Source organism: Taurulus bubalis, assembly GCF_910589615.1.
Source record: "Taurulus bubalis genome assembly, chromosome: 13".
NCBI classification, from domain to species: domain Eukaryota; kingdom Metazoa; phylum Chordata; class Actinopteri; order Perciformes; family Cottidae; genus Taurulus; species Taurulus bubalis.
Window position 1 is genome coordinate 20,401,137 of NC_136601.1, and position 114,711 is coordinate 20,515,847.

The 114,711-nt window shown below is 43.7% G+C and overlaps 9 protein-coding genes across 11 annotated transcripts; 5 read left to right on the top strand and 4 right to left on the bottom strand.

Moving 5' to 3' along the window:
* Positions 1-436: 436 nt before the first annotated feature.
* On the bottom strand, positions 437-2,012 carry lpar4 (lysophosphatidic acid receptor 4; the record flags this gene model as incomplete). Its single annotated transcript, XM_079228317.1, has 2 exons — positions 437-1,314; positions 1,437-2,012. 2 exons carry the CDS (start codon positions 2,010-2,012, stop codon positions 826-828), a joined length of 1,065 nt encoding a protein of 354 aa, XP_079084443.1. The 3' UTR covers positions 437-825.
* Positions 2,013-17,700: 15,688 nt separating this feature from the next.
* Positions 17,701-18,747, top strand: cysltr1 (cysteinyl leukotriene receptor 1; the record flags this gene model as incomplete). The annotated part of the gene is made up of 1 exon (XM_079228872.1): positions 17,701-18,747. The coding sequence occupies one exon, from the start codon at positions 17,701-17,703 to the stop codon at positions 18,745-18,747; it is 1,047 nt and encodes a 348-aa protein (XP_079084998.1).
* Positions 18,748-49,113: 30,366 nt separating this feature from the next.
* LOC306746310 (endothelin receptor type B-like) lies at positions 49,114-52,773 on the top strand (the record flags this gene model as incomplete). The annotated part of the gene is made up of 7 exons (XM_079229208.1): positions 49,114-49,536; positions 50,583-50,695; positions 50,792-50,996; positions 51,867-52,016; positions 52,118-52,251; positions 52,346-52,454; positions 52,589-52,773. The coding sequence occupies 7 exons, from the start codon at positions 49,114-49,116 to the stop codon at positions 52,727-52,729; spliced, it is 1,275 nt and encodes a 424-aa protein (XP_079085334.1). The 3' UTR covers positions 52,730-52,773.
* Positions 52,774-58,113: 5,340 nt separating this feature from the next.
* polr1d (RNA polymerase I and III subunit D) lies at positions 58,114-75,797 on the bottom strand. 2 transcript variants are annotated; one of them, XM_079228446.1, is made up of 5 exons: positions 75,732-75,797; positions 61,343-61,440; positions 60,857-60,933; positions 58,827-58,909; positions 58,114-58,399 (listed from the first exon to the last, which is right to left on the bottom strand). In XM_079228446.1, the coding sequence occupies exons 1-5, from the start codon at positions 75,756-75,758 to the stop codon at positions 58,352-58,354; spliced, it is 333 nt and encodes a 110-aa protein (XP_079084572.1). In that variant the 5' UTR covers positions 75,759-75,797; the 3' UTR covers positions 58,114-58,351. The 2 variants fall into 2 exon arrangements, with proteins under 2 accessions (XP_079084572.1, XP_079084571.1); XM_079228445.1 differs by lacking the exon at positions 75,732-75,797 and adding an exon at positions 62,286-62,412.
* sybl1 (synaptobrevin-like 1) lies at positions 62,824-67,127 on the top strand. Of its 2 annotated transcripts, XM_079228320.1 has the most exons (8): positions 62,824-62,914; positions 63,316-63,493; positions 64,326-64,383; positions 64,714-64,851; positions 65,007-65,097; positions 65,312-65,379; positions 65,548-65,640; positions 66,103-67,127. In XM_079228320.1, the coding sequence occupies exons 2-8, from the start codon at positions 63,348-63,350 to the stop codon at positions 66,166-66,168; spliced, it is 660 nt and encodes a 219-aa protein (XP_079084446.1). In that variant the 5' UTR covers positions 62,824-62,914; positions 63,316-63,347; the 3' UTR covers positions 66,169-67,127. The 2 variants fall into 2 exon arrangements, with proteins under 2 accessions (XP_079084446.1, XP_079084447.1); XM_079228321.1 differs by lacking the exons at positions 62,824-62,914; positions 63,316-63,493 and adding an exon at positions 63,836-63,933.
* LOC306745691 (uncharacterized protein) lies at positions 72,434-74,764 on the top strand (the record flags this gene model as incomplete). Its single annotated transcript, XM_079228524.1, has 2 exons — positions 72,434-73,632; positions 74,701-74,764. The coding sequence occupies 2 exons, from the start codon at positions 72,434-72,436 to the stop codon at positions 74,762-74,764; spliced, it is 1,263 nt and encodes a 420-aa protein (XP_079084650.1).
* An 8,954-nt stretch (positions 75,798-84,751) lies between the features above and the next one.
* Positions 84,752-96,575, top strand: LOC306746009 (microtubule-associated tumor suppressor 1 homolog A-like; the record flags this gene model as incomplete). The annotated part of the gene is made up of 9 exons (XM_079228873.1): positions 84,752-85,003; positions 89,989-90,055; positions 92,567-92,781; positions 92,947-93,052; positions 93,269-93,342; positions 93,471-93,566; positions 94,273-94,389; positions 94,482-94,579; positions 95,403-96,575. The coding sequence occupies 9 exons, from the start codon at positions 84,752-84,754 to the stop codon at positions 95,629-95,631; spliced, it is 1,254 nt and encodes a 417-aa protein (XP_079084999.1). The 3' UTR covers positions 95,632-96,575.
* A 752-nt stretch (positions 96,576-97,327) lies between these two features.
* pdgfrl (platelet-derived growth factor receptor-like) lies at positions 97,328-100,467 on the bottom strand. The gene is made up of 6 exons (XM_079228931.1): positions 100,344-100,467; positions 99,334-99,607; positions 99,077-99,228; positions 98,554-98,847; positions 97,950-98,086; positions 97,328-97,635 (listed from the first exon to the last, which is right to left on the bottom strand). The coding sequence occupies exons 1-6, from the start codon at positions 100,396-100,398 to the stop codon at positions 97,447-97,449; spliced, it is 1,101 nt and encodes a 366-aa protein (XP_079085057.1). The 5' UTR covers positions 100,399-100,467; the 3' UTR covers positions 97,328-97,446.
* A 3,163-nt stretch (positions 100,468-103,630) lies between these two features.
* Positions 103,631-110,207, bottom strand: slc7a2 (solute carrier family 7 member 2; the record flags this gene model as incomplete). Its single annotated transcript, XM_079228668.1, is given in 14 exon segments — positions 103,631-103,818; positions 104,256-104,364; positions 104,487-104,653; positions 104,762-104,976; positions 105,427-105,529; positions 106,954-107,170; positions 107,173-107,214; positions 107,218-107,259; positions 107,261-107,498; positions 108,200-108,422; positions 108,503-108,639; positions 108,802-108,967; positions 109,609-109,764; positions 109,841-110,207. Coding segments are annotated over 14 exon segments (2,370 nt in total).
* Between the last annotated feature and the right edge of the window lie 4,504 nt (positions 110,208-114,711).

The following is a 114,711-nucleotide window of genomic DNA, read 5'->3' on the forward strand; positions in this document are numbered from 1 at the left end:
CATTGCTCCAGTCATTATAAGCGTTTGGCCAGTGACACGGCACACAGGCCAAGGTCCCCCACTGGATCGGAGCCGCCCTCTGATCCGACAACAAGATCGCTCTGGCTGCTTGATGGAAATGAAGAGTAGAAAAACTTCCTCATGAGTTCAAACCTACTGACATGCTGACAAAGACCAGTTCAGATTAGTTTGACCGAATCAACGGGAACGAGGCGGCGTGGGCAGAAATAATAAAGGCAGCCACGATAGCAATTCAAAACAGACATTTAATGGCCTCAAATGTCAACACATCTAACTCCTGTGTTATAATAGCAGTGGGTCTCACCACACTAACAAGTGTCATAACATTAAGGTCTAACATGATATAATGTGCTGTGAAAGCTTGAATACAACTTAAGGGCTCAGCGAGTTACAAAAGTACTTAACAGCATATTCCAACAATGCGGATGGAAATCTCCATTCTACCCACGATCCAGTGCATTTGTGAGTGTTTGTGTGTTAAGCCTGAGTGATGATGTGTTGCAGTCTCTTTTAGAGGCTCTGCGTGTCTCTGGACAATAGTCCCGGTGTGGCTGGGTCTCTGATCCCCGTAGTGTTCTCTCATAATAAACACACACAGATACATTCCTCTGCTCTCCAGTGGTGGATTAATCCGTAAAGCCCAGGCCATACCTCAGGGTTTACCTCAGGACTTAACTAATCTGCTGAGTTATGCGTTTGTCACTTCCAGGAACAAACAGCTGATTGCTTTGCTTTTGTTTTTGTAATTCAGGGCTCCCATCAAACCAACACTGTCCTCCGTCATCGTCCTTCTTCCGTGCCGAGTCAGAACTGACTCTCGGACATCTTTGACTCTTTTCCGTTGCTGGCCGGGTTGTGTGTGTCTTTGGGGAGAGTGTTTGCCATGTCCTGGGTGTCAGTGTCGCTGCGGGGCATACTCTCGGGCCGGGAGCCCGACCCTTTGCCTCCCATGGTCAAGCTCTTCTGGAAGCTCTCTGAGGTGAAGTAGTAGACCACCGGGTCCAAGCAGCAGTTGAGGCTGGCCAGGCACAGAGTGATGGGGTAAAGAGTCCGGGCGAAGCGCTCCACAGCGCAGTTAGCCAGGGCCTGGGTCCGCACCAGGGCGTACAGGAAGAGGATGGAGTTGTAGGGGACGAAGCAGATGATGAAGATGGCCAGATGGACCAAAATCATCCGTAGGACGCGTTTCTTGCTGTTACAGCCATGACCAACAGTCATCGGACGCCGCAGCGTCCGCAGAACAAGCGAGGAGCATACCAAGTTGGCCAGGAGGGGGAGAAGGAAGCCCACGATCTGGGAATGAAATAAGAAGCATAACAAACATCACTGTCGTGTCTCTGGTTAGCTAATAGAAGTGTATGAATAGTGTCTTTGTTACTATGTTTGACTGTCAGAGCCCGTCTCTCCTCACTCACCTCGATGAAGATGGTGATTTTGGACAGGTAGGTCCTCCAGGTGCTCTTGGAGAAGCCCTCGAAGCACGTGGTGGCCCTGTGTTTGTTGTTAATGGTGGAGAAGAAGGTCACGGATATTCCTCCCCCTACGATGGTCAGCCACACGGCGGCACACACCAGCGCCGCGTTCCTGCGCGTGCGGATGGAGCGGGAGCGGAAAGGGTAGACTATCGCCAGGAAGCGGTCCACGCTGATGCAGGTGAGGAAGAGCATGCTGCCGTAGATGTTGGTGATGAAGGCAGTGCCTGACACCTTGCACAGGCTATCTCCAAAAGGCCAGTTGCGATTGACATTGTAGAAGACCTTGAACGGCAGCGTGAAAACAAATACCAAGTCGGATAACGCCAAGTTAGTCATGAACATGGTGGTCTCGTTGCGCATCTTCATCCGGAAGCAGAACACAAAGAGGGCGGCGCAGTTGGTGATGAGGCCTAAGACGAAGACCACACTGTAAACCACCGAGTACAAGTTGTACTTGAAGGAGTCGTCAATGCCGCAGTCCTCCATTCCGGTCTCGTTGAGCACCAGGCTGGCCATGGCGACGGCTTCGACAGGGCGGGGGGGCTCCACAGAAAGAGGGTACGCCGAAGCCGGCAGGAAAGGGTGTGAGGGTGGGGGTCAGGCGGATGTCTGGGGACCGGAGGTGTCAGCAGCAGGAGCTCCACCAGTCAGGGCTCCTCCAAGTCATCGTGGACGTTCAGACACACAAACGGAGGCAGAGGCAGTCAGGATGCTCAGTCATCCTGTGGAGAGAGGAGGAAAGACACGCGGTCACTTCCTCACGATAAAAGTTACAGACAGAGAAGAAAACAACTCCAGCGCTCCACAAGACGAAGCGTACGGTAAACTGAGTATGTTTCATGTTTAAAGTGTGTAAAAGGCAGACATTTGTTACACCAGTGGGAATTTGAACGATTGTTACCATATGTGAGCCGTCGGACGTCTGGCCAACACGCAAACCCCCCAAATATACATTTTGACAAATGTTTGATGGATGTGTATATTTGGGAAAAATATTGTAAATGCTTCACAATCAAGTTTGTGACTTGTATTTAGTCAATCTTTCAGTGTTGGCATAGCTGTGTAACATTCAGTGTGTTTGCATGTTTGTCGGAGACTTCTGTCCGCATAAATAAAGTCCTGTCCGTCGTCACATGGCAGTGAGGCACGCGGAGCGAGAGGTAAACGTCGGTACTACAGATCAGGAGGTTAAAACACCGTTCGTGTAAGAAAGTATGCGAGGCCGAGCTCCGACTGCAGGAAGTAAACAAGTCGCGTTGGTGGCTCGGCACGAAAGCTGCCACCGCCGCAAAGCAGCGTTGCCATGACACACACAATGGTGTGGTTGTCAACATGAACAATTCAAAGAAAAATTCTTTTATAGTCATTTACACGAAGCGAAAATATTTGTGCGGGCGTGTGATGTCAGAACAGGGACTAGGTTGTTGGGAATAAGTTGAGTTTGAGTTATCTCGATCTGTGTGGTCAAGTCAGAACAGACTGCTGTGTGCAGCCTGATCACTCCAATGAAAGACTCTATCCCGTCACGCCATTGGGGGATGTTGGATCGAGCTCAGATCAATATTATGACCTAAAATCTCTCTCCCAACTCCTCCAGCTTCATGCAAAGTGCCGTTCTAAACGTCTGCAGTGGCCGATTTAAAGCCCTAAACTGGTCTTATCTCGTGTTACGCAACGGAGCCGGAACGGCAGTGAGGTGGTCGAGTGTAAAAAATAAATAAATCCAGGGAGTCTCTGGAAAGATTCACTCGTATCGCTCTTTTCACCTCACACACGCACAAAGGCGATGCTCTGTGTGTGTGTGTGTGTGTGTGTGTGTGTGTGTGTGTGTGTGTGTGTGTGTGTGTGTGTGTGTGTGTGTGTGTGAGCGGTCCATCAGCCCTGTCCCGTGCCAGCTGCGGTGTGACATCTTTACTGCTTTTTCACACGCCTCCTCAGAAAAGCTTTGGCCAGTCCGGCCCCTCACAATAATACCCTCACTGTACCCATCTGTCTCTCTCACACACACACACACACACACACACACACACACACACACACACACACACACACAGTGTAGGGTTCTGTGTACTGTGGCTCGGTCCCAGGACCTCTGACAGTGCCGGCTTCAAATTCAGCTGATGTCGTTCCTGCCAAGTCTATAGAACATTGGATTTGGCTGCTACACAGTTTATATGTAAGGAAACCAGAACCGCCTCCACTTCAGATCTGTAGCGGCACATTTAACGCATGTTGTGGATTTCTAGGAGTCCCACTGGGGGAATTCTCAGACCTGGATTTTCACGCACAGGTCGAGGACAGCTGCACATTTAAAAGGGTTTCCCGACAGAAACGGGCCCCTGGGACCCGCTGATCTGATCGGATCGAGTTCAGGCTCAGCTCACATCCAGCTGTTCCTTTCTCTCACACGCTAGGAGGAAGGCGGAGGCAGGGAGAGTTGAAGGTGGAGGACAACCAGGCGTACAGTGTTGGAGAGGACATCTTCCTTACAGCCAGCAGAGCTGATAGAGCCACACAGAGTGTGCTTGTAATCAGAGAGGTCTCGTTCGAATTACGTCCCAAGTCTCACAATCAACCAATGATGAATACATGAATATGAAGTCCTCCAAATACTTCTTTATAAGGTTTGCAATGTGCTGAAACTGTTACCACACACACACACACAAAAGGATTGTTGTTGAGACTGTGGAGAAAAACTGGCTGGATTGAGATTTAATCAGCACCTAAGACTTGAGGCCCACTGTAATTCAGAGGTGGAGTGTACTATTCACTAAGTATAATAAATACAATGTAGAGGTACTTGTGCTTTGAGTATTTCCATTTCAAGCAACTTTATACTTTTACTCCAATGTATTTTGGAAGACTATTACACTTGTAACTCCACTACATTCATTTGACTACATACTTTCAGATAACTTATATATAGATATATAAGTATATATATAGATAAGAAGCAACCAAGAAGTATATCAAGTCTCTGGAATGAGCCTCTCCTTTACCAGCAGCAACATGTACACATTAATACATCAGTAATTACAGTCTGGTGATATATTCTGTGATAATGGGCAACTCTAAATAGAGAGTACTTTTATGTTTTGTACATTAAGTATATGTTGATGCTGACACGTGTGTACTTTTACTTAGGAAACATTTTGAATGCAACTACTTTGTATTTTTTAAGTTAAAGATCTGAGTACTTCTTCCACGACTGCTGCATGTTTTGTGGTGCATTTGCATGAGACTACAAAAGGTGTTGTTCTGTGACCCTGAACACATTAAATGAGCCTTGTGGTAAACATGAAATCTATTTACAGCACATCATGTTCAATTATAGCAAAACAAAAAGTTAACTTCTTTGAAATTGCAGTAGCCTTCATTAAAGGTTGAGTGTGCAATTTAACCACAACAGCTCAAAGCCCAGTAGCTGCATTGTGCCAGCTCTAAACATATAATTGAATTTCTTGGCTCCATTAGTTCTCTCATGTGAAAAGCAGCCACTCACAAGTTTCCCCCAACGAGAGACAACACATGTTATTTTTGTCAACAAAAAGAAAGACATCATTGTGTGAAGACAAAGCGGACTGGACTTACGGGCAGCTAGAGGATGACAGCTCACCTCCTGCTCACTGGGGTTTGTGACGCTGGCAGCGGCGCAGCTGTCAAAAGGAAAACTCCGCACTTGTTGCCTGTCTTTCTCTCCTGAATGTGTCGGAGCCGCTCGGCGTCTCCCCCCGCACCCACACCCACCCTGGACCAGACTGCAGGAGGGGAGTCACGGGGCACCCTTTTCCAGCGAGTTAGCGACGGCAAAAAAACAAACTGCGGGTGTGAGTTTCCTCAATTAATCCCGACGACTCGCTCCGTCCGTCCGTGCGCTTGGAGTGGAGGGGACCGCTTCACATCCACCGCGCCTGGGGCGTTTGTGCGCGAGGGGTGGACGCGCGCGCGTGCGTGGGCGCGGACTGTGCGGAGGGCTGCTCGCGCGGCTACAGGAAGCGAGACAATGGCACCTCGGCTGGGCAGTATAGGAGAGGTGGAGGAGGGGGGGTAGTGGAGAAGGAGGGAAGGACAGAGGGGAGACAGGCTGCTGTCATATAAACACACAGGCCGCAGGCTGTTTGTATTAGCGCCACTGCAACATGGCCTGTGCATGTGGTAACAGCACCGCTGAGCCAGTGGTCCAAAGTCACGACTCAAGTGCTTAAGAAACACGTTGAGGCACTTGCGTGAGTATTTCCATTAGGCTATATAACTTCATACAGCTTTAGTTACTCGTTTCTCTGCAGCTACAGATTTGACATACAGTAAAACAATTCAAGTGAAAATGACAATATGAAAAATCAAGAAACCAGTGTATGTGTGTGTGTGTGTGTGTGTGGGCGTGGTCCTCCTGGCTCTCCGGCCTGCTCATCGTCCACACCTGTCTGCAATCAGCTAATCATCCCAGCGGTGTATATCTATCTACCCGCTGGCGTGTCAACCACAGTTCATTATCTAAACGTAACAACTGTGGGTAGCAGCACGCAGGCCAAGCTTCTTCTTTTTCGTTATGGTTTTCTTGTACCTGAACTAATCCTGGTCCGTTTCGGTGCTCCAGGACGCCTGTCTGTCTGTCTGTCTGTCTGCCTGCCTGCCTGCCTGCCTGTCTGCCTGCCCCCCTCGTGCTACCGCAGCCTGCCCAGATCACTCATCCCCGTGCAGAATACACTTTTTTTTAAACGTAAACCAACCTCCAGTGTCCTGGTTTGGTTCAGCCCCCTGTGATACCGTGTAGGTTGTGTATTGTTATAGATAGATTACAGCAAAGTATAAGAAATAGTTCCACCTCAACCAGTTACGTTAAAATGCCGCTTACAGAGTGTTCAATGTAATAATAAAACACTGAGAATCGCTTTGTGATACTACTTTAAACAAAGGATGGGATACTTTTACAATCTTGAAGAGTTCATAAACTCTTTTTGACAAATTCAAATAGTTTCAACTGAGATTAAGTGCTTGTTTATGCCAGAGAATAACTGAACTTCCCCTGGTGAGAGACTGTCCTTGCACAAACAAATCACTTGAGCACGTGTATAATTAAAGTTCAAACTGGGGATGATATCTTCAGAGTCTCACATCAGCCAAAGATATGTTAACAGCTATGTGTGATGAGCACAATGCTATTTTGGCGGATCAAAGTGCTGCCACCCCGTTGTTACAATACAATCTTCTTGTCTGAGGCTACGAAAAGAGTTATTTTTAGCCAGGTGATGGGGCGTGTTGGACAGGTTCCCATTGTGTTCAAGCTGGCATGGGGCTGTGTGTGTGTGTGTGTGTGCGCGCGTGTGTGTGTGCAACAGAGAGAGGTACTTGACAGAGAGGAAGTGGACTTTGGGGGTAGCGTCTGGCAGGCTGAACACTCCACAATAGCAGCAGGGAGGACAGGACATCCTGCTTTCTGCACACACACACAATCCATTACACACCACCAGATGTCTTTAACCTTTGGATTGTTGGTGTTGAAGTTCACGTGTTTAAAGAAGTTGCACGCTGTGATAAAAACATGTTTCTTTAATGATGTTTCACAGCATGATTCCAGTACTTCCCTTCGTTTTGGCCAGCTCAAAATATGGTATTGCTTCAAAATCATTTTCAAATCTTCGTTCAAAGACTTTCCTGTTACTGGAATTTGAAACCGACACAATTTTGGCTGCGTTAACACACTACTGGGCCATTATGAGGGAAATAAAAACTATATTCATGTTAATGTATTCGCCTTACAAGTCATAGGATAACCTCAGAGACGACAATATTTTCATTTCATACCACATACGTATTATCCTGGGGGAACATTAAGGTCTGTATCATATTCTCATCTACATATTTCAGTCTGGATCGACCCTCCTCTGACCAACATTGTGTTTCCCAGAGTCCCCGGCTTCCTCTCTGTGTGTGTACAGGTGTGTGTGTACAGGTCCGTGTCCGTGTCCGTGTTTGTGTGTGCCCTGCCATCAACCTGTACCAAATCTACCTTCACAGCTGCCTGCGATTGCCTCGTCACTTCTCTCAGCTCTTCACACACTCGTGGACTCAGTTACTGAACTAGTGTCGTGTCTTAGGCCGCTTGAAGTGTTCACTCAAGTTATTTTGTGTTTATGCTGGTTGGCTGCCAACGTATACCTCTCTGTGTGCTAGAATATCTTCTTGCCTGCCTGTTTTCCAAATGTTTGTACTAAAAAGTATTCTTTTTTTCTTTTGTGGCTCTTAAGATGACTCCTGTGTAATCGAAGGCCAGATGCCGCAAAGAATAGATGTCACCTGTCAGTTACTTGCATGTTGTGTACCTTCCACATAACCTGGTCTGACAAGCTGATTGTTCAACGACAGCGTAGCGCAGGTCGCCTGTGATGAACCGACGGTCAAAGCGTCCGAGAAACAAATCTAATGGAAGCGGAGGAGCGAAAGCCGTGTTGAAATGTCACGACTGAATGAACCGAGAAGACGTGTCCTGTTTGATTGGGTCGCAGAGACATCCCCCAGTTCTGACACACACACACACACACAACACACTCCGCCCACCTGATTCTCCGTGTTTGGTAACGGTAACCAAGCTGTGCGGCCCCGGCCGAGGCTTTGTGAGTCACACCAACCAGAACAAAGACCCCATTACTGCTCTCTCTCTCCCTCCCTCCATCGCCTCTCTTCCTCGACCCCTCTGTCCTGCTCTCTTTTAATGCGATGATGAGTGTGTTTCCTTTGCTCTCCTCCCCTCGCCTCCGTCCATCCTCTCATTCATTGGCTTCAGGAGGGTTTAGTGGGCAGCCCCGTCGTGCCGTACATACCTCTGCCCTGACAACAGAGCCGGACAAAAGGCAGCAAGGCAGTAAAACACAGGAGTCCAGAGCTCCGTGGGTTTTATGGATTGATATGAACGTGACTGCTGTGGGACGTCCCAAGTGTGTATGTGTGTCCGTCCATTGCTGACCTTAGCCCCCTTGAGTCAGCGTTGACCTGATTAGAGACCAGCTCGTCTGCAGCGGAGTGTGCAGCGGAGTCCCGGATCAATGCGGCCGGCTGTGACCTCAGCCGCAGAGGTGTAGGCCGCAGACGCTCCGAGGCCTCAGCCGGAGATCGAGCAGCGGGTTGTTTACCCCACAGCGCTGATAGTGAAAGGTGCAGCATGAGCAGCCAAGGGTGAGCGCCTGTTCTCCCAGTCTGAGAGACGAGACAGACAGGCTGACCAGACTGACCCCGGCCTGTGCAGACAGGGCCATCTGTTTGTCTCTGTGATATAATGGGCCGATGTACTTTGCCTCCGGGTATATACAGCAGAGAGCCGTCTGTCAAAGGTTTGATCAGTTCATTTCCACACACGGTCTTCTTGGCAAGGCAAGTTGTTATTGTACAACAACAACAAGGCAATTCAAAGTGCTTTACAGAAGACTGGGAAGTATTTAATAAAAGAAACACAAGGCAATGTATAGAAAATAAAAAAGACACGACACGGACACATAGGATTTAAAAGGGTAAAAATTTAAAAAGATGATACAAATAAGGTCAAATAGAACAAAACATAAAAATAGAGCATTCATTCACAGTGCAATGTGAGATATGAATATATAGTCCCACGGTTTGTTAATAAAAGGCAGCGGTAAACAGGAGCGTCTTCAGCCTTTATTTAAAAACGGAGAGTTGGAGCACACCTCAAGAAGACTTCTGGGAGTTTTGTTCCAGATGATGTGGTGCATAACAACTGAAGGCTGCTTCTGGGAGTTTAGTTTTCACTCTGGGGACAGAAAGCAGGCCTGTCCCAGGAGACCGGAGAGCTCTGGGCGGTTCGTAGTAGATCAGAGATGTCCTTTGCCCCTAAATCACTCTGCGCTTTATAAACTAACAGTGCTGGTTTGGAGTAATTCTTTGACAGAAAGGGGGCGCTAGAACCGCATGTAACAGCAACATATACTGTGTACGCATGTTAATGATTGGTCAAAAGATGGGCTGCAGAGCTTCATTCATGGGGAACAACATGTGATTCATTCAAAAACATTGTATGACATCCACTCATATATATTTTTAAGCACAGATTACTTGATGAAGGAAGTCCCCTCACTCCTCTGCTCGTTCACAGCCTGCAGGGCCCAAATGAACCTTGACCTGTTGGAGAGGACAACAGGATCTGTTGTTATATTTAAAAGTCTGACACCCCACATTGTTTGCCCGTGGCTGACAGCCCCAGTGCTAAAAGTGCACTCTGCCAAACAGAGAGCATCATGGGAAGGAAGACGCCACCGGCGTTCCTCCATGCTCTTCACCCCGTTGTTCCTCGGTTTCCATCTTTAATTGATTAGTTCCAGGAACACTTAAAGTTGCAGCTACACACTCATGCGAACGGACACGCACTTGAGCGGCCATGTTAATCAGCTTGTTGTAGAGGCGGAGTCCCTCCATCCTCTCTTTAGTGTTTTGCTCTTTGTTACAAAGGACTCTGCACAGACTACACAAAGTACCAAAGAGAACGCTGTGCTTCCCTCTGCTGGGCACGGCTCACACTTCACTGAAACCCTGAAGAACCCACAAGGAGAGGGATGCTGTCACTCACCTGAGCTCTACTCCTCCTCCTCACTCATGTCCTGTGCGTAGGAGTTCAAGATGTTTCTCTGTTGTGGTGTGTGATGTGGAAATGTCGCTCACAAATGCAAACTGTTGACCTGCATGATATTCATCTGTGACCTTTTGTGCCCTCAAATTAGTGTAATGCCTGGTTACACCTTCAAGCCTGTAAACCTGGGTTTGTGACCTTTATGCAGAAAATGCTTTTGTGTGTCTGTGTGTGTGTGTGTGTGTTATCTGATCGGTAGCCAGTTGAGTAACTGAGTGGCTGGCAGCCATTCACACAAGTTAAGATGGAGCTATTTCAATTATTTAGGGGGAAAAAATAGATTGCTCCCAAATGGCCCCAGTTGGCGTTTACTGCTCTCAATCAGTCTTACTGTGCTAATGATTAGCTGCAATGTTGTTCCATCAGAACACATCTTGTAAAACAAACAAACATCAGGGACCGTGAAGATCAGCATAGGATACAATCCTGCTGCAACGGACTGGTTAATACTGCACACATTTAGTCGAGGGTCATATTTCCTTTTAAGTGTCTGCCAGATCAAACAGTTGAGAGCATGTTTACAAAATGAACCCGATCATAATCTCTTTCTGTTGAAATGTGAGGTCAGCTTCCTTCACAAGAATCTCAGACATAAACTGAGGAAACCTTTGATAGAAAATCCTACTTTGAGCCATATTGCACAGTAGTTATGGGCCCACTGTAACGTATTCACCATACTTCACGTCATACATTTATGTGTGTACGCAGTTTATTAGAAATATGCTCAAGCTATGTTCTAGTTTTTGAAAAAAGAAAGAAACCACATTTGAGTGATTTTACCACAAAAGTCAAAAGTGCACACACATAAACAGTCAATTCCAGATATGTAGTTGTCACTTGTAGCCACAGGGGCCATTGTTCTGTTCAAGTTACATCTCAATTTAAAGCCCATATAAATACATTTTACTCAGAATATCTACTACTCATATTACAAATAGTTTTACTGTATAAATTAAATATAATTTAAAAAAGGCCTGGAATAGTGTATAGCCAAGTCTTTTAATGAAAAAGGCTCTTTCTCTTCTGCGATTTTTTAAAGAGGACAGCGTAATGCATCCATAAATTCACCAGCCATAATGTCCTCCTCAGGTAGGTGGAGACCGCTGGAAGGGATGGAGGAGGCATCAGACCCAGAGAGGAACTTTCAGAGGTTTGAGGTGTTGAGAAATAAGTCAGAGGTCTGGAGTCCTGCAAAAAGTTTGAGTGGAGCGAGAACCACAGTTCCAGCAGAACAAGTATCCAGACCAGGTGGCAGCCGAGCTGAGCCCAGTGAGAAGTCCTGAATCTCAGAGTCTGCTGAGGCCAGCGCGACACCAGCGTGGCCTCCAGCCCCAGCAGCCCGAGCAGGAGCAGAGAGGCCAGGTGGTGCGTGTCAAGCAGCCGCTGACAGAGCGCGCCCACCGCCTCCCTCCACCGAGCCGACTCCCCCTCCTCCGCGAAGCCCGTCTCGGTCCCACAGCACAACTCCTCCGTCCACCGGGCCAGCCGGAGCGCCCAGTGCAGCAGCACGAGAGTGTCTGTGAGAGCCAGCCGGGCCAGGAGCACGGTGGAGGGCTTGGTGGAGGTGTGAGGGGAGCGCAGCAGCACCAGGGCCCGCAGGCTGAACACACAGCCCACCAGCAGGGGGAGGCCAGCTGTGTCCGGCAGCAGCAGCACCGTCACCATCTTCAGCAGCAAGAACCGACGCAGCCATCCTTTAGAAGTCGAGAGCATTCCTGCTGGGGCTGAACCAGGCCAGCAGCAAGAGCTCATCTCCCAGAATGCCTTGAAAACGTGCTTTGACCTGCAGAGAGTTCAACACTTGGAGGTCAGTGGAATGCTCCTACCTGGGTTTGGAGCTCTGCTTTACCCAAGAGACACACAATGGTGGTTTATCTCCGTCACGTAAGAGCTTTACAACTCTCCTTTTTCTTTCATGACTAAGCCGCGCAGTGTTGTGTAAGTAGGCAGAGGCCCGGGCAAGCAAACACGGCATCAATGAATTCCTCAACTTTATAGGCATGTTGAGTCGAACATTACTGAGGTTTAACGTCACCTCTCGTCTTGGCCGAGTGCCATGGAGAGAACATCCGTGTGGCATGCATTTCGTTTAATTTGAAAATAAAAGGATAAAAGATCCTCATAAAAAGCACATGACAAATAAAGGCATAAGGGAACGCAAATATAATTACATTTATGGATGGCAACAATTTAAATAAAGTCAGATCAGTGTATTTAAGATCAGGTGACATGATGAATCATTTTGATGTATTTAAACTTATTATTCTGTTGAAGATGCCTCAGCTCTCTCCGCCCACTTCCCTCAGATCCAATGCTGACCTCTCTAGATATCTAAAGGGGTTCTTCACATCACTTCACTTCACATGTATTTACCCGTAAGCAAAGAATGTAACCTTGTTTGTAAGAGACTCACCTGTGTATTGGCAGGAAGTGGAGATTGAACGTCATGTTTCACCTGGACACGAGCTGACACGAGCTGACACGAGCTGACACGAGCTGATTTGGGCGATTTCCCCAACCCGCCATGCCCTCACCTCTTCTCACAGAGGCTGAATGAGAGCGTGTGCGTCTCTCTTCTCTTGATCTACTCTGGTTGCTTCAACTCAACCGGTTCTGTCTGCAAATGTCATCATGTCTGGTCTGGAGGAGAGCCAGACTGCGTTTGACTCATGCTGCAGGAGAATCTGTGCCCGAGGGATTTCCATGCATCACCAACCGAAAACCTCTGTGTTATTCCATCCAACGCGGAGCCAAAAAAGGAGCTTTACATGGGCGAGTTGGTGCCAGGAAGGGAGTTGACCAAGATGTCTTACACACAGCCAGTCAAGAAAATGCTGGTGAACTGAAGCTCACCATGATGAGTGTCCCCGCAGCGGGCTGTCAGTGGCACAGTGCGAGTGTAAATGTCCTGATCAATGATTTTACCACCAGGTGTCGAGTAAATGTTTCTATCAGGCGCCAGCACGTTGGATGCTGTTTTCGGCCAGGCGGGGAGAAACACACAACCGTATCCACAGCAAATAGGGTGCGATTTCTAGGGGGCGTTGCTTCATGAATTGGTCCCGGCATTTCTGTGATGGTTGACTGGGAACAGGTGTTTTTGTTTTGAGTTTTGTGCTCAATAGGCTGGGTGAGTAAGAATGCATCACGCAACATGTGAGTATTTGTGTGTCCTCCAAGAAATTACGTGTATATAGTTCTACTAACTTGTTTTCCCAAACTAGTTGGTGAGAGAAAAAGCCAATTTGATTGAAGAGGAAGTTCCATATAGCTCACGTTAATACAGATTGTATTTGCAGATGATGAGATTAACTTCCCTGTGTAATGAGTGAAATCTGCTCCGTTCATCTGTGTTGAACGCGGCCGCAATGCCTCAAAGAACTGCACGGATGAAGCTGATGACTTCACACAACCGTTGAGAAATTCAAAGATGGCCGTATGACCTGACCACGACCTGTGACAACATAGGCTCACATAAACTGGCAGTTTAAAACGTAAAATGTTGAGCGCTTCATAGCGTGCTCATCATCAGATATACAATAACGTGGAAGCTTCCTTGTCATGTTCTACGTACATTTCTCCTTGTTCCTCTGTACACACTATAGCGTATTGGTTCATCAGTGTGTGCACACGCTCAACTATTTCTGTCATCCACGCTGGATGGGTGTGAGAAGTTATGTAAACAAGGCCTGAAGCCATTCCTTTGGGGATAGGAAAGATTAAACTTTACAGCGATCCTCTTGAAACCACATGTTCCATTTATAAAGGCTATTTGAATAAACTATATATTTCCATGAACAGAGATGCTGTGCCATGCCTGAACTGTGGCTTTTATTCTTTTTGATTTTTTTAATGAACCAACAGAGTGCTATTCCATTATTTGTAATATTAACTTTGCAGTACGTGAATCCTGAACAGTCAGATGTTTACACGGACCTGAAGCCTCCAGGATGTATGAAGCATTATCGGCACATCAGCCAACAAACAATCTGAACTGCACAAACTATGTCAGCAAATAGGAAACCACAGAGGTCTGTTGTTTCCCTTCCAGTTTTCTGTTTGAATCTTATCTCTTCGCACCAAACTGCTGAGATGAAGTGACCAATGAGAACATTCTTGTCTGCAGGGTATTACCGACTCTGTGAGAGCAACAAAAAAGCCATTTAAATTACAATAGATCTCAGTGTAGGCCGAACACCCTGCTACTATTTGTCTTTGCCTTTAATAAGCCTGCTTTTCTTTTAAATCTCAACTCCATGAATTTCTCTGTTAAAGCATGATAAATGAACTAAACTGCACTTAACAAAAGGTTCTGAAATGACTCACACAGCGATTATGAGATGTGTGGCGATTGAGAAACAGATGCTCCCACTTCCATGAAAGGAGCGGTGCTGAGAGGCTGCTAGACCAGCTCAAATATGTGGAGTATCTGTATCTAGTAAACAGAGGCGGACAAGTGTTCATACCTCAACGACAGAAGGAGGCAGCTTTCTAAGCTCCTAAAGGACTCACACAAGCGCTTTCTGCCACTTCTTATGGTCAGGATACATTAATATGAAAGAAAACACAGTTTCACACACAGTTAGCGACTAGTTGGTGAACACAATGTAGCTTTTAGCTGCTAAAGAGCTAGCAGTTCCCCTCAGAGAAAACAGAGCTAAAAGGAGAGCGCTCATGTTGCTCTTTATTCGTCGGATGAGTTAATAGGCAACTGTTCACCACATCACCTTAAACGGTGTTAGTATGTCAATGTTGCATTTACAACGTGTTTACGCTAACCGCAAGTAGCCACAAAAAAAAGCAGATTTAGGCTAAGCTGAGGCAACTGAAAAGGCTTGGTTGAGATTAAGGAGCGATCATGGTTACGATTGAGTTTGGAGAAAATGATATTCAAGTTTAGAAGAAACCAATGACCACATCTTCTAGTGTCTCACACGCTCAGCAGCAGTAACATCTTACTGAACCATGTCGGAGGAACCATGCTCCCTTTACTTCAAATGTCAAAGGCTATTGCAGGGCTCTCAAGTGTCACGCATTGAGCGTGACTGTCACGCATTTCGGTCTTAAGTCACGCCCTCCCGCCACACATCGTATTTCTCACGCTGAAAAAAACTCTAGGCTATTTAATGTGCCTTGTGTTTTTGTAACCTTTTTTTTTTGTTTAGGGGGTTGAACCGAACTGTTACCGTGTTTTTGTGTATTTTACAGACTGCCAAGTCCCGTTCAGTGCTGTGAAACACAAGTGTTGTGTCATTGTGTGTCATAGCTGCTGATCTATGTCGCATTTAAATCAGAAAAGGTGTAAAGGTTGAGACTGTATTTCATCAATTAAATCACCAGAAGCTACCAAACTTTACATTCGCCTGTTCGTTTTGTGTGTGATAAAGTTTCAGTTAGTGAACTTTACTACTGCGGTGAGGATTTACTTTGCTTTGAGTGCTTTCCTTTCACTCACACACACATTTAACTGACGCTTTTAAGTGCATTCAACCATGAGTTGAACTCACACACACACACACACACACACTCCCCTCACCACATGCTTGTTTGTTGAGTATCATTATGGTAAATGTTTATAGTTGTTATAGTTTTAAAGAGCAGTTTTCTGCAATAATAGCTGGTTGTTATAGTCAGTGCTCGGATTCAACCCTTCACTTTTCACTCTATCAATGTGGAATAATACTTTGACTCTTGACATTTTGAGATAACATTCATCTATATTCAGAATCCAATTGATACTAGTACTGTTTTATTAATATCAATCATTGAATTTTGTATACTTGCTAATAACAAAACCCACTCCTGCCACACCCAGCACCACGAACAAATAAATATTGCATGATAAGGCACCTTAGTTTATTAAGCCTTTTGACTTCCCGTTCACATTATTGGATATTGGAGATCACTGAAATTATGATTCCAGGAAGAGGCCAGCTCATGAAAATACACTCAACTCAACCACCATTGGTTGTCAACCACCTGTAGATGCTGACAGATATAAACTACAGACGCAGTTTCAACATGTCAGATGGGTCAAAACTCAAATATTCTTCTCCGTTCCCTTCTGCACTGTGGAGCTCATCGAGTAATAACTCTGATAAAAAGTCAGTGATTTTGGTACAGACAGGTCCTGAGTGCAAGTGGGGTCTTGATGTTTGTCTTTGCTGGTCCCTAACCACTAAATGAGTTACACATGAATTACGTCCACCACAACGGCCTTTCAGCTTTGCCCATTTCCACTGCAGCATCCGCTGTCCATTTACTCATTACAAATCACACTCATTAGGAGCTTTGAAAGGAAATGCTGGGTCATAACTAACTTTCATCATTAAAAAGTGGTTGTCTTGATGGACCCATGTGCAGTATATCCCTTTGCCGCCTCACGCCTCAAGATTAATAAGGTGCTATAATAATGCTCTTGACTTGCTTCTGAAGCGCGGCCAAATGACTCGGATGTTCCTCCTCGTCAAAAAGATAACATACAGTTTCAGCGGAACAGATCCGCTAATAAAAGGAAATGAGGCAGAAGTGGGAGATGATACACAATTAGGCAGATTACAGTGTTCAGAACAGAGTCGTTCAGTGATGACCACAATGTAAACAAGCTCTGGGGCTTTATTGTGTTTTGTATTGACAAAGTTGCTCAAATGATGCAAATAGGATTCATCTAAATGTCGTATATTCAAATATTGAGTCAATAAATAAAAGTAAATTAAAATTCAGAGCAACCAACTAACAGGAGCACAACTTTCCATGTTAATGCCCTCCTCTTTTTCTTTTCACCCGCAGTTCTTTTTAGTTTATTGTAAATATGTGTCCGTAATGGTTGATGATGTCATTGGTAGAAGAGAGAAGAAGATGATAAGAAAAGCTCCTCAACTACTGAGGCTGTGAGGAAGTGGCCACCTGCCGCAGTCTCCTCCCACTGCTGCTACGACATCTGGCAGACGAGGCAGAGAAGACCAAGAGACCAGAGCAACGACCGGCTGCAACGCTCCGACACAGACAGGAATACAGAGGTAAGTAAGGAAGGAGGGCTGGGTTTTTAAATCAGAGATGTTTCTCACTTTTGGGCAAGTAAGATTATTACAGCTAGTAGTTATAATGCAACATGTCACATTCAATATTTGGCCACATTTTACGCTCCTTCAAAGAAAAGACAAAACAAGAGAGACAACGCAAGCAGGCATCCAGCATGATGGACACAGATACACAAGTTTACAGCAACGTGCATGACATTCTGGAGCAATGAATGCATTTTATGTTATTCAAAGTTTTTTTTTATTGCATTTGTATTTTCAAGCAAGGCTGCCAGTTAATGTAACAAGCATACAAATGTATTACCTGATTGATACACAGATAAATAGAAGTTGGTTGCAAAAAGATTGCGTCATACACGTTTATCTTTTTTCACCCAACGACAGACGTCGAAAATGCTTGTCTACTATCTGAAACATCAAAGTCACCACGCTCTCTTTCTTTTTTCCTATCCTTCACACGCTCTCTTTTGCACACTTTCACCATGCCATTCTTCCGTTGTCTCTGCAGCTACAGGTGTGATCAAAAATGTCAAATCTGACAGGCACCGACGGGAGCAACTCTACCGAATGCTCTACCGAACCCATCGATGACTTCCGTAACCAGGTTTACTCCACGTCCTACTCTCTCATCACCGTGTTGAGCCTGGTTGGGAACGGCTTCGCCCTGGTGGTGCTGATCCGAACGTACCGCCAAAGCTCACCCTTTCACATCTACATGCTGAACCTGGCAGTATCCGACCTGCTGGGCGTCATGACGCTGCCGCTGAGAGTTCTCTACTATGTCAACAAGGGCCAGTGGAACCAGGGCGATTTCCTCTGCCGTATCAGCTCCTACGCCCTCTATGTAAACCTCTACTGCAGCATCTACTTCATGGGTGCCATGTCCATCACGCGCTTCATGGCCATCGTCTTTCCTGTGCAGAACATGCGGCTGGCGACAGAGACCCGCGCTCGCCTGGTGTGCTTGGGTATCTGGGTGTTCATCTGTCTTACCTCCTCGCCCTTCCTGATGTCTGGCCAGGTTGTTGACACCCACACAAACAAAACCAAGTGCTTTGAGCCTCCAAGTGATAAGGGAGGTGTGCAGGGACTAGTTAAGATGAACTATTTCTCTCTGGTGGTGGGCTTTGCCCTGCCCTTCCTGGTCATCCTGCTCTGCTACGCTGGCATCATCCGCGCCCTGCTGTTGCGCAACAACTCTGCCCGGCGGCAGCAGGGCGCGAGCGCCAGGGCCATCCGGATGATCGTCATCGTCCTGCTGACCTTCCTGATCAGCTTCATGCCGTACCACGTGCAGCGCACCATCCACCTGAGCTTCCTGTCGCGGAAGGACACCACCTGCCCAGAGCAGTTGGCCATGCAGAAGTCCGTCGTGGTGACGCTCTGCCTGGCCGCTTCCAATTCGTGCTTCGATCCACTGCTTTATTTCTTCTCCGGGGAGGGTTTCCGCACTCGCTTGTCCTCACTGCGCAAGACGGTGAAGGGCAACCCCCTGAACCGTATAACCAGAATAAAGCCCGTCTCAGTCTCAGACTCAGAGTCTGCGAACACCCACCTTGCTGCTGCCAGTTAATTTGTACCAGACAAACAAGCATCTCGGGATTTGATTGAAGGAATACTTCACCCACAATAGTACCATTTGTATTTCACTTACCTTTAATTCTCAAAGAAAACCTTTTCTGGCATGCTTCCACAGTGAAAGGAGAATAGGGCTTGGTACTGCACGGCATGCGTGAGGGTTTGTAAACAGATGATTGAATATAGTTTCGCTGTCGTTAAACGGCGTCCCCATTTACCTCAGTTCATTAAGGCCTTTTTAGATTTTTTGGTTTGTTTTTTTGGTTTGTCATGAAAAAAATATTTTTCATAATTTCAATGTAATACGGGGCGTGTAACTGATATACAAATGTTCATCTAGGTCAGTGGTTCTTAACCTTTTTGGAGGTACTGAACCCTGCAAGCTTCATCAGTGCATTCACTGAACCCTTCGTAATTGGAAAAAATAAATATGATTTCTTCAAAACATAGGTATATATTTTGTTAGTGCACAAAATGAACCATGCATCAGTTGCACACAAAATCACTGTGTTCAAAGAACAAAACCAACAAAACATGAATTTCACACAAAAACATAACTCAATGAATATTTACTGCAAATCAATGTGATTTTTGCTGTTGCCTTTCAGATACAAGTTCAGAAATGCACGGCTTCACCTTGGCAAGTGCCACTCTCATATCATTTTCGCAACAAAGTCTGTTCCTTTTCTTAGTTTTCATGTCTACCAGCCAGCCGGGCAGGGCAGGAAACCACATTACACGAAAGATCGTTGTCTCTGAAGTCATCCGCGAGTTTCTTCACATAGACTAAAAATAAAAAATCTTCCTTTATCTCGTCGTCTTTCATATAGTGCACAAATACAACAAGCTGGCTTAGATTGGAAACGCCGGTGGAGTCGAGTTGGAGGCTGAATTTTGCTGGCCTTGAAATCAGATCTGCAACTACTTGAGCAAAGATGTCAGCGCTCGTGTGAACCGGACTATACTGTGTGTGTCTTGACCCCCGTCGAACCCCTGAGAGTGACTCGCCGAACCCCTGGGGTTCAGGTTAAGAACCACTGATCTAGTGTGTGTAGTATTCCTGTAAGGAGCTCATTTACAAACAGGGAAGGAGTTGAGAGAAACACAAAGAGAAGAATGGCTGAAAAAAAGAGTATTTAAACATGTAAGTGGCAAGTCTCAGTCTCATGTATAATTCTAAAGAATGAAAAGTGTTCAGTATTGTAGTGACGTTGTTCTGCGTTATCATTGTGACAGTGACTATACTCAAACCGTGGAATTATATATATGAATTCACAGTATATAAATGTATTGTAGATACTTTTTAAATGTTTTTTATTGAGTTGTGTATCACACAAGAAGGGCTAAACTATGCTGTGTTGACTACTGTAGACCTTTACTATTCTTTTTCTGATAATTACTCTATCATTGTTTTGTTTTTTTAGCATTTTCGTTAAGTTGTTATGACCACAACCTTTTTTTTGTGTTGAGTGATTATGATTTTCCACGCTTATAATAATTAATTTTACTCCATTTTTGTGCTTCAGAATTTGGTATATATTTCTGTGCATGTTTTCTCTAAATAATATTGATGATGATGATGATGATGATGATGATGAATTAGGATTTTCTCAACTTTAAGGGAGTTTAATTTGTTGTATTTTTTGGCTCTCAAGAGTCACATGAGAAGTACGACACCACTCTCATAACTGTGCGGTAAATATGAAGCTACAGCTTCATATTAGGTAAAGTTTACCTAAGCTTGGTTTAGATGTGTGTGTCTCCACTCTTTATGCTAAGCTAAGATAACCAGCTCCTGGCTGGAGTTTCATATTTTTCTGTGCAGATGTGAGACTGGTATCATAGCGAGAAAGCAAATGAGAAATGATGCTGCTGTAATCCTGTCGTGTGCAAATAATGTGTCATGTATGATAACTGCATCAATAAATCATCCAATGCATGTCAGTTCAGTATGATCCTATTAAAAACCCTCACTATGATGGAAGTCACCACCTCCGTCCACTGGGTGTCGCACCAGCACACATTCTTGCCGCTGTCCTCCACAAGATTCACGGCTGAGCGTCTTCACCCGATGCTTTTCTATTAATCGTCTTGGTTTCTCTGAGATGAGAAAGCAATGAGCCGCAGCACTGCAAGAGGAGTTTTGTTACACTGTGACTAATTAAATGTGTGCAAAAAAAAGTCTTAAAGCTGTCAGTATGGCACATAAACGCTATTAAAAAACATGCTATATTTATAGAAAAGGGTAAGAGCATCCTTCTATACAGCAAACCCAAAAGCAAGACCAGAATCCAGCTTCCCGGCCAATTAGAGATACAAAACCACACTGAGAGAGGCCAGGCTGCTGAGGCCGCCCTGCTGATTAGAACATAGAGGGCTCTGTGTTACAACTTCATAAACAGATAATATCGAGCACATGATCGGCTCCCTCCTCCAGCTGCACAAAAAGATGTTTGTTTCAGTCTGCAAAGCCGGACAATCTCCGAGATGGGAGTCTGTTGTTGCATTTTGTGTACCACTCGGCGGACATACTCGCCATGCAGGAAGTAAGGAAAGTCCCCGCTTAAGTCCCACTTGCTTGTTGCGGATAACTGTGCACCCCAGTGCACTGCAGGAAACACTCCTCCCTTTCATCTGTGCTCCAGGTTTGCTGTACTCCAAAAGTGATTTGGCTGAAGTCTTGATTGTTTTTTTTGGGAAAAAGTTAGGATTACAACATGATTGCGTGTGTTAATGTCCACCATATGAGTGCAGAAACAGTCAGAGGAGCGCTGCAGGAGCGTTGCTTTTACCGTAAGTCGTTTCTTTGGATTTCCTGTACACGTGGGACTCATAATTGCAAATACCTTGGAAAGGCACCCATCAGGTCATAAGATGTCCCGATGACATGACATGCGCCTCCTTTAATACAATACATCAGGAAGGGTTCACTCTTTCTTTGAATAACATCTTTGGACACTTGAAAGCAGCACAACAGGTCGTTAAACAACAGCAGATAATCACCTTGTAAAGCAGAATGACATCGCAAATGTGTTGGCTGCCTATTTGTACATCCAGCTGACACAGCAGCATTAGCATTTATTCAGAGTCACATTCCTGTCAGTCCATTATTCATTCTCCTTTCAGATCGGTTTGGTCTCCATCAACAGCTGGCAGTTATATCTCCATAAATACTCATCAGCTTTGTGTCAAGTTGTGCCAGAACCCCTGTACTCTGCTGTTTGGTGCTGGGCAGGTGCACGGTTAAGTGGGTTTTTAGAGCTTTTTCACTGAAAACAGCTGCCTGCTTTGACCGAAAATGACACTAATGAGAGTAAACCAAAACGTTAAAGTTCTGGATCATAAAACTAAAATAAAGAGCTGAAAGGTGCTAAAAAAACTCTGACGGAATTAATGGAGAGGACTTCTCTATTGTTTTCCTCTCGGTATTTGTATAGTCATCCACCTTTAAATATGGAGAGCAGCTTTAAACAAGAAGTCCCCAGTTATTATCACGGTCTCATAAACTACTGTCGATGCAAATAGAAAAAAAATGTCCTCCCTAAAGGAAACAGCGGAGATGTGGGAAAAGTGCAGAAAATTGCCTGTTCCTTCACGCTTGTCATAGTTCATGGCGGGTCTGCAGTGGAGCTCTGCTCCAGGCCCGATGTTTGACGCAGCCAGACTTGATTTGCAGCCTGGCCGTCCACCTCGCTGATGCACGTTGGAAGGAAGAAGCATGCAGAGCCCAAGTCCCTATAGTGAGGCCTGCAACTCCGTTGGTATGTGGACACAGCATGGATCCAAACGTGTCTGCTCAACACAGCACAGCGCCGAGTCTCCATCATTAGATCCTTTGTCTGGTTAGTATCCTGAGGTGCAAAACAGGTCAGTAAACATGACCAAGCCTTGTGCAGCTTACCGACATCCTATCACATGACCCAGACCCACCGAGGCTCCCATTTAAAACACTGCTGTTTCTGATGAGTGCCTGCATACAGTACTGTGTGTGCACATATGTCTGTCTGTGTGTCTGTGTGTGTGTGTGTGTGTGTGTGCATGGTCGCGCTAAATCTATGCTCTTATAATGACCACTGAAGCGACATCAAAGGCCACATGCAGAAAGTAAGTTCTTTGCCTCCAGAGTGAAGGGTCAAAGGTCAAGCTGAAGTGTTATGGTCGCTGTTGAGTTCAGGTCGGAGGAGAGTGAGGCAGACCAACAGCTCCGATGAGTTAATAGCAGTGTGGAGCTTTTAGAGGAGCATGAGTCAAGCTATGTCAGGCTATTACTCAGACGTTCACTACATATTAAAAACAGACAAAAACACTTTGGATTGCCCGCTCGATCACTTTGTGTGTTGCCAAACACGCCAGCCCCCTTTTGTTTTATTCCGAGCGTACTCCCCCTGCAGACCCGCCCTATCTGCCTCCAACAGGAAGCTTTGTGAACGGCGCAACAGTTCATCCACGACAGTCCTTGTGTTTCAGCCGGCAGTTTATTTTTGGCCCGTGCTGTGACGCACACGCAGAGAGAAAGGCCTCTAGGTTTGCGTGACTTTTTTAAATGTTATCCAACCATCGTATAAAGCCTTCTGGGGTTTGTGGAAAAGATAAATACAAATCTGTTGTTTGTCTCAGAACAAATGATGCTCCAGACTTTTTTTTTTTCCAGTACAATAATTTGTGTCATTATTTAACCGGGGGCATCAAGAAAAACACGCTTTATCCCATAGATAGATACAAAGCATTAAGATTTTTGAAAGAAGGAAAACAGCGCTATCAATCCTAGAAATATTGTACATCATACTTTTCTCCAATAATTTCTGTTCTTTTCAATTGTAAATATTCAGAGTCGCTCGGCTAAATCCCATGTATTGTATTTTGAAATGATTCCTTTTCATCACACTTATCACACCGTTATAAAGCAGGACAAAGTTATAATGGTTGGAGATTGTAATCTTCATCTTTATGACTATAAATACGTTTCTCAATCTCACCGAGTCCTTCGATTTGAAAAAAAACACGTATCTGTCAAGAGTCTGACCACCTGTGTGTCATGTTTTTTTAATTCTCCAGTGCCTTCAACACCATCCAGCCTTTGCTTCTGAGGGACAAGCTGGAGCAGACCGGGGTGGACCACCACCTCACTGCATGGGTCCTGGACTACCTCACCAACCGTCCACAGTATGTGTGGATACAGCAGTGTGAGTCAGACCGGGTGTCCTGCAGCACAGGGGCCCCACAAGGAACCGTTCTGGCTCCATTCCTCTTCTCTGATACACCTTGGACTTCAAACACAACTCTGATAACTGCCACTTACAAAAATTCTCTGATGACTCATCTCAGCCGACGATGACAAGGAATACAGGGAACTGAACCAGGACTTTTTAAGATGGTGCCAGCGGAACCGCCTCCACATCAACTCTGGTAAAACCAAGGAGCTGGTGGTGAATGGACATTGAGAAGTCTTATAAGTACCTGAACTTGAACAATAAACTGGACTTGACCACACACAAGCACCATATAAAAAAGGGACAAAGGAGACTCTTTCTGCTGAGGAGACTGAGGTCTTCAGGAGTACGGAAGTCCTTCCTTCCTGCTGCTGTCAGGCTGCACAACCAGCCGAGCTCCCGGTAGACCACAAAAACACTTCAATCACTTTGGTCACTTCAACTGGTGCAATATAAATACATGTATTCTGTCTGTATATATAATATTGCTATTGTGGATTCTTTACTGTTTGTATTACTGTTTATTTATATTACTTGTTTTTATGTGTCTCTTGTGTGCACTTTACCTGTCTGCTGCTGTAATCCTGCAATTTCCCCACTGCAGGACTAATAAAGAAATATCTTATCTTGCCGTATGAGATTCAAAAACGAGGCTGCGGCTGTCAATTTAAATGTTAAAGGGCATTGTGGAGAGCCACGAAGCTCAAAATGCACCGACTGCATCCCAGAGAACTAATGGATACTCTTAATGACGTGGTGAAGGCTGAGAGATCTTTCATTTAATTGTTTCATTGAACCCTCCTAAAGCCCACTTAATGTACCAGCCTCTCTTTTAAAGGCTTTTAACCTCAAAGGTCCTTCCACAGTAAGCTATTCTAAGCAGGCTTTGTTGAAGAAACCAAACCTAGACCAACCTAGGCCAACCTTTATGACCCCTGCCTTCTCCTCATCTCTCCGTCGGGCTCTTTGGTCCTCCAAGATTTTTCCTAGTGTCCCTCAGACACATTTTAAAACTCAGGGAGTTTGTGCTTTCCAGTGGGTCGCCCTAAATTAAAGTAGCACATGGTGTTCTATGTTTTAACCCGTGTGTCTTATGTTTCTGCCCCTTGTTTATTTCATCCAGTGTTTTTATCATCATTTTATTCCATTTTTTTTACTGTGAAGTGCTTTGTGATTTGGGCCTGTGAAAGGTGCTAAATAAAACAAAATAAATGTAAATTAACTTTGCTTGCCTGCTTAATCAGTCTGGCTGACGATAAACTTTCCCTATGTGCTTCTGCACATAGGGAAAGTTTGCATCTCGTTATGAGGACATTTCTATGTCCTCATAACGAGATGCAATATATATAATTATTTACACTGTCTCCTGCGGTTACTGTGCAGCTTGATAACGGCACCACAGTTGGCCACAGAGCTGTCATTCCTCTTCTCAACCATCTTGCCAGAGGCACAATTTACAAAAGCCTTTCTTCTCTAACTGAAATGAGCAAGACTTGTCTGAATATAAACTTCATGGCAATTTGCATAAAACGTTGAAGCTCTACAGAATGTCTGTAGCGAGTCTGATACTCTTCCAAGCCCAAACCAAACCTCTTGAAAAGGAGATAAAAGATTATTCAAACAGAAAGCTCTTTATTCAGGGTCAAAAGAAACATTCGCTTTTCAGCTCACAGTTTGAATCTCTCTGACAGCAGAGGCAGACAACATCTCTGTAAAGCAATGCAGTGAAATAAAGAGGATTTAGAAGTTTAACGAAGCAGCGAGGACGGGAATTAAAGCCGGGAAAAGAGGTGATACAGAAATCACCGACACACTGTAACAAGTCTGGTGGCCTGCACTGAAACTGGGTCATACTGGTAATAGCCCATTAGACTCCCAGTCACGTTCACTACGCATTCTTCACCGCCTGCAGCAACCTGTATGGGGCGGTTTGAAGGCTCTTCTTGTCCCATGATGAATTGGTTAAGAACTTAGCACATGCTGTCACAGTTAATCCAGACCAAATAGACCACTGTCAACAAATATTGACTTCTGAGTGAGTAACTGAGGTTTGGCTCAAACCCCCACCGCATGGTGTCAAATCCAACCTAGCAAAAATTGGTAATCACTGGAAAATACAATTATCTATTCTGATCACATTTCATCATCGTCCAACCAAAATTGTATTTTCCAAAATGTAAAGTTTTAATGAAAGAAGTTTAATGGGTGCTTTCATGCGTTTAGTAGCCAAAGGCATAAGTGTGTAAGGATCTGGTATGAAGGTGTGGATCCAAATGCCGTTGCAACGATTCAAAGTAAATTTATTGTCCAAAACAAAACTCAAGAACAGGCTTCAAAAACACTAACTTAAAATAGAGAGGTCGACAGACTTACTCACACGGACAGAGGAACACGCGGTATAAACAGTGCAATCCGACAAGGGGACAGGAGCGAAAACAGGGTTTAAATACAAGAGGAAGGTAATGAGGCACAGGTGGAAACAATGAGGGCAGCACAGGTGAAGGGAATACACAATCAGGGACAAGGCAGACAGACAATCACGGACAATCACAGGGGCAGGAAGTGCAGGGAACACAGAGGACACACAAGACAAGGACCCCAATAAAACAGGACACAAAACAAACCAACATCATGACAAAGTGGACTTCTTTGAACCCATAAAGAAGCATTTAATGCAATTTATCTGAAAATATAACATTCACAAAAAAATGAGAATCATGGTTTTCACCTGAGAGCAACATTGCAGCCCGAAAACCCCCAAAAAATGCAGTTAGAAATTATTATTACTGTTGTTCCTTTACCTTTATTTAGGCAGGATAATTCCATTTAGATTTTGAATTTGAGATATAAGATAAAGTCTTCCAGTTGACCTCATTTCTCAAGTTGGTATTTTTTAAAGCTTTTTGAAACAAAAATCTGATGGAGTGTAATAACCACACAAGGTTTTGCATTCAGTGCGAGGTTAACTGCAGTATAAAGCTGGAGACAAAGGATGGCTTAAACACACTATGAAGAAGGCTATAATATTCCCTTGAATTCACTGGAAGTCAATTCAGTCCTTGTTGAACAGCTCAAGGATAGTCCCCCTGCAGAGAGGAAACCAGAACTGAACGATATAAAATAATACAAATTAAGATGAAACCAGCTTAAGATGTTCAAATTAAAAACATCCCCAATACAATTTAGTCACACTGTCCTCAGACACTGGTATGAGCCCTAAAGTCTTTAAAATGTCCGTCCCCGCTGTGTTTACTCCTGACAGGATTTATGGAGTCTCGAATAAAGCCGAAAGCTTTTTAGTTTGTTGTACACCTGGGGCTCCTAAAGCCCTCTTTTGAGACGGCGTCATAGCAAAATAAGACAAAACAGTCGGATGAACTGTGACAATATAAACACAATACTCATTCATGCATTTCCACAGTTTAGAAAGAAGGAGTAGACCAAACTAAAATGTACAAAAACTGAACAGAACATCAGTTCAATACAACCAACCAATGCATTGGGAAATACCTATTTCAATTTTTTCCAGTACAATGAAAAACTGTGGTGAATTTTGGTATACTCATCTTACAATGAACATCAGATAAATTGGCTCTGTTTTTTCCTGATCCGATGTGAGGTCAAACTTGTATTTGGCAAACTTGTATTTGTGATGTTGGGCTATATAAAATAAACTGAATTGAATTGAATTCAAATATGTGATGCGCAGGACTAAACATCCAATTTTCTGGAAAATCTGTCTGCTGCACAATAAAGAAAAAGAGGCAACTGACAACCCCTCCGCTCACCCCTCCCTTCCAAAGTGTCAGAGAACTACCAACGCATTCTCAATGCCTCAAATAACGCTGTTCATAGACTTACGTCTGAGTCAAGTCTCAAGTCTCTGCACGTGCCTCCTAAAGTGTGACTCGAGTCCAAGTCCGCAGTCTGCTGACTCACGACTAACGTGACAACAAATCATGGTTTACTTTTAGTTTCACATGCACATCGGTCTCCTGGATGAAAGTCCTGTGTTTGTTTCACCCACCCAGAGGACGATCTCGCTCTTTCCTCCCATACACACGCTAAACGTGCGTCTGTGTCTGACGCCAACGAGCACGGACCGAGCTGCGCTATGTTCCAATATTTTCCTACAAAATAAAATTGCAATATTTTGTTATTCCCCCCCCCCACAAAAAGAGTAAAAACATGTGTAATTTTGAGCTGCTGGGTTTAAGAATCAATCACAAAATTCACATAAAAACTTTCTTTTTTTGTTGTTGTACAAAACAACATGTTCTTTCCCTCCAGATGGTGAGAAGTCTTCAAAAACCTCCAGAACAGACGTGTTGTTAAATTACCTTACGCTGGGTTTATTTCTCATAAAATCTGAGCTCCATAGTTCTGGAAACAAATGTAAGCAATAGGTACAAAAGAATCCTCCTTACAGCCCAACATAGTTGAATCCCACCTGTATTAATAACAATTATTATTATTATTATTGTGAACATCATCAGCTTCAATGAAACCTTAAAGCAAAAGTAAAGTGTGTCCACTGATGATTTACATACATGCTAGATTGTTATTTATATATTATTACTCTGGAGAAGCCTTTGACAGATTTCACTGATAGGTATGTGGGTACTCCTGTTTTTTTGTGTGGGAGTGACAGGGTGGGGTCCTACATGCTCAGTGGGATTTAAAGGAAACACAAACCCAGCCGGCCTGAAGCTCCGGGTCATTACAAAGCTGTAGCAGGCATGTGAGGCTGTGGGTGGGTGAAGGGTCAGGAGAAGATACCACCGAGGCTTAATGTTGTTTACTTTCCCCTTCAAGTGGCCATTGTGTTCGCTTGCACCCATCACATGACACCTGGTCACAGTCTCCCCATCAGGGTCGTCCTCAACCCTTCACTTGCAGCATCACAAAGACGCACACAATCACGCACTCAGAGGCACACAATGGGCCGCTTGTTGTCCCGATCGAGTGAACAGGCAGCCTCCCCTCCGTAAGAGGGCCCAAATCATGATGTTGGTGCGGTGCCTCATGAGCCCCACGCCGACTCCAAATACTCATCAATACGAGCCATTGATACGCGCTCATTTTCTCCAATTAACTGACAACAGCACCTCTCGCCCCGCTGCCATTCTCTGTCCCGTCATCACTGAAACAGAGGAAACGCTCATGCTCTATCAGTCGCTTTAATGTGGTACAATCTGTATCATTGGGGATTAATATGTAACCGACTGAAATAGAAAACGTGTGATGGGGTCTTTGACCCCTTGACATTTACAGATCATTTTGTTTCCACAGTTAAATTCTGACGTCACCGGATAAATAATTGTATAATAAAAATGTCACGCTGTTCCACGCAGGTTTGTGCAACACAAGGAAATATTGGATTTGCGGAGGTTCAGTAATTGACAGTGGAGACACTCAGTCTGAAAGTTTGATGATATCTCACTCGTTTCATAAAAGTTGTCCTTTGAGTTCTGCAGCAAAACTTGATTTAGTATTGAACCGGGGACAAAAGCTTCAGACATTAAGGGATGTAATTCATGTCGCACAACTGACAGACATTTTTAAAGTAGCTAGCACTGTCACCTCACAGTAAGAGGGGCCCGGGTTCGATCCTTGATCCTGAGTGGTTATTCTGCGTGGAGCTTGCATGTTCTCCTTGTGACAGCGTGGGTTCCCTCTGGGTTCTCCGGCTTCCTCCCACAGTCCAAAGACATGCAGCTCAGGTTAATTAGAGACACTAAATTGCCCGTAGGTGTGAATGTGAGCGTGAATGGTTGTCCGTCTCTAAATGAGCCCTGAGATAAACTGGAGCCCAGTCCAGGGTGAACCCTGCCTTCACCCAATGACAGCCGGGAGCGGCTCCAGCGCCGCCCCGTGAATAGGATCAGTGGTTTGGAAAGGAATTTTAAACCCCCCCTGTGTAAAGTGTGCATTTGAAATATGGCAGCGGGACGCCCAACTCAAAATGTTTCAGCCTCCTGCTCCGCCTCTTCCGTCCCTCATGATGGTGATGATAGAGCGTGCTGTTTTTCAGGGAGATCCAGTCAGTGGAGCGGAGGAAAGAGAAATGTAAAGCAGATGTCCTGCTGTGTCTGTAAGCGCAGCCAGAACCGCACCACAGCATCCATGTTGAGGAGCGAGAACATCAATTCTGTCGGGATGTTGCGCCGGCAGCCAAGGTTCAAAATCGTAACAGGCGCCGTTGCTTTTCCACGGCCTTGTAGCCCGACAATCACATCTGATGGCTTTGAGACCAACGTGATGAAATCCTCAAGTCCGGAGCTTGAACCCCGACGCTGTTCAAAATCTTTGCTCGTGCAAATGAGGGTTGTTCTGCGGAAATTCCTGCTAGGCGTTTTGGGTGAATGTGAAATCCTGTCAAGTTTAAATCCGACTTCCTTCTTTTCCTTTCCTTCCTCTATCCCATCAGTCCTAATTGTCACTCTTCAATGTCTGTGCAGCAGATGTACCGAAAGAGAACCGGCAGTTCCGTGTCCCAGAGACACGAGGCGGACGGGGAGCCCCTCAGTTGCACGAATGACCCGGAGATTTGTGTACACACACAAACACACACAAGAAGCCACAGCAGACAAAACGACACTTGGACGGATAAATACTCTGCATTCCTCAGGAGTGACCACACACACACACACACACACACACACACACACACACACACACACACACACACACACACACACACACACACACACTAGGGGTGACCTTTCAACTGGAGAAGAGAGCAACATCTTTGTCTGCAAGCATCTGCTGAATATGTCCTTGAGCAAGACATCTGTCCTCCTCTATTTGATGCTTTGATAGCCGGTCTCATGCTCTGACCTTCCTGGGGAGGGCAGAAAATGTTTTTTAAAAAAAGAAACAATGTTTCTCACACACTAGCCCTTAAAAGGTAAAGTCCTATATAATTCATCCAGATCTATACTTGACACGAGGTTTAATGGGAGTCCAGTCGCTAGTTGTATTTCACATGTTGATCACTATCACAATACAAGACGTGTCCGACTTGGTTTCATTTCTTTTTGCAACATGGAGTCGCTACCCACATACTTCTATAATTGGAGGAACTTTCTGCTGACTTGTATTTCACCTTGTCTCATGATGACACTGATCAGTGTTACCAGCTTTTCGACTTTGTGAAAATGTGGGCTACTTTATATGGGGGGAGGTTGAACATAAAGACAGCTTATAGTCCAGTGAACTGGACACTCATCTTATGATTGACTGGTCGCTGAGCTGAATAGGCTCAGCTCTAGAAAGGATGAGAGGCAAAACCTTTTCTTTCTCCCCCTTTTCCAGTTTCTGTTCTGTCAACACTAAACGACTGAAGGCTTACATCTGTTCAAAGGAGTGAAAACATTGGGTGTCTGTCTGGACGACTTTGTTTTTTCTGACTTCAAATTCACATTTTATTCTAACATTGGTTTTGAGTTTGCCCAAATCATCTTTCCATGAATGAACTTTACAAATTGGGCTACTTTTATGGTGATTGGGCTACTTTTTGTCAACTCACTGACATGAGTCTCTGTGAGCAGAGGGTTTTGTGGTGTTGATGTGTTCCTGAAAAAGAGAGACTTTATTTCTTGAACTTCCATAACGTTGTCCTGACTATCAAAACGTGTAGTAGAACACACAATCAGTCAACTACACCTTAGGCTCTCCACACATGCAGCTACTGTCGGTACGGTGAACCCTCAATGCAGAAGTTTAGACGGGGATCATGTTAAAGTTACTCTCCACCTCCGCTGTAGTCAGGAAGCACCACCCTGGTAAAACAATGAGTTTTGGGCAAGAAGCCTCCTAACACTCTCCAGACGAAAGAAAACAATGAAAGAAGACCCTTCAGCAATTGAAGCCGTTTCTGTCGATATGTTTGTTGCTAACAATAGAAGATTTGGAGATAAATCTATTGGAAAAGGAAATACAAAGAACTGAGGAAGATGGTCTGCACCAACCAAGAAGAAATGGAGATGGAGAAAAAAACATTCAGTTTTGTAATAACTGTTAAACTGTTGAAGTAGAGTCAGGCTCAACCACTCTTTTTCTAAAGAAACTAAGTGCTTTCCTGGCTTAAAGCTAACGTGCTGTGAAGACACTGACACGCCCAGAACCGACGCTAGAGAGCGGCATAGCTTGTAGTTAAAGAGTGAGGGTGAGAGGGCGAGAATGTGTAAAATACACAAACTAAATGTATCTCATGGTCAGTCGGTCAGTGTGAACGTGTCGTCTCGTATGGTAAAAAATACAGATTGGCGTAACTGAACCAAACAAAAGGAACCATGTGCAGCGCGGGGGGAGGGAGCCAACAATGAAGGAGAGACAGACGAAATGGGGTTGGCTGATATTTCTGGATGGACTGGCCAGATGCAACCAGTCGCACTAATACAATCCCCTCCCACCAGGAAGAGGACACAAAGCACAAGCAGCGCCACGCAGACCTACAGGCCTGGGAAGAGGAGAGAGGCTGTTGGTGTCAAGTTGAACTTTGTTTGGAAAGTTTCAAGAGGCTAATGCTTGACCCAATTGAAACCAACCTATTTTTAGGCCTATGCTCGAAAATTGCATACCCAAACTAAAAAGGGTGTATCTCTGTAACCACTAGGGCTATTTGAATAATGCTGGTGTTATAATAAAAGAGTATAATGTGCGTTGTGTGTTCAGATGTGTAAATATCTGTCTATATGTTACTGGTTAAGAGAAAATGAAGATGGCACACAACACAAAAATGAAAGTTTCAGGTTCTCCCAGAAAAAAAGCACTTTCAGGATGATTATTTCTTTGAAATGATGCAGCTGTAAGGTCCAACTCTAACCCAGATCATAGCACAATATGTGAACATTCTCTAACCCAAATCATAACACAATATCTGAACATTCTCTCTGCAAAGGTTGACTTTGATAAAGTGAAGCAGAACAAAGTTATAGAGGTTTAGTACAGAGTTCTCCAAAATGGGCATTTGGGCACCATATGGGCCATTTATATTTTTACATATACCAAACCATATTTTTTTACTTATGGCGTTCAATACATCCAAATACAGCATATTTCTTTTCTTTTTTCAAAACAACCTATATTTTCCTGTTAAAAAAAAACAAGCACACAAATTACCTAAATGAACAAATTGAATTGTTATCAAACTGTTTATCTAACTGTAACAACACAGTAAAAAACAGTGTGTTTGAGTTTTTTTTTAAATGGCTGACTGATTCTTGTAGCCCAGGCTCTGTTGTTTAATGTGATGTGCAACATCAATGCATTTGCTTGTGATTTAAACAGTTTTTATAGCAATATCTGCCATAGAGCCCAAATTGGTTCCACGGTTTTAAACGGGTTGCTATGGCCCACGTTAAGAAACAATGCTGGAATTTCCTTTTCTTTAAGAAATAAATGCATTTCCAAGTAATTCCTATTCCAATATATTATTTGTATAAAAAAACTCGCTCTCATCTACAAAATAGTTATATCAGATTTATAATGTACATCCATCAAGTAAAACATTTAGGAATAGGCTGCCTAATGTTTTATTATAGAGAACATATTTAAAATTTTCCACATGGAAACCCTAAAACCCCACAGCAGACACACTAACAGATGAAAGTGGAAAGCCCGAAAAAGCCCAACTGGCACACGCAGCGTTTACGTTTCTGGGTCCTCTAAAGCTGGAAGCGCATTAATAAAATGGAAAGCACGTGAGGGAGTTTTGTCAGATGCGGATCAGCATGAAATCTTCCGTCAAGGGAAAACAGCAAACCCTAAAAGAGCTTACAGCACCTGCACCACGGGGTACTGGATAACATAGCAATGTCTGGTTCACTTTATCGTCTCATCCGTTTCCAGTCTGTCATTCTGTCCTTCTTTCTCCGTCCATCTTAGCCTCGCCTTCTCAGATTCTCCCTCTTTGTCAGCAGCCGTCGACCTTTGACTTTTCGGGTAAGTGGCGAAGAGTGAACAGATAATCGGTCAGACAATGATATCTGTGTGTCGTCAGCGCTCACCACACAAATACTCAGCATGTAGGAGATACACGGAAACTAATACAATGTGACTATGCATCAAAGCTGCGGCAGAACACATGATCTCAAATGTATGAAAAAACATATTTCATTGAGCGTTTGATAAGCTTTGGCAACATATTCATCTGCAAACTGCTGAACAAAAAAGAAACCCACCCTGAAGCCCTTGGATTTATCTCCCTGTATCCACCCCTGATGCTGACTTGGTTTATCAGCAGTTTCCTGCCCTGGGGAATAGAGGAAGTACCCACCTATCCTGGACTCTGACAGGGGAAAAAAAAATTGTGTCACTAACATTGGGCTCCTCGCAAACGTCGCTCGGCCAATAATAAACCGGATGTGTGCAGCAGGTCTCCCAGTTGCTGATGTCAGCCGGGAGTCACGGTTCCTGTTCCCAGGGTAGAACCGTGGCAGGACGGATGGGAATTGTTACAGTGTGGAGGGGGATGAGAGGGGTTATCGTAGAACCGTTCCGGAGGAAAACATGTCAAACAACTCTCAAAGAAAGAAAACCTCCACACAATGCAAGGTCTCTTTCTCCCTGTGCCACTCGCCGCACAGCAAGCCCCCTCCACAAGCATCCATCAAACCTGAACCTTTTTGCTTTTTCATTACCCCAGACAAGTGTGGACAGAGTGATGGCTACAATGCACGTGTGTGTACATGCGTGACAACCTAAAGTCTTGTTGTCCTCCCGGTTCCTAGAGCGGACTGCTTTCATAAGGAGGCCATGTTGGTAAAACAACAGGGGCCCTTGTTGTCATGACCTAAATATGAACTGCAAGTGGTTTACACTACAGGACTAGATTGTGCGAGGAGGAGAGTATGTCAATGTCTATGTCGAGATATACTTTGACATACTCCACATAAAGCTGAGACAGTGTTTGACGAACTGTTCTCTTCGAGGCTCTGTGTGCTTATGGAACCGCGTTTGAAGAGCAGCAGAGCTCCTTTTTTTAAAGCACCATCTTTCATGATAACCCCTGAGGCAACTGATACTTTTCAACTGTAATGTATCATGTAGCCAATAAAACTGACATATGCCAGCAAATACACCCACGCATGGACCTATCATTTTAAGGTGCAGCATTTAAGATCTGGCATTTTAGTTGAAATCATTCAAAATAAGTAACTGGCAATTATCAGAAAAGAATGTGAGGAAGTAAGAGTGTGTGTTGCATGAGATATCTACTTCCAACCAGCAGCGTCTGGCCCATCCTGTCTTGTTATAAAATGTGTTCCTCGAAGGCGAGAGTGAGTCCCTGTAGCGTTTAGTCCACCCTCAGAGAGCAAACAGACCGGTGTGTTTTGATAGCTTGTTCATTGGATTATTCCGAAGTGGCAGAGAAGACAAATCGTCTCGCACCCTCGCCTCGTCCTCTGAGAGACTGCTTCCTTCCCCCAGGAGGACAGCTCCAGGACACGTAACCTCAGTTAGCGGTTAGCACTTAGCTCCAATTCAGCCGGCACACACCGTCGCCCCAGTGCCAGCTTTTCTCTGACCAGCGAGGTGGTCTCCTGGCCGGGTTGCTTTATTGTTTCACTTTGGATTTAATCCAATAAACAAACTATCACACAAACCACAGAGCGTACACATACCACACACGCCTTGGTTGGTGGCACAGTAAACACAACTAGCTAACGTAAACTATAGTCCGACGCCACAAGTGGTGACAGCAGCTGCTTTTAGTTAGCAGTTGTTGTTTCTTTTGTAATATCTGATTACTGTAAATTCATATTGTATGGACCCAGTAGTTGCGGTGAAGTGCTGCCCCTTTATTTCTTCGGAGCAGGTGTCATTACACGTTGCACCTCTAATGCATTGCAGACTGGGCCTGGGGACAGATCACTACCAGATGTCGCCCTTTCTCCATACCAACTGGAGGATAATTTCCAACATTATGCCATTATCTTAAATTGTAGTTTCCTGGTAAACACCTCATCAGTCACGAGTAAATACAACATATTCACGACCAGCCTTTAAAAAAAAAATCATGAATATTACATGCACTGGATCCACCCATCAGTCACAGAATTGGATGCTTCCATGTGTACAGCAAAATATACATTACAACAGTCCCTTGTTGCTAGTCAAATAATTCCCACACATCTTGACCTTCATGCATGTGAACCTTCCTCTGCAATGCCCCCCAAGGTTTTTCTCTGCCTGCTGCCAAGTACATGGGCTTCATCCACTAAAAGGTCTTAAGAGGACATTTCACTAACACCTAATATACCCACGTCTATAATGCCTTGAAAAACTGCTTGTAGCCCTGTGTCACTTTATTTATTCAAGCACTTCAAAATAGCCATAATGCTTGAAAACAATACCCATAGCACATTATAAGCATTGCATCATAAAGTATAAGTACTTCATAATTGCTGGCCAGATTATTTCCTTAAAACTCAGTTACACGGTGTTCTTATTTGTGATTTGTTCTTAAATGAAAACACAATTGACGAGGTTCCCACAGAAGTAGCTCCACTTTAGAACTACAGGGGGGTTTCTCTCTTTTTCTTTTTTACTTTTGGAGTTTTCCAAAAACAATGCACAAAAACAATGAATAAATAACAATAATGTCAAAGCTTATGTTTTCCTTGTTATCAGCTTTTAGGTTAATAATTCCTGTTTTATTTTGTCCACTCACCTTTGTCTCTTGTTTCAGATACTTGCCCGTGTGATTATCTGCCCCGCCCTGATTGTTTTCACCTGTCCCTCGTTGTCACCCTCCTTTCCTCGAGTGTAACAGGCCAAATTAACCCCCGCCCAGATTAAACCTGGGTATACTTTGGCCCAGGCCAGAGTCTAACCCAGGATAAACTGTCCCAGGCCAAACTATACCCGGGGGTGTAAAATAGCCTAGGTCAGACTATTCCCCTCCAGGCAGGGCCGGTCCTTCCTATAGGGATCAAAATGTCAGGTACTCTTGATAGTTAGCTAACGTTAGCTAGCCAGTAAAGGGGTGTGGTGTTCGTTATTGCCTTTCAGTCGAAACTGTCATCAGGCTATTTTTAGCAAAACAAAGCCATGTAGTTGAAATTTGAGTAATAATAAGCATGGTAGTAATCTTTGATCTTTGTGGATGTTTTGATGTTGTTATCAGTGTTTAACGTTGAACATTTATATTGTAGCGAGGACTTGCTAGTCTTAGAAGCTGAAGTTTCAGGACGTAGAAATCTTTGATCTTTGTGAAAGTCTTTTTCTGGTTGAAGTAATAAAAGTCTGTGTTTAAAAGTTTTAAGATGTAAGTCTTAAAGCTTTCTCACCCAATAAAATGTTGAAAAATGAAGTAATTATTGTGTATATCACTCAACACTACTGATATCATGGGGGTATAATCTGGAGTATAAAGTGTTTCTGGCAAAGAAACACTTTGTGTTTTTGATCTCTCGGCTTTTGAGTCCAGTTCCTTAGGGTTTCACCTGACATTACAAATAAGGCTGTAAGATAAAGGAAAAACATAATACCTACCCAATATGCTTCATGAAACAAATGTCTACTAAATATTGCTTCAGTTGTATGTGTTCATCACCTTATTTAAAAATAAATTGCATAGTGAACTCCACTTTTAATTCCGTGTTTTGAATATATCTATTCCCAAAGCATGTAAGTTAACAATGCAGTGGTTAGTTCATAATAACCCAATCAACTTACAAATTTGTATTAGTTTTGATTTTGAATGTGTTTGCCTGTAACCTCCACAATGCAGATCATGTATGGAGCTATGGGAGAACAATATAGTTCTGATCCAAGGTATCTTTAGTTTTATATAACATCGGAATTGTTTAGACATTTCTGTTTGAACATTATTTATATATATATATATATATATATATATATATATATATATATATATATATATATATATATACATACAGATATTTTCTGATTAAATACACTCTATTTCAACACCAATTATCATAATTCTGACTTGATTATTGATTGGCCAGTTACTTAATTAATTAACTTAGACTCTCACTTTGACAATCTTTCCAGTTTCTGTGTGTGCACAAGGCCCTGCAGTCTCATGCATATTTATGGAGATTGGACGGGTGATTACCTGCTAATTAACATCAGCTGGCACATGCCTTCAATTTACGAGGACAATGGTATTCATCACACAGGTTACAAACAATTCCTTTCCCAAGAACAAATTTAAGAACAAACTTCGGAAGACATCGATGAATGAGCTATACGCTCAAATAGCACGCAGGAAAACTGGGGAAATGATGATCTCCAAATGATGCTGTTTATATTGACAGGGAAGCTCTCTATTTTCCGATCTCTCTATTTAGGACGAAGCCAAAAAAGTGTGCGCTGAAAAAACAGCATAGTGTGAAGCTGTGTATTTGGTTCGCTCTGGGCGACACTCCGACTATCCCAGCTGCAACGCAGGCAAAGGCATGTCAGTAGTGCTGCCAAACGCGAGCCAAACTAATGCCATCTGCTTGGTTACACACCAAACGAGCATAGTTGGCTCACAGCAGACAAGAAACACATTACAAAGAATAAATAACACCAGAAAATGCATATGAAACATGATTGACATCGGAAAGATGCTAAATCTAAAAACCACAAATCAAGGTGTCCGTCAAAAAATCCCAAGTGGCTTTAGGTAACGTACAAACATGAAAGGCTCTCTCTGGAGCCCGTGTTTAGTTTGTCCATTCTGGGCTACTGTACAAACATGGCGGTGCAACATGGCGGACTCCGTGAAGAGGACCTGCTCCGGCTCATTCTAAGCTAACGAAAAAACAACGATTCTTCATTTCAGGGGATAACACACTGATGAAAACACAGTTAGGAATATTATATTCAAATATCTGTTAATAAAACACTGTGTAAGAACTTTACCTTTGCACTAAAACAGCTAACTGCCATGCTACAGATGCTACTGTAATGTAATATCAGTGTCACAGGTCTACACCAGTGTGTCCAGAGGTCCCACTCAGGATGTAACCCCTGCTCTCTGGGCACCATGCCCATCACGTCATCGTCTTGGCACAAAGCTCCAAAAACAATTGGTGACAGACGAGTCCATGTGTACCGTGGTGCTGGAAAAGAAGCGCTGGAAAAGAAGCGCTGGAAAAGAAGCGCGAGGAAAAGAAGCGCGTACAGCACATGCTAGTCTCGACCCGTCAGCCCGCATGCCTCAGAGAATGGGCCGACACATGCTTTTCAGTGATGGTTGAACGTCGGCCCGCTTGTTGATAGGCCGACACGGTCCAGTTGAAGTTCTGCCGATTAAACGACCCTGCTTTCATTTCCAGTAGCCTGATGTGGCAATGTTTCTGTGGTTTTCCTCCCAAGAGAGGGTCCCTCTGCCAGGACTTTATAGGCACTGAAAGCCGAGCACAGTCCAGCTGGAACCCCAAACATACTTCTTGAACTCAACAATGTGAATAATCAAACCAGTTTCAAGATTTCTTGCAACTTACGTGTCGAAAATGGTCTCTGTGCAAATTTGTACATTCCGTGAGAACAGATCCAGAAGAGCCTTCATGCTCAAAATTGTTGTTGTGTTGTTTATGACTGGGATATCTCTGGTTTGATTCCCAGGCAGTTGCTTTGGTTACTGTCTAGCTTAAAGGTAAAAAAAAAAAATACTGCTCAACAAACTTGATGTATGAGTCACGGCATTCTCTCCGTTGTAAGATAGGTGGAAACTTGCAACATGAGGGAAAGCCGTGCATCAATCATTGTTTAGTGCTTAACGTCATCTTCCCAGCCATGCGGTATGAAATTAATGGCCAGAGGGATCAGAAGTGATGATGCTACACCTCACAGCAGATCAACGGATGAAGAAAATCGGCTGTTGTGAATTACCAGCCGACGCAGGAAGCAGGCAGTGCATGATGTCCTCATCGTCTGGGAGTTCATGTGACTGTAGCAAACCATGACCGTCAGTGTCATGGTTGGTGAAGGCTCAAGGTCGCTGTCGTCCTTTCAACAACTCTTCATAAGTTCATGCTAATTTTCCGAGCACACCCCGCCCTTCCTCCCCGAAGTTTCAGCGCTAAAAAAATGTGAGGTTGGGAGCAATCAGACGCACAGAATCACACAAAGATGGATCTGGGTCGCACATTATGATGCTTCAGGGCTTTGGGCCGACATCAGATGCTCGGACAAAACGCCCAGACAGCTGTGGAGGGTTGTAACACTGTGTGTGTTTGTCTCTGTGTGCGTTGCGAGGCTGCGTCCCCCTTGTTGGCTTGAGGAGTCACGGGTCAGATGAAGCAGATCTTCTAATGCCCATACAAAATGTTTCTCTCATTATGTTTATTTGCCTTTTCTTGTCTTTTAAGTGAAACTTAATGACAGACAAAGTTTGAGATGTTATCTGCGTGTTGACCGCCGAATAAACTCCCTCTTCCCCGCTGTGTTGATCCCTTTGATTTAAGTGTTCGATTTCTGCAAGAAAAATCATGAACCAGTGTGAGCTGGTCCTGTTTATTATTATTAAAGCGTCTTACTGGCTGGGAGGGATCTTTGGGTCTGGCGTCTCTCCTTATACGCTTCGATCATGCACACATTAAAACAAACATCCTGCATGTTCTCAAGGTATTTTTCCTGGCCAGACCATTCATTATGCAGACGTTACAACCGAATCCACCTAATAATCAGAGTGGCATTGTAAATGGGTTGCTGTGAGTTATTAGTTTCAGACACAGATTTACAGTCGACCTACACTCGGCCTCGGGCTGCTCATGTCAAAGGTCATATCTAAACCTCGAGTGTCTGATTTAGTGTGACTCATTGGCCTATACGTGAGCAGACCAAATTGGTGTGTCAGTGTCTTCTTGAATTTTTTCCCACAATCCATATCATCAGGCCAGCTACGCTTTTTAAAGGACTGAACAATCCTTTAAGAAATCCGTTCATAAATCCGTTTTTTTAAAGATCCAGACTGAAAAACGCCTCGTTTGTAGATTCATGTCTGTTTAATATCTCCAATGGGTTTCAAGTTGTTTTAAGCCTCTTTAGAGTTTTTTGACGCATGGATGAGCATGTAATCCTTTACATGAAGCGCAAACTTGAAAATGGGCAAAACTGCATGGAGTTACATTATTAACAGACATAAGGCCTAGTGGGATTAGAGATGGTTACCCCATCATATTCGTGTTATTTAATTTGACCCTACTCTAAATGGATTCCTTATGTTTTAATGAAGCACTCTGTAGTGGGTCAATTGTTAAAAACTTATGTTGTGTGACTGAACATTGTGCAATCCCACAGATAATGATCTCAAATTCTTTTCAAAAGTGGAAATTGTGCAAAGATGCCACGATTTGAAGTTGCTGAAAGAATGTTTATGAACACAAAATTAAAGCTCTTTGAAGTAGCTTTAAGCAAACTCAGAAGCAGATGATAATAAAACAAGAAGAATTATTTCTGCATTTTTATTATTATTTCTGTAATGAGATTTCTGCAATGAGATTTGATTGACAACACAACCAGGAGGGAGAATTAATTGTGTGGTTCCCAGCAAAAACAGCCGTGAGGAATTAATTAAATGAAAGAAAATTCATGCCATGTACATTTTTCCTATAAAAAAAAAGGACATTACATGACACCCACAACATTGAGGGCTGGAAGGAGATGGTAGAAACAGGAACGCTCAAGTTCGAGGTCGACATCTGCGCGGAGAGAAGCACCCTGTGCTCGAAATGTTTATCACGTTCCTCCCACTGAGGACAAATGTGGTGCCCTGATCTAGGCTGCATGGTGCCCTGATCTAGGCTGCATGGTGCCCTGATATAGGCTGCATGGTGCCCTGATCTAGGCTGCATGGTGCCCTGATCTAGGCTGCATGGTGCCCTGATCTAGGCTGCATGGTGCCCTGATCTAGGCTGCATGGTGCCCTGATCTAGGCTGCATGGTGCCCTGAGCATCGCAGCCCACCAATCGTGTTTATCATACAGCTGATGAGCTTTATGTCTCTGCGATTAAACTCAGGCGGACTCAAACTTCTCACTTCATTTATCACTCATGTATCACTCAGTAAACATTGCAAATGTGAGTTTATTGTCTCAATCACTAGTTTCAGGTGTTCAGTATACAGCTGATGTTGATTTGGTAAATGATGGTCCCATTGAGACGTTGTACGGTCTGGGAGTGTTTTCAGTTTTCAAAAACATCTGAATAGTCTTTCCAACTTCCTCTACTAAATGTAAGGTGGGTGTAACTCAAGCTTTTGCAATATATTGAAATGATAATAATAGAATAGCATTTGCAAAGAATAGTAAAAATGATAAATTCCAAATTTTCTCCCCTCATTTGGGCCGCCCCTATGGATGTGTAGCGTCCTAATAGCTCGGCCTATACCGCATCCGCCTACGAGTGTTTACTGATACTATCCAAGTGTTTCCCTCTGCCAAGGCCACAAAGACCAAAGAGCAACAGGGACATCAGCACGTCCTCTCCACACACACACACACACACACACACAGATGCAGAACAATGCAGTACTGAGTGTTGTGGAGACATAATGTGTGTAACCATGAGTATAATAGGCATAATGTCTGTTAATGATTTAATAATACGAGACTGTGATAATGACATAAATGATGCGCCAGGAATAGTCAACCTCCCAAAATAGAGCATGGGACGGGTGTCATTAAACACACTCGACAGAAAGGTCCTTTGTTTGGTGTGGGAGTGTGTCCGTGTGTGTGTGTGTGTCCGTGTGTGTGTCCGTGTGTGTGTCCGTATGTGTGTGTGTGTGCGCCTGCTGGCAGTGGTGGCGATGGTGTTGGTGTGGGAGATTTAAGTGGTTGTTCCTGTTTTTGGTGTGTGTTTGTGTCTTTATTTGCAAACACGAGGCAGTGAGTGTGTCACAAGCACTGAGAAGTGAGATGTTGTGAGTTGCTAAACGACTGCCACTGTGAGCACGGCGTGTCCGTTTGTGTGACTGTGAGTGTGTTGACACGTTTGAACACTCGTGGCAGAAAATGTAAAAGTTAAAACAAGACTGAGGATGAAGATTCACAGCTGCAAGTGCTTGCGACGGCCTTAAAGCACACGTCGTTGTCAGCACCACTGCCGCATCAAATACTCTGTCATCACCACCAAAGGCCCTGAATTCTTTAGCTACTTTTTAAACTTTTGATTGAATAAACGCAGCCAACAATGTTTATAATAGGAGCAATAAAAAAACCTATAAATTAAAAAAGCAAAGCGTGAAGAACAGATGAAGCTCCCTATCCGTGCATAATAAGTCTTCTATAACTTCTTCTATAGTAAAGTATCTCGCTGTGTGGTCAGATGTGACAAATTAAGTGATTTCCAATACGTCTCAGATATCACCGGAGCAGTTGAGGTAAGAGACGCCTGGCACTGTGTGTGTCTAGTCTTAGGAAGATCCTGCAGGAAAGAGCCCTGGAGGCTGAACCCTACCCATGATATCAGTCCTCTAATGCGGATATACAGCAACTCCGAGAACTTCCCTTTCATCTCCACCGCCCTCCACGTCATCAGCCCAATAACCAAAGAAAGTATTTAATGGATGTTAAAAGGACTCTGGAGGTTAATGTGGCGTAGCGTTAGAAAGTAAAGTGATAATGCGTCCTTGTTCGATGCAGTGGCGTCCCAGCTGCAGATGGGGAAGGATGCTCGCGTCTGCACTGTGATTGGTTCGTCTCTGCAGCCTCCTGGCTCGCGGCTATAAAAGCCTGCGCCGTCACTCTGTGCGTCAGAACGCAGCCGGAGCAGCGGAGTGGAGAGTCCGGACGCACTGGACGCACTCGGACGCACCGTGAGCTGCAGTTACTGGAGTCCACCGGGAAAACAAAAGCGTCATTACTCTCCACGCGCCGGGCCAATTAGCGGAACTTCTGCTGGGATTATTGATCCGGACCCTTTGGAGCACACCAGAAGCTCCGCGGTCCGGTAAATTCGAATTCGATAACTTCATCGACTTTGATTTAGACAAATCAAAATGCAGAGTTGAATTGTTCATGGGTTTTGACTGTTGACTTCGCGCAGAAGTAGACAGACACATGACCAGATACTGCGCTGCACTTTTATTTTGTATTCATGTATCTCTGTATCCTTCTCTCTGTTTATTAATCTAAATCACAGGGCTCGGGCTTTCTATTAACCGCTACCCTTTTGTCTGCGTGAACCATTTCACATTTTAATTTTTTTTCACAATTCATTTTCTTTTTGCATGTCAAATATGCCTTTTGTTTTGTTATTTTAGTGGCACGAATTCAATCTGTTGCAGTTCAAGACTATAAGAAATGCAGTTAAGTAACACGTAACGTCATGCATGAATGAATGCAGGGGGAATTATCAATTATCAAACTTGATGTGCACATAATGCATCATCAATTAAGGTATGTTAATTCACACTTACTTACATACAATATTCAAGTCACTTAAGCAGTTCAGTTCAGAATGTGAACGCACACGTTCTCATACAAATATGAAGTAAGTTATTTTTAAGTCAAACTGGTCGTTTACACGTTACTGCATGGCACCATATGTCTGCCACATTTATGACACTATTGGGTGGATAATTATTATTATTACTATATATGTTTGTCGAAGTTGAAAGAAGTGATGCACAAAAAAAAGAGCATCCTTTCTATGAGAATGGATCTTGTTATGCTTTCAGAGCATGGGTATTAAATTAACTTTTATAACTGCAATTCAGCTAAATTGGACGGACACAAATGAATCTATGAAGTAAGTGTGAATTAACATTCCTTAATAACTGATGATCTCTTAAGTGTGAACCAATCACAAAGTCAGAAGTGAGTTTGTGATTGGTGGGCAACAGGTTTTCATGATACATCCCGCATTACTTCATGCATTAAATCGTTGCAAGTCGTGCAATTAATACGTCTTGCTTTATGTAATGTGTTCCCTTATTATGAAGTGTTACCATTTCCTCTTTCACCATTAAAACTCACTCCGTCTGTTGGACTGGACTTGTTGATGTTGTGTGCGATGAGTTGGGCTGCAGGGTTTCAGATGCTCTCGTGACACGACTACATTGTGTTGATGACTCACTCAGTTGAGTAGAATACCTGCTTTGCTGCAGCGTGTGATCTGCAGCTTCTGTTGACTTTTCACAGAAGGGCTCGTGGTGAAGGTTTCCTTAAAATACACAAAACACCTTGAGTTTCCTCCTCAAAATGTTCACTAAAGTTTTGCCAAAGGAAAACAAGTTTTGCCAAAGGAGAAAAAATCATAACAACTGCAAAATGCAAGAGTTTATTAGGGATGGGTCATATTTCAAGATGATAATTTATCATTGGTGTCATATTGTGATATGTGATGCACAATACGCCGTCTAAATTGATAAAAACGTTCTCAGATATTTGGATATATTTTTCTTTACTAAATGAGAAAGTACAGACTATCTTTTTTATTGAATTACCATTCATAAAAACATGCTCTATCGTGATTATATATGCTTAGATATGAAATGATCTATATTAGCTCAAATGCGGGTGAAAATGAACGCATCCTGAGAAGACCGGGTGAACCGATTTAACACCAGAGATTTGAGCGGCTGTTAATTCAAGGTCCCACCTTGACCGCTGCAGCCTCTCTTCAGTGATGGCTCTCCCGCTTTATGCGACGGGATCTTTCCAATCCTATCTTTGGGATTCATTTTTTGTTGCAATTATCCCCAAAAATCTTTTTGTTTTGGTTGCAGAATACATTTACGTTCTTGTTCGTGCCTTCTTGTACTGTACTCCTCCAGAAGTAGAATCTTTTCTTCCTTTAACCAATTAGTTTTTCCAGACTTAACCAAGGAAACCTTTTATGGGATTCTGTGCAACACCCTTCAATAACTGCCAGCTAAGGATAGATTAAAACTGATGTCTTTTACCGAAAGAGAAAACTGAAGGTGTTTTGTGCAACCGTCCTCAGAAGGAAATGGCATTAAAAAAACCATTTCACCCTTGTGAATCTACTAAAAGAATCCAAAATGAGGCTATAAACTTTAAATTGACCCAATGTGTAATTAGGTTCAGTGGAGCTGGAACTCAGCTGGTATTTTTTCTTTTTGAATCATCCTTCTTTTTGAAAGAACAATCTGATGCTGTGTGTATTGGTTTTAGCATTTCTCCTCACATGCAGCGTTCCTGTTTTGACCTCTTCTTCTTCTTCTTCTTCTTCTTCTTCTTCTTCTTCTTCTTCTTCTTCTTCTTCATTCAAGGACATTTTCCTTCGCATGCATGAAATAAACAAAATGTTTCACGTAGGTCCAGTCCTATATGCCAAACGTCCTTAACTGGCTTTGTGGGCTAATGTCCTGATGGTGGCGCTCCAGCAGCTGTGTAAAAGACTAAATCTTGAAAAATTCATCGTTGAAAAATTCATTGTTCAGATACGTCGAGCTGGCGGGAATTATGAAGTCTATCACTCTTTTGTGGTGTTGGACATTTCAGTTTTACATTGTATCCTCATTGTAAGCTATTGCAGTCAATGGGCTGAAAGGCATCTTTAAACACCAGTTTGTCCCTTGTGGAGCATAAAATATGCCTTCACATGCAACCCTGGTGACTGCAGGAGTCTTGGCTGTGATCAGGACCTGATCACAGGACCTGTGACCATGACCTGTGATGAGGACCTGATAACAGGTCCTGTGATCATGACCTGTGATCAGGTCCTGTGACCATGACCTGTGATCATGACCTGTGTTAAAGGTCCTGTGATCAGGTCCTGTGATCAGGACCTGTGTTCAGGACCTGTGACCATGACCTGTGATCATGACCTGTGTTAAAGGTCCTGTGATCATGACCTGTGTTGAAGGTCCTGTGATCAGGACCTGTGATCAGGACCTGTGTTCAGGACCTGTGACCATGACCTGTGATCATGACCTGTGTTAAAGGTCCTGTGATCAGATCCTGTGATCAGGTCCTATGATCATGACCTATGTTCAGGACCTGTGACCATGACCTGTGATCAGGATCTGATGACAGGTCCTGTGATCAGATCCTGTGATCAGGTCCTGTGATCATGACCTGTGTTCAGGTCCTGTGATCACAGGTCCTGATGACAGATCCTGTGATCAGGATCTGTTGACAGGTCCTGTGATCAGATCCTGTGTTCAGGTCCTGTGATCACAGGTCCTGATGACAGATCCTGTGATCAGATCTGTGATCAGGTCCTGTGATCATGACTGGCCCTTCATGTCTCAGGTAGAGAGTTGGGGTCATGTGATGCAGAAGGAACATGTGAAGGCCAACTCAGGCATCCTGTGTGGATTAGAGACACAGTTCTAACATATTTGTAATTTAAGTATTTTTTTATAATTATGGTCCAGACCTTTTTGCTGATGGACCCACCTGTAGTAATAAGTACATTTACTCAGGTACTGTTCTTAAGCACAATTTTGAAGATATTTGTATTTTACTGGTGTATTTCGACGTTAACAAACATCAAGCAGTAGTTTATAACCTGCATGGCGTGCGGTCATAGGGCCCTCTCTCTTGTCGGATGTCTATGAATTATTGTCTGGTTTGTATATCTGGTTCTTCTTTATCTTCATCAAGCCACAGACCTGATGTAATAGCATTAAGTCATTTCATCTCACAAGCTGCGGCTCAAAGTCACATTTAGTTTTTTTTCTTCTAAATAATGTTCCATTTAAATAGAGTCCTTTGTCCTAATTCATCCCCCTCCCCACATCGCTGTCTGTTACTGCCTCGAGGTCCCTCTCGTGACTAAACAGACAGAGTACCTCAGCTCTCAGGCTTTCCTCTCTTCTACTTTTTCCTTTCCTGTGCTTTCCTTTTTCCGCCTATTGTTCTTGGAAACGGCTCATAGCATCAAACTGTCATTCCTCTCAATATTGACCTTTTTTTTTTACATTCTTTTTTCTGCATTTATGTGTTTCTCTTTTAAACTTTTAAAGCACCTTTTTCTAGTTTCTCTTGCTCCTCTCCCCAAACACAAACACACTTCTTTTTTTTACCACTAATTGACCCTTTATTTCACCTTGCTGGTTGCCAACTTTCCGCCTCCGTCTTTCTAAGAAGTGAAGCCAGCAGAGCTCAAGGTCCGAGAGGCTTTTTCGAAAGACAAATCTTTTAGATCCAGAAGATCAGACCGCTTAATCTCCAGCTTTCCAATTAGATCAGACAAGGCTGCTCTGACATGGCCTAATGAGGCTGCATGTTACACAACACAAAGGCATAATTGAGATGTTACAGAGGACGCGGTGGATAAAAAAAGTAAAACAGATTTCTTGTTCATCCATGGGACTTTGTGTCTTTGTGTGTATGAACAGAACAGGCCTCTGTGCCGCATGCAGCCATGAATGCGTGTGTGTGTGTGTGGGGGGGGGGGGGGGGGGGGGTGCAAGAAGTAGTAAGAGAAAGCACTTTCTTAGATATGAGCATTAAAAAGCAAAGCGCTTGTCCCTGAACATTTGCCTCTCCAAACTGCTGTGCCAAGAGGTTTGCACATCTGCTGTGTGTGTGTGTGTGTGTGTGTGTGTGTGTGTGTGTGTGTGTGTGTATGTGACTGTGGACCTGATTGCGTGTCTTTAAAGATATTGCCAGCGTTGTAAATCATCCCGAGAGACGCCCCAGGGCATTCTGGGGGTACACATGATTCTTCAGGGCCCAGCTAGGGTCGTGTTGTGAGAGAAAGGGAGTATCTCACACACACACACACACACACACACACACACACACACACACACAGAAACGCTGTTCCTCATGAAACCTCAGCTATCACTGTTCCATTTGTCTCGTTTATCTTTTACTGCTTTGTTCCTTTCACCCCTCGCCTTTATCTGAGAATACTTTTTCAACACAAAAAAACATTTCCTAGTTTTGTTGATGGAATTGAAAGAATATTAGAATCAAAATGGTTTTAAAGCGTATCATTTCCTCATGAAATTGTTTGAATTAACTGTGCTATCGATACAGTTTGTAAACAAAACTAAACACCTTTCATCTGCTGACGCTTCGCCTACTTTCTCTCTGCAGGACAGAGCTGGGTCTCAGACCTCCTGCTGCCAGGCCCGGAGCGGGGCCCCCGGTGTGTGGATGTGTGTGTGAGTGCCTTTTTAGAGCACGTGTCTGTGTAGACTGCCCGAGGGCCGTTGAGCGAAGCGAACCGTGCCGCGTGAGTACGAGGCTCGCGCGATGATGAAGGCCGTCACCGCTCTGCTCTGTCTCCTGATGGTCGCCGAGGGCGGAGCCTCTCGGTTCGCCCGCGACACCCAGGGAGGCCCGGCAGCTTCGGAGCCGTCCAAGAGCAACGCCTCCTTTCCGCTCCCGCCCCCGCTGCCGCCGCAGCCGCCGCCGCAGCCGCAGCAGCCGCCGAGCAGGCCGCGTGGCTCCTTCCCCCCCATGTGCATAAAGCCCACGGAGATCAAGTACGCCTTCAAGTACGTCAACACCTTCGTGTCCTGCCTGATCTTCGTGGTGGGCATCATCGGCAACTCAACGCTGCTCCGGATCATTTATAAGAACAAGTGCATGAGGAATGGACCCAACGTCCTGATCGGCAGCCTGGCTCTGGGGGACCTGCTTTATATCATCATCGCCATCCCCATCAATGTGTTTAAGGTGACCACAGTTATCCTTCGTGTGCGTCTGTCTGGTGTTTGACTTGTCGTGTGGCACCGATGATCTCTCTTTTTGACTTTTCGGAAATGACGAAAGTTGTCAATCAAAGATACAAAATCGGGACTCAAAATGTAATTAGTTACCGGTCCCTGGGTTCGTGTCTAATTTATTGGGACAATTTCCCTGCACTGAACCGTTGGCAACGCCCCTCTCGGCACATCATGTGGTTTATAGATGAGTTTGTTTTTGTCCCCACCTGTCATGTGTAATTTTTTACTTTTTAAGTACAAGCCCCGCAGACTGTTCCACCTCCACAGCAAGAGCTCAAAAATTTAATAAAAGCAGATGCATGCTAACAGCTGGGGACAACTTGAGTGTTGAGATTTGAAAGAAAATATCCTTGTTGTTGTCCTCGCTCCCAATGCATGTGTGATGTAAAAAACACACCTAGTGGGCTCGGGTGTTGATGCCAAAATGTCCAACTCATACGACCGCAACTGTGCCAGAAAACCACATGAGAAACTGTCAAAATCTGATAGGATTCGCTTCAAGTGAACAGAGCTGGAACGCTCTGCGGCATTTTAATAGTATTCTGATTTATGTTTACTTTTCCGTTAAGGCCTTGCATTTCAGGTATTTGAGGCGTCATGAGATTATGATAATTATAATGAGACACAGGATCTGCTGAATTGAGAACAGGAGTGAGTTTTCTTTTTCGAAAAACTGGAAGATTTGAAAGACGCCAAAACCAAACTGTATATTTCTATAAGTGGCGGATCCAATGTGTAGCCTACTCTTCTGTTGAAGACGCTCTCCTTATGCGGAACTGCTTGTTGTAACCCCTGGGAGACGAGCTTGCAGTGAAGGAGGAGCTGTGGATTCTGGCTCTCTGGCACAGTAACAACCTCAGACTGGACCCCTACACCTAAACCTCTAAGACGTCTGTCCGTGTGTGTGTGTGTGTGTGTGTGTGTGTGTGTGCACGGGTGACCCTTCTCTCGTTATAAATGTGTCTCCTCTCGGTCCCCATCGTTTCCTCTCCGCAGCTGATAGCCGAGGACTGGCCGTTTGGCGTGTACATCTGTAAGCTGCTGCCGTTCATCCAGAAAGCTTCAGTGGGAATCACTGTCCTCAGCCTGTGTGCTCTCAGTATTGACCGGTATGTGGACTTCTACTCTTCACACACACATACACACACACATACAATTGTTGGTGCTGAATGTGGCTAACGCCCACGTCTCTGCCGTCGGCGAAGCTACCACGCAGTGACGTCATGGAGCCGGGTGAAGGGGATGGGCATCCCTCTGTGGAAAGCGGTGGAGGTGACTCTGATCTGGCTGGTCGCCGTGATGCTCGCGGTCCCCGAGGCGCTGGCATTCGACATGCTGGAGATGCCGTACAGAGGTCACAAGCTGCGCGTGTGTCTGCTCCATCCGGAACAGACCACCAGCTTCATGAAGGTAACATCCTCTGAATGGGACTCATTCAACATGCACGCACGCTATTACAAAGTGTTTTTTCATTATTTGAAACAGAAGGGTCTGGATTGCAGGAAACGGTGGAAATAAAGCATGAAGCTGCGACGGCTTTTCATGTGTCATTCAACATTTGTGGATTGTAACTCGAGCTTGATGTAATTTTGAGGAGAAAATTGGAAGAAGTTGTGCCAAACCAAAACAAGTCTGGAACTTATCTAACATATTTATTCTTAATTTCAAGTTCTGGAAGTGTGTGAACATCGATCTGCTTGCAGTTTGTCAAGCTTTAATCATTGTGCCTTTGAACAGGTCATGTGACACTTAAAAGGAAAGTCTTCAGTGGAGAATTGTATTCCTGTAAAATGATTTTTTTTTAACACACACATTGTGATATTGTGCAAGGAATTAGATTATTTATTTATTGTATTTTTTTGGTTCATGCATTTTTAAATAAATAAAAACAAATAATAATTTACGCATTAACCTTCTAGTTTAAGAACAGAATATTATTGCAGTGAGTTTGAAAATGACAAATATTTCAACGACTGTTTATGAAGACAGAGAAGTGAGGTTGATTTTGTCAACAGGAAGTCCTGTAATTCAGTTAAAACATCTCTGACATAAGCAATATAAGTAATAAAGTGTTTCCATGAAAAAGTAACAATTTATAGATTAAACTTTTAATCTTTATTAGCCCGGTCTGCAAGAAACAATGTTGGCATTGTTCATTTCTGCAACAGCAGAGATATGTTGAATCTTGGGTCTCTATAAAATGCATTTAGAAATTGCCGTAACACTGTATTTCTTGTTGCACTTTTTTTTTGACTAGCTTCTTCTTCTCTCTTCATCCAGTTCTACCAGGAAGTGAAAGACTGGTGGCTGTTTGGCTTCTATTTCTGCCTCCCGCTGGCCTGCACTGCAATCTTTTACACACTGATGTCATGCGAGATGCTCAGTCGCAAAAAGGGCATGCGCATCGCACTCAACGACCACATGAAGCAGGTACGCACGCAGATGACTCGCTCAAGTCCACTGCAGTCCACAAAGACGGCAGGCATCACCATATGTCTTTTGTGTGTGTGTGTGTGTGTGTGTGTGTGCAGCGGAGGGAAGTCGCGAAGACGGTGTTCTGCCTCGTGTTGATTTTCGCTCTCTGCTGGCTGCCCCTTCATCTCAGCCGCATTCTGAAGAAAACAATGTACGACCAGAACGACCCCAACCGCTGTGAACTGCTCAGGTACAGTAGATACAAACGTCACGGGAGCATTGTTCTCCGCTCTGTCACTTCCCGTGGTCCGTAATGTAAACTTTGCCCTTTCCCCCCCGACCAGCTTCCTGCTAGTGATGGATTACATCGGCATCAACATGGCCTCCTTAAACTCCTGCATTAACCCGATTGCCCTCTACTATGTCAGCCAGAAGTTTAAAGACTGCTTCCAGGTAGGAGGGTACACACTGGCACTCAAAATATTGTATTACCAGGAAACGGGGTCAGCAAAAAGGAAACAACTCTGTGTGTGTCTGTGTCCGTGTGTGTGTGTGTGTGTGTGTGTGTGTGCTTTCTTGTCTCTCAGTCTTGCCTGTGCTGCTGGTGCTACAGAACGTCTCCACTGGACAAACGGGGCTTGGGAGGACGCTGGAAAGGCTCTTATCACGGGAACGGACTGGACCGCTCCAGTTCCCGCTCCAGTCAGAAATACACAAGCTCTTCATAAACACACACGCACAGACACACACACACACACACACACACACACACACACACACGCACACACGCCACGCACGTCTTCTGCCACGTTCCAAACAGCTCCCATCAACGAGAAACAGCTGCCACTGCCAGCCGACCAGCGAGGAGAGAGAAAGCGGAGCGAGGTAGAAGCCACTTCTACGGGACTGTAGGCCGTCATACTGACTGCAAAAGCAACGTATGATGAATAAGATCATACTCCCGAAAACTGAGGACTGAACGCTTTCTCAGTGGACCAACGTGGTCAACACATTTATAAAGAATGTTTATTAAAGCCGCATGTAAATATATGTACAGGAATATTTACGAGCAGACTGCAGACCGATGATTATACCGAGCCAACGAATAAAACCGCTCCTGTTGAGGCTTTGATTCCTCACAGGGGAAGATGAGAGAGAGACGAAACCCTGACCCCGAGTTGTGTTCCAAAATGTCTTTTCTTTCTCTTCTTTTTTTTTTTAAAAATGCACGACTGTGCGCCTCGGTGTATAAACACAAAAACTAATAATCTGACATGCCGTCCAACGCCCATGTGTCCGGTGACATCATACCGGGGTGGAATGGGGCCCCACTGTCATGTTGATAACCAATCATCGCATATCTTTTTATCTGGAAATCATCGCCGCTGTGAGTCATGTGGAGGCCAGCTGGGAAACACCAGATGATTCCAGTCATGGGACACAGAGGAGATCGTTCATGAGTGCTTTTATTCTTGCAGCGTCGGCGCTGTCGTACGCGTGTAGCTGTCGGTCTCACTGTGTACGTCTTAACCTCTCCTTCAATGAAGCGTTTCTATTTTTCTAAGAAGTATATCACAAAGGATGTGGGGCCTGTTTAATCTCCCAGCATGAGGTGTCCATTTATTATTTCCAAATATTTCCCTTCCAGTGAGTGATCATGTTTTCCATTTGGCCGTAAAATGACTTCTGAGAGCAGCAGAAAACGCTCCAGAAATTGACCACTTTGTGTCAACGATGAGACAAGTTTTAGTGGCGATGACATTTATCAACTGTGTGATGGTCTTCGGAAATATTTAGGTGTATTAGTTGCTTCCTTTTAAATGTAATTCAAGTAAATGTGTCCTCTTGTGCTGAGTAACCGGACAAGTTGTTTGTCCACACTGAAATGGATTTGATTTATGTTCAGACAGATAATTTCCATTTCCGCTGTAATAGAGTGATCAAATCGGCTGAGGATGCCGTACATGATCCACTAAGTGGTCATATGTATTTATATAGATCCCCTGTTTTTAGCTGCATCTAGAGGCGACTGTGTACCGGAAAGTGGGACTAAGCTAAGACTTTTTATAAGTATTTTGAGCTCGAAGATCAAATGCAATGTGAATATTGGCCCTGGTGTTTTCAAATCACATTTATACTTTATACTTATTTGTTGAGAGTATGCTGTAATAAATATAATTTTATAGCATTTGTGTTGTTTAAGTTATTTACCAAAGCAGTGTGCATGTATTTCGGGTGATTTTGGGGTCAGTAGTGATGCAGTCTCATAGATGATTCACATAACTGAAGGTCCGTGGAGTTGTTGACCTCTGGTAGAGCTATGGGGCTGTTATGTTTTCCACTTATTGATAAGTGACTGTCATGCATCGACATATGCTCCAATCCGCAGAACAAGAAGATTGCCAGAAAGTTAGCGAGTACGTCAACAATGCTGAATTCTGAATCCTTAAAATATTCTTCTTCTTAAAAACTCTTTTGAAAATGTTTTATGAGGAAAGAGATTAATTCACTGCATTTGTTCTCTCCGCTGGTGAAAAAAAAATGTGTGTTCCGCTGACTTTACTTTTGGACTAATCCACAATTAACAGAGCCGATGGCGTGCACCCAGAGAGAGAGGAAACAGAAGAGCTGACTGTTAACATCCAGTTTATAGCTTTTGTCTCTTGAGCCTTGTGTCTTCCATTAATATATTCAGCTGTAACAACGTGTCCTCGCTCCCAACTTCACAGACAAAACACAAATGGCCAGTGGCCGCGAGCTTCAAACGATGGTGCTATCGGTACCCGCCAATGTACGCTCATAAGGCGCACATTGTCTTTTCAAAATAAAAGTCTGTCTCCACAAGAAGATTGGTTTAGGGAACAAAACCGCTTAGTCAAGGTTTGGAAAAAGAGCGTGGCTACCAAGTGACAAACGAGTCACGTGACGAACGACACCTGGTTATGTTAGTTTGACCCATACATACATCTGAAAGTGTGGTGTGTCGGAATCAGACGCCGAGGGAAACCAAGCATTCTGCCAAGAACTGATTGAAGCTTCTCGGCCTAATTTATACCAGCTCGACTTGTACCGGCTCAAACAAGAATGGTGGTGGAATAGCTGCTATTTCTTTCTTCAGATATGTCATCATGTAAAAGCGTCTTGTTTGGTTCTTCCACTACTTTAAAGTAGTCCGATCTGTATCTCCCTGTCGAGTGCTCTCAGTTCACCGCGCTCCGAGGCTTCATATCTGAATTCGGTGAGCTTCCATCTACAGTTAACGTTGCTCTTCTCCCTGTGCACATCCAGTCACCAGCTCAAGCTCCTGAAGTTTGCGGACGACACCACCCTCAGTGGACTCATCTGACCATCTGGTGACCGGGTGCAGTCAGAACAACCTGGGACAGTGGAGGTGGTTGTGGATTTTAGGAGGAAGCTCGCCCCGCTTGTCCCCGTCGGCCTTCGTGACTCCCCAGTCAAGTCCTTCCGCTTCCTTGCATCCATCATGACGGCCACAAGCAATAATAATCACAACAGAGGATGTACTTCCTGCAGCGACTGAAGAAGTTCAACCTGCCCAAGACAACAATGGTTGCCATCATTGAGTCATCCTCACCTCCCCCAACACCAACTGGTACGCTGCAGCCACTGCCAAGGACAAGGACGCACTGCAGCGAGTCATTCACTTTGCAGAGAAGGAATTCTGCTGTACTCTGCCGACCCGCCAGGACCCGTTCACCTCCAGGACTTTTATTCTTAACACTGTGAACCTCTGCACATATCTGAGAATATGTTTAAGCACATTCCTGCCCAGCACTTCAGTTTTAAACAGTTGCATTGAACATATTTCTTAATTCACACTCTCCTTTGAGTTCATGCAGCGCACTTCCGGGCCTACTCATAATAATCACACTCTTGGCCTGCGTATTTCTGAAGACTTTGATCCAGGATAACCCCAAAGGGCACTCTAGATGCTGGCAGAACACTTTCATACTTGTGTTCCGTGTTGCTGGGATGACCGGACGTGTTCCCGGTTTAAAGTGAGTCACAAGACGCTCCATGTGTTCGGTGCCCCTGGTCACTGATTTACTTTATCTTCCTTGACTTCGGAGGAAGATTTTAGTTAGTTAACTTAATTTTGCATTTCTTTTCTCAAGATTTTACTGAAATTGATGATAGAAATACCTTCCTTTCTTACATTTTCTTTTTCTTTTGTAACACACTGAGTGTCATATGAAATGTCCTCCATGGTCAAACTAGACTTGACTGTGTTTTGATGAGTAACATTGTTATATTAAAGAAACCCCTTTCAGTCGGGCATTTGGAAAAGACACCATAAGTCTTGCTGACTTTTCCTGTTCATGTAATCAGCTGCTTGAGCATTGGAGCGCTTCCACAAAATGCTTTCACGATTCCTGGACTCCAGGGCACAGCTGTGGCATGACAGAGCGGCGCACTCCTGACAGGAGTTAACATAAACAATCATCTCTGTTACTAAAGGCCCTCAGAGGTTACATATCTCGTCACGGGCTCCGTGTCTTTGGCTGTATTTCTTGAGGGCAGGTTGCATTTTGCTTACATCTCAGAAAGGGTCGTCAAAGACCATGTCAAATGTGTTACACATTCCATTTTTAAACTGTCCCCGGTTTGAGCAGATTGCTTTGGACGACTAGACAAGGGTCTTTCACAGCGGCCAGATCTTGGAACCATTTCTTGGAAACGGCCACAAGGCAGGGTATCTCATTTTTTACTTTATTTTCCCATTTTTCCTCTGAGTAATCTAAACAAAGTTTTTGCTTTAGAGTTTTCAATGCCCTCGTTTCAGAGAAAGCTATTAAACAATACCGGAGAAAATCATTGTGTGTGTTTATTGATTTTATTCTATTTCCTTGACATCTCACAAACCACACAGGCCTGGTTGTAGTCAACGAACCCTGAGGACACGCACACGTACACACACACACAAACGCAGCTGCATTAATAATCCTCAATGAAGGATAAACACTAAGCAAAAATAACTGCATGAAATTAAATAATGAATGCAACAAGTCATAACAACAACTTTACAAGTGCTGCATTATTAGATATTTTAAAAAAAACAAGAATGCAAAAGAAATGTTTATTAAATCGTGAACCAAAAATATCACAATGTGTTTCAGATGAAACTCGGGATGAGTGAGGATTTCCTGTACTAAATCTCAGCTTCATAACTTTTTTTTTTACCAAAACCACATTACCCTGTCTCTCCTGTCTATCTAACAAAGGCAACAAAAAAAGCCCCAAAAAATAACAGCGCAAGGTTATTCTTTTGCCTAAAGAAACGTTTATTCAGTCTCCCCTCGTCCCCATCGGCCAATTGTTTTCTGCACAAACAATATTTCAAGTTTTGCGCTCGCCCTTGATGTGGTCTTGAACATGCGACATGTGAGGTTTAGGGGAATTTCCTTTCCATAGCGTGCACATTGTGCTGCGTCGTTGCAAAAAGTTGAACTCACTCTGTAAGATTAGCATCGGCAGTTTGAGTCCTGTCATCAACATCTACGGGGTCACAGTAAAACACATTCCTTCTCTTTCACAATTTAAGTGTAATTCATTTGCAATAAAAAGGCACCCTTAGGACACGGTCAGCTAACTTTAATGGCCCGTCTACTTGTGCTTATGTTACACTTGGCTTTCACCAGCTATTTTTTTACTCGTCTTCTCGTTGAGTGACACAAAAAATTGAAGCTGAGCCCAGGAGATGGTTAGCTTAGCAAACAAAAATGGAAGCAAGGAGAAACAGCTGACCTGCCGCTGCCCAAAGGTATCTGTACAGATTAAACAAAGGACATATAAAGTGCCGATTAGTGAGCTTTAGAAGTGCTGGGAGGCCAAACTGCAGGCTGTGGCTTCATTTTGAACTGACAGATGTGAGCATGTGACTGACAGCCAGATAATAATATAAACCTCATTATTTACACTTGTCTCCCCTCATTTTCCCCTTTTGTCCCCCTCACATTCCTCTACTAATAAGGACGTATAGCTCACACTTCCTTCCTTCACTTGACAAACACGGCCTCAAAAGGACAGACGAGAGCAATTTAGGGTCTGTGTCTGAATAACACCAACAAAAAAAAGGAAAAACCTATTGTTTGACAAAGTTTCATGTCTTGAATTTATTCCATCAATTGTTTCAAAAATCCATGAACACATGCGTCACACATCAATCCAATACTGGGAAAAAAGAAAACTGTACAAGTGTTTGAATGCGACTTGATCAATTTATTTCGAGAGCTAACTTATAAATTAGCTCTTGAAATATATTTAGTATATTTAGTTCGTTTGTAGAAACTCGGTCTGGCAGCTTCACAGTCAAACATACGTGATGCTCTTCATTCCATCGGCTGCTCCTGCCTCTCTTTGAACTCATTTACTCTGGCCTGGAACAAAATGAAAGAAATCGTAGTCAGAATTGGAGTTAAACCAGCGCAGGAGATGGTTTTCCTTTCACTAATGGAGAGAGACAGACAGACAGCCCGGGGTTTCTTCTTATTCTGTCACACATGGAAATATTATCATTCCATGTGTGGAATTTTTAAGGCTCCCCGTAGAGAGAAGTCCCAACGCTGGGTCAGCTTCGACACAGGCGCCCTGTTGATGTCAGGTTGAGCCGCTCACACAGGAAGGTGACGTGCACACGCTTTCAATATAGATCAGCTGACATCCAATTTTTGGGAACCAGTAAACAGGAAATGTGTGCATGTGAGTTATCTGTAAGCCGGCCAAATTTTGGTTGGGACTGTATTCCACTTGCACTTGGATCAATGCTGAACCCCTGTTGCTAAGTGACGGACACGCAAGGCTCACCTGGAAAGTGTTGAGGACATGTTGACAAACGTCAGTGAGGTCATTCAGGCCCCTCCGCAGCGGCTCCGTAGCCGGAATCCCCCCTAAAACAGACAGAGGACGCCGTAAGAAAAACCACAGCAACCAGTAGAAATAAACAACACATTTTGCGGCTCAATCGTCTCGTGAAAGTTGGACCGATTGGTTTTTACATGACATAAGTTTGCCGACGGTGAAGGCAGCCACGATGAGACTCAGAAGATCTCTCACAGCGCGTTCCATTTATCAACACAATGAAATTATGTCCTCGGCTTTTACATGTTTCTTATCTTTATAAGCTCTATTCAAACATCAGTCTATGCTCGAGTGTCTCGTTGTGGTTATCTAATCGATTTTTACTGAAGACAAAATTAATGGAAAGAATCGTTTGTTTTTGCGGTCCTGTACCGGTCCTCTTCTCCAGGATTGATGTGGAGTCCCCCCGACCCATTTACATTGTGGAGCAATAATAATTAAAAAACAATAAGAATAGAAATATCCGCTGGCTGAATGTCTATAAGCGCAATGGAAACTAGGGTTTATATTAGGGCTGCAACTAACGATTATTTTAATAATCGATTGATTATTTTTTCGATTAATCGATGAATCAGATAAAAAAAAAGCAAAAAAACATTCATTTCCAACCTTTTGTTTAAAAACAGAAGTGACAGTGCAAATTCACAGTGCAAAACATGTTCAGAAAGCACAAACAGGTTGCTCCTTGAACATCCACGAGCTGTTAATTAAACAAATTAGATTAAAATGGACTAACACTAAAAACATACACATGTATGCTTTACATCTGCCTTTTTACTGTAATTGATCTCCTTGGAGCAGAGGCTGCTTTAGCATGCCCTGCTTTATCAATATGTATGAAACACTGGGACAGTGGGAAGCTGCACTGCTCCTCTCACGTCTGTTTGGACCGAAACCTCCAGGCTCAGCTCCACGTCATCTCAGCTCTGCACATACAGAGTCCTCTTTCTTAAACTATTTCATTCTGGGCCTCTTACGACCACGAAATGACGTTGTTGGCTAAGCCCAACTACGAGATTTGATTTAGTCTACTTTGAGTAAAAAAACAACCTGCAGCCAGATCCTACGGTGAGCCGATTAAACGTTAACGAGTGACAGCGTGAACTGAACCAGACCGGGGGGTTACGACATGTTTCACCACGTTACGTTTTTTACAAGCAAGACTGAACTGTAACGGAACATAACGGAACTTTAACGACAATACACAACCCAAACACGTTAGCTAACGTGATAGCAAGCTGACTAGCTTCCATTAACAACAAGTTAGAGGGAAATGAAGCCGCTGTAGACGCTTAACGCTGATTGGCCAAGACTCGACACGTCACATCCAAGATGTTCTATTTTTGCTAAGATCACGACTTCAGCGTTTCTCAGTCTCTCAATCCAATCTCAGACACGCTGGCGGCCAGTTGCTCTGCGCCGCTCTTTTTTTTTTCTCCGCGACTTTATGACTGCCGTAATAATCGCGCAACACAACGAATCGATAATGAAATTCGTTGCCAACACTTTTGCTAATCGATTTTTATCGATTCGTTGTTGCAGCCCTAGTTTATATCCTGGTGCCTGAAAGGTAAAATGTGTGCTGCTGTGCCATGGAGGAAAGAACCTGATACTTTGCTCAACAACAACTTGTTTTCTAAGTCCTTTCCTGTGATGGCCGGGCACTTTGTGCAAAGCAGATGACATTATTTTTTTTGTATGTAACTCTTTGCAGACAAGAACAAGTGTGTGTGTGTGTGTGTGTGTGTGTGTGTGTGTGTGCGCGTGCGTGCGTGTGTGTGTACACAAGTGGATGCACCAGACTCCAATCAACGTGTTTACTCTGCAACACAGCCCCAAAACGTTTCCTCTCTTATTTTCCTACGCATGTGTGCACACGTGAACTACCATAGATTGCAAGAAGAAGAAGAAGAAGAAGAAGAAGAAACTGAAGATGGGGTGCCGTGGGGCTAAAGGGGAGGGGGGGGGTCTCTCACCTCGTGTTTGAATTCGAAAGTTGATCTTGCTCTCAGACGGATGGGTGATGGTGTAGCCACAAAAATCCACATCCACACTGATGGAAAACAGGGAAGTGGAAGCAATATTTGGGATTATTATCAATGTTTTTGATTAAAATGGGTGGAGTCGTGTCAGTGTTATTACAATTTCTCTACCATTGACTCATCCCAGCTGACACCCAAAAACACTGGGAACAAAACCACATACACACGGAGAAGAGTCCCTTTGGAATATCAACTTGATTGTTATCATACATAATGGTCAGCATGAGCTGTATGGGTTTGTAAGGGAAAAAAGCTGGAGCTCAAATGACACAAATGAACCATCAGTCATGCTCTTTGTTCTTTCAAACGTGCCCCATGGGAGGAGAGGTCAAATCTGTTTTAATACAAAAAAGGTCAAACCATTGACGACAAGCTGAGTTGAAAGCGGTAGTTTGTTTTAAAAAAAAACTAAAAACTTACGTTTTCATGATCATATATCTGAGGGAATTTCCCAGTGTATGGTCTTCCTTGTGCAGCACAAATGTCACACACCCCTCATCAGCCCCATCTGTCTGGACCTAGAACAACATAATAATAAGTATTTATTACAACATTATATATATACACACACACACACACACACACACACACACACACACTATAAACTCTGAACAGAAACATGACCTCCTTAAAGATGATAGAGTGGGACAATCAGGAACACAGAGATTGGACTATTGTGCATTTCCAATACATCCATTACTTATTATCACATTGACAAGCATGAGTTTAACATATTGAACGTGAAAGTGAGGGAAAACTTGGTTCTGTTTCTTTATATACGGCCAAATCAATCACTCAACTATAACACAGTTACACTGTTGTTTGTTTGTTTGTTTGGCTACATCTTTGCACTATAGTTTTGTTTGCTTTGTTAGTTACTTTAATTTAATATTATTCTAATTAATGTTTTCTACATATTGTGCATTTTTCTTATTATCCTATTTTGTGTATGTACTGTGCCTGTAAATGGTGCCTTGTGAGATGAAAAAAGTAACTATCTATCTATACTGCCCCCTAGTGGAGTCAGCTAAGGACTGCGAAGCTAATGTAAAGTCAGTAGAGTTAATTACACATGCAGGTAACCTTTGCTTAGCTTTACACAACGCCACTCTCAAAATCGGTCCCCTAAACAACCACGTTGCACCAAACAGAACAGCGTTTAATGTAGTTTGTGTTTCTGGTGGCCTCTGATTGTTTCTCATCGCTAGCTTCCGCGGCTACCCACGTGAGGCGTTTACGGTGCGGTCGAAACGATATAATTAACTTATTTATTTGAATATCTTCTTAGAAACAGAGTTTAACGATGAGAAATACATGTAGCTATTAAAGATGTCAGAATTCATACAGAGTTTAAGCATCTTACCATCTCCAGCACAGGTTTCTTTTCGCTTTCAGCAGCCATGCCTCACATTCCGGTTCTGGACGTCAATACAGAAGCGGGTGAATTTCAGCCCTGACTTCCGTCTGACAGGCAAGAAAGAAGGTTCAGGCTTTGTCGCGCTGCATTTAGTGGGCATCTAAATGTAGTGTATACGGTATTGATATACTACATTATCTTCTTTTTACTAAGATATCATCCCTGCTCTTTTATGTTACGTGCTATATTGAATAATAACAATAGCGTGGTGTATACATTGCACCAGCTGTTAAGTTGCCTGCAAGACTACACAAAGGTCTAACTACAATTCGATACCTCCAGCCTGTCGCCAGATCTTGATGTCATGTGACGATACATTGCATAACCGGAAGTTGAAAATGTAGTTCTTAAAACAAAACGATTCAATTGAGTGCGTGGGCTCCGGTATATGGTAAGAACTACATTAACAACCAAACATAGGAGCGGATTTGTTTGCCTGTCTTGAGGTCCGGGCGGCTTGCGAAACAGAAGTCACTCGAAAGGGATTAGCTAGCTCGCTTGCTAGCAGATGAACTTCCTTTAGATGTTGGGATTTGCGCCACATTGGCCACTTTGAACAGCGCCTACACACAGAGGTAACGGGTTCGTTCATATAACACACCGTCCATTGCGTCAGAGACGAGTAACGCTAACGTCAGCTACCAAACGCCGTCACAACACTTTGGTAACAACGTTATGAGCTAGCTGTTGTCTTCCTGTCACCATGAAGCATTAAGCTGGCTTTCTCTTTCATTTCTCGTGACAACTGGATCACGTAACGCTCGTGAGGTTGTTTATGCTGACATTATTAACGGTAGTTACACACACACACACACACACACACACACACACACACACACACACACACACACACACACACACACACACACACACGCGCGCACACACACACACGCCTCTCTTTCTGTATTATCTGTACTGTGACACTAAACATCATCTGTCACTAACGTCTCCTCTGTTCTGGTTTCGTGGGTTGCAGCGAGCGATAGAGCTGAAACCCCAGCTGTTGCCATGGCGATCCTGTTTGCAGTGGTGGCTCGTGGGACCACCATCCTGGCCAAGCACGCCTGGTGCGGTGGCAACTTCCTGGAAGTGACCGAACAGATTTTAGCCAAAATCCCTTCGGAGAATAACAAGTTGACCTACAGCCACGGCAGGTAGGATTGACACATTTCCTCCTGCCTCTGTCTCACAGAAGACACCGGCTCCCTGCTGTGTGGCTCCATTGGTCTGCATGCCTCATCCTACTCATCTACAAGTGATGCACCAAAACAAAACAGTGGCACACTAGCCTAGAGTGCTGTATAAAATGCTTATTATTAGACAGAAAAGTTGTGAAGGACGATGTACACATTGTTTGTCAACTATTAATATGCACATAAAAACAGGCTATACTTGTTAAAAATGACAGCAGTCATGTATAACTAATTGTCCTTGCAAATCACATCTTCAGCAGCCACTTGGGTCTGGAAATGTGTTGTTGCCAATAGGAGTTGACATGAAAGCGTGATGTGACCTTCATCACCTAGGGTCATTTTCATGCACATTGACACGCTTAAGAAATGGAAGGCGGACAAGTAATTAGAATAATTAATTCGTAAGTAAAGCAGAAATACAGCTTTGTTCACTGATAATGCCACTGTAATGCCTACAGAATTAAAGTGTTTTTTTACAGTATACGTAATAAGTAATAATTGGTATGCTCAGTGTGGACTTTGCTCATTTCAGCATGTGACAAGCTCTAGAGATACAGAAGGTGACACTGCAGGAAACCCCAACCTGAATCAATAAAGTGGTGTCACATGCAACGCAATGTGTCCTCACTCAAGTTAGAATGGTTGGGAGATGTAATTTCGAGTTACAACCCATCTACTACACTTTATCTGTAGTTAATGTTTTCTGAGACACATTTTACTGTACTGTATTAAACTGTGTGCTTTAAATTGTATACATGTAACATGGACATTGTTTGTCTATTTTCTTTTATAGCTATCTCTTTCATTACATCTGCCATGACAGAATCATATACCTGTGTATCACCGATGACGTAAGTATAGAACTGGCTCAGCTATCTGTGTATTTATGTGTATTGTAGGGGTGAGTGGGAAGTTAAGGGATAGCTATTTAAGGTCCCTTGAAAAGCACTTTATGTAAATAGTTAGATCTAAAGAAGAAACAGAAAGTAAAGGTATTGCACCCAAATGCATCTCCAACCTACGTCTTTGAATTAATGTATTGAGCTTTGAGAACAGGAAGTAGCACAGTACACTCAGACACACAGTAACAATATACAAAGCCATGTTTCATTTCACTGGACCTTTTAAATAGGATTGTACTTGAAGTAACAACTCCTCTATTTAACTTTTTTGGACTGAAGGACTTTGAGAGGTCGCGTGCATTCAGCTTCCTCAGTGAAGTCAAGAAGCGCTTCCAGACAACGTACGGGTCGCGAGCGCAAACGGCCCTGCCTTACGCCATGAACAGCGAGTTCTCCTCAACACTGGCCGCTCAGATGGTGAGTGTGAAAAGAGCGGCAGCCCCACAGAGCAACGTCTTCTTGTGACGGCTCTGTGACGGCTTTTTACTTCTGCAGGCACGCATGAAGATTTAGTAATCACTAAATATACGCTTGGATCTCCGCTCCATTCCCTCTACCTTTTGTCTTTGTAGAAACACCACTCCGACCCACGAGGATCAGATCGCATCACTGAGACTCAGATGCAGGTGGATGACCTGAAAGGCATCATGGTCCGCAACATAGGTGAGCGTCTCATGAGTTTTCCCACGGCAGAATGGCCTTGAAAGGACCTCTTTTTATATGTGTCTATAAGATAATAATACAATTTAAAAAGTGTTGTTTCTTTACTTTTTCTTTCACTAACCATTTGATACAAATCCATTTGATTTGAATCTCATTACAATGGACCTTTTGGGCCTCCCTATTTAACTCTGGCTGTCTTTGTGTCTTTTTACAGACTTGGTAGCTCAGAGAGGAGAGAAGCTGGAGTTGCTGATTGACAAGACAGAAAATCTGGTTGATTCTGTGAGTTTAAAGTCCAGTGTTTTCTTTTCTTTTTTCCTCCTATTTATCCTACTTATTTTCTAGCGCATGATGTTTGGCAATTGGCAGTGTACATTTGTATCGTTTGACAATAATCTAGCAAGCTACTTATCCAGTAATGTAGTTACTTTATCTCTTCACTCCATTCAGTCGGTCACATTCAAAACCACGAGTCGTAACCTGGCCCGAGCCATGTGTATGAAGAACCTCAAGCTGACTCTTCTCATTGTGCTGGTGTGCCTGGTGAGTACTGGCCGTACATGGTAACTAGTGAGTTATTATTGGGATGCAGTGTAATTAATCTTTGGGATTTATAATATATTCAATTGTTTTCTTCCATTAACATGAAAAAATGACCCAGATTACTTAGCTACTACAGCTGTTATTTTCAGCTATGATGAGGCTCAGCTGTCCTGTAAAATCCCTGCAATTTACTTCACATGATATTTTATAATAATTCAATGAATAAACAGCATATATATAATATATATGATGAATGAAAAGTACTGAGTATTTGCTCATTTAATTAAGAACTTCAGTGCGAAATAATCAGATTTTCTGAGAAATTTGAGTTTTAGTTTAATTTTGCCCTTTTAGCATGGTTTGGCATTTACTGAAGGATTTCCTCACGTGTGTTGCGACTGCCTGGCTCAGAGCAGGATTAATCAAAAGGAACCTTAACTTGGTTTCTGTCCTCCTTTTCAGGTGGTGCTTTACGTTATCGTTTCTGCTGCCTGTGGAGGCCTCAGCTGGCCCACATGTGTCAAATGAGAAGAGAAAGGGGGAGGAAGTGGGGATGCACCTGTTCAACCCACCTGGCAGTGGACACAAAAGGAAAGCTTCCTTCCCCTACTCCTCGAGCTTCAACATCGCCGGCAGACACACGCTGCTCCTCCTGCTGCCTCCTTCCTCTCCCCTTCTTTGATAGTGTGCACATTGACTTGCCTTCTGGACATACCCACACTAATGGACAGCAGCCATGTGGCCTAAAACTGATGTGGAACCACAATCTTGTCTTATATTAGTATCAGTGTGTGATACTGCCCTTGCATCTCTCTATGTATTTCATCCATTCAGGCTGATACCGTAATGAACCATACAGATAGCAGAGATAGCTTTGTCCTGCTTTACCTTTGAAGGTGACATATGGGACCTGCAAGTATAAGTAGCATGTTGCAGATCCATCGAGAAGGACTTCCACAATACAGTGTCTGGTCCTCTGTTACAGCTGAAAACTAATCTTTGACATGAACCAACGCAGTTCCAGTATGTCTTATGTGGCAAGTGTCCATTGAACCATGTTGGTGTCTCATGAATTTGCTCGGAATCACAGATTTCCTGATTTCCTTCATGTTTTATCACCAAGCACAGTCGTATATTCTAAAATGGATGTTGTAAAATAGCAGATATGATCACACAAATACATATAGTACATTTGATTAATATTACTGACTCAAAAGATGTAACGGTTCTTTTAAATCAAGCCTGACATTTGAGCAAATCCTGATCTCTTTCCTGCCTGTTACAGGAGGCTTTCCCTTTCACCTTATTACCTTGGCTAGGATGTTCAGTGTGCCCACATGTTCTTTCTGTTAACACAGTGCACTTTTTACATTGTACATAGATTTGCTTCTTAGCATTATGAGGTTTATAATCATGTAATTATTTAATTATTGTACATCCAGATTTGAAATAATAAAACCTGATCAAGTTGGTGATCTCTTCAGATGGAAAACCAAAAAGAAATGTTTGGACATTTGTGGCTTTCATTATTGACACTGAACTGATTCTTTCTTTAATTGATTACAACTGTTCAAAGTCTCGCAACTGTGTCAAAGGTCAGGCAGACCCTTGTTTATCTGCGGGACACAAGGAGCTGACCTTTGGACGAGCGGCCTGTACTTCCGAATGACGGTGAGACGTTTGTTGTTCATCTTTTTAGGTTTTATGGCGGATGGCATCCACCAAAAGATGCATTACCGGAGACATTTGTTGGTTCAGGATGCGCTCAAACAGGGAAACCACCAGGTGAACATAATTTGTAATTAGGACCTCGTTAGCGGCGCGCTCCCACAGGTGCTGCACGTGCCCGTAACAGGTAACGTCACAAGTTAAATATCCGATAGTGTTTTTTTTATGTTTACATATCTACTCAATGGACAACTGTTTGTCTTAATTGCTGGGCACGTGGTAATTCAGTTTGTATGTTTCTCCCAATACTTTAGTTGCGTAAATTAGCTAGCTGTTAAACAAAAAGTTCTGGTCAACCGAAATTAACGGTAGCGCTGCTAGCTAGCTAGCTAACGCTAATGTTTAAGAGCTAATGTAGCTAACTTTGTTAATTAGCTAACGGTACTGCGCCATGTTTGTAGCTATGTTCAAGCCTGCTAACGTATTAATTAGCATAGCTACTCGCTAACGTTAACTCCTTCCCTTATCTTTTACACGTGCCCCAGACGTGTAGTGTAGTCTGCAGGGTTTTAAACCATTTATGGACTTGAAAGAGTATTTTCCTTGCTATTTGTAGACGGATACTATGTTTACTCCTGGTCTAATTATAGACCTGGCTGGCTGGAAGAGGACTCTCGCATGATAATCTGTCAATCAGGTGCGGAGGGTGGAGGGGGCAGTTGTTTTGATCATAAACTGTACAGGAGCCAGAGAGGAATAAAGAAACGCTATTCCCAACACACCCAGCAAGGTTGATTTAGATTATGTTGGCTTTAAATGCTCTCCTCTGATTAGTGTACTTCCTATGTGTATCTCCACATGTATTAAACTGTGATAATTTAAGAGCATTGGTTTATATTGCACAGTATTGCATGGTGACATGATTTTGCTCAGCAGGGACACTTTAAAGAACAGTGCAGCATATAGTTTAATATTTTACATAATATCTCAGCTTGAGCGTGCATGTTCATTCTTTACCTGCAGCTTGTCAAAAGTAATCGTAATACAAGGTTCAACTTAATGTTTGTTAGTATTGGTGGTTGTTGTCCACCCCTAGGACATGTGATGGGTAGTCAGTACAAGCATCAAAGTTTAGGCTAACTGCAGGAAGAGCTAACCAAGTACAGTTGCACAGCTGCTGACACATCTGATATGTATCTGTTTGTCACTAGATGGCATAGGCCCACAGCTTCGTCTTGAGAGCGTTTTGTTTTCCTTTTTGCTGGAGCAGACTGACTAATATTCTGGCTGTTGAAAGACAGTGCCACGCTTCGCCCCTAACCAGGCTTGTTGGTGTGGTTTTGTTCCCCACTTGACAGAGGACAGCGTTGTCCCTTTGGTATGCTGCAGGAATCCCCCAGCTTGACCTGCTGCCCTGCTGTAGTGTGGTGCGGCTCTGTGCCTGGGTTTTTGATGGCTGTCCCTGCTCATCATAACTGCTCACTGTATTATACTGATGTGTCCGTCCAGTCAACCATGCAAAGGCAAGCCAAGGAAAGGCCTTTTGAGACTTTCTGCACAGTGCCTTGGAGGCTTCAGACATAGAAAAGCATTGTTCTGTTCATATCACTGTTTTGAACGTTTAATGCCATTTGTAGGCTGTAACTTGGAGTGACTCTCAAAACATATTTCTAGTAGACCACATAGTAGTTGACAGTGTAATTTGAGTGTTGGGTATCATAGGGATTTTAGCCAGTTATCCTCTTGGTTTTGAATTAATTTTATTCGCTTTCACAGTGTACACGGTTTAGGTTGGCAACATGCATAACTAAGGTTCTATGTTTATATCTTGGACTGGAGTCTAAATGTAGTTTTTTTTTTTTTTTTTTTTTTTTTATTCAGTTAATGATCATTACTACATTACTTGCATTCTTGTTTACAACACTTGAAGACCAATGTCAAAAGCCTTATATTTCACAACTAGACCCACACAATAGCAGATTTGACCAGATATAAGTCTAATTCTGAGAACTCTGAGGAGATTATAAGCCGACCTATAGCATGATTTACTTCTCTTTAGTTAAGATTATACTGTAGTTTCCAGGGTCAGGGGGCTTGTATAGATTAGGTTGAAATAGCATAGGCCTCAGGGGGTCTTAGACTCTGTCACACCACTGTGAGGATCAAGTGTCGGGTCGTTTGTGTACAACATGAGGCTGTGTCATCAGACGGGGACATTATCGGTGTGGAATTTGAGAACTTACCAGCCATAATAATCAACTTTGCAACGTGTCTTGCCATCTTGGAGTAAGTGAGTTTCTATGCAAATTCTGATTGGGAATTGTCCGAGGTAAACATTCCTCGAGGAACACGGGCCTCCCCTTTTCACTTGTCCCGTGCTAAAAAACAGCCTGATCCATTCCCTCATAAAAGGACTTTGGCTGCTTAGCAACATTGAATGCCAACTCAGTCTGACTAGCCATGGCCACTCCCCCAGCACTGGGCTCGGTGTGGATAAAGTAACATGTTTATGCTTTCTTCCTTGCTTGCTCCCTCTGTAAACTTGGAAGTGGAACACTTCACTGAGCACAGTCCTTAGCTGGACCTTGACTTGCCTGCACCAGGAAGCAGTGTGACGCGAAGTCACTGATCTGTCTGACAGATTGGCTTGTTGGAGAGATTGCGTATCCACTGCTGCAGTCGGTCTGCTGGACTGGTCATGTTACCTTAGGGAGGGGAGGAAAATGCAGAATCTAATCCCTGCAGAGGGGGCACCCTCATTCAGGCTGTGATGTTACTGATGCACGGTTGACTCTGAACACGAGGAAGGAGGAGTTGTGGGACGGGGCTGTTCGTGTCTAGTGGAAGCACACTCTCACTCCACTGCCTGCCCAGTTGGCTGGATTTAGCACTTTGTAAGGAAACCAGTGATGGGATTGTCTCTGAGTGAGTAAAATGAGCCGGATGAACCTGCAAAAACCCAGAGATCTGACATGATACATCAGATGACACAGCTGACTGTGGAGGCATTTATTTTCTTTCCACTGTTATCATTAAATGGAGAGAACAAGAATGGTGCTGAGTTTATACTATCGTTAATCTGTGTTTTAGTCTACGGTAAGTGTTGACATTAAATCTTATTGCTATCTATACGCAGTGTTTATTTCTATTTGTTGGCTCAGTTGTATCATGTCGGCTATTTTGGTGGTTTTATTTGTTCATAAACAGTCAGTTCATGGTTTGTCTTGGATGCAGTTTTACTTAACATAGTAACCATGTAATGCTTCGTCATGTTTTTAACTAGCAAAATCACTTCTGCATTGTTATATTCTAGGCGAAGATACTGCAGTGGTGTTGAAGGCGCTGTTCTTGCCAAGGTTCAATGTGCACCGCAGTTTGCCATGGCTGTATGTTTTATTTGATGTAAGGTGTGTTGTTTCTCTGCCTGTTAAACAAACATAGTATTCATCCAGATTTGGACTGTTTGTTGTGTTGCTGAAAGCAGAGCTGCTTTGATATATTTTTATCAGCGGTACGATCAAAAGTAAGGCAGAATAAAAACATTAACACTGAGTTGTATTGTGGCAAGTGTATATATTTTGTCATTCCCCCAAATAGTTAGGCTAAAGATCACTTTTAGGAAGGGAGTAGCACTCATATATTCATTGGGGTACTTTTATTTATGATGTGGTTGTTGTTTTTACAGACTGAATATTGCTTTAAGGTCAAATGTTTTTCGAATAACATTTTGAAGTGTACATCAAAATTATGCTCTACTATGTATTCTTGATTGCTCTATTGCAGTGTCTCGTTAAAAGGAAAATCATATCGATAGCTTTGCTGAACTGTCAATGACACCTGTCCTCAGGCTCTAGCTGCAGGCTAGAGGATAGCAGGTCTCTAGTGACTACAGGTGCCATCGACTCTTTAACCTTTTAGTTGCATCACTCTCTTTTAGAGCCTTGTTTGTCGCGCTATACACAGGGAATTAACATTCACCTGCTGGATTACATTTTTATATACAACTACTAAATAAACTTCAATTTTAGCATCATTTCACACAGATGAGCCAAAGGCAAACAGGCTGCCACTCTAGACTGAAAGCATCGGGTTAAACTAAGTTGTGTGTACTATGTTTTCTGCATTTTGGTGTGTGCTTCCTGGGAAAGTCATTCAGCCTCACAGACTGCCCTTTCTTCCTCAACCAGTATTCTCCTTTTCCTCTTCGACTAGTGTTTCATTCCCTATTATTGGGTGATTAACACCTGGAAAGATGGCCATGGTCAACTTTTTGCGATAGAAATACTAAGACAAAACATGAATCAGATTATTTCTTATTGTGCTTACGTTTAACTCAGGGGTGTTCTGCTATGCACCAGGATGTCTGGTGTCTGCATACTGGAACACGTTCAGGCCGGTGATTTGATATCTCACTCTCCAGTTGTACATACCACAATGGTGCTTTTGTTGTCGTAGTAGCAGGCAAACTAGCAGTCCAGCCAGCTTAAATAAACATAACAGTTCCCAAAAAAGCAGTTAAGACTGCTGTTTACTTCTCATGTCAAACCCATGCTGGCTCGTTTCAGTAGATGCTTGACTTGTAACTGCTTGGCCAGCCTCACATTTGATATTTTAATGAAACTATGATTCAGGAGAGACCGCAGGTATCTGGTTAAACATTTCTTTAGAAAGGCTAGATATTCGGGTCAGCCGCATACTATCGCTTAGCACAACGAGGAGATTGTTTACAGACCTGCACTACACTATGCCCTAAGCATGATCCTAATGAGTTTTGCATTTTTCATTGAGCTAAGTCATGAATAATTTGAGTATAAAGATACTGTTACAATGACCAATGACTTCAAAGACTCACCAGGGCAAGACGAAGCCTTTTTTGGAGCCCTGAGCAAAATGTTACACTGGAATATCAGTTTGAGGGGCTTCTGTTAACATTCAGTGAAATCAGCACAAACTGTACGTGGTAATATTGTTATAAAAAAATGTACCTTTTCCTTCTCTTTACAGATATTCATTCCTGATCAACAAAATTGATGGATTACTGTGCTGCTAATCAAATGTGAGGGTATTTGTAGCTACAGAAGTAGGCAAAATCCTGTCTGAACTCTGAACAAATACGACATTCAACATGTCCACCGACCAAGTTGAGAGCCCAGTTCCTCTGCCTCACAGACTCTCCCCTGAGATTCAGTACAGCAACACGTCACTGTCACCTTCACCCGACTCCAGTAGTGTTTCAAACCTGAGTGACCGAGAAGCCGACCGCTCCCCTGACGTCAACATGCTGGACTGCTGCCTCAGCGACGGCTCCTTTGTGGATATTTCCTACAACACCGCCTCACCACAGGATAACGACTTCTGTGGCGTAGCCCTGAACCTAAATCAAAGTTTTATTGCCACACCTGTTGATAGCAGTGTGAATTTCTGGAATGAAAACTTAAGTCTGATGAGCAACCATGAGATGATGGGATTAGATAAATACCCGACTTGCAGTAAAGACACAGAGAATGGAAGTAGCAGTGCCGTGATGTCTCCAGACACTGCTGGGAGGGAAAGCCAACTGAGTTCAAGTGAGATTTCCCGTCGAGGATCCACTGAGAATGACTTCTGCTCCCTGAGCTCTGAGGAAATGGTAATGAGGTGCAACAGTTTTTGTAAGGATGATCAGTCGTTCTTGGTAGTCTCTTCCCTGGAGGAGTCCTTTAGCTCTCTGGTTGCAGGCCATCCAGCATTCCTTGCTGAATCTAACCTGCTGTCAAATACTTTGCCAGATGTCCTTGAAAAGTCCACAGGAGTCAGTGAAGAGAACATGGACTCCCCGTGTCTTGGCATGACTTTCACTCAAGCAGGCCTTCTCTCTGAGGAAAACGATATGGCACCATCCAACTCTGTTGTAGCTTTCCCAAGTGAGAATGAAGGAGATCTTTTGATGACTTTTCTCTGCGAATCATCTCCTGCAGGTTGTGGAAAAGAGGCTCCGTTTGCAGAGATGTCGATGTTTACACCAGAACAAGGCAAGACCTTTTTCTCCACTCCGTCAGCAATACAACACACTGATATGGATATTCATACTTCCACTCCAGTGCAAAACATTGGAAACATCATGCCCAGACTCCCCTCCTTTTCAGAGTCTCCCTGCACTGGAAACACGGGCAGCGCAGGAGTCCACCCCGTTAAACTGCAGCATATCTCTGTGACTGCTAACTGTTTAGTTGCAGGACTGCCACCTTCAGCCAGCAAAGTTAAGAAACTGGAAATTAAGAAGACTCCCAGGTTAAACTTCAGCAGCGTAAAATCTAAAGTTTTGACTAGAATTGTGCACCAAAGGTCAGTGTCAGGCCCGGTTTCACTGCACAAGCAAGTGAACAATAAACAGACTGAAGCACAAAGCGGAGCACCTATCAAGAGTAGTCCTGCTAACTCTAGGAGTAGCGCTGCAGCTCTCTCTACCACCCCCAAAATGGTCAATGATGTTCAGGGACGAATGAATACAGAGGCTGCTAATTTGGGCCAAACATTTATACAGTTGTCTGGGAATTCTGCTGTGGATGGACAGGGGAAGAGTAGCGCATCCCCACTTGACCAACACCCAGCTGCAAATAAACATGCTTCAACAGTCCAATGCAGCAGCGCCAGCTCTGACGCGGAACAGGCGGCCTCAAGCCAAGTAGCAGACGCCACAGTGCTGCATTCTGGCAAACCGACCCGTTGCTTTTCATCCTCAGAGAAAAAAAACAATGGAAGTGGCCAAACGGATCCCAAACAAACTCCAAAAAAGGGCGTGTTGAACAAAATTGAGGTCAGGTCAGGCTCGGCTTTAGGCCAGGACGAGCCTCCTGCGCTGAAGATGCGGCCTCGCTGCTCATCGGACGGTGTATCATTGTCATTTAGGCAATCCAAGGAGAAGAGAATAACTTTAAGGTTGTCAACTAGCTTTACCAATACAAAAGCCCAGCTGGGCCAGACCAAACTAGGGAACCTGAACTGCTCTCCCCTGAATAAACAGGCCATACAGACTGAGGCCACAAACGTTCCTGCTGAAATCTCCCCAAGAGAGGTTAAGAGGATCAGCCTGGTGGTGAGTAAAGTCTTATGTAAACAATAAAAAAATCGGCAATAGTTACTTTCTTTCAGTACTGTTAATATTCATGCTCTTGCAGTTTATTCCGTAAGCCATATTCAATCCAAATATTTTGGACACGCAGGGAAAATGTTTTTGACATGAACCAATGGGGTCAATTGCACAGCGCTGGGGATTGAATGAGAAATACTCTTCGCAGGCAGTGTCCAGCAAATCGGCAACAGCGGGAGCCTCGTCGGACGAGAGTAAGAGCAGATTTCGAGGACGGCCATCTCCTAGACAATCAAAAGGACTGCCTTTTTCACAAACTCCAGCTGCCAGTCCCAGATCAGCCACTCTGTCAATCAGGCAGTGGCAGGGAGCCCAATTGAGGGATGAATATAGGACTTCCAATGCTGTAGGCACACCACAGTCCAAGCGGAAGAGCAGCACAGGTAAGACTCTTGAAAACTGACCAATGTTAAATATTGAACATGCTTTGCATTAAGCTGAGCCTATGGTAACACAACTTTACTGTGTGAAACGCATCAATGCTGAGGTTAATATTGATATTTCTTTCCAAATTTATGAAAATCTGCATTTCACTTTCCTATGCTTTGACAAGAGTGTAGATGAAGCATTAAGTTGTCAGATGTTTCTCATTTAGCGATGGGCTAGCTCGCTAATGTTGGCTTGCTAATTCCATGTTTTCGTGCTGAGGTTACACTGGTAACACAAATTGAGCCAGACGGTGGGCTCGTGGTCAGCAGCAGCAGCGCTGGAAGTAGTCCCCCAGCAGATGGGAGGGCAATACACTTTTTTACATTGTTATTTCCCAAGCTACTGCAGCTTTTGGTTGACAAAAGTTGGCTTGCATTGGGCGCACTGACGGTATACTTTAAAGTTTTCCTTCATTTGTTTCACACGTCGAAAGTTGACCGGTCAATGTCTGTAAATAAACATTGACAGTAGGTCACGATCAACCCTCATGAGTAGTGTGACCTGCCTTTGACAAAGCTAATGATTTCTTAACCAGTTCCTCTGTTGTGTAAAACAAGAGAATTGTGTAATACGCCTGTTAAACCCTGTTTGTACTTGAAACGATTACAGTAGAGAAGTTGACTTTGCTGTACTTGAAGGGTCATGTGGGATTAAAGGCGGCACATGAGGTACATGGTTTGGACAAAACATGTTTGTTTGTTTTTTTTTAGGTTTTTACTTGTGTCGCTTTCTCAGCACAGATCCTGAACCCTATCATGTGGCTGCATCTGTAAACATGCCAGTGTAAACTGAAATGATTCAGGTTGTTTGTAGTAAAGCATTCTCTCCATCAGAGGGTGACATTGAGCGGTTCTAATATACCTACTGTTGTCCTCCTCATGAGCTCAGCCATGTTCCACAGGAACAGTGTTGGATACAGATGTCACCTCCGGTCTCTTGTCCAGGTCTTTGGCCTTCTTCTTTCCATAGTAAGAGTTCTGGGGAAGGAGGTGGACTCTTCCTCTGATGGGAAGCCATCTGTACGAGTGGAACAAGCAGGGGAAGGAAAGGGAGGTTTAGAGCTCACCGATAGTGTCAAAGTGAGAACACAATGTTTAAAACAAGCGCTCCGTAGCAACGCATTAACTTTCTCATGCACCAGCAACAGACGCTATACTAAGATGCATTTTTTTATTTAACATTACTTTTTTTATTTTTTTTTTATTAAATCACATTCGACATGTTTGCTGTTGTGAGTAAGATACATGCAGGTAAGTTTTGTACAATTTCTATATTAAATGTCGTCATTTTATTTGTTCAGAAATGTATTTTTACACTGTCAAAAAACAAAATATTTAACTAGTTTTACTTATTGACAAATATCTCTAAAATATCCCATGAAAACAACGTATTGTATTACTACCCATTATGAGAATAATATCAGCTGGTTTACTAAGCCTGACTTGGCCAATCTGAAAGCACTGTGGACATTGCTACTGCCAATGTTTGTACTCCTGACCATCGGTAAGCTTAGTATGTGTATTTGTCCTGAATGAAGCGGTTCATGCAGCTGACCTTAATGTTTGTGCTCCATTGCATCCCAGGCAGTCAGGGAGTGCAGGCAACAGGAGAGCCATCCCTTGGAACTGCCTCAACAGCAAGTATTAAGCCTCAACTCCGACCCCGACCTCTTCATACTCCCACTCGGCCTTCTCTTATGGGCCCTCCCCCTACTCCTACTTCTAGACTACCACGCAGGACCCCGGGGCCATCCGGGACCCTCGCTGAGGCCAGTGTTCACGCGGAGCTGAGTGCCGGGGCTGGGAGTACACAAGGTAAACCTAACAAGGATTTACATAGGTTTTTTTTCTAGTAGAACTAGGTTGTTCAGTCCCCACAGGCTATTTCATCAAGGTATAAATTCAGTTTAATGCAGGTGTTATTGTGCATTTTAACACATCTGGACATGGAGGGGAGGAGCCTCTGTTCTGAATGGTGACCCACTTCATGAATCAGGCTTGGATGTAAATCTCCCCCGGGCAAATCTGTCTGATCTAATACCTCCACATCTGCCAATATACTGGAACTTGGCATCTTAAAATCATTTTTCAGATTTCTTCATTTTAAAATCTGCACATGAGCGTAAACTCCAGTCCAATGCCACAAATCCTTCCGAGTTGCTGCTGAGCTTCGAGTGGTTCTGATGGCATTTTATATTCTTACTGGTACATTGTATTAGGAGAGAGGACGGTGTTAGACAGCATGCTCTCTTACTACAAGCATCTTCAACAGCATGTAGGTCTATGATTGGCTGAGCGGACCTATAGTCCACACTGGGGACCCCCATTGTGGTTATCATGGCAACGGGTTCTATTCCACTCTAGTTCACACACGCACACGCAGTGCTGCCTGGAGGAAAGGGAGCAGACACACATTACAACTGATGTCGTCTGAGGTGAAGAAAAGCAGCAGTTTCCCTGTTTTTCTTAAAAAGCAATGGCTGGTTACACAGGACCTCGAAGCTGCACTTGGACTGAATTTCCATCTCATGTCTTCAATAGCTCCTCTTTAATAGCACAGCGCAGTGCAGCATCCAACTTTGATCTCACCCTCCTGACATGCCTGCTCATTGGATCCTATCGTTTTTGTATCATCCCTTTGTTAGCTGCGTTTAATGGAAAAGATAGAAAGCTTTGGAGAAGTAAGTGAGACTGGAAGTTGACTCCTATTTGTAGTATTCACGGTGAAGTGTTCAATTTTAAAAGAGCTTTAGGAATAAATATTTGTTTTGCATGCTAGATATTCATTTAGTCATTGTTTATACATTTTATTCCATATCTACTGCCTCTGCTATGGTACATTTTGTCATGATGGTCAGAGTAACATGGCCCATTAATCTGATTCATCAAGAATAATTTCCTACGCCTTATTGCACTGACTGTTGTGCTTGTTATGGTCCATCCACACGTGTTAGTGGTGATTACAGCAGAAATTTGAAGGATACATTTGAAAGCAAAGAGGTAATTGAGGTGCAGTGAATTTCAAATGCGTTGAGAAAAACATGTGCTGATTTGTAGTATTTCTAACCCAGTGTTTTTCAACCTTTTTTGAGCCGCGGCACATTTTCTACAATAAAAAAAAATCCTGCAGCACACCAACAACCCAAAAAGTTCCAAAATGTCACATTGTAGCATAATACAGCATATATGGTAGGTAATTATTGCACTACCTACTGGCATGGAAGAGTATTCAGTGTTTCAAGTAAACCAGATCACTTTGTTAGAAAAATGAAAATAAAGTTATGCAAAAAATAACTAATATTTAGTTACTACTAAATAGCGTATTGTGGAAAACAATAAGCTATTTTTTTGCAAAACAGAATGAGTGCAGATGTGTGAGCATCACGTTGTATCAGTATTAGTGGCTGCAGTGAGCTAATTTCCTCTACAACTCTTTTATAAACGAGGTTGTAGATTTGATATGGACACTCTCAATTCATGCTCCATGTTGAGACACAACAGCAGAAAGCCGACTTCACGGAGATCTCATAAAGATCGGCTTGTGGCGAAATGACAAGAATCGGCGACTCGCGCAAGCGTAACCTATTAACGGTGAACATTTAAAATCAGCATTTCCTCTTGCGCCCCACCTGTAATATATACCTCCCCAGTTTGATAAATACTGACTTAAAGGAAATATGGTGTTCATTTATTTCAATGACAACCACAAAGTGTGCAGGCTCTGTTACTGCTATGTGTTTTTCGGGCTTTTGAAGGATATTTCCAGAGCCTCTCGATATGCAAAGTCAGAAACGTCATTTATGGAGCTCCAGGCTGTTGGATGTTTGTCTTGACCTGCAAACACATGAACTGTTGGGCTTTAAAAGTGAGAGCTCATAGCTTAAAATAGTGAAAGCTGCTGCAGCAAATCCCATCCTGAAAAGCACGCTCGCTGCTCTCTCTCGCTCTCTGTGTGCAGCGCATGCACGACACAGGGCAGAGAAGAGTTGTAGACGCGACCCAGAAATGACAAGCTGTGTGTAGATAAGATCAATAACATACGGCCGTTTAGTCTGTTTAATAGCAGAACAAGGTGTAGACCTGTTCTATATTACTCTGCCAGCCACTATATTGCAGCTCAGACGCTCAACAATGGAAAATCATTTGCGGCAACTAAATAGTATTTTTTTTGGACCAATTAAGTGAAATTGGACATTTTCCTACGGCACACCTGACGATCTCTCACGGCACACTGGTGTGCCGCGGCACAGTGGTTGACAATCACTGTTCTAACCAACGCTTCTGTATTTGTTCAAAAGTTTCAGGAGGACCGTCACATAAACCATCCCCTTTCAAAACGGTGCTGAAAGCTAGACTCCTCACGACCCCGAGGAAAAACACTGGACCATGTGAGAATACACACTCACTCACTCACTCACTCACTTACATTTAGACTTTTTCCTTTCCAAAGGTTTTTATTTAAGGTTGAAGCCATTGAGCTTGAATATTAATCCGATTTAAGTCTCCTTTCTGAACTCTCATTTGTGGAGTTCATGTGAGTGATATCACATTGTTTAGTTTTTTTTTTGCATTTCAAACACTGGCAAATCCTCACACTATAAATATCGGCCCTGTTAAATCTGACTTGTGTTGAACGTGATTAAGCACTCCCAAAGCGCAAAAAGCTATTGTTACTACCCATGTTGATTTATCTTGTGTGGTAATTATATTTGATGAGGACCTTTTGATGTTGATTGAATTAAATTAGCTGCATCGTTGCTTTTCACTTGAACAGAATGTATGTTTGTTTGTTTGTTCAAACCTTGTAAATTCTTTCCAGCAAAGACGCTCTCAGCGGTTGTAGCCAGTTTGTGCTCCGTTATGGTCAGACTAACTCCAGCCACTTGTCTCACCTGCAGCAGCTTTGGCCACAGCATGCAAACCTGCTGCTTCCACCAGCAAAGGCACTTCAAATTCTACGGTCAGTCCTCTGAGAAGGACCGCTTCTGCAAGACTTGTTCGTCCAACTTTAAGTGGAACTGGTAAGAGTTCAACTGTATCCATTATATTGTTTTATGTTTGTCAGTGGTTCAGAAAAATATTTAGGTGGGCTTGTTTTCAGACGATATTGTGCTTTCTGTAATAATGTAGTCTAACAACATAATGGATATGCAATTCAAACCCCGGTATTATTATTGTGCCAACACTTCTTAGTTTTCTGAATAGAGACCTGATGCATTAAGGTAATTGTTGTCGATTACAAAGAACCTTGGCTGCCTCATCATTTAATTAATATTTCAAGTATTTTTTACTTTAAAGCTGAAAAATCTGAGAAGTTGGAAATGCTTGTTAAAATTAATAACACGATGATGATGATGATAACGTGAAGTAAATCAATATTGTTGTCAACTAATTTAGATTTTGTGTCAAGAGAATAATGTGTCAAGGTTTTGGTAAAAAAATTAACCTGAAACTATAAAAGTGAGGGGGATAAAGGTAGGTCGCCCTTGTGGCTTGTATCCAGAGTTCCTTCAGCTGAAACTACTACACATACAACTAGTATTTTAAATTTCAATGCTGCTCAGTGCTAGAAAAAATTGTTTTACAGCAGTAATGTGTTTGATTGCTTTTGTTGTTCTCTGCGGCTCACATACAATGCTGGCTGCATATGTTCATAATATTCATATGTTCTGTCTTTTACAGTATTGTTAAGCGTACAGTTTTGCAGAAACTAGATGGCATTATTAAACACTAAATTAATCGGATCATTGTTAGATTGAATATGTTTCACATAGCTGAGGACACATCTTCACAGAGCTGTGCCAGCCAAGCTGTTTTCACCAAACGCATGTCATGAGAAGTCTGTTATCTCCTTCCATCCTCCTGCTGGTGACACAAGGAAAGAGCGTAGATGAGAGGAAGAGAGGGGAATGGTTTACATTCCCACTGGCTGTTTGTGCCGTTAGCTCCTCCCACCCCACCCCCTCTGCTCTCTTCCTAGCATCCTGGCTCTGCTACAGCACCGCCATCATTAAGCTTGGAGATGCTGCTTTGCTCTGCTGTGGGAGATTCATGCGTTTGGTGAATCAGCTGAAGCCTGGCTTTACCAAGAGGATTAAGGGATTTTTATTATTTTTCCAGTCCCCTATCGCATCTATTAGGTTGCACCACAAACCACTGGCCAGCCTTTACCCTGCTCTGTATTTTCCAGCCTTTACAGCTTGGATTTACATTTTGAGTTGGGAGATCTGCCATGCTGAATTGGGTGCCTTTGCTTTTTTTCAGGGCTGTTTCAGTGGTGTAACTCTTACTAGTGTTTTTGTTTTTTATTTATTTTTTGGCTGTCAATTCTGCATTTACCTAAGGCATGATGCACTGAGGCATGTGCTTCATAGCCAGCATCAAGCTTCTGCATTTGGAAACAGTTTTTTTTTAAGTAATTGTTGGCTAAAACCATTGGCCGTCTTCCTTGTTTTGGAGATGTTATGGTCGCCAAAGCTCTCCCTGTCGAACATCCACGTGCGTCTGACAGCCAAGGGCTTACTGCGAAACCTTCAGCTGCTGTCAGGATGCAGGAAGAACACTGTGGTTTTCCAAGCAGGTCTGTCCGTTATTACGTTATTGAATATTTCTACCAACATTGTTTTTTTTTTTTGTGCATCTTTGCTATACTATTATTCCAATCCTACCAGTGTTTGCTTCTCACATGTAGAACTGTGCAGTTCGCTGTTGCTGAAATCTATTTTTAGATGGCTGTTTACTAGCTGGCAAAGCAAGAGAAGAGGTTCATCTTTCTGTGACCCACCTTGGTCACACACACATGCAACCCTGAGCAGAAATATTATAGGATATGAATCTTAATTCAGTAATAATTGTACATCAACAAATATCAGAATTTTCATATTGTATTTTCAGAATTACTTTTCTTATTTTTAAAGCCACCTTTATTATGCGATGCACTTTGTTTTGCTCACTGGGACATCGAGTACTCCTGTTTCACCCTGAGATCCACCAAAGTTATTTTGGTTCTTGGTCTCTAGGTTTAATCCTGTTGAACAGGACTATGGGCAACTGTAGCTTCCTGTGGTTCCCACATTATAAAGCATTTTTCGCCGTTTAAATTATTTTTTTTTTTAATATATATTATAACCTAATATATTGGTATAATATCAAAGGTTTCAATGAATCACTGCAATTGCAGTAACTTTATTATTAAATATTGGAAATAATTATTAGTTTACTCAAGTCATAGTTTTAGTATTTACAAGGTGTCTCATGAATTAAGTCGTAAAACACTTATTTATTTATTAATTTATCTTAGACAAGTGACCAGTGAATGCTGTACTGACCATTATTGTCTTGTATTGTGTCAACCAAGCACTATAACAAGTGTCTGATTGTGAGGGGTCACCCATCATGCTTTGTGCTGTGGTGTGCTATCTCTTTACAGCTGCACTGCGCTGTGGAGTCACTAAATCACTCGGTATTTGATGTGAAGTGTACATGTTGAAATGCTACAAAATGAGGGCAACATGTGTCATCAGCTGAGTTCAGACACTTTGATGGAAATAGCTGCAGAGCCTCTGTTGCCATGGAGCAGCAGTCAAAGGGAGCGATGTCTTATGGCCATGTGCTGATGTGAAGTTAAAATGAAATCACAGATTTGTGTTGTATCAGAAAACAAAACCACATTATATTAAAAATATACGATGATAAAGCCTGATATGGGATTGTTGTTTGGACCCTGAAAATCATCCTGAGTTTGATGTTCTCTGAACCCCTCCTCTTCTTCAGACCATTTTAAATTATTCAAAAAGGTTATTTTTGTGCAGAAATGTGTTTCATAATGTCCACTTGTCTAGGAAACCAGCATAAGATACTAGCTGGGGGAAATTAACACAAATGGGAATATTTTACTGCCAGTTCCTCTTTATCTGGACATGTTAATCGGGGCATCAGCTAACTTAACTATGATCCCACTATTTTTTGAAGATTGTCTCAGGAGTGAAAGCAAAAGCGTTGCATCTACATTTAGTTTCCCACAGAAAAAGAAAGCGCATGTATGAAAATACAAATGACCATTGCATTACAGCAATATAAGAGAATCACATGCCACTTACTAACAACTACTTATTTTTCACATGTTGGTTTACATTATCACAGACAAATCTGATATTTCCACGATATGAAGCGATACCGCTACTCTGCAGTAGCTCAACAGTCGGTCACTGAGGTTGTCTTTATTCTGCAGGCCGTCTGTGTTACATGTGCTGTTGCTTGAGATGGCATCACCTTTTGTCCCCTTTGCACAGCCAGCAGAGGGCACTCTCTTTTAAAGAAACCCTTGTAGGGTTTTTGGTTGTTCATGAACTGCATCATCAAAATGATTAAAAGCTGAGCAGCGCAGTTCAACTGTCTGTATGAATCTGGATCAGATGAAGCGTTTTCTATTTTGACATTTCTCATGCTGTAAAAAGAATTGGGGAAAATGCAGCCAGGACACTGAGATGAAAATCTGTTTTTCTGCTCTGAATGTCACACGCTCTAAAACATATGTGTAAAACTGTTCCCTAAATCAAAGCATTAGGGGCCAAGACATTCTGAAATTCATTTAAATGGTACGGTGTGTGTCTTTGGGTCTTGAAGGCTTCGCCTGTATTTTATGCTGAACAGTTGACTTTAGCTCAGACTAGTTTTGAGGTGGACTGTACATCCGGATGCAGAGCTGTGTCAACAAGCCTCTTGCATGAATGTAGAATATATTCATTCAGATGAAATGGATCTGACTTTTTACTATCCTTTATTCACATGGAAGGTTTTTTCTTCTTCTTCTCAATCACCAAATTGTTGAGCCAGCAAACCTGGAGTGTTGTTCTCTGCAGTATTTTATGTTGACCCAATCAGGCCATGGCTCCCTGCTCTGCAGCTCCTGGATCAGCTATCTACAGTCGGCAGGGAAGATATTTCCTCGGTTTGGATTAAATACCTTCTCCTCACTGCCAATGGAAGCGACGGGGTCTTATTTTGAACGGCGTCTCACTAAATGCAGCATTACGTTGCTCTGAGAGGTGGCTACATCCCGCAGTTACATGCTGGTGTTATTCTGGGATGTTGTGATGCTTTAGAATGGTACGCTGCTTAGTGCATCTAAATTTACCTTGAATATGCTCCAGGTCTTGTGGTTCATAAAGGGCATGATTCTAATAAACACTTAAGCTGGAGTTGTGCCTACATAGTATTATGGGAGCACACGTGGTGTACTCTCTTGCAGTACTGCTTTTTTATATTAATTAATGGATTTACAAATTCACTTGCAATGTCTCATTTTTATATTTCAATAATAAATCAGCAGGCCGAGCTGAGTCCGTATCCTCACAGGTGGTACAATAGATTCCACTCGCTGGTATTCCCCATCAGGCTATTCTCACTGCTGTTTTGCATAACGCTCACTCCAGTCTCATAAATAAACTGCTTTTAAAGAAACGCACAGGTGTCCTTTTCTTCCCTCTTGTGAACTTTGGCGCTCGTCTTAGTGAGTGTCAGTTTTGTGTCCCTCTCTTCTGATGTCTGTGTTGTAGAGGAGTAAACAAAGTGTTCATTAGTTGGATTGATGGTAGCTGTTTTACGGGGGTGATGTATTTATACAGCTGATGTAAATCAAAGCTACAGTAGCACGGCCTCGCTAAAATAAGTTGTCCTTGGTGACCAGTGTCTGCATAGCACGAGATTGAATTAGGATATGGAAAACTAATTGCATTTGGGGGATCCATTTTTATGTCTGGCTGTTGGAGGAGCAGCACTGGGACTCATCACTGTGGCTTTGACACAGGAGCTTGCTGCATCTGTGACCCGGACGGGAGCGTATAGGGTGGGTGGTGCTGCTGTCGGACCGGCGGTAACGGCTATGATGATGATCAACGTTGTCACAACACTCAACGCATGTTCTTTCACAGTGGACAAGAGCAAACCCAAGGCCGGCTCCCGCCAGCAGCAAGCGTCCCAACCGAACCAGCGCAGTGGACCTCCGGATGTGGTGCCAGCGAGCGTCGCCGAGGGTGGAGGGAAGGACCAGAGCGCCCAGGAGCTCAGAGGACTCCTGGCCGCTAGTAACCGCAGGTTTCAGGCCGTCACCATCGTCTTGCAGCAAACTTTGGCTGAGGTAAGGACATTTTAAGTTATATTTTTAAAGAAGTGTACAATTACTGCAGCTTTCAACCTCACTGATCTTTTATCATATATTTGCTGAGATCTCCTTTCATCCCAGACTCTTTTCAAATATCTCCTCTTGAGCTCTTAATTTAGTCTGTGGTTTAGTACACACCAAGTCTGAATATATCTTTATGACATCACTACAAGTGTTGCAACATCAAATCCTGTGTGTTGATACCAGGCAAACCAAATGGCATTTCTATTTACAGAAAAAGCATGGTGGGTTATTATAAGGGTATGAGGGGCTGCACACACACAGACATACTTGGAAGCTGTCCAACACAAAACAGCCCTGTTGTTGTCATCCACTGAACAACTGAGGCTATCCTTGATCAAAGAGAAAAGCTGAACTTATTCTGGCTTCTATCGCAAAGCTCGTTCGTCTTTCAGTTCATTTGTATCGTTCATAGGTCATCCTGGTAGATAAGCGTGACACTGAGCCTTTAAAATATGGAAGTTTCAACTTGCTGTTTGCTTTGGATCTGTTAAAATAGTGGTGTCATGTGATTGGCTTCCAGGAACTGGATGCCCAAAGGGATTAATCTACGCACAGTCAGTGTAAACAGACTTATCCTTCAGCTACTCTCCACCCAACCTCAACCATCTACTCCCTCATTTAGTTGTTGTCATAGCAAAATTATGATTCGGTGCTTGGTCTGTGTTAAGTAAATTTATTTAGACTCTACGGTCTAATGTGAGGGAATTATTCAATTAAAATGGACCAACGCAGTTAGTTATGTTTACAGGACAACATGCATATCAATCTTAGAGGATAAAATCAGACGGTCTGTTACCCGGTTTGATCAAATGTCACAAGCTATTTCAGTCCCTCTGGTTAACTTTACAAGTGTCCTTGTCAAATCTGTTGACGTCACATGTGTTGATTTATGGAATGTACCATCCACACACAATGTATTATTTAAAACGTGAGATGATATTTAGTGGCTCATTAAATTGTATAACCCTGTCTTTACTTCATATGATTAAATCACTCAACCTTTTAACTCATCCAGATTTCATAATTACAGACCTTCATCTCAGTGTTGAGATGTCAACAAGAGACTATCTTTATTTATTCGATTTTAGTCAAGAAAATTATGTTTTATATTGTTTTTAATTCATAAATAGATTTAAGTGAGAAACAACAAAACACTTTTACATATAACAAATACTGAATCTTGTGGTTCAGGGGTGTTGCAACTACAAACAGTAAAGGGTCGCCTGATGTCCAAAAGAGATTCACTCATTATTCCTTTGCTAGCAATGATGTTGCATTAACTATTGTCAAACCTCAGCGCACACAAAGATAGTTGAGGCAGTAGTTGTAGAAACCCTTGGTAAAGGTTCATTTTGTATCCAGAAATATTCTCAGCTCGGTGAATAACCCTCCTGCTATTTTATGATTTATCATATCTTTTCTGTTTTTTTGTGTTTGTAAATACTTGAGGCCTTATTCAGTGGCACAAAGGGCAGACATCAGGTCTGCCAGGACCTTCCTCTAGAGGCCGCTGGGAACTTGCTATCATTCATTTGCAATCCACTGGACCTTATCTGACATTACTGCTACTCCTCTGACACATCAGCACAGGGAGTTGAGGCCAAATCCATGAATCGCACATGTATGTTGTGAAAAGGATAACCGGCTAGAACAAACAAATCTTCATTCAGCTTATCATTGCTGTCCTGCAGATACAGTAGACTTGCAGGGCACCGAGTGGCGCAGAGGAAAAACTCGTCAGAAGTGACCTTTTTTCTAACTCTACTAGCTGCTGTGGCTCCAGTTTAGTGGAGCGGTCCATCACACAAATTAGCAGTGTTTGTGAGTGAGGGTTCATATGCTTGTTGCTGCTGGAGTTACTCCTCCTGGTTTGTTGCTGCCGTGAAGTGAAAAGTGGCTTGAAACTTGTCGGTGTGTTCCAGAAGTTATGTATAAAACAAGAGCCAGGGACTCTGGAGGAAAGCAAAAACTAAGAGTATCTTAGTTTCCCACATGAAATGTGGCCAGAAACAAGGGGGTGTTTGTTGACTAATTTAACAAATGTGTTAACGAGGTTGAGCACTTGAGCTCTGCAGCTGAAAACTATTTAAAAAATAAAACCACTGCTTCTCTCAATCTTAATACAGAAAGTCACTCGTGCATTCATTTCCTTTGTCCTGGTTTACAGCAACTCTTTACTCCTGCCTTACTCCACATTTTGACACCAGACGGATCCCATGTGGCAGCGCTCTGGATAGTTGCAGTTGTGACATGTGAGTCCATGTCAGTCCAATTTTTCAGTGAGGCTTCTGCCAAAAAGATGACAAAATACAAGTGTTTTGTTTGAAGCTTGCAGCCAGGACACTGAGATGGAAATTAGTTTTTCTGCTCTTGAATGATCTTCGTCCCGATTTCCGTCAGAAAATGTGTGTTCACCAAATTAAAGCATTAGAGGCCAAAACATTCTGAAATTCATTTAAATGGTACAGTAAGGTGTGTGTGTGTGTGTTTTTTGTTTGTTTGTCTTGAAGGCTGTGCCTGTATTTTTGCTGAACAGTTGACTTTAGCTCTGAGACACACAGAGGCCGCTGAGAAACTAGTTTTGAGGTGGGCTGTACATCCGGATGCAGAGCTGTGTAAACAAGCCTCTGGCATGAATGTTGAAAAGAATTATTCAGATGCAATGGATCTGACTTCACTATCCTTTTCTGACAAAGTGTTGAGCCACACACTTGGAGTGTTATTCTCTCTGCAGTATTATGTTGTAATACAGTCACTCGTGCACTTATTTGCCCTAGATTACAGCAACTAGTTGACTGCATTAATAAAATACCTGGATCTTGTTTATGCAGTCAAGTGTTTTGAGTTATTTTGCCATTTGCTCCTCGGATGTTTATGAGCCTTCCAAACCATCAACCATTCAACATTTTTGCATGTTCTAACTTGAGTGCTCATTCCAGTCATTACAAAGTCAGTATAATTTTTTTTCAGCGAAATGTATTGACTGATGGAGGTATGTAGTTGTATAAAGCTGCTGCAGCAGCACTGAAACCAGTGACTCCAGTGGACCCGTTCTATCACGCACACAACTTTCATTTAATATGAAACCGTCAATTCAGTACACGGCCATTAACACACAAATCTGTTATTTCTGCGTCTGTCTGGATGCTGTGTGCAATGGAATTTGGTGGTGATTCATCAGACCAAGAATAGGAGCCAGGTCTTCACCAGCATGGTGTGAGAATGTCCCATCTGTTGACTTGATATGGTTATGAACAGCAGCCAAACACTGGGCGAGGCCTGAGCACTGTTTCTTATCATCTGTTTGGATGGAATGTGTGAACTGGACCTGGTTTGTGTGACACGCCTTCCTTCAGAGGGCAAACGCTTTAAAGATAAAGGATTTTAAGTCCCGATTTTACTTCACTTGCTTTCTGATATTTACAATATTTCTTGGAACTTGATCTGAAGCAAATTTGTATTGATCTTAGTCTGCCATCAAGTGTTATTCGACACCTGACATATCATATTAATGTACACCGGGGATGTGTCTACTCTTTGCACCCAACTAGATAGATGTCCCTCAGACTTGCATAGGCGTTATAGCTGAGTTTGTAATATGGTTTCTAATGCAGTCTGAGTCAATAAAGTGACATCATTTTCTTTAATGCTATACATCGACTGTAAAGGCTTGTGCTCACAGAAGCTGGAAATGTGATCTGTCTCAGCATGTTATCATTTTGTATAGATTGTACCCATAAAGCCGTGCAGCAGAGTGTACGGTAGTGAGGCAGAGGGGTGGGGGATGATTGGATCTAGGTTTGGATGAGTGGTGGGGGATGGTAGTAATGAAGCCTCTCCATGTATCCCGTGGGAAGGTCACTGCTCGGCACAAGTCCTTCTCCATCAGCCTGATGTCAGGCAACCCTGTGCAATTTATGTTTGCTCCTCTCCAGCTGCCTTTAGTGCGGTCTTAAAGTGACCTCGCCTCACTGATGAGGAGGCAGTTCTTATGCACACTGTAGCCTGCCCCTTTAGGGGTTGTTTTTTTAGGTGTAATACGGTAATGCACTCTGCAGTCACTCTCCTCAGCCAGCAGAGCGGCTTTTTCAGTCCTGCCTCAGATGTTGTCAGAGCAGTCTGGGAGGCAGTGTGTGGAGGTGGTGCGTCCACCTGGACCACTGTTTGTCCTGGAGTACTGGCTCTCCATAGCTGGAGGGGGAGACTCCAGCTAGCGAGCCCCGGGCTGAAGCTGGATCATGGGCTGTTCTGGCAGCAGAGCGTGCCTTAGTGCTCCCTGTGCTGCAGAGAGGGTAACTGGCTTCTACATTGTTCTACTATGCAGTGAGGAATTGATGCAGTTTTTGGATATAGTAGGACAGGGTGGACTATATTTCCTTTGAACTGATCAGTGAAGTCGTAGTTGACTTATCTTACTTGGTTATTATGTCTCGGGTTCATAATTGAATTATGCAGGCTGTGTGATGTCAGGATGTTTCCGTAAACCGGCCTATTCAGAGAAAGGTGTTACACAAGATGTAAACAGTTTTGGGGATTTGGATGAGCCAGCTGCAGAGCACTGCAGCTACAGCCTCCTCTTTACTGCAAAACTGAGTCAGACAGAAACAAGTGAAAGAGTTGGGCTGACAGACTGCATGTGCTGAGACTGAAAACACAAGAGGAATGTCTATTTTTCCTTAATCTCCTTCCCTTACTTCTGTGGTGCTGTTGATGTATTTGGTCAAACACAATATCCTGGGAAAAAATAACTGTATTAATTAGATGGTTATGTGTCAAGGGTGTTGCCCTGGCAGAGCCTTCCTTCCAATAGAGGATAACTTAATGGATGTATATTCAAACTGATGGCTATATTTAGTTATTTGTGATGATTTCAGCTTTAAAACACTGCATTGACATCTTCATGTGCATGACTGTCTACGTGTGTTTTCTCTCTGCAGCGTGATGAAGCCACAAGGCAGTGCCGGGATCTGGCCCAGGAGCTGGTCAGCCTTCGAGGAGAGCTGGGTAAGTTGGGTCACCTTGGTCACACCAGCCGTGTTTAAAGTTGTTATCACCAAAGCACACGCGTCTGGTACAGGGTTTGCTTTTAGTTCCCCTTTCTGCTGTTTTTGTCCCGTTTGATTGTTCAGTTTAGATGATAAGGAAACATTTAAAGTCATGTTCTTTTAAATGATAGGGACAGTAAAGTGTTCCTATTTATTTAAAAAAAAAAAAAAGCAGGTTATCATGACTATCTGGTTGTTTACTTGGTTCACTTACTTTGTTGCTGTGAATGCGGTTATTGATCTGATTTATTGGCGCTTTAAATTCGATGTTAGGCATTATTCTATATTGACGAATTTATTCACCCACTGCATTGCCCACTCTTCTGTACTAGGTCATGCAGTTCAATGTAATCTTTATTTTACATAATAATGATAAATGTACTCTTATTTGAGGGAGCTAGTGTGACAATAGTTTTCATGAATGAAATATTACCGTCCCTGTATGCAGGGGAGGTCTTACTCTTGTTTGCTTTTCACCAAATAGATACCTCCCGGGGTTCTGCCTCCACTCGTTGATTGCTTTGTCCTCGGCTGAAAATCACATGTCTATTTGTCAAGGCATGTGTGTTTAAGTGTTGCTGGTCAGCCCATTCCCCAGGGAGTGGCAGGATGACCTCTGACCCCACGCAGGCGGAGCTCCCAGTGGTGGAATGCCACACCACCTGAGGGCTTGGGGACAATGACCCGTGCTTTTATCCAGCCTGTGTGCTGTCACACAGCCTTGTTTGTACAGACACATACTCGCTCCCAATACACGCTCACTCACCAGCTTTCATCTTTTACTCGCGGCGGTAGTGTTGGGGCTCCTCCCCTCCCTCACAACCTCGGGACTTCCACATGACTGCTCTTATATGCTGAGCGCCGTTATATCTGCGCTTTACCACATTCTTCACGTCATGGAGGCTGTGAAACCTACACTGACCTCAGACGGACCTTTTGTGTTGTGTGTAGTGTAAGCTGTTTGGAAGTCCAGTCGCATTATTATAGGTTTGCTTTTAGTTAAATTCCTCCTTGGACTGTGTCGCTGCCTGCTTCCAGTGATCTCACTCATACAGCAATACATTACGGTGTTGGGCCACAGCCAAAAATTGTGATACAGCCACACCCCTTTGTATCATCCAGCCCACGTAAAATGATATCTAAGAGGGATCTGCATGATCTGACGCTTCCAAACACCCGTCACCCTGCCGTCTGTTTGCCAGAATGCAGCTAACTTTAGATCAACTGGGCCCTCCTCCCCCGTATGAGCCATGAGGTGTTTTTTTTTTGTGGTGTGGGTTTGGACAAGAAAGGCTCATATGACCAGATCTCTATTGCACATGGTTGTGGAGCGCTGGGCTCTGTTTGATGAGCTGTACATGCCAAAGCCTGATAGATAGTCCCTCTGTTGGCTTGGCCTCTGTTCCTGGATCTGCTGCTGTTATTCCACTCTTGGTAAGGTGAATCTTCATGCTTGTGCAGTGTTTGCAAAAACAGACTCTGGGACTTTATTTGCATCAGGAATACACATCATTTGAGACCATTAGTCTGTGACATAGTTTTTCAACATGAATAAATGTGGAACCTTCAATACAGATGTGTGAACCAGTAGAGACGTTAAGAACAGCACATACGTTTAAAAGATGTTGAGAAGGGCCTTTCATGACTCCTTTTTGGTTACAAGGTGTTCTAGCACAGCAGAGCAACATCTGGGTTCAGTTGAGTTCTGAATAGTTGTGGTTTATTGCCTTTCCCTGTATTCAATACCAAATGTTTGAAAGGGGATCACCTGCTGCACGTGTCAGCAGAGGTTCTTGTTCTGCACATCTGTCTTGTTTATTGCACACCATCAGCGTGACTTGTGACTTGGCGTTCCCATGGGCTTGCTGGTCGAAACGGTGTTTGTGCACGAGTACTTAAACTGGAGACAGGTTATGGAGTCGGTCACCGTCACCCACTCCAGAGCCGATATAAACACATGGCGATGGAAACAGTGAGAGTCTGGTTTACTGTAGAAAGAAGAAGAAAAAGCCATCAATTGCACAAACTTAAAAATGGCAAATTACCAGCTGTGGAGGGAACAAGCCTGATTTAAGAAATATGTTACTTATGATTCTGATTTCTAGATATTGTGAAAGAATTGGGAGACAAGTTGTTACCATATCGTCATCGGCCTATAAATAACTGTAGTGTAGTTGCCGTATGCACTCGAGTGCAAAAGGAACCTCCCCTTGAAAGTCAGTTTTTCCATTCCTTTTTGGAGCGCATTTAGTGTCGCACATTTACACCAAGGGAGAATTTTGCCAAGCAGAGTTCCTTCCAGTGGACGTAGTGTATTTCTTACACATGTGGCTACCAATACAAGTTCTCCTCTGCCCTCTTTAATGAATATTAAAGTTTACACGGTTGCTACAGTCACTGAACACCATGCAAATGTCCAGTCACCTTTTTACCAAGATGAGATTCTAGCTTTCTGTTCTTGTATTTTCAGTTTGCTCCGAACACTCATCTGACCGTCTGGAGAAGGAGAAGGATGAGTTGCGTGTTGTTCTGGAGGATGCGCTGCACAAACTGCAGGAGCAGCACCAGAACGACCTGGTGGAGCTGAAGCAGAGGCTTCAGGCCTTCTACCAGGCCGAGTGGGACAAGGTCCACCTCACCTACCAGGAGGAGACGGACAAGTGCAAGACTCTCATGCAACAGCAGGTTGTTCCCCTACTCCTTTATAATGATTTGTATTATACTCATTTATGCAGGAAGATTCACTATTGCCTCTGATTATCTAGAGGTAAAACCACAAAACCTCCTAATGCAAGGCCTTGTGATTGTAATGCTGCGGCTCAAAATGATGTCTCCTGTGTTCTTTTAAAGATGGGCGAGCTTAAAGCCAATCATGAGGCCATGAAACTGGAACTAGAGAGCAGCCACGCAGAACAGCTGCTGTCTGTTAAACGGCAGTATGACATGTCACTGGAAGGTGAGTGAACAGTGTTTCACCAAATTAATGAAACTACATCTAGTTGCATTTCATGAATTTATTTGAAACTGAAGCTTTGTGTGTATTTTAACTTTGGATATTCTACCTCAGTTAGCGCATGCATGAATGCATTTTTGTATTGCATCATAACATAACATTGTTATTAGCCTTGAGCTTTGTTTAAGTTATCTGAAATAATTCTTATGTCATAAAAAGAGGTCAGCAAAGTCCACACTCAGGAGCTGCAGTCTTTGGAAGAAACTCTGAAAGAAGAGGGAGCCGCTCTATCTGTAAGCCTGACTTTTTTGTTTTTCCTTTCATCAAAGAAATTCACACAAACTATAACATGTCACAAGGATCAGTTCTGAATTGTGAACCATGTGTAAAAGCTCTAACTCTGTGCTGCGTACATCCACAGGGACGGATCCAAGCGCTCACTGTGGAGAACAATGGCCTGATTGAGAAGCTCACTGCAGTGGAGAACAGGAGGAAACAGCTGGCCGAAAAGAATCAGGTACTCTTATCTTTGGGCTTTTTATAGCACCGCTCCACTTGAGAAGCATCTTGTGACTCCAGTGTTTGCCTTTTAAGTATGAAAGGTGGCAACCCTGAAGCCAATGATTACAAGAGATAAACTACCAACGGAAAAAAAAAAGCATGTCCCGTTATCTTAAAAGAATAAAGAACCATTCTTTACCACATAACATGGTATGAACTGGTTTGAGTGGGTTAAACTCTGCATTAGCTCCAACACTTCTCTCCCTCGCTGCCCAGAGTGTAGATTTGAATTTTCCCTGAGTGCTGTTGTCCGTGTTTAGTGGCTTCCACATGTAAGCATTCTTCCCTGGCACAGTCGAGTCATTAAGGTAACTACCTCACATTACACTGCCACTCCACATCTGCTATTGGATGGATAATAAGAACAGCAGAAGCAACAGCTCAGAATGTACTAGCCACCTGTTAAAAGGGACCAGGAGGACTTTAAACACTGCCTTCATGCAGAGCACACTATGTTGTCATTGTGTATGAAGGCTAAACATCCAGAGCTTAATTTCCCCTGTGAGCCTGAGCATTTCTTTACCATTAATGTGTTAGTGATGCGTGGCGCCCTCTGTGTGGTTCTGGATTTGTCCATGTGACGTTTACGAGGCTGGCTGAACTCATTTTGGAAGTCTTTGATGGTCCCTGAACATGTTGGCGCTACTCATTTGTCCCCGCAGAAGGACTCCCACACCCTGTATCTGGAGCAGGAGCTAGAGAGCCTCAAAGTGGTGCTGGATATCAAAAACAAACAGCTCCACCAGCAGGAGAAGAAGCTGATGGAGATAGACTCACTGGTGAGAGCCGAGGCACATGATCATGATTGCTGGGCATCAAGACGAGCAACACTGAGTGATTCATGTGGCCTTGCTTTTTTTTATGTTTCCAGACAGAGAAAAAGGTGAAGTTGGATGAGAGCCATACGAGGGTCCAGCAGGAGAATGAGGACCTCAAAGCCCGCATGGAAAGACATTATGCACTGTCGAGGTAAGAGGTCCCCGTATGGACGCCTGTTATATAGTGATGGAAACCAGACTTTGAACTGGTTAGATGCTTCCAACCCCATCTGCTTCTGTGCATTGCAGTTCCTTATTATCATTATTATTCCTTCGTTATTTAACACAAACCATTAATCAATAAGCCACACAATTGAACTGGTTCCCTCTGAATATGAGCACTTTAGTTTATTATGACTTAATTCCACATTGTCCCCAACACTCCAGTTTAGATGAAGTCTGCTTTACATCTTCAGGAGGAGAGCAACAAACAGGCGGGAAGTCAAAGTATTGAGATGGATGACTGTATTTATGAGTCTTATCATGGTATTGATTGATAATAACAAAGAGAATGTCTCATAACTACTACAGGGTTCTTACGGTCATGGAAAAGTCATGGAATTTTAAAATTCCATATTTCCAGGCATGTAAATGCGTTTATATTCATGACGTTCATTTACGCTGAGTTTGAAATAATTAATATGCTTTTAAAAGAAAGACGCTCAAAATATAAGCAGGCATCTATATAAATGTTTATTCTTTTAATCAAACTATTGTCTCATTCATTTGTGTCATTTAAGGTTTACTGTATGCTTTGTGTTCTCATTGTTAGTTTAAATACTACATTTTCTCACTTTTTCATGTTTAGACCGAGATTTCATGAAATGTTTAGTCATGGCAATTCATTGGTCAAAATGTGTATGAACCCTGCTACTATATACTAGTACTTTTGATTTGGCTTCAGTTCACTGGTTGAATATCTCAACGGTTGTTCTTCGGAGCGTTTCTAAGTGTCTGTTGTCGATGAATCACAGACAGCTGTCCACGGAGCAGGCCGCGCTGCAGCAGTCCCTTCAGAAGGAGTCCAAGGTGAACAAGCGTCTGTCCATGGAGAACGAGGAGCTGATGTGGAAGCTCCACAACGGAGACCCGAGTAGCCCCCGCAAGGTGTCCCCTACCTCCACCTCCCCGCCCCGGACCTTCAGCCCCCAGTCCCCTCGCAGCTCGGGTATGTTCTCCAGCCCGCCCGTCTCGCCCAGATAACGACGGGAACCTGCTTCCAGGAAGCGCACCCTGTCTCTGGAATAAAGAGCCATGTTTGTTTCCTGTTCGCTAGGCTACACAGCAGCCTGACTTTCCTTCAGGATTGGATGAACTCTGACACTTTCTGTACAGACACTGCAGACTGTTTATTAAAATGTTTTTTTTTTATAGTTGCACAGATGCACTTAATGAGCAAGGTTGCCTTGTTTTCTTGCCTTTCGCGTCTGGTACTATGGAGGGGGGTGAAGGAAATCTCAGGACTTCTATGTTATGATACACTATTTTTGTTATTTGTTGACAGACTTGTCTGCCCTGAAGCTACACACACACACACACACACACACGCAGTAAGAAATACACTAATGCATCCATGTCAACACGTGCAGATACAGCCCTTGTTCTTTCTGTCTCTAGAGATCAGCCATGGAAAGTCTGAACTGAGAATAGCTGCGACTACAGAAGACATTGTCTCCTCGGATGCATTTATTTAAAATGTGGATTTGCTTGTGTTGGATTCCTCGTCGTTTCTCACAGCTAACTGTCACGTCACTAACATACCGCTGCTAGTCGTCACACCAGGGCTGTGCAAATCTCAATCTATGTTCAGAATTTCTTTGAGATTATTATTTTTTAAGGTTATAGGGGGGTTACACCTAGTTTGTCAGTTTAAGTATCATCTGTTGCCTCGAACATTGTTTTGTTTCCCACGTGTTTGTTTGACCACGGGACCGATCCGAGTCTCTGCATGCGTTTGCGTCTTGGTAATCGCCCCGTTTTGAACCCTCCGGATGCAGCTTTAAAGACGGGGTCTTTGCAAAGCGTCGACCTGAAGAGGATCTGCTTGTACATGTCACTGCAATGTCTCATAGTATTTTGTGTGGAATTTATATTATTGGTTTGTTGACCCGTTTTGAAATATGCAAATAATAAAGTCTTGTATTAAACCTGTTGTATCAAAGTCGATTAGTAATCTACATATTTTGAATTACAGCCGATGAGATTCGGGTTATATTTAAGAGGTACATGATAGGAATTCTGTTTTTCCTTGAACTCAGCAGGATATCAAATATCCTTAAATGTTTTCACAACCACAAACCTGCATATCCTAATCTGAAGCATATTCCAAAATCATAATGACCAAATAACTATTCAGCAAAGTGGAAACTGCAGCAAGTGTTGCATTGGACCGAAATTAGTTCTGGGCCTGAGCTCACATTCCACATACGGAGTGCATTAGGACGTCAGCTGGGCACACGGCGCCGCTTTAGACCAGATTTTCCTCTTGACAACATGCTGCAAAGCCAGAGCAAGTCTCCAATGGCCGGCGCTCGTTTCCAATGCTGCTTGACATGACGCCGAGTGAGAGAAGCTACATGTGACACACTCCTGCCGAGCATGAAGCGTGTTGTCAAGCGGTTTGGGGCTTTTCTCTCCTAGTCGATCTGCTGGACTGTCGGCACTCCTTGTTCTTTGGACTAAAGTGCATTCATGTGTCGGCTCATCGTCCTGCTGCAAAATGAATCCTCTCCTCCAAATCTCTAAAATGAGTGAACCGCTTTGGCGTCTGTGTTTGGCCGGTGGTTTCGTGCATATTTGCTTTGACCTTGCACACGGCCATGTACAGTTAGTCCTGTGAGCTCTGCAGCTGCAAACATGCAGTAAGGGCCCAGTTTTAAGAATAAACTCGTCAACAAAAGCTGGAGCAACTCTTTTATTATGTCATCGCAAACTGCAATCTAAAAATACACCCCTTTTTATGTATATACACGTTGGTGTGTTCCAGCTCGGTAACCCACTCGGGCTCCGCTGCCGGCGCTAGTTGGACACGATGTTGGTCGTCACGATGGTCTCGCCGTTCCGATTCTTGGCTTTGCAGATGTAGTTTCCAAAGTCGATGGTCTCCATGTCTTCTACAGTCAAGACGCTCTGGGAGATCCTCGTGGTGTGGCTCATTCCTCTGTTGACCAGCCGCCAGGAGGTCTGGGTGTGAACCGGGCGACGGCCCTACACAATGAACAAAGATTTATTAGACAGGGATTTATTTTATTTATTTCTGGTGCCAATCCGGGCAGGAAAAGGATGGATCCATGATTTAGAAATGGTTGGGTAATCACAAAATCCACCATGGTTTATCAACAAGTCCTCTAATTAAAAATGGTTCCTTATCATGACTCACTTATTATGAATTAACCCTGTTTACAATATAAAAATGTCTGTGGACAATTTAGTCGAAGCAACCTGACACGTATAAACGCAGGTTGCTGACGGTCTTTGTCCTGGATCAAGGTCTGCCCAGTTCGGCCCATTTGCCTTCTCACCTGACCAGGATAAGACCAGGTGAAGCTCACGTCCGCCTCCGGCTCCCCCAACACGGTGCAGGTCACGTTGACGTTGTCGCCGCCACCCACCGACTCCGGAGAGGCTTCGAGGCTCACAAACGGTGGACCACTCGGAACTGTTGACAAGAAACGGTAAACGGTGTTAAAACATGTCGCATTTATAGACTAAAGCGTCTTGGTATTTAACCAGTTAAACCTCTATCACCAGTCCAAAGTCCGTCTCTCTCTACCTGCCCACACACACACACACACACACACACACACACACACACACACTTACACACACTTTCCATTCCATAAATTCACCTCTCTTCCTCCTCCCATTTGATAAGCTAGACTGTGTTTCCATTTCAGTTGGAAATCGTCCACATGAAGCGAGCTCAGCAGAGGAGCGAGGGCGGTTTTGACAGCTGAGAAATACAACCTTTTCCTGGAAGCTGAAGTAAAAAAAAGTCACGCCTTTGTAAAAAAAAAGAAAAATGCCTCTCACTGTGGTTCTTTGAATCAATAAAACCATAATTTAAGCTTTTGTGTTTGGAAGTTAAACACAGGAGAGAAAAACCTGCTCTCTGTGACTCCTTACCCTCCACGTAGAGCAGCTGGTACTTGGTGGAGATCTGAGGGGTGCCCTTGGTCACGGCCTTGCAGTAGAAGACCCCCTGGTGCTCCGGAGTGGGGTTCTGCAGGACAAACCCCTTGGTGGGGTCGTAGGTCACCCGCGTCCCGTTGACTGGGATCTCCTCCGGCGGGACCTCCCTGTGCAGGGACACCTTGGCCTGCGGGTCGGTCACGCGGCAGGGCACCACGGCCGGCCGGTCGGGGCGCAGGTACACGATCTCGAAGTGGATGGCAGACGGGACGAAGAGGTTTTCTTTGTCTGTTTAGGGGGACAGGTGTGAGGTTTGGCCTCTGTGACCAAAACACACATCTAAATGAAGACAGGCCATCCAATCACAACACGACACGTGTGTTTAATGGACCAGGGGGTTGTTTCTACTGCTCATACACATAACAAAGCATTACTTCATATGACATACACGTTATAATGAATCCATACCCATTGATGAAAGTGACATGTGCTCAGTGCTGCGGGTGCTTTGCCTCACCTGTGAAATAGATGTATGAGACGTAGGTGCGCTCGTGGTCCCTCTCGCACTCTGAGCCGTCACACACGATCACCCAGCAGCTGTAGGGCCCCGTGTCGGCAGCAGAGGGCGACGTCAGGATCAGCTGGCTGAACTTGTCGCTGGGCTTGATGCTGGAGGCGGGAAACCAAAAAAAACAAACACAGAAATTAGGCTTTCACACTCGCATCAGCTTGTAGCACGACAAAGACATCTGCTGTGCGCTTCAGGGGTTCCACCTGAGGCGCGAGTCGTTGAAGGTGTCCAGGTAGGACGGGTACGACCATCCGATGGAGTTGCCCTTGCAGCGCAGCTCCATGTTCCTCCCGGGGGCCAAAGTGGTGCTCGGGCCCAGGCGCAGGAAGCGGCCCTTGTCTAAAACCTGGGTCAGCAGGGACTGGCCTTTCCCGACCCCATCTTTTGGTTTGGTCAGTCGCACCTTCACCCGCTTCCCCCCCGGACGGATGCGGTTCTCTCCTACGTCTTTTCTCCGCTTGATCTGCTGGCAGGCCCCTGGATACATAGAGGGGAGGAGGGGGAGTCAGAGCCGAGAGCCAAGATGATGAAGATAAGTCACAAAATCAGCTGTTGCTAATTCTTTTCCCTCTGCCCAGACATGGTGTTCAGTTTGCCCATCATCTAAGCTGCTCTGATGTTTCCCCCAGCTGTGACAACAGTAGAGCAGGAAGCGTGGATTCCTTATTACTGGCACAAAATGTGCAGAACCTCTTTCAGCTGCAGGGGCACAGAACACACAAAGCATGAAAGACTAAAACAAATCTTTCGCCGTGGAGACTTTCAGAGTGTGTTGTTCCATTCCTCCGTGCAGACTTGATGAGAACTCCAAGCAGAGGTCAGCGGTGGAGGCTGCTTAATTAGAAACGCCTGCTGCCTGCCTCAGATGCAGCTGGTTTGAGTTGGTCTGCAGAAATACTTCACACAACTCTTATGCAAACTTTTACAGTTAACATGCATTATATACAATTTTTAAACCGAGCCGATCAGTTGCAGTGTGTGCCTGAAGAGAGACAAAAAAAGATTTGACAAGATGTGTCGATCAAGTGCCTCATGTGAAGGAGATCTGCCTCCCATTCAGCCCCCAGTCACAGAAGACTGGTGCCCACACAACCTCAGATCATTTCATCCTCCCTCCACCTCCAGGTTGCACTCAAACTCCTCAAGATTAGGACCAACAGTTGATTTAGCTTCAACCGTAAATCTGCATGACAGACGTGGAGACTGTACTCACCGTTTTGGAGCTCCAACCCGAGCAGTGCCAGGCAAAGCACAACCCAGAGCTTCATGCTGCGTGCTGACGGGACGGAGAGAGTCGGGGAGTTGTACTGCTCAATAGGAACTCTGCAGGCTCCGGCTGCCCTGCCTAGATTTCCAGCTCCATTCTCCTCACAGAATGAGAGGAATGGGGAAAATAAGCTCAGAGACCTTTCTGTTTACTCCCCTCTGCTTAGACCCCAGGAGCAGAAGCACAGACTCTGGGGCCCTCTGCTGGACCTGAGTGTAAGACCTGTTCAAGGACGCCTCACGGCTCTTCCTCGCGTCTCGGCGATTACTATCACTGGCTGCGATGTGACTCAACGGGATGTTTCAACACCTGCAGTGCGATCCCCATCCTTTATTATGTGTACTTTCTGTACACACTGGAGCTGCCATAGCAATGCAGCATGCATTCATTTGGGACGAGCTACTTCCTCCTAACATGGCACCTTGAACCTTGACCTCTCTTATATATATATATATATATATATATATATATATATATATATCCGCTGTGCAGAGGGTTGAATAGCCAGAAAAGCATGTTTTTCGAATGTAGCAGAACTTCCTGTTTTTTTTTGGCAAACTGCATTTGACAGGATATGTATTGGGTTATATTTTATTCTTATTTTGTATTCAGTCTTTATATTTAATATTCTTCTTTACTGGTTTTACTTTGTTTTATTACTGTTTTACTGTTTATTTATATTACTTAATTTTTTATCATGCATTTACTTGTGAGCAATGCTGCTGTAATCCTATTTCCCCACTGCAGGACTAATAAAGGATTATCTTATTTTATCTTATACTAAATGTTGTTCAGGCATAATAGATAATATGATACTATGGGTGTAGGAGCCATGTATTTGATTGTGATTATGTTTGATAGGCCTTTCAAGCAGCAGGCGGTGTTTTGGTACAAGGCCGGCCCCTATTTAGTGGATGCATGGGATCGTGTGGATATTCACAGTACTTTTACTTTTGATATGTATATTTTGCACATAATATTTCTGTATTTTTGCTTTAATAGGGTATTGAATGCAGGACTTTTACTTTATGTAGTGGAATATTTTCACATTGGGGCTATTGGTGATTTTACTGGAGTAAAAGATGTGAGTACTTGTTCCACCACTGTGAGGATCGTATGTTTGGACTGAACCAAAGGTTATGCATAAATGGCCACATGGGGGCGACGTCTACATCAAAAAATTAATCGGTTCTTTGACTAATAGCACAACTTTCAGATTTCATTAAAATGTGGATTTTTTCAGATATCCTGCTAACAGACAAAATAAACTTAATCACAACCACCTTGAGGAAGTAATAATACAAAAAAATAAAGAAAAGAAAACACCAAACACTGCCTTACTGGAAAATACATTTATTGTACTTGCAGTTAGTATCAAGTGAACTGTATCATGACGCTGTGTTTGCTTCTACCCTGTAACCTCACTGGAAGACTCCACACTGTTCATGCAGAGGTTCAGTGCAGCAGAATGCCTCCAAACTCCTGCTGGTTTTGTTCCACATTCATTTAAACCACTGCACTGCACACGTCAGGGCTCAACACGATAACTTTTAAAAGGCATTGCCAGTAATTAAGATACTACGCAGCTACACGTCAGCTTAATAATGAAAATGTGACATAAAAGAGTAAAATCTTTATTACAGAAACAGAACAAAAGCTCTGCAGCATCATTTTCCGTCAAGCTTCCTTTTTTGTTTCTCGTTCAGGTTCAACTGCTTTTTGTCTGTCAGATGAATCATTTTGTGCATTCTTTGTGATGTTGACAGGTTAGTTGAACGTTTCACCCCAACAGTTGCTTCCACATGACACATGCAGCCGATGCAACAAATATGAAACATGTACTTCTTTTTGCTGTTTGCTGTCCCCTATTTTTTTACCTTGTTAAAAAGTGGTCGCCACTGAGGCCAGGAATTGGTTGCCAGTTGGTTGCAAAACCTGGCAACTGTTACTGTCCAGTCCCGCATATTAAATCACCCTGATCACCAACATCCCAAAGTTTCTACTGTTAACCAAAGCTCACTGACCCTGACAGGGATGAAAAGCCCAGAGGAACGAATGAAAGCACTGAATCTTCATGTTCAGCACAAGAAGTCTCTTCAACCCGGTATGAAGCAACACCGACTGCAGTCCTTAAAGTAGGACGCCACCACAAGAGAATAAACCTGGAAAAAGGACCCTCAAAGATGCGGCTAGACAGACCAAAATACATATACATATATATACATATATGTGTGTGTGTATATATATATATATATATATATATAGATATATATAGATATATATATGCAGTAAGACTTGTAATGAGTTATTGTGCTTCCTGTTAGGTGTCAAAGTGCTCTGGTTCAGAGATAATCATTTCATGGTCTGTATCAAAATAGCACAAAACATCAGCATGACAATACAGCAGTCATATATCTGACGGTGAAAAACACTACCACTAAAAAATACTTCTTGAGCAGAGCTCCGTAACAAATAAGGATCTTCATATTCAGATTGTAACAGTTCATAGATAAAACACACCCTAGCAAAAAATACAAAAGTAAACCTGTGCTCACTATAAAGCCGCCACCACGACAGCTACAGATGCCTCAATATCGACCGCTACAGATTGCTGTGATCTGTTGAGTCACCTACAGAAGCTCGACATTCTCCACCAGCACTTAGTGGACTTCCATTAGTTGAGTCATGGCATGCTAAGAGCCTACAAATCTTTGACAGATTGGTCTAAAAGTGACAGGTTCTTTCGTCGCAGAAGACATATTTCAACTTTATGAATGACAGCATCCCTCTAACCTAAAGATAGAACAATGAGTGCTTCTACCACAAGCTAACATTACTTTTAATAGTAGTACATAATTGGTTTATCCAAAACTAATAATACTCTGGAGGAATAAAATGTAAAGCACAGATTCCCAAGACATTACATTAAAAAAAAACACTTGTACAAACCTGCCTAAAGTGTAAAGAATACCAGAAAAAAGAAAAGTCAATAATGAGAGAGAAAGGCTTTGCTGCAGGTTAAAGGAACATCACCCTCCAGTGTGTCACCTGTCCTTTTTAGGTCTCCGTGCTGTCCGTAAAGCGCAGTGTGACCTACAGGGATGCGAGTCCGTCGCAGTGATAGAGCGGCTCCCACATGGTCCACAGTTCTGACGCTGCCCGTGTGAACAGGTGCATCAAGGCAGAGCCGCTGTGTGCTTTCATGCATCTGTCGCCTCACAGAGTCCGTCACTTTAACACTGGCTGGTCTTTTCCGGGCAGATGAAACCCTTTTGGTCTTTTCCCGCCGCGCCCGTGCCGGCCGGCTTCTCCCCGCCGGCCTTGCCGTGTTCCCGGGCGCCGCTGCCCTTGACCGGGCCGCGGAGTCGGCGAAGGCGCTCCTCGCTGTGCCAAATACCGTAGCCGAAGTAGATCAGGAAACCTGAGAAAAACCGTTGGAAAAGAAAATGATCTTTAAGGAATTGTTTGCTTTCTTGCTGAGTTGCAGGAGGAGATCAATACACTTTGAACACTTTGGTATCTGTTTGCTAAATACGAAGCTATATCTTAGCTTAGCTTAGCTTGAACGAATCCGTCTACCAGCAGCTAGAGCTCATTAACTAACACAATATATATATTGTTTGTTTAACTGGGGGGGTGAGGGATTATGTTTCCAATGGTTGCCTGGCAATAATCATAGTGACAACAAGTCGCTATGAAGTCTAGCGGCCCTTATGCTAAGCTAAGCTAACCGTAGCAGCTCTAGCTTCGTGTTTAACATACACTTGAGAGGGTATTGAGCTTTTACCTAACTCTTGACCAAAACAAAGTGAATAAGCATATTTATATTTCTTTCAATGTTCACAATGGGTCACTCACCCACTGCCATCCACACAGAGAAACGTATCCAGGTATCTCCACTCAGCTGAACCATGAGGTAAATATTGACAAATATGCTCAGAATGGGCAGAAAAGGCAGAAGGGGAACCTGTGACGGAAACAAGTGACAAACCAAGAAAATCTACCGTCAATGTAATTGTTTTGGATCGGCCTCGTCCCGTAAAGCGAGGCGCGTTATGAAAGCGGTGCACTTGTTGCGCTGCCACGCACCATGAAGGAGACCTTCTTGGTGGTCTGAGGCTGCCTGCAGACCATGAAGACGCAGCCGCTGAAGATGAGGAGGCACACGGTCAGGAGCGCCAGGATCCACACCTCCATGTACACGATGGAGTAGATGTGGTACGTTGTGAGGTAGCTGACCACGCACACTACCAGCACTGTGGTTTGAAAACACACACACACACAAATACACACACATTTAGTTCTGTCTTTTTTGACACATCACGAAAGAGATTTTAAAAAGATTTGAACCCCGGCCTGCTTACCGAGCACACAGATGGTCATGTTGACCACGCTGGAGGAATGCTCGGAGGGCGAGGTGGGAGGGTGCAGGACGGCCTGCAGGGTGGAGCTGCCGCCGTTCAGCATGTTCAGGTGGGACTCGGACTCCGTCAGGTCAGACTCCCCCACCTCGGAGGACAGGTAGTCCCTCTCACCGGGGCCGGGCCGCCGCTCCATCTGGCTGGAATCTGGCTGGTATCTGGGCGAGTCAAAGATTAAAGGTCACGAGTCTGTTCGACCTGTTTATATACAACCTCCCTCATGCAGCTACAAAGCACTTTCATTGTCAAATAAGTGTTCGGTTTTACTTCACAACCGAGGCCTCTGAATCCAGTTGAAACCAGTGGACGCACACTGGGTCCGTGTTAACGCTGCTGTGGTGATGAGTCACCTCGGTGCAACCGGCAGAGGTGTACAGCGTGTCCAGGGTTTAAAGGTACAAGGAGCCTGAGTAAACGCTTTCATTCACTCAAGCAGCCACATCGCATTCACACAATGGGTGCATTCACGGTTCTTACATCACCAGAGTGATGCAACAACATGAGGCGTATGTAATCGTACCTGTGGGTTTTGTAGAAAAGCTAAAAGGGGAGCTGTTTCACAATGTTCCACAAATAAGACTTCTTGGTTCTTTGCTAAATGTACCCACCTGAGAATCAGCACACACGCTGCAACCAGCGAGTAGGCCAGCAGGGTCCCAATGGACATCATGTCCACCAGCGCTTTGAGGTCAAACAGGAAAGCCATGATGGCTACGGCAGGCACAAAAAAACAACGTGATTAACAGTAACACTTTCCGCTTTAAAAGAAAATGTATTTATTTAACAGGATCAGTCTCTCGAATTACACAAAAACATTTACACCCACAATTATAAATTTGAAAAGCAGTTTTCCTCAGATGCCTCATCCGACAGATGCACACATCGTCAGATGCAAATTAAACTTCATGCAGACATGTTTTCACAATAAAAAAAGAGCTAAATGTTTCCCCCGGCAGCTGCAATCGCCTCCGTGCCGAGTGCCGTTTGATGTGAGATACACTGCGGTGCGCCCTCTCCTGTATCTCAGCACCAGACTCCAGTATGGAGCTGATCTCAGCGGCACAGCGCAAACACAGAGCTGCTCCCCGGAGCATTATATTAAAGCAAAAGATAACAAAGAAAGCTTCCCCCGCCCAGGTCTACCGGTTGCTCTGTGCGTGGCCTGTGTGCCGGGTTCCTTCCCAAGGTTCACATCTGCCGGCCACTTCCCAAGGTCAATCAGCTGAAAGGTCAAAGCCCCGACACCTGAGCACAGTGAGCACGATGCAACCGCACACCACGCCGTACAGCAAGCTTTAGAAGTAGACCTGTTCCTAATGGATGAGCACCACACCGATCCCCAGAGGTCAACTGTTTGTATTTATTCTTTATTCTATCATTAAAGGTATAAATTCATTTTATGTGGCTATGTGGCTGATAAGAAGTGTTTCAATGTCCTCTCAGGTTGAAAGTGTCGTCTTGATTTCATTGTGCAGTCAGAATTGAATTATTTTGTAACCACGCCCAGCTGTGATGTCACGATGTACTGACATACCCTGGAGTACACTTAATTTGGTTTGCGGACTTCGAGCTAAACTAAGCTAACCGCCTGCGTTGTTTAATCTCTACGAAAAAAAATAATGTAGTAGCCGTGTTTCCATTCACATATTTGTATGTGCATGTTGAATGCCTGTGTTAGAAAAGCTGTTTGGAAACGGCAAAAATGTGATAGCACTCCCTCAATTGGATTATGGAACAACCTTTGCTGAATAACGCAGCAAAGTTAATTAGCTCCAAACCAGCTGACGGACACACGCCTATCTTTTTGCTCCATTTCAAACATTTACTTCAAATTAGCTTGACAACTGAATGGAAACAAAGCTATTGTGGTTTTACTGGGGGTCATACGCCGGGTTATTTCCTGGGCTGAAGCAGTGACTTCCTGGAGTCACGGACTGAAGTGGTGAACAAAAAAATTATTTCCAATAATTTGTAGCCTTGACGAAGTGTGTAATGTTTCCTCACATGCTCGTGGAAACAGCATCACTACGTTTAAACATGCAGCCACCACCACCACCACGTGCACTGATGAAATCCCCAAACAAAGTCCACGATACAACCCCAACCACAGGAGAGTCCTGGTCCCAGGAGCTTACCCGCAGTGGTACCTGCCGCCAAGGTGGCCGCCACAGGAGACTGGCGCTTACTCACTTTGGACATAAATTTGAACAGAATACCATCTCGTGCCATGGCAAAGAGAATGCGCGGCAGAGGGAACATGGAGCCTAACAGGCTAGGGAGAAGAGGGTTCATGGTTAAGTTGAGGGCATTCTGGGAAAGAAAACATGACACCTGCACAACTGTGAAAGAACAGCATGTGTGTTATGGAGGGGAAACCTCCTAAAAACTTGACTTAATTAAAGAAGAGAGTGTTGAAGTGTGGGTGAGTTTCCGGAAGAAAAAAAGCCAAATGATTATCTGTGTCTGTGTCTGTCTTTCACATTTGATTGGTGGAGGACGATTAGCAGGAGTAATCTCACTGACCGCTCCCTGGCTCTCACCTGCTACTACACCGGAGATCATAGTGGCAATAAGTGGGGTCTTCGTCTTTGGATTGATTCGGGCTAAGACTTTGAAAAGCACCCCATCCTGTGCCATAGCATAGATTACACGAGGCATGGGGAAAATGGAGCCCAGCAGACTGCATGAGACAGCAGAGACATGCAAGACCAACACGTTAGTCAAAAGCCCCAAACACAGAGACACACATTTACACCAACAATCACATCATCGAAGCTTCAGAGCATGCTTAATTAAAGGGACAGTTCACCGCAAAATCAGAGAGGAACGTCTGCCTTATCTCCAATATAATTGTGACTGTATGGCAGTCGGCTTGCGGAGGACAAGTATGTTTTTTATTTTGGGGTGAACTGTACCTTTTTAAGCTGTTATATTTTGGGGGCGGACCCCCAAAATATAACAGCCTGAACACCATGCAGGCACAGAACTGATAAAGAAACCCCTCAGAGAAGAAAGACAGAATTAAGTCACACCAATATATTGTTTACAGACAAACCTGCCCATCTTTTTTATGATACTGCAAAATAGTATATTACAAAAAAACATGCAGAGAGAATGAAGCGCTGCACCCACTATGTCCCATTGAGCGTCAGGAATCAATCCGGTCGTGAGACAGGCAGACAGAGATGTGTGGTCAGAACATTTGACCAGTTCTCCTTCACCATTATCACCCATGTAAAGCATGCACATCAATCAGAACTTCAAGTCGTATTGTAAATCAAATCTGAACGCTTTCGTCTGCAGTGGGAAACTGATATTGTGTCCTCAAGTGTCCAGTGTTAAACAAACAAGATATATAGCGTGTTAGCATCCAGTGTTTACCTGGTGGAGAGGGCACACAGTGACCCTGCAGCGACTACGTATTTGGCCGGGTTCCAGCCCACGTATTCAAAGGCCATGGGCAGAGGGCTTTTCTCGTCCAGCAGGTAGTAGGGCATCATCAGCGTGAGCGCGGCGGACACGCCAAAGTACGCCAGGAAACACACGGTCAGTGACACCACGATGCCGATGGGTATGGCTCTCTGGGGGTTCCTCACCTCCTCGCCTGTCACGCACAAACACACCAATGTGTCGACATTTGGCTCTGACGGGATCGTGCTAACTCGCAACCTATCGACGGCTCACCTGTGGTGGCGATGCAGTCGAATCCAACAAAAGCGTAAAAGCAGGTGGCGGCTCCAGCCAGGGTGCCACTGAAGCCGAAGGGCATAAATCCTCCGACTCCGTAGTCGCTGCTCACGTTGGCCGTCACCGACAAGTTCCTGAAACATATTAACTGTCATTTCACAGCACCAATTGGACTAAAAAAGTCAAATTGCTGTTATGAGACAACAAACCAGACTGACCATGACATCCCATGAAAACACCTTTCCATTCAAGGCCTTTGTCCAATCATAACTGTGATAGTTAGATGGATACATCACCTTGTAATTATGGTGACATTTATTAGAGATTCTTCAGTTATCCTCCAGTTGTCCGTGTCTCCTTTGACGAAGCCGGAGATGATGACGAACAAGAGTACGAGCACGTTGACTGAAGTGAAGACTTTATTGACCCAGGCCGACTCCTTCACGCCAAACGACAGGAGTCCTTAGATGAGCAAAAAGGGCAAATTTGGCGGACAATAAATACATTCATGTATTGCTGATCTTGTATTCATCTGGTTTTGATGAATGTATATTGGTCAGGTCTACACTTCTGTGGTTCTTAAAAATAACCAAACACTAGCGGTCGACATAATCGTTGCACTAACAACACATACTGTATGATAAGGTTTTCACTTTTAGCCTGAGGGTCATGTGCCCTCAAATCCCAGGACTGTCATGAATCTGACCACAGGAAATGAATATGGAGGAAGTCATCAACAGCTACTGGTAATAATGTATCCTCGGCTGTGACCTGAGGTGACCTGAGGTTGAAGAGAAACTGTAGTTGTATGGGCAGATCCCAGATGTGATTGTGTTTGACTGTGGGAAAGAGAAGCGGGGTGCTGCTGAGTACTAGCAGGAGTTTCAGGGAGTTTCTCAAACAGCAGCGTGGTGTACTCACACTGCCTATTAGGCACTACTTCTCGTGCCATCTCTTTATTGGATTATGCCAGCTGTGGCTCGTGAACGTTGGTATGTGTTGAACAAGAAGTACCAATCCTGGTTTCTGTTCTTTCTCACCAGCCCCTAATGCAACATATTGACTTGGTTTTTATGATTGTCAGCCTTTAGTTGCTGCCTTACCAGAAAGCAACAGTATCAGGCACACGGCAAAGAAGTCAGGGTACTGAGCCAGACCGGGAGAGTTCATGCTGAAGTAGGTCTTACAGAACACCTCTATGTGCCCTCCTATCATTTCATCAAATGTGCCACTCCAAGCCCTGGCGACTGAGGAGGTGCCTAGAGGGGAAAAAAAGAGAAACGAATCAGCATCTTCCTTAAACAACCTGTGATTCAAAGACAGTCACTAACTCACCTATGACGTAGGAGAGAATGAGGTTCCAACCGGTGATGAAGGCCCAGATCTCTCCCACCGTCACGTAGCTATAAAGGTAAGCAGAGCCGGTCTTGGGGACGCGAGCGCCGAATTCAGCGTAGCAAAGGCCGGCCATGACGGAGGCCAGGGCAGCGATCAGGAAGGAGATGACTATGCTGGGGCCCGAGTCTCCCTTGGCCACCTCGCCGGCCAGGACGTAGACGCCGGCGCCCAGAGTGCTGCCGACTCCCAGGGCGATGAGGTCGACGGTTCCCAGGCAGCGGCACAGCTTGGAGTCCTCCAGGCTCATGTCGACCACTTTCCTGCGCACCAGGGAGCGGCTGAATGACAAAACCTGCTCCAGCATGTCGGCTCCTGCTGACGGGGGAGAGAGAGAAAACTGAAAATACCTGTGTAGCCTCGGTCTGAGCTGGAGACATTTCACTTCTAGCCAGGCCACGAGCTGAAATAGGTATTTAATGCAATGAGTGTGTATGAGATCATGTGTATGACTCAACATGTGCACACGGGTGAGCAGATGTGCACGCAGCATGAAGATGATTTGATATCTCACCCAATCACCATTCCTTATCTCAGCATCAATATTTGAATCGCGAAAGCAAAGGTCAAGTCTGTGAGCAGTTTGAACTTCTCTGGACGAGAATGCTGAAGAGTAAGTTGCATAACATGTCAGGATGACACAAGGGTGGGATGGGGACTGTTGAGAGGGACGTTAAGCCCTTAAGCTCCGACATGGATGATAGGAACGCTGCCAAGAGAGGGGAGGTTTGTACAGTAAATGTCCCATTAAAGTCCATTGTTTCGAATTAGGGTGCAGATCTAAGTACTCAAAGAGCTGCATTCATAAGGGGGCTATGAATGCACCACTAGACATTCCAGTTTCTGTCGTTACTAATTACGCGGGAAAATTAGGACAAAAAAGGACAAACTGTAAAGTGTCCTTTGTTTTTCATTGTCTTTTATCTATAGATGTCTCTTTTCATCAGCGAGATTGCTGGGGATCCTGCCAAACATACAGTATGTGTATGAATACAATGAGAAAGAGAAATGAAGAATGAAATATGACGTCCAAACAATAGTGTCTAGCTTGCTTTTGAAGATTAAGCTTCTGCTTTGAACCAAAACTTGTATTTTCTTGACCGTAAATGAACACTGACGACCGTCCAGATATGCATTGATCTCCAATTAAGTGTGGTGGAAAATGAGTTGTGGATGTGACGGCTCATTAGCATTACAATGTGCGCTGTATAGCAGAATCTCCGAGGATACAGTGAATGAAAAAGTGAAGCTTGCAAAGGACCAAAAATCTGATTTAAGCACGTGAAAATTTTGTTTTGAAAACCTACAAAACAAAGTAATCTAGGTAAGACATGCACTATTATTCCATACATGTCATGTGTGTTTAAGTTGCACAGTGACCTCAACACAGGTCATATCTTACGCATGATGTTGAATTTCTATGCAAAGATTTCCAATTCCCAGCTCCTGCAGAAGTCTGACTATTAAAACCCAACACTGTATTTCATTAGACACATGCACCTACCTTGTTAGACTGTCAGTGAGTGAATGTGGAGTCTGAAAGAAAGTCAGAAGTGTCGGTGCGTCTTCTTCCTTCTTGCACAGCAGCTCAGCTCAGGTAAATGTCAAATTAGATCCACTGCTCCCTGTGGACTGCTGCCTCTCAGAAACTCTGCTCTCAACTCTTATTCATATGCTGGCATGTACAGTGAGCGGAGCCGTGCTTTCACGCCGCCCCTCTGTCCACAGTGCTTCTTCATACGCTGCGCCCTGGCCTTGCCTCTAGACTCCAGCCTCCAGTCCCACCGCTGCCAGTGGAGTGACGTCCCCTGAGTGAGGGGAGGCGAGGAGGAGGGGAGGAGGGGGCCCCGGGGAATGGTGAGGGTGGGAGGGGTGTTCCACCTCCATGCTTGAGGTTTTTGGGGGAGTAAAACTGTGTCGGCTCTCGCCGTGGGCTCACACACACAGCGGGACAGAGAAGAGAAAGGAAGGAATCTTCATGGTAGTATTTGTAACTTCTAACGCACTTAAAGCCCAGCTGCCCAGATGCTTGCTGGCTGCTGATAAATGGTTGGGCAACTGGCGTTGACAAACATTGAGGCAGACACTTGTGTTTACCCAGTGCAGTCCACAGGAGTGCTGCTAAAAGCATGGGTGCTGATTGGTCAATGAAGGGTGGAGGAGCTACAGTACCTGGGAGGGTGGGGGGGATAAGTCCTCCTAATGGAAGGCAGGTATTGCTCAATGTTCCCTGAGCTATTGGACCCATGGACATTACAAAATCAATAACACACGGCCCACTTTGGTACACCACCAAGAGCCTGGCATCTCCACGGCAACTTCAGTTGAACTCTTGGAGGAATTCAAAGAAGAAGAAAAAAAAGAGGCACATTTTTCCATCAAACACTGCCTGCTAATTACAACTACGGTTGAGTTTGCAGTGGTGAGCGTTTCTGCCAAGACCAGCTCAAACCAGCTCAAGACCTCAGTGGGAAGGTGGCAGCTGGCAGCTCAACGCCGCGCAATCCGGCATGACAACAGCCGACCCTCCCTGAGTTTGTCCATCCAGCCAAGCAGTCAAATATCATGGCCCAGCGCCCACCAAACCTTGGCTGCAGGGTTGATTATCTGACCTGCATGCTGATGGGAAAGTCAATGTTTTCCTTGCTGGAGACACTACTGTTAACGCTGGCTCTGTGTCTTCAACACACACACATTGATCTGCTGTACAAAGTGAACCTAAATGCCTTTATCACATTCAACACAAATACGGCCCTGAAAAAAAGCTGCACTGACTTTTGATGTCCTCCTGCGCCACAGAAATGCTCGCTTAAGGGGGGGCGTGATGCTTTCGCCCATGCAGCTGGTCACTGTAACCATGGAAAGGATGGAAAGGAGTCACTGGCTCCCCGTGTCTCGCTGTTGACATGCGCTAATTCTGTGAAGCCAATTGAATGCACTTGCCCTCCGATGGCTGAGTGACCCAGCTTCAAAAACGTGGATATGGTCAACAGATTGAGTGGTGTTTGCCTTGCGCACTGTTCGCTCCAGTTAACACTGGTGTCGCCAGGAAATGTTAGAGTGAACAATTACTGATAAGACGGCCGACAGCTATGAGAAGAGGCAAGACAAGTGAGAGTGACCTGCAGACGGAAAACAGCATCTTTGAGGCAGAAAGATACTCGGACCTCGATTTGACAAGAATTTTATAGTTTATGTTGATGTGCCATAAGAGTCAGTAAGAGACAGGACATAACACAGGTTTCAGTGTAGCTCACTGGGAAAAAACTGTAAATCAAAGTGTAAAAATAGGTTAGACGTTTGTTTAGGAGGCCAGTATTAGCCCTGGTTTAACTAAGTTAAACCTAATGGAGCGGCACAAAGTCTCTTCATATTGCATTTTAAGAACAGTCTGGGGACTGAAGCCTGGAGACATTACCTGTTCTTAGTTTGACTTAATACTCTTTTTATTAGGTAGGAGGTGGAGTATTATCTATGGATGTATTCATCCTCACTGGAGACTACCTCTCTCTGCTAAAAGTGATTTCCTGTCTCTATCTAGGTCAGAGTACAAGCCTCGTACATACAGCACTTGCAGTGTTTTTTGTGTAGTGGAACCAAAAACAAAATAGGAAAATAGATTTGATCGAATTCAAATGAAATAAATACCTTTAAATGATTTAGGAAACCACACTGGTCAAAGGGATGTAAGTCGGCACAATCTCAGAGTAGAATAAAGTATTGTGTTATTGAATGCCATCAATCTTTTGTCTCGAAACCTTTGGCCGACGTAAGAGATTCCTTTAGATATGATCTGCGATGTCCATGTCTGACTTTACTCCGAGTCCCTCAGCATACACTGACTTCCAAATATGAATTCCACAGTGAGAAGGCTAAAACGTGCCTTAAAGTAAAACTGGGGGACATCACAAGTTTAAATAAATATTTGGTTTCAAACCGTCCATGTGCCTTATCCTTATCATTCCATATCTTGTTTGGCCTTTTATACGAGGCGATTGCACCTACTTGACATGAACCAGTCGTAAAACAGACACCAACCATGAACAAATTGAAATGAGTTCAGCCATCAAGGCTGGATTGTCCTAATTAGTACAACGCACATAACACGATTGCTCTTCTAAACAGAGGCGAGCTATCTGATCCGTGTGATGTTCTCGTAACTGAATCTTTTGTTTTTTGTTTTTTGTATTTAATCATTGGATAATTAAGCATTTTTTGGTTCCTCAAACATGAACGCAGCGCAGAATGAGTGGGTGAGCGGCGAGGCTGTCAGGCGTCAGTAAGTCAATCACTTCTGCTTAGTTTAACTAACTACTTGTATTGTTTTGTTCTGCCTACTGTCCTCTAACAGATGGCAGACGGCTCACTGGTGTGCAAAAATACTGCCGAATATAAAAAATAAGTTTTAAATTTGGTACGTCTTGCCCAAACAACGAAAGTCCTCAGAAGAACTTGATAAACTAAAGCATCAGACGGAATCAATCTGTGTTTGCACTGGGAGCTTCCTCAAATAGCTTCACGCTTTGTTTGTGGGGCAATAACTTATTTTATGCTCAGGGCCAACATTGTACAACAGTGCATCACTGTAACCTTTAAATAACATTTTAAAGTGCCTACTTTGTGACACACCCCTTACCATTTAGTGCTGGTTGCACAAATGATATCCGTCTCAGAATAGTGTCGAGTAAATAAGGAGGTTTCTTAAAAAAAAAAACAGAGAGACTAATTTACGGCCGGCTACTCCATCTTAAAACTAAGAGCTGCGTCTCTGAATGTCTCCTGACGACAAGAAAGCTTTTAAGATGATTTAG

Bases quoted from the DNA above. Each gene is read 5' to 3' on its own strand.
- polr1d (XM_079228445.1), bottom strand. From the start codon at position 62,324: ATGGCTGCTGAAAGCGAAAAGAAACCTGTGCTGGAGATG. The intron at 61,441-62,285 runs GTAAGATGCTTA...ATGTTGTTCTAG, and splicing joins AGAAACCTGTGCTGGAGATG to GTCCAGACAGATGGGGCTGA. The intron at 60,934-61,342 runs GTAAGTTTTTAG...GTTTTCCATCAG, and splicing joins AGATATATGATCATGAAAAC to TGTGGATGTGGATTTTTGTG.
- pdgfrl (XM_079228931.1), bottom strand. From the start codon at position 100,398: ATGAAGCTCTGGGTTGTGCTTTGCCTGGCACTGCTCGGGTTGGAGCTC. The intron at 98,087-98,553 runs GTAAGGAGTCAC...TCTTGTCAACAG, and splicing joins CCAGCTGCTCTACGTGGAGG to TTCCGAGTGGTCCACCGTTT. The intron at 97,636-97,949 runs GTGAGAAGGCAA...TTCATTGTGTAG, and splicing joins CCTGGTCTTATCCTGGTCAG to GGCCGTCGCCCGGTTCACAC.
- sybl1 (XM_079228320.1), top strand. From the start codon at position 63,348: ATGGCGATCCTGTTTGCAGTGGTGGCTCGTGGGACCACCATCCTGGCC. The intron at 64,852-65,006 runs GTGAGTGTGAAA...TTGTCTTTGTAG, and splicing joins CAACACTGGCCGCTCAGATG to AAACACCACTCCGACCCACG. The intron at 65,641-66,102 runs GTGAGTACTGGC...CCTCCTTTTCAG, and splicing joins TCATTGTGCTGGTGTGCCTG to GTGGTGCTTTACGTTATCGT.